The 126,971-nt window shown below is 38.6% G+C and overlaps 6 protein-coding genes, 1 long non-coding RNA gene and 1 pseudogene across 22 annotated transcripts; 5 read left to right on the forward strand and 3 right to left on the reverse strand.

Moving 5' to 3' along the window:
* Window positions 1–19,085: 19,085 nt before the first annotated feature.
* LOC113068226 (uncharacterized) lies at window positions 19,086–20,526 on the reverse strand. The gene is made up of 3 exons (XR_003279496.1): window positions 20,298–20,526; window positions 19,775–19,909; window positions 19,086–19,198 (listed from the first exon to the last, which is right to left on the reverse strand). It is a non-coding gene; the product is annotated as an uncharacterized LOC113068226 (long non-coding RNA).
* Window positions 20,527–21,551: 1,025 nt separating this feature from the next.
* On the forward strand, window positions 21,552–31,692 carry LOC113068366 (ER membrane protein complex subunit 1-like). 2 transcript variants are annotated; one of them, XM_026241090.1, is made up of 23 exons: window positions 21,552–21,673; window positions 21,866–21,993; window positions 23,284–23,349; window positions 23,430–23,523; window positions 23,597–23,725; window positions 23,835–23,961; window positions 24,307–24,462; window positions 24,549–24,716; window positions 24,858–24,929; window positions 25,012–25,110; window positions 25,198–25,294; window positions 25,642–25,758; window positions 26,542–26,550; window positions 26,760–26,959; window positions 27,041–27,190; window positions 27,615–27,776; window positions 27,849–27,968; window positions 28,042–28,179; window positions 28,283–28,456; window positions 28,564–28,774; window positions 29,985–30,069; window positions 30,176–30,305; window positions 30,449–31,692. In XM_026241090.1, the coding sequence occupies exons 1-23, from the start codon at window positions 21,582–21,584 to the stop codon at window positions 30,626–30,628; spliced, it is 2,904 nt and encodes a 967-aa protein (XP_026096875.1). In that variant the 5' UTR covers window positions 21,552–21,581; the 3' UTR covers window positions 30,629–31,692. The 2 variants fall into 2 exon arrangements, with proteins under 2 accessions (XP_026096875.1, XP_026096876.1); XM_026241091.1 differs by lacking the exon at window positions 26,542–26,550.
* A 749-nt stretch (window positions 31,693–32,441) lies between these two features.
* Window positions 32,442–79,680, forward strand: LOC113068367 (E3 ubiquitin-protein ligase UBR4). Of its 13 annotated transcripts, none has more exons than XM_026241092.1 (106): window positions 32,442–32,605; window positions 35,776–35,873; window positions 36,009–36,112; window positions 36,205–36,334; window positions 38,241–38,380; window positions 38,509–38,611; window positions 38,844–38,985; window positions 39,070–39,194; window positions 39,276–39,400; window positions 39,492–39,551; window positions 39,635–39,825; window positions 40,322–40,421; window positions 40,507–40,644; window positions 40,733–40,850; window positions 43,045–43,086; window positions 43,264–43,451; window positions 44,625–44,781; window positions 44,866–44,951; window positions 45,066–45,235; window positions 45,393–45,672; window positions 45,755–45,893; window positions 46,036–46,115; window positions 46,830–46,958; window positions 47,043–47,225; window positions 47,342–47,464; window positions 47,554–47,783; window positions 48,123–48,241; window positions 48,339–48,436; window positions 48,519–48,676; window positions 48,758–48,964; window positions 49,058–49,159; window positions 49,250–49,350; window positions 49,432–49,819; window positions 50,091–50,154; window positions 50,239–50,430; window positions 50,515–50,585; window positions 50,678–50,870; window positions 52,524–52,757; window positions 52,832–53,002; window positions 53,093–53,275; window positions 53,376–53,534; window positions 53,627–53,779; window positions 54,375–54,602; window positions 54,722–54,879; window positions 54,988–55,159; window positions 55,932–56,133; window positions 56,223–56,386; window positions 56,483–56,699; window positions 57,073–57,289; window positions 57,657–57,689; window positions 58,010–58,073; window positions 58,858–58,992; window positions 59,095–59,269; window positions 59,353–59,493; window positions 59,587–59,708; window positions 59,796–59,907; window positions 60,007–60,137; window positions 61,042–61,219; window positions 61,583–61,687; window positions 62,649–62,804; window positions 62,911–63,079; window positions 63,484–63,688; window positions 63,774–63,887; window positions 64,750–64,959; window positions 65,046–65,195; window positions 65,273–65,500; window positions 65,587–65,665; window positions 65,886–66,104; window positions 66,211–66,379; window positions 66,495–66,639; window positions 66,879–66,964; window positions 67,059–67,146; window positions 67,237–67,430; window positions 67,521–67,760; window positions 67,854–67,992; window positions 69,247–69,372; window positions 69,481–69,609; window positions 70,211–70,554; window positions 70,655–70,745; window positions 70,872–70,956; window positions 71,103–71,230; window positions 71,309–71,438; window positions 71,527–71,684; window positions 71,760–71,869; window positions 71,994–72,135; window positions 72,222–72,303; window positions 72,385–72,558; window positions 72,634–72,755; window positions 72,840–73,037; window positions 73,298–73,378; window positions 73,463–73,550; window positions 73,653–73,780; window positions 73,868–73,975; window positions 74,059–74,178; window positions 74,273–74,463; window positions 74,563–74,736; window positions 75,493–75,592; window positions 75,696–75,914; window positions 75,997–76,110; window positions 76,194–76,336; window positions 76,671–76,796; window positions 76,878–77,072; window positions 77,159–77,383; window positions 77,980–78,070; window positions 78,182–78,344; window positions 78,459–79,680. In XM_026241092.1, exons 1-106 carry the CDS (start codon window positions 32,481–32,483, stop codon window positions 78,521–78,523), a joined length of 15,594 nt encoding a protein of 5,197 aa, XP_026096877.1. In that variant the 5' UTR covers window positions 32,442–32,480; the 3' UTR covers window positions 78,524–79,680. The 13 variants fall into 13 exon arrangements, with proteins under 13 accessions (XP_026096877.1, XP_026096881.1, XP_026096882.1 ...); XM_026241096.1 differs by having other exon boundaries at window positions 62,667–62,804; XM_026241097.1 differs by having other exon boundaries at window positions 62,673–62,804.
* Window positions 79,681–80,505: 825 nt separating this feature from the next.
* Window positions 80,506–99,325, forward strand: LOC113068370 (intermediate filament family orphan 2-like). Of its 2 annotated transcripts, none has more exons than XM_026241106.1 (9): window positions 80,506–81,548; window positions 92,905–92,965; window positions 93,300–93,398; window positions 94,334–94,510; window positions 94,688–94,833; window positions 96,179–96,368; window positions 96,535–96,624; window positions 96,710–96,846; window positions 96,955–99,325. In XM_026241106.1, exons 1-9 carry the CDS (start codon window positions 81,001–81,003, stop codon window positions 97,088–97,090), a joined length of 1,584 nt encoding a protein of 527 aa, XP_026096891.1. In that variant the 5' UTR covers window positions 80,506–81,000; the 3' UTR covers window positions 97,091–99,325. The 2 variants fall into 2 exon arrangements, with proteins under 2 accessions (XP_026096891.1, XP_026096892.1); XM_026241107.1 differs by having other exon boundaries at window positions 80,508–81,548; window positions 96,209–96,368.
* Window positions 99,326–100,239: 914 nt separating this feature from the next.
* Window positions 100,240–107,728, forward strand: tas1r1 (taste receptor, type 1, member 1). Its single transcript, XM_026240885.1, has 7 exons — window positions 100,240–100,400; window positions 100,627–100,915; window positions 102,411–103,166; window positions 103,255–103,476; window positions 104,238–104,358; window positions 105,001–105,371; window positions 106,840–107,728. Exons 1-7 carry the CDS (start codon window positions 100,240–100,242, stop codon window positions 107,392–107,394), a joined length of 2,475 nt encoding a protein of 824 aa, XP_026096670.1. The 3' UTR covers window positions 107,395–107,728.
* A 1,765-nt stretch (window positions 107,729–109,493) lies between these two features.
* On the reverse strand, window positions 109,494–110,902 carry her12 (hairy-related 12). Of its 2 annotated transcripts, none has more exons than XM_026241108.1 (2): window positions 110,747–110,902; window positions 109,494–110,645 (listed from the first exon to the last, which is right to left on the reverse strand). In XM_026241108.1, exons 1-2 carry the CDS (start codon window positions 110,813–110,815, stop codon window positions 110,250–110,252), a joined length of 465 nt encoding a protein of 154 aa, XP_026096893.1. In that variant the 5' UTR covers window positions 110,816–110,902; the 3' UTR covers window positions 109,494–110,249. The 2 variants fall into 2 exon arrangements, with proteins under 2 accessions (XP_026096893.1, XP_026096894.1); XM_026241109.1 differs by having other exon boundaries at window positions 109,494–110,642; window positions 110,747–110,897.
* A 4,264-nt stretch (window positions 110,903–115,166) lies between these two features.
* Window positions 115,167–116,418, reverse strand: LOC113068372 (transcription factor HES-5-like; annotated as a pseudogene).
* Window positions 116,419–117,510: 1,092 nt separating this feature from the next.
* Window positions 117,511–119,207, forward strand: LOC113068373 (transcription factor HES-5-like). Its single transcript, XM_026241110.1, has 2 exons — window positions 117,511–117,699; window positions 117,806–119,207. Exons 1-2 carry the CDS (start codon window positions 117,640–117,642, stop codon window positions 118,217–118,219), a joined length of 474 nt encoding a protein of 157 aa, XP_026096895.1. The 5' UTR covers window positions 117,511–117,639; the 3' UTR covers window positions 118,220–119,207.
* Window positions 119,208–126,971: the final 7,764 nt, after the last annotated feature.

Here is a 126,971-nt window from a genome sequence, read left to right on the forward strand (position 1 = left end):
ACACTGCGACAAACTACTCCTAGAAATTTTATGGCATCAATGTATTTTTTGTGGTCAGTCTAATCTAAAGACCTGTGTGATGTTTAGTTGTGAAGATCTTGAGTTTTTGTTAAAAGGTGTGTCCATGGCGCCGTGATGAAGTTCGATGTCTCACCATGGGAATAAAAGATGTTATAACTCAGGCATAAAATGTCCGATCTTGCCCAAACCTCACTTGTGTGATAAGGGTCCTGGCCTGAACAGATCTGAAGGCCAATATTCCATCGAGTGTGGCAAAATGGCTCGATAGCGCCACCTACACACTTTCAACGGAGTGCGTATACACTTTAAACGGAGTGCGCCTCGAGCTATGTTTCACGTACATGTACAAAAAATCGGTACACGCATGTAACACACCAATATCTACAAAAAAGTCTCTTGGTACGAAATCCGAATCCCAACAGGAAGTCAGTTATTTCGAATTTTCTCTGCAAAATTAGTGTTGTTTTGGCCATTTTCAGGGGTTGTACTTTAACAAACTCCTCCTAGATATATATTCAGATCAACACCAAACTTGGTCAGTGTAATCTAAAGCCTTTTGCGATCTTAAAGTGTGAAGATCTTGAGGTTTCGTTAAAGGGCGTGTCCATGGCGGCCTGACAAATTTCGATGTTTCGCCATGAAATAGGATGTTCTTGTAACTCAGGCATAAAATGTCCAATCCTCCCCAAACTTCACATGTTCGACAAAAGTCCTGCCCTGAACACATCTGAAGGCCAATATTCCATTATAATGATAGCGCCACCTGCTGGCAACAGGAAGATTGGCACATATATGGAATAAACATTGATATATTCTACTTATATTTATGAGTTTAAACGCATATTTCTCACCGTTCACCTATTAACTAAAGCCACTCGCTGCCGGTGAGCCCGGGTGCGAGGGCCCGTTCATCGCTGCTTGCAGCTTTAATTATTATTCTTCTTCTTCTTCTTCTTCTTCTTCTCCCGAATGAATCGCATTTTTGAGGGCTTTAACATGCTCAAAAAGTCATGAAACTTTGCACACTCGTCAAACCTGGTGAAAATTTTCGTCTGATATAGGATTCAGAAGAGGGTGTGGCAAAATGGCTCGACAGCGCCACCTATACCAAGAAAATCAACAGCCTTCCAGCTATGTTTCACGTACATGCACGAAAATTGGCACACATATGTAACACACCAATACCTACAAAAAAGACTCTTGGAGCGAAATTCTAAACCCAACAGGAAGTCGGTTATTTTTAATATTATGAGCATATTTTGTGTAATTTTGGTCATTTCCATGTGTTGCATTTTAACGAACTCCTCCTAGAGAGTTCTTCAAATCAACACCAAATTTGGTATGCCTAATCTAAAGGCCTTTGCGATGTTAAATTGCGAAGATCCTGACTTTTCGTTGAAGGGCGTGTCCGTGGCGGCCTGGCGAATTTCGATGATTCGCCATGAAAAATGAAGTTGCTATAACTCACACATACAATGAACAATCTGCCCCAAACTTCACATGTTTGATGAGACTCCGAACCTGAACAGATTGACATGCCCATATTCAGTTATAGTCATAGCGCCACCTATTGGCAACAGGAAGTGACATATTTTACGCTGCGACGAACTACTCCTAGAAATTTTATGACATCAATGTCTTTTTTGTGGTCAGTCTAATCTAAAGGCCTGTGCGATGTTCAGTTGTGAAGATCTTGAGTTTTCGTTAAAAGGCTTGTTCATGGCGCCGCGACGAAGTTCGATGTCTCGCCATGCGAATAAAAGATGTTATAACTGAGGCATAAGATGTCCGATCTTCCCCAAACTTCACATGTGTGATAAGAGTCCTGGCCTGAACAGATCTTCAGGCCAATATTCCACCGGGTGTGGCAGATTGGCTCTATAGCGCCACCTATACACTTTCAACGGAGTGCGCCTCGAGCTATGTTTCACGTACATGTACAAAAATTGGTACACACATGTAACACTCCAATACCTACAAAAAAGTCTCTTGGTACGAAATCCGGATCCCAACAGGAAGTCGGTTATTTTGAATTTTCCCTTCAAAATTGCTGTTGTTTTTGCCATTTTCAGGGGTTGTACTTTAACGAAGTCCTCCTAGAGATTTATTCAGATCAATACCAAACTTGGTCAGTGTAATCTAAAGCCCTTTGCAATAATAAATTGCGAAGGACTTGAGGTTTCGTTAAAGGGCGGGTCCATGGCGGCCTGACAAAATTCGATGTTTCGCCATGAAAAAGGAAGTTGCTGTAACTCAGACATACAATGTCCAATCTGCCCCAAACTTCAAATGTTGGATAAGACTCTTGACCTGAACAGATCTACATGCCAATATTCAGTTATAGTCATAGCGCCACCTATTGGCAACAGGAAGTTAAATATTTTACACTGCGACAAACTACTCCTAGAAATGTTATGACATCAATGTCTTTTTTGTGGTCAGTCTAATCTAAAGACCTGTGTGATGTTTAGTTGTGAAGATCTTGAATTTTTGTTAAAAGGCGTGTCCATGGCGCCGTGATGAAGTTCAATGTCTCACCACGGGAATAAAAGATGTTATAACTCAGGCATAAAATGTCCGTTCTTGCCCAAACTTCACATGTGTGATAAGGGTCCTGGCCTAAACAGATCTGAAGGCCAATATTCCATAGAGTGTGGCAAAATGGCTCGATAGCGCCACCTATACACTTTCAACGGAGTGCGTATACACTTTAAACGGAGTGCGCCTCGAGCTATGTTTCACGTACATGTACAAAAATTGGTACACACATGTAACACTCCAATACCTACAAAAAAGTCTCTTGGTACGAAATCCGGATCCCAACAGGAAGTCGGTTATTTTGAATTTTCCCTGCAAAATTGGTGCTGTTTTTGCCATTTTCAGGGGTTGTACTTTAACGAACTCCTCCTAGAGATTTATTCATATCAACACCAAACTTGGTCAGTGTAATCTAAAGCCATTTGCGATGTTAAATTGCGAAGGACTTGAGGTTTCGTTAAAGGGCGTGTCCATGGCGGCCTGACAAATTTCGATGTTTCGCCATAAAAAGGAAGTTGCTGTAACTCAGACATACAATGTCCAATCTGCCCCAAACTACACATGTTGGATAAGACTCTTGACCTGAACAAATCTACATGCCAATATTCAGTTATAGTCATAGCGCCACCTATTGGCAACAGGAAGTGACATATTTTACACTGCGACAAACTATTTCCAGAAATGTTATGACATCAATGTCTTTTTTGTGGTCAGTCTAATCTAAAGACCTGTGTGATGTTTAGTTGTGAAGATCTTGAGATTATGTTAAAAGGCGTGTCCATGGCGCCGCGACGAAATTCGATGTCTCGCCATGGGAATAAAATATGTTATAACTCAGGCATAAAATGTCCGATCTTCCCCAAACTTTAAATGTGTGATAAGGGTCCTGGCCTGAACAGACATGAAGGCAAATATTCCATTGGGTGTGGCAAAATGGCTCGATAGCGCCACCTATACACTTTCAACGGAGTGCATATGCACTTTCAATGGAGTGCGCCTCGAGCTATGTTTCACGTACATGTACAAAAATCGGTACACACATGTAACACACCAATACCTACAAAAAAGTCTCTTGGTACGAAATCCGAATCCCAACAGGAAGTCGGTTATTTAGAATTTTCTCTGCAAAATTGGCATAGTTTTTGCCATTTTCAGGGGTTGTACTTTAACGAACTCCTCCTAGAGATTTATTCAGATAAACACCAAACTTGGTCAGTGTAATCTTAAGCCCTTTGCGATGTTTAATTGCGAAGATCTTGAGGTTTCGTTAAAGGGCGTGTCCATGGCGGCCTGACAAATTTCGATGTTTCGCCATGAAAAAGGAAGCTGCTGTAACTCAGACATACAATGTCCAATCTGCCTCAAACTTCACATGTTAGATAAGACTTCTGCCCTTAACAGATCTACATGCCCATATTCAGTCATAGTCATAGCGCCACCTGCTGGCAGCAGGAAGTGTCAATGTTTTACACTGCAAATAACTACTCCAAGAAATTTTATGACATCCAAATTTTATTTTGGTCAGTCTAATCTAAAGTTCTTTGCAATGTTAAATTGTGGAGATCTTGAGATTTTGTTAAAGGGTGTGTCCATGGCGCCATGACAAAATTTGATGTCTCGCCATCGGAAGAGAAGTTGTTGTAACTCAGGCATTAAATGTTCAATCTTCCCTAAACTTCACATGTTCGATAAGAGTCCTGGCCTGAACACATCTGAAGGCCAATATTCCATTATAATGACAGCGCCACCTGCTTACAACAGGAAAATTGGCAGATATATGGAATAAACTTTGACATATTCCACTTATATTTCTGAGTTTAAATGCATATTTCTCACCGTTCACATATCTACTAAAGCCACTTACTGCCGGTGAGCCCGGGTGCGAGGGCCCGTTCATCGCTGCTTGCAGCTTTAATTATCTGTTGTAATGTTACAGTAGTAATTTAGTAATTTAAATGGTTACTATTGTTTAACTGTGGTAACCAAAAATTTAAAATTATTTTACAAATTTATTTATTTAAAAATAAACACGAATCCATTTGCAAAACAAAAAACCATACAAGGTTATTGTACTTTTATATAGGCTAATAAAAGCATGGTAATTTTTTGTAAGGCAAAAACATGACTCGTGTACAGTATTAGGATTTTTCTATAAATATATTGTAGTATTGTAGAGTATTGAATTGTAAAGTACAGTTTTGTTCAATCTTGAGTATTAAGATGGATAACGGGGCAAAATAATGAGACTGAAGAGAAAAATGGAAGTAAAGGTGCCGTTCAGGAGAGAACTTTTAATTATTTGACATGTCCCCATATTAAAGACTTTATGTCAGGTCCATACAAAAAAAGTATTGTCCATGAATTTGTTTGTATGAGTTTGAATTTTCCATTCTGATTTTTTTTCCCAGTCTGCCCCTCCTGTAAATTAATGGCAAAGACATGCAGTTTCATTTACTACACATAGGCCTACTGAAGCTCGCAGTGTTTTCAACCTCTGCCGTCTCAATATATGAGTACACGAGCACATACACATAATTTCTAGAACTGCTCTGTCACTTCATGCATTTTACTTATTTTGAGAAAACTATCATCATATCATATATAAAGAGACAGCAGTTTAAAAAAAAAACACCAATGTTTCAGGAGTTTATTAAACAGCATATGACACATGCTTATTAGATAACTGTATTTGAGTTGATGTATATGCTTTTTTTTATTATAATGTTCACAAATTTAGAAAAGTAATCAAAAAGTACTCAAAAGTAATTAGTTACATTACTTTAATAAAGTAATTGAAAAAGTTACACTACTATTACATTTTAAACAGGGTAACTTGTAATCTGTAACCTATTACATTTCCAAAGTAACCTTCCCAACACTGGTTAATATTCACCCGAAGGACAGGGCTTTTCTTAATCGGTTTTTAAGGAGTGCCGCGTAAATAGTGTAGTTGGTTCAGAAATCCATTTTGCCACAGTAAACTACAGTATAAGATTTCAGTCTTCTTGCACAGGTGTCTGGACTGGGAAGAATTAAATGGACAAATATGCTTGGTGATATTCATGAAATTTTGAAACAAGATTTCCCTTTGAAGGACATTGAATTTTTTATTATCTGCATTAAGTCATGAATTAAGTTAAATAGACCATACATCTTGCAACCATGAAGCCCTTCCAATGATCCCTCCAGTGACTGACTATAAATAATATGATGTCTCAGATGTTAAAGGTACGTAGTTAAGGGAATTAAGAGAGAGCTGTTTTTACATAATCCATCATATCTGCTGTATTTGGACTGAATGTCAAGCAGACTGCCAGTTTCAGCCCAGCTTAATATTTAGAGCGTTGCCATTTAGCTTTAGTGATGTGTCAGGTAACTTGTCAGTGATCCACACAAAATACACAGCTACAGTTCATATAGATACTGCAAGACCTGCCCTATAGTTTAAAGTCAAAGGCTCTTGCAAAATGGAGGCTTCATCAAGGAGGGTTTACACACACACACACACATACACAAACCACACACATGATGATTACTAATGAATATTATTTAAAAAGTCTTTGCTCAGTTTTTCTGTCCGCCAAGTAACCCTTGACTTTGGCTGGAAACAGGTTTGAAATGGACACCAAAGGAAAGGTTCAGACTCTGGCTTTCAGTGGCATCACTTTAGTCAGTAATTTGGTTAAATCCAGTGCTCACAATGCAAACCTTAGTGTTGAAAGCATCCCAGAATCTCTTCTGTCTTTTCCATGGATCTGTGACCTCTAGGGAGATTACAGAGGGAGAAATGTTCCTTACATTTATGATTGCGTCCTCTCGCCAGCGGGACTGATCTCACAGCAAACCTCACAAATGCAATAAAACCCATCTCAGGTTGCGGGATTTTCAGCTCATCTTTATGAGCTGCATTTAAGAAGTTCTTTGAGATCAACTTCTTAGAAGATGCCCTGCAGCCTCAGCGTGAGATGGAAAAATGTGGTTTGCTAAGTATGTTGGCTGCTGAGTGGTATAGTGGCTTCTGCAAATGAACTGAAGCAGTTCTGAAACAGATAATGCTTCTCATGTATCTAATATATCTGTCTGTATAGTCCAATACACTGCCAGTGGAGCTCACTAATATTCTATTGATTAATGAGCAGAGAAAAATACCTACAGTTTTAGCCAAAAGCTAATCCAAACCGTTTATGCTATCTTGATTTATAATATCCTCCAAACCTACCTTTTTATCTCAAAAGCAAGTCTTATTGATGGACTTATAGATGGCTGAAGGTTGATATTATTGTACGCAGTGGACGATGGGAGCTTTGGACTGATCCATCACCCTTGCAGATGTGAATGAACATCTGCAGTACTGTATACACCTACAATAAACCATTCAGACAAATTACTCTGGAATGTCTTTATGAAAACAGTTTTGATAACCTTTCTTTATCCAGCACACTTTGTGGTAAGAAAATAACTACTGTGGAGGAAAATGTGATCCACAATTCAAAACAATTTCACTATGTAGTTTCATTCATTTCACTTAAATGTAGGGCGTGGATGCAAAACAATATATAATAATGCAATGAATCATGTGTCAGTCACATTAATTTTTTTGTGAGACCTTTCAGCATATTGAGAACAAAATAGTTTATTTTTAAAACATTACACTGGCACAAACCTGCCACGATAATTACATCGATACACTGCCAAAACAACCCACTCCCAAGTTTCTAAGATCTTGAGATCCAGATATGCTTGGGGAACTTTGCTGTGTGGTTACCACGGCAGTGTTATGTTGTTGCTAGGATATTCTGTGTGGATTCCAGTTTGATAGAGGCTGCGGTTTTATACCGTCCTTTATTGTAGTGTTCCTGTGGCTCAGGTGGTAGAGCATTGCGTTAGCAGCACAAGGTTGTGGGTTCGATTCCCAGGGAACACATGTTAGGTAAAAACTGTTAGCCTGAATGCACTGTAAGTCACTTTGGATAAAAGCGTCTGCTAAATGCATGAATTTAATTTAATACCAGAGATGCCAATTTGTGGTTTCTTGTGCATTATGAGTGGTTACTAGGGTGTCTGTTGTTGCTTTGTGGGTAGTAACTAAGGTGTTACTAGATGGTTTGCTAAGGTGTTTTAGGCATTTGCTAAGTCTCTATGATATTCTGTAAACATTATAAGTCAGGTAAATTAGAAAAGACATCCCTTCTAAATAAGCATATGATCTGAATTCTCATTAATTTCCATGTGTCATGAAATGGTGTTGAAGGAGTAACTCACTAAAGTTTGTCTGGAAGAAGAATGTGTATGCAAGAATTATAGCCAACACCACTAATAGACTCAGTTTAAACAAAACAATTTACTCTGAAACCATGTTTTCAGTTGCTGACCTAAATAGAGGTTGCATGGTATGAAGGTCTGGACAAAGACAGATAGATTAATGAGTACTCCCAATGGCTACATGCCTTACCCCGTACTTAAAGAGGAAGCTTATTTTGGCCTCCAAAGTAAAGTGTCAGTAGTCAACGCGCCTTTTGATGTCCTCGTAGTACAATGAGTGTCATTACAATGCCAAGCCTGTCCTATCTAATGAGAGACACTCCAGGTTTAGGACACTAGCCAGAGTCCACAGACCACACCTAAACTCTTTAAAGCAGATCTAATGGAGCAGGGAGTGGCCTTCTGGACTCTTGCATGCTTATTAGGAATTCAACAGACACCTGATTGGTGTGACATTTCCTTTCTTTTATAAATAAAAATTCAAATTAAACAAAATATGACAGTACATATGACAGGTCTTTCCATTCTCTGAGATTTTGATTAGTGTTAGAGTAAACTCTCTCACACTGGTTCATGTATAACAGAGATCGAGAAAATGTGAAGTGGTTGTGGTGCCGTGGGAATGCAGCCTTTCCAATAAGCAAAACTGGAAAGCTGGTGCGGAAAAGCTACTTTGCCATTTCTTTTTTTTCCCCCCAGTGCTTTTGAGAATGAAAGGCCGTAAAATTTTACTGTATGAACAAAGTGAGCATTCTTACTCCAGAGAAAGCTGGACACAATTAAGTTGCAGGATCAGCCACAAAAGACTTTCTGGTTTATTTTATTTATAGAATCACATAAATAGTGACAGGAAGAAAAAAAATGCCAATATACTTTCCAACATCACTAAAAACCATTTCCTCTAATTTCACAATTTGGAAAATATGTTTGATTTATTTTATGTAACTATGCATCTCTCTTTTTTTTATGTGCAGCTGCCATCTGACCAGAGGCATGAACCATTCAAGACCAAAAAGGGGAATAGTTCCATACCTAACTGGCAATCGTTATCACTAGCATGTGTATCTATTGCACATATTATGCTATTAGATCAGTCGAATTCACCACACTGGAATATTAAGGTTTCAATAAAAAATTTAAAAAGCTTTGGATGACTCTTCTAAAGCTCCTCAGAGAATTTAAAGTTCTCTAGAAAACCATCATCTAAAGCACAAGTGTTTAAAAAAAACGATACAGAAGAACAGTATAGTACAATGTAATATTAAATGGAAAGTTCACCAAAAAAATACAAATTGGCTGATAATTTACTTGTCATTTACTCACTGTTCCAACCTGTTTAATATACTTTCTTCTGTGGAAAAAAAAAAGAAAATATTAAAAAGAAAAAAACGTTTGAACTGTTTTATATGTCAATGATGGCTAAAGCAACACTGAAGCACTGACTTTAACTAAATGGACGAAATCTATTACTACTACTACTACTACTACTACTACTTTGTTTTTCCATTTATTGACTGACAGCTCTCCTGTCTGCATGTTGAGAGAAATCTGGAGTAAGTGCAGAGTCTTTGTGTGCACTGCATGTAAATACGATGCCTACTGTAGTTCTAGACTAAATGTGAACATGCATTTATTCATCTCACTTGCACAAAAACAGATTCAGTATTCCTTGAAATGAAAACTTTTTTTCATTGCTGAAGAGTGCTGAACTTTCTCCTGCATCCTATTCTGCATGCAATCCAGAATGGCAACACAGCTAAAAGGTTTGTTTGAGCGGCGCCTTCTACTGTAAAGACGTAATTTACATTTCCTTCAACCTGACACTAATTCATTTCACTTTTGGTGTGAAAGGACTTTTACATTTGCCAAAAATAGAAGTTTTTATATTAAAAACAAATCAGCAAGCCATTTCAAATGAGAAAAAGTAACTCAAAAGTAACGTAATGAATTGCTTTCCATGAAAAGTAATTAAGTAATGCAATTTTTTTTTCTCAATGGAAAACTCATCAAAAACGTATTCCTTGCTGGCTCACGTTATTGTCCTGTTCTGACTTGACAAATCCCATTAAATTTGGGATTATATGCTCAAGACTTGGGTGTGTTTTTAGGCTGAAGCCCCATTAACTCTGGACAAGTGAGCCCAAGGGAGCAAAGCCTTGCCAGTTTGTTTCTGATGAACACTGATGCTGTTCCATCTTCAGAATAGATAACCATTCCAAAAAAACCACAGTCCAATAATCAGTTACCAATCATGTCCTGAGCTACCATGTTCTGATGCAAACCATTAGATAAAGCACTGAAGATGTCAAAACGGTCTAGACAGGTCTGCTGTCACCTATCCCAACACTGATTTATGCAGCAGAGACTAGAAAAAAAATATTGCATCATATTTTATGCAATTGAGATTATAATAACCTGTTATAAAAAATGTAATCTAGGATTACTCTACTGGGTCATGTATTGTAAGCCAACAAAAAATTGAAAGATGCCTTATAGTGTTGTATCATGACATCACCCTTTTATCAAGCTTTCACTATGGACAGTTGAATTTGTGGAACCAAGGAACCGAGATGAACAGTTTCTGCTTGATTGCAGAGCAAAGATGTAAGCGAGCTCTTAAAATATGGCTATATATTTAGACCTTGTTTTGTTTGGGCTTTTTGCCCTAATAATTCTCTCATCCAAGTTGTACATTTGAACTCCAAGAGCACTGCAGGGGGAAAAGAAATCAAGCCGTTTTGATCTAAATAAACAGAATGGATGTAAAGCCACATCTATCACAGAGGAGCTTGGAAGTCAGGCTGCTGAAGGACTAAAGGGTCATACATGTTCAGTAAATCTTTGTTTTAAGAACATAATACAGTTCAGTATATTTCCTGACTGAAGGAAGGCTGCAATAATTCCATAATGTGATTTATATTATGTATACAGGGAATGCAAGATCTGTGTGTATCAGATTCAAAGTGTGCACGACAATGTGAGGTTGGCAGTTTGAGAAGTATTTATTTATTATCTCTTTTACTTTTAGTTTCTAATCTTTCCCCGATAACATCTAACCTAAATTCTCATGAGGGTGAAGGAGAGCATACACTGGGTAACTATGAACAGATGGGAGATTTTTGACTTTAAAGTCCACTGGGAAGGTCATCATCAACAACACTATACAAACTGCAAAAATAAATCTTGTGGGTCCTGACATGCTGACCTAAACAGAATATTTTCTTTTTAATTTGGACTTAAATTGAGGGTCTGTTCTGAGGCTCAATTACTCTTGGCACCTGCTTCAAGAAGAATCATTCTGAATTTTCAGAATTTGACCTGAATTTCCTAATTTTAAAACATAATTTTATATGTGTTTTTTATATATTTTTTTAGATATTTAATTTTAATTTTAGGAATCTGGACAAAAAAAAGTTACCTTTCATTTTTATTTCTTAGCTTAATATATGACTCTGTTGTAATTAATTTGTAATGATAACTAAATAAGGTTTAGATTTTGTTTAGGTTTTTGTTTAGGTTTTTATAAATTTTTTGTATAACTTTTTTATTATTCTATAAACCATATATTATAGATAGTATAGCAGATATTATATACCAAACAGAGAGAGAGGGCAACCCCACTAGAGGGCAACATTGACACATTTCTGGAAATGTTTTTATTTTGGTGATACTTCTCATGACAGTGTTTGGAGCAACATGAGGATGAATAAATACTGACAACATTTTTATTTTGGTGTCAACTATCCCTTTAAAAGCAGGGAAGAACCATTTAGTCATTATAAATAAATAAAGGCAGAACTCTTGACAGAAAAGAGCTTCAAGTAGCATGTCTGATGCTACTTTCATGTTCCCAAAAAACTAAATGGCCTAAGTCAGCAGAGAGGATGTCCCACTGAGGACAGTAAGAGGAGAAAGTAAAGGTCCCTGCACTGAGTACGTGCCAACACAGGTGTGCTGAGAACAATAAAGGTAAATCTCTCTTGTGAGCAAATGGTACTGTCCAGAAGGAAAGTAGACACCATATGAGGACATTGTAAACCATATGTAAATCTGCAAATGATTCAGAGGTGAATTCACCTTCTTTCATCGCTTCCATTCCTAAACATTCTGGAGCTCTTTTCTCAATGCAGTGGGTTCCTGCATTTCCATGCAATTTGGTTTTAATCTCAGTTTCATAGAAAGGATATGTGAATAAAAACAGAAACTTACTAGGGCCTTTTTTAAACAAAAAACAAACAAAAACTTCTTAATGACACTATTTATGAACACCGATGAAACCGTGAGAATATATATACATAGAAATAAACACCATCTACAGTAAGATCTCAAAGGAAGCAAGTCATATTGTTGGACAGCTGATGGTTTATTATTTCCACTCATCTGCCACATATCAGTCAGACTGACGTAAAGTATTTCTTTCATACATAAAGGTCCAGTGCTCTCATGTTGCTGTAGAAAAAAAAAAAAAACTTTAATTTTTATGGAATTCCCAGACTTTTGGACCAAATAATCTCCATGACTTTTATTCAAATTAAGTTTTTCAGACCAATTTGTGAATCGGTTCGACTGATTCATTGAACTGACTTGATTCAGCAAGTTTTACTCTATCCAAGAAAAATACCCATGTCTTTTCCAGGCCTGGCATCACCTGGCATTATTTCAATAAATACAGTGACTCTTTTTCATGTGGATGTACATAAATAACAGCTAGTCAAAAGCCCATGTGTTGAATGTGACTTTCTTTCTTTCGTGTCAAATACAGATCATGACACATCATACATAATATTATGAATGGATGGATAGATAGATAAAAAAAAAATTGGATGGATGAACAGATACACAGACACAAAAAAATGGATGGATGGACAAATAGACTTAATGAGATCTTAACCATGTAATGCAACACCAAACACAGGTTTTGGCTTCACTAAATAGGCTTATGATATAATATGGTTGTGAAAATGTCATAAAGATTCATGAGTAATCAGATACAGAACTACACAACAACATACCTAACAAACAGCCTACCTAACAAACCTGAACATGCTTTACAAATAACAATGATAGATGGCATAGACTGACAGATGAGAAAGACGATCCTTATACACTCTTGATTGCTTCTAATCTTTTGCCTTATTAATTGATATTAAGGTTTATATTTTGGGATCACTACAAGGGAAACCTAATTAGGCTGAACAGTCTTGGTAATAACAGCAATTTACTGCTGATAATTATGTTTGTGTGACTTTATTATCTGAGATAAATCTTTTTTTTTTTTTTTAAGTTTCCTTTTCTTTCTTCACTAAACCTAGTGCCAGTGCAGAATACTGAAATCCTAATAAGCTATTACCTTGGCAAAATGAGCCTTTAATACCTTGCTGCAAACTACAGGTAAGTGATTTCCCAAGTAATATTCCATCATGACAGACCAGAGACACAAGCAAAGAAAAGACTCTTTAACTTTTCATATGAACCAATATCAGTCAGTAACTAGTAAGCTGTAGCCTAGTTATTTTCTAGTATTCTAGTATTCAATAGAAAGAAATAGCTCATAAGAGTCATTCATTTTTTTTCTTGTATTTGTCAGACTGTAGATTCAGTAACTGTGCTGCAGCACCGTTGAAACAGTACAGTATTCCTTCCACAATGGAGAAGGAAAGCACATATGCAAACCGTTAACAATAGATTTTTATTTAATGGAACTGATTCTGCATAAGAATCGGTTCTTATTTCCAGACCCTGGGAAATTATATCACGCTCACATGTATCCATTTCCAAAACAATCATTATCAGTAAATCAAGCATACATTTCTATTTTCCAAGCACTTGTTATTTCTGTCCTTAGGGTGTTTAAGTGCCCTTCCAAGGAATCTATCACAGGAAGAGAGCAGGATGGAAGAAAAATGAATTGCCCATACTGCAAAGCAGCATTCCTCAAAACTGTCACTCTGCGATGCATGGTTTTAATGAAAAGCTTCCAGATATATGAGTCCCTACAGACTTCATGCTAAAATGCGTCACCTGCTACTGCTAGTACAAACTGTAGCTCAGAGGGTCTGTGAATTAAATTACATCCACTTAACAAAGTGTGTGGCATGAGTGTTTAAGTTCAAGAACAGGAAACAGAATCTTTTACGTTTTAAAGCATGTTTTAAAAGCATGTTGTAAAGACTCATCTGGCTTTACTAATGCCTTCAGAATACTCGTCATCTGAGTATTTGTGGCGTAGCCAGCACAGCCATGGAAAACTAGGATATTTTCTAACATTTATCTAAAGGAATGTGGGAGCATGACCAGCATTTGTCTTTTATCAGGGGTTTAGTGATATGGCAAACTGCTGAAGTATTTCCTCCTTTATCAAACACATTTCGGCACTGAATTTTCAGTAGATACTACAGACAAAAAAAACATTGCTACTGCACCTAATGACAATAAACATGATTCGGGGGGAACGAAGAGAGCATGAATAGCATTTTTTTTAAAGGACAATATAACATGAAACTTAAGGTGTTGGCATCACTTAATGCAATATATTCTATACAGCAAATCTCAACAGCTTGATTGTATGCATTGTCTCAAAACGTAAACTATATCAGCGCCCAGCAAATATTACAAGTTTTAAGATACATAGTACATCCAACTTTACCCGCATACATTAAAATCAAGTAAAGCAATACTATATACGAAATCTCGTCTGCATGATTGTTTGTAATAAAATGTAAACTATATTATCTCTGAAAAAATGAGTTCTATATATATGCTCTTTTAGCTATTAAAATTGGATATATACAGTATTATTCCAATTTCATCCACATACATACATACAGTACACTCCTGTAAAGCTTGATTACTTATACCATCACAAAATGAACTATATTATCACCCAACTCTAGTCTGCTAAATGCGACTAAGGCATCAAGATATTTAGATATTACAAACATTAAGATTTTCTGTAAAGCTGCTTTGATACTTTGTGTATTGTGAAAAGTGCTACACAAATAAATCTGACTTGAGTTTACACAACGTTACATCATTCTGTGAAAAAAAGTCAGTTGTATACAGACTTTACATTTTTAGGTGAACTATCCCTTTAAGACAAGATTAACTGAGTTCTGTTTAAAATGAAATTCTGTTTAATAAAATGTAAGAGCTGTTTTGGCCATTCATCAAAGTTCTGCCCACAGACAGTCATCAATGCTCCAGTCTCCTCTGTGCTCACATGCCCTTTGACCTCAGCGGCACAGATCCTTCATGGTGCAAAAACTGCCCTGTTTGCTGAAGGAAACACTAGCCCATTTTCCACTGATACTGCTTCTGTTGCCTTTTCCATTGGTTTACCTAAAGGCTCTAACTACAGCAAGAAAACACCAAAAGCAATTTGCTTAATCACACACGCATCTGAGATTCATTAAATCTCAGGAAATTAAGCTACCATCAATTATCAAAAAAATTAATAAATAAAAAACTCACTGGCATTTTCACTCATCAAGAAAAGTTTTTAAACCACATTTTTGTAAGATATTTAAGTGAAAGTGATAAATGAGGCATATTGAAGTGGTCATGACAGGAAGCCTACGGGATGTTTGCATTGCTTCTGACAGTGAAGGATGGCCATAAAAAGTCAAATGAGGCTTGACAAGAAGAAAAGAGGCAAAGGATCTGTATTAAACTGTAATCCAACATGCAGCATACAAAAGAACTGTTCTTTTTGTGCAGTGAATGAAAAGTTTATACAGTCCTGCGTATGTTGTTTGCACACCCGGGATGCTCACAGGCATCTTTAAATACAGAATATCTAAAGGGTTCTTTCAGGATAGGAATGCAACATACAGTATGTTGACAATGCTAGCTACAGTATAATGTCCAAGATTCCTGAACTTCAAACAGCTACAGTTTTATAACAGAACTCTGTATTTACGATGAAATCAGTTACCGCTACAATAGGGCTTAAACTAAATGATTAATGTAGCTGGAGTCAAAGTGTTTTCTTTGATGTATATCTGAAAACATCCTTGACAAATCACATTAGACAACTGAACAGGTTTTCCTTCTATTATGATGAATTATTGCACAAAAAAACTGTTCTTCTCCTGGAATGATAAAATATCAGTTCAGAAAAAAATGGATAATGCCATAAAAGAAAGGACTTGTATTGTGCCATCAATTGAAGACAGCAATTCCCAAGATGTTCTTGAAGACAAATGGACAGCACAGGACACAAAAGCAGCATAAATCTGCATTAAGCACTTGGCATACATAAGAACTGGGATTTGAGGATTTTCTTTTGCCCTGTTGTTGATGATTCTCACTGACATTCATCCAGAATGTTTCCTTCAGTCTGATACATGTGGTGTGACCGATGCCTGAGGAGTGTGATCGAATACCACAGCTGTGCTGCGACTAAACTCTCAGATTTGATCCTTCAAACATTTGTTCTTACAGTCAGCGATCACTATCAGGGCTTAGAGAGCTCTGGGGTCACATCTCTGGTTGGTTTATGCAAGGCTTGCTCAATGATGTCAGTGTCATAAAGGGAATCTTTGTGGAGCTTATAAAAACCACATCACATCTTTTTCACGTAATTAAAAGGAGGAAAACTTTTCTAAATAGAATATGTCTTTCAACAAAAAATCATTTGCTTTAATGGATCTGTCCTAGTATTTCATCGTTGTTCTAGTATTTTTATAATTTACTCTAGTATGTAACTTAAATAAAAATCTGGAGGATGAAGAACAAAATGTCATCAACATCCCCATGTTCTCCTATCTATCTTTTAAATAGAGCTCATATTTATCAGCAGCATCATCTTTTTCCTGTCAGCCGTAGTTAATGTTATGTCTGTAAGACACTTCTCACCCAGAATTATAAAACTCATCCGGCAGGATGTGTCTGCACATAGTTGGCTTTCCTCCTGTGAGCTCTGCCAGCTATACTCACTATACAACACAAACTTTCATCATTGGCCACTTTTGATGGTGTCACAGAAGAACATCAGAGTGGGTGCTGGTTACCTTTTTACAAAAGCCAAAAACAAGTTGAGTAAAATTAGAAACTAACTGATTAAATGTGTAAAAACTGCTAATTTGCTAGGAGCTGCAGTGATAGAAAGCTATTTTGTTATTGTAGCATGCTACATTAAAATTGAATGATTTTAAGTTTATGATGTCAAGCTGTCCTTTTGACAGAAAGTAGTTAGCAACATTACACACCACCAAACAATAACTACACTGAGACTTCTTAAGGGGGCCATACATTTTTAAACACATAACAAACCAACAGCAGACCAGATTAGCCAGAATATATACCAAGACATTTTAAAGAGATATTTGAATATTTATTGCCAGACTAAATCACATTTTTACACCTCAGAGCATCTAACACCCCTGTAGTTTGTCTGAAACTGAAACAAATTACATGGCATGCGCTACACTGCCTTATTTTCCAGCACTTTCTGCAGCAGCCAGAAGGTCTTTGGTATATAACCTGGATGAATTTCCCACCCGCACAGACAATGCAGCTGTGCAGAAGGACCCCGAAGCCTCCAGAGATCTGCTCTAAATCACAATCACTTCACAGAGAAGCCTGACTCTCTTCCAGAACTGTATTCTCACACTCACTTTCACAGAAGTGCCATAAGGGAACACTGATCCTACAGTGTAAGGAAAGGGATTTAGCTGCCCCGTCGGCCCTGCTGTGACCTCAGAGTGGATATGTTCTACCGATGCACCTGGAGGCTGTTCTATACAAAAGCAATGGAACAAAACGAGTAGAGCAGAATATGAACTGACTGAGAAGTCCAGAGGATGCAATAATGAAAGTGAGAAGCCCTTTGGGAGGACAACATATATTTTGATTCAGGGGTTGGAGGTGCATTCATAGCTAATTGAATCTCACAGAAAAGTGAAGTGAAACAGGGTAGTGATACCCTGTGATAATGACAAATCACTTATAATATTCTGTTTGTCATGGCAATCCAGCTGCTAAATCAATTACAGGAAATGAGAGAACCAGATGAAGAAATCGAAAAAAAAAAAAATTAAATCCCAACATGTAGTTGATTTATGAATGTTATAGTTAATAAATAAATAAAATGAAATAATTAATTAATTAATCAAATCAATCAATCAATCAATCAATTTTACAAAAGTAAATACATTTTTGGTGAAGAAGAACATAAATATATATTTTTTGCTTGTTTGTTTTTTGTTTCACAGATACAGATCCACAAATTCATGATGTGTTGATATGACAGCCTGTTCATCCAGAAAGCAAAAACACCATAAGATTTTCATTTGATATTAAAACTGCTCTAAAAATTTATGGATTTTTAAAAAAAATACCCCTTCTATCTGACAGATATAGTTGATTACTGATCTTCTGACAGAGGCTGATCTTAGCAGGAACCATTCACTCTCATTAGAGATTCATATGACAGGATGGTGCAGAATTAAGAATCTATGAGGATCCAAAAAGTCAGTGATTTGCCCTGAGACAATCGCCAGACTCACTGCACTGAAAGCTACAGTTCATGTCCTCCACTTACAGCTGTCTTTTGATGATCACAAAGGTGCATTGTGTCCTAGCTCACTGCAAGAAGAGGGCACTAAGCCTTCCAGATTCTTACAAAGCCATTAATGAAAAGCTACGCTCTGCCTTTTTATGGCATCGAAGAATTAAAACATGTTTAGGCTACCATGAAATAGCTGCCATGTCATTTATAAAATGCAAAAAATGCTATGTCGTCATCAAGAGCAAATCACTGCACAAAATAAAGCAGACGTTACAGTAGTAAGAGACCCAAAGAGACTTAGCAATGTGGACTTACCATTCAAAACATCATCTTTTGCATTATTCTCATAGATTTCAACACAAACACTGACTGAATCCAGAACACAATGATTTACTATTTGATAAATAGAGAATATACAGTTCCACTGTGCCCGAACAACAATCCTGAACCATCCTGAACCAAGATAAAGAGTCTATTGAAATGTTGCTGGTCCCCAAAATGAGCATCTGATGAAAAGTTTCTGTAGATGATTGACATTAGCAACAAAGCCAGAATCCCTCTCATGGAATCTCCAGAGAAGAACAGGAATCTCATAAATCATGTAAGCCATTCACTTCACAATCCTTCAGTGAATGATGTTCATGAATCATTAACCTCAGCCCTACAGGTCGGCATCTCATCACCTTAATTTTAGGGCCTATATTTTTGTTTTTCATGTCATTAGAAATAGGACAGACCTGACAGTGGACATACTTACGATAAAGGCACCCTGCCTCTGCATTGAGCTGGGACCATCCAGGACAGCATCTGTATATAGTCTTAAAGTCTTGTTTGTAGACGTGTCTGTAGCCTATGTAGTAGGCAGTCCTACAAAGTGATACAAATATGATTACTATAAAACTAGTTCAGTAAAATTTGAGGCAAATAGCATGGAGTTTCACAACTGGCCAGTTAAAATTAAGTATTTCAGAGAGCTGTGTAATACAAAAACGGATTGCTTTAAACCGCAATTAGTCAGCATTTGTTCAGTGCAATGGCAACATTTAGCAAGCACAGTTGGTTTAATGAGGGCTATTCACTGATCTCCAACTATTGCCAAGGGGGTTGATGGCTCTTAGGGGTCTTGAGCTTCCTTTTGTTTCACAAAGCATCTGAGACCCCTAATAACCATCATCTCTCAACAAAAGGATCAGTTTCTAACTGCTGTCTTTCTCTAGCCCTCAGTCCATTCTCAAAAGCGGCTAGAATTCGGCTGGCACTGAAAGGTGTGCCAATGAGAAATGGCTGTCAGGTTGAAAAGGACTATTGATAGTCAATCAGGACAGAGGGAGTCTTTACTGCATGTAAAATCTAGTGCTGTAAACTTTCTGAAAATACTTCATTTTGTTTCTTATTCAGTCTGACAGCAGTTTAACTTGATCTTAAAGCCAAATGAATATGTACCTCCTTTCATAGTCCATACACCAAGCATGACCTGTGCATCCTTGCCTCCAAACCTTCACCAGACGTGTAAACGCCTGTACACATGGCTGTTTCTCAGCTGTGATGATTCTCTCTTGTTCTGAGCAGACATTTGGCCTGAACAAAGAAGAATCTCTTACATCAACATCAGTTTTGAAGTCTTTTAGAACAAAATAACTGGAAATAGATTTGTAATGAATATATAAAAATAATAAGAAATTACATTTTAATAGTGACTTTTACTGTGTATATTTAAACTAAACAAATACAGAATTGTTTAATACAAATTTAGAATTTATATGTTAATTTACATTTCATATACTACATTATATAATACAATAATGCTATACAATATATACATTATACAATATATTTTTTATTTATCATATTAGTAACACATGTTCAATGCAAGAAAATAAACATTTGTGCACACAATCTTCATGCAGTCAATACAACTGCAAAATTAAAATAAAAACGTAATGCAATTTATGGCAATGCTACTTACATAAAATGCTGCAGAACTCGATGACAGCACGATGAACGGATCTCTGAGAGCAGGAATAATAACATCACAGCGCGTATATCCATGTCATAGAGCCTCACAACACTTTTCCATACAGATTAAACTGTGAGTGTTCAGTATTTCTCCTAGAAGCCAGTATACAGCTGAGAAGGAACCGCATATCTGGGACCGAGGTTCAGCTGAGTGTTTACTAACAGCATACAGTAACGTGTTGCACGGATGAGGCAGGCGTGGACCAGCGAGGGATATTTTGGAGAAGGGTTCATGATGAGCATCGTTTCTTGGCTTTTTCCCCTATCTCTCTAAAAATGTTTCAATTGATTGTAGTCCTAGGCAAAAAAGTTTTTAATAGCATTTTCTTCAGTTGCATTGAATTGCACTGCAAACGTGTTCATTGAGCATGCTAATCATAATGCCCAAATCCTTAAATATTACAGACTCGTTAGTGGTAGATCGATTTGGGTTATAACTGTTTTTGCAATGAGTTTAGCAACAGAAACAACAGCTTTTGGGTTGCAGCAAACACTGAACAACACCTGCATAAATGTACAAACTTAAATGTTAGAAATTGACTTTATATTTAATTTGCTGCCACCTAATGGTTTAAACTGTACTACAGTAAAACTGAACGATTTAAAATGAAAATTATAAAAACCCACAAGCAGGACAAAATCATATTTAGATGGACATATTTAGACCATCCTATTAAAAACTGCACCCCTGTATCAAGGTTTATTCACATGGAAACCCATTTATAAACCAAATCCAAAATCACATGTAAAAGGTTGCAATGTGTATTATGATAGTATCTATATTTACATTTTATATTATTGTGAAAATAAGTAATAATTCCATAATGTATTTAATAGTTTGCCTAAAAATGTAATACATTTGGGACTCAAATTTAGCAGGTCTTTCAGGTTATTGTCAATCATTTGGTCATTTTATAATATCGCTCATATTTTATAACAAACACTACAATATTATGTTAATGTAGCCTACTGCTTAAATTGTACATGATCCTTTAAGAAGAGAATTAATGCAGTCTATAGGCAGCTCACGCGAATGCCTGATGTAATTTGTTGCGCACCAGTTTCACACCGATACATTTTTTTACATTTAAAAAATATATATATTTGTATATAAAAAACTAAACTAAATTCGAAACTCTTAAAGGATGGAAAAAAAACATTCTTTAAATTGTTTTAATAAAAGCTATTTGGGTCCTTAACCGCAGAGCAGTGTGGGAGTTGTTCCTCTGCAGCAATGGCTTGGCTTGTAGTAAGATTAGCAATATCTATGTCTTTATTATATACTGCGTCGGCGGTATTTGAAGATCAAGTTGGAAAGTTTGATTGGTATGTAAACGGATTTTATAGATCTGTTTTGGTTTGGTATAATCCATTGCGGGATTTCTAGGGCTGTAATAAATAACAGCCTGGATTTTGTGCAGGCTATTTTGTGCAGGCTGCTGACTGATGGCTAAGTGACACCGGGCTGATCAGTCTTAATGTGTTAACATCTCTCTGAACTCCCTCCATCTCTTTCAGGAGACAGCAGTTTATCGGCAAGGTGCGCTTCGCCTTGTTTGACACTCATTCTCAAGCGTCTAAAAAGCTCCTGCTGGCAACTGACAAGAACGTGTTTGCGTCCCTCAACTCAAGGACTGGAGACCTGTGTAAGTCTTCCAGCTCTTCTGCCTGTGTTTTCACCTTAAAACTTAAAGAGGCGTTTATAAATTACAGAATCCGATTATATTCGTTTTTTGGTTATTAGACACTGACAGAATTAGCGTCCATAATCTGATTTCAACAGTGTTGCACCAAAAACGGATATAAACCACTATTTGACAACCTTTGACGCGTGTGTGTATATGTGTGTATATATATATATATATATATATATATATATATATATATATATATATATATATATATACATACATAGATAGATAGATAGATAGATAGATATATATATATATATATATATATATATATATATATATATATATATATATATATATATAAAACAAAAAACATGTTACCAGAAAAATGTATTTGTAATAATTTGTGCATTAAAGGGTTAGCTTTGAATCTAAAGATTCTGTTTTATTGCTCTATCTTTACAATATCTAGTGGATGAGCATTGTTGTGCTAGGCTAATCTCTTCTTATGGTTGTTTATTAACAATGCATACACGTATGCATAAAATGCAAAGGGACAAACCATCCAAAAATAAAAATTGTCTAGGCGCGATGCATTGTGAAATTGTTTGTGGTTGCTTCGTTAAAGGGATGGTTCAACCAAAAATGTCAATTCTGTGATTTATTTTACGAGTCCTTTTGTTGCTACAAATCTGTATTTAGAATGTTGGGACACAAGCAGTTTCAGTTTCCATTGACTTCTATTATATGGAATAATAATAAAAAAAAAAATTAAAGTCAGTTAGAGCCGCAACATTTTGGTTAGCAACATTCTTCAAAATATCTTCTTTTATGTTCCACTGGAAAAAGAAAGTCATACAAGTTTGAAACAACATCAGGGGGAGTAAAGGTGGCAGTATTTTCATTTCTTGGTGAGTTGTCTATTATGTACATTATAGTTTTATTTATATAGCACCATTAACAACAGCAGCAGCTGACCAATGTGCTTCACAACATCAGATAAAATAAGGACATCAAAAAATAAAAATCACAGCTAAAAAAGTAATTATATTAGCTTTTCAAAGATGTAACGTGTGTGTATATAGATAGATAGATAGATAGATAGATAGATATAGATATATAGATAAAAGTAGTATCTATCCTAACTCCCATTTACCACTTCAGCTTTATTACTCTTTATTATTCAATACGGTTGAGCTTACTAATTTTCTGAATACCAAATGTATTCATCTTGGGTTTAAGAAATATAATCAAAGTTAAAAAGCAACAAAAAGTGTGTCAGTGAAATGTTTTTGGTTCTTGCAGTCTGGCGTCATGTGGATAAGACAGGACCAGAGGGTCATATTGATGCGCTGCTTATGTATGGACAGGGTAAGTGACAAGCAAAAAGAGTGTGCGTTGTGGATTGAGTATTTGTTTTTGCCTCTGAACCAGTTCTTCTTGTCTCTTAGATGCTGTTGTTGTTGTCGGGAATGGCCGTCTGCTTCGCTCCTGGGAGACCACAGTCGGTGGCTTGAAGTGGGAGACAGTGCTTGATACAGGAAGGTTGTATGTTTTACTGTGACAGTATTAGGACTAACTGATGCATCAAACTGACATTGTCCACTTCTGGCTGCAGCTTTCAAGCTGCTGCTTTAGTTGGAGTTCAAGACTTTGTGAAGTATGTTGCTGTGCTGAAGAAATCCGCAATCTCTCTCCATGACCTTTCAAGTGGCAGCGAGATATGGGTGGAAAACCTACCTGACAGGTGATGAAAATTCTTGGAATTTAACATAACTAATTGCAGTTATTATTTTGAAATTAAATGATTTTCATTGCTGGAATTTAATTATGTGTTGTTGTTTTTCATCCCACAGTGACTCTGTGCAATATCAAACTATTTATTCTGGTGGGAATGGACTGGTGCTTGTTTTGGGAGTTGTGCCAAATTCCCATATTGTTATTGTTGAATACAAAATTGAAGATGGAGAAATCATGAACAAGGTATGGAGTTAATATGCATTAAACTGATCAAAACTGACAGTAAAGACATTTACTGTATAATGTTACGTAGATTTTGTATGAATGCTAATATTTTGAATTTTGTACAATCATGGTATCGTGGTTTCCACAAAAATATTAAAAATATATTTAAATAGATATAAATATTTTATCATTTTAAATTGTAATATAATTTACTGTTTTTACTGTTCAAATAAATGCAGCCTTGATGAGCATAAGAAACTACTTAAAAATCTTCTCTTATAATAATACAAAATAAAACCGTTTTCTTATTGAAAGAGTCCGTTACTTAGATAATGATACAATCAGACGTTTGTTTTTTTGTAGAAATCAGTTGAAGCCGCATGGATGTCAAGCCTGGAGAGCAGCTGTGCAGTCGTCAGCTCAGGAATCCTATTGTGTGTGGATCAGATCACACAGTCCCTGTACACTCTTCCACTGCAGTCTGCAGAACAGACAGAAATGAGACAGATCCACCTCCAGGTGCAGATGGCGCTACGCTTGTATTTAATGTACAGTCCTTCATCTGTAACTCTCTATAACATCATGGGTGGCTCCTCTTTTTAAAGACGCTAGATTTGGAGGTGGTGTCTGGTTTCCGGCCTGTTCTGACATCCACTCAACCCAATCCAGCTCAGCCTCCTCTCTCTGAGTTCTTCTTGCAGCTCAGTCCAGATCATCACATCCTGCTGCAGTTCAAAGATGGCCTTATCGCTCCACTCCGAGACTTCAATCCAGTAAGAACTAATTTACAGTATTGATCTCGAACTGGACCAGAACCATTCAATTTCTTGCAATTGCCATTCACAAAACTTTACCGGTTACAGAAATTGTATTGGTTACTCTTTATTCAAAGCCCAATGTTCGTCATATTTCAGGCATATCTGGCTGCTTTTGCCACATCTGGAGAGAGGACAGTCGCTGCTGTGATGTCCCCAAAGAATGATACTGTGAGTCATGTTTCAAATGTGATACAGAAACGTCTTTCTAGGTATTTTCTTGTATATTAATGGGTTGTTTTTGTTACTCAAGGCTTGTAGCATCAACCTGTTCAGTGCTGACACTGGGCGGAGGCACCTTGATACCACCATTATCTACCACATGGACCCTAACGGAGGAAAGCCTAACAGAGTGAGGATTGATGCTGAAGTATATATGTTTAACCAAGTATTGGCCAATCATTTTGATGTAGGTTAATTTGGTTGGTCTGTTCTTTAGTTATATGTCCACGCCTTTCTGAAGAAAGATGATTCTGTGGGCTACCGAGTCATGGTGCAGACGGAAGACCTTGCACTCACATTTCTACAGCAACCTGGTATGAACTTCACTATGAAAGAATTGGTTCATAAAAAAATTAAAATGTAAATAAATAATTCATATTTAAGAACCTGGCTAATAAATAGAGAAAAGTGGTTTCAAAATCCTTTCATTTAAAAATGACTGAAATTGTTATTTACTATATTTTAAATCAAATTAAATAAATAGCTTTAAATACATTTTCCATTGATTTGTTATTGATTTGAAAGTGAATTATTTACATTTATATTATTGAATTATGATTTTTATACTTTATGTGGTTCTCCTAGGCCTAAAACTTAGCTCCACCCCATACTAGTAAAAGCTACAAAAGGCAAGGAGATGATTTTTTGTATCCCGCTGTAGGCAGGGTCGTCTGGATGAGGGAGGAGGCCCTGGCTGATGTGGTCACCATGGAGATGGTTGATCTGCCATTCACTGGAACACAGGCAGAACTGGAGGGAGAGTTTGGAAAGAAAGCTGGTAAAGTGCAGCATAAATGGGAACCATTGTTTATTATGTCTTCTTGACATTTCATCTAGTAATTTCTGAGAAATCCAGTTAGGAAGTGTTAGTTTAAAATATGAATAAACACATTTAAAAGGGTCAGTTCACCCAAAAACGACCATTCTGGTATAAATGCATACCCTCATAGCCTTCCAAACCAGTATGACCTTGTTCATCTTCAGAACACAAATTAAGATCTTTTTGATCAAATCGGAGAGCTTTCTGAACCTGCTTAAACTGCAACGTGACTAACACATTCAGAAAACTCTGATTTCATTAAAAATACCTTAATTGGCGTTCCGAAGGTGAAAAAACGTCTTGCAGGTTTGGAATGACATGGGGATGAGTTATTAATGACAGAATTTTAATTTTTGGGAAAGTTTGGGTGAACTAAACCTTTAAGAAAAGATAAAATGTCATTTGAACATTTACATCTTTACATTTTTAGATAAAATGTATTTATTCATGAGGAAGTGAAGTCATTTTTGCCAATGTGTCATTAGTGTACATAATATAAAATAGGTTCATTCTAATTTCATTTTCAAAATCTTTTTCAGAATGAGGTTAAACCTTCTAAACATTTGCTAGATATTATGTTTTGCCACCATGACTAATATGTGTTATGATGTTGCTGCTTTTGCTTGCAAAGCAAAAAAAACAACCCTCCTGTCTTACTTATCTGTCCTATTTTCCATGGCTTTTTTTTGTATTTATTTCCTTGTGTCTTTTCTTTTGCCTATCTGCTGCACTCGGATCCAGCCATTCAAGGTAAAGTAGAGAGCTTCCTCTAATTTTGCTTCTCTTACTAATCACATACATTTATGTTATGTCTTTGTTAGTGTCTCTAACTTTTTGACAATGCATTGGCTCAAGAATCTAATTAATGCAATGTTAAAGCTGAGTTTTTTTTTTTAGTTTTGTTTACCTCTGTCACTTATCAGTCACTCATTACCTCTGTGATCTCTTGTTGCCTGCAGATGGGCTTTTACCCATGGTTCTCAAGCGCCTCTCTTCCCAGTTCATCCTGCTGCAGGCCTGGCTGGCCCATCTCTGGAAACTCTTTTATGATGCCCGGAAGCCCAGAAGCAGTGTGAAGAATGAGGTCACCATAGACGTACTGTCTCGGGATGAGTTCAACCTGCAGAAAATGATGTTGATGGTAACTGCCTCTGGGAAGGTAAGTTTAGTGGGCACAGCTGTTGCTTTGTTCCTTTAGCTGTCTTGTCGGTTAACATAAGGCTGTTGTTTTTCTACTCAGCTCTTTGGCATCGACAGTAAATCAGGAACCATTTTATGGAAGCAGTATTTAGAAAACATCCAGCCCAACTCTGTTTTCAAACTCATTGTGCAGAGGACCACTGCTCACTTTCCTCATCCTCCACAGTGCACACTTCTTATAAAAAACAAGGTAAGCCTTTGAAGTATGCTTTAGTAAGGCTGTTTGTTTATTTGGTTGCCTGCTGTTTTTGTTTTTTTTTTACATTTGTTTTGCTTGTTCTTATGCTTTCATGTTTGCTAGTTTGTTTACTTGTTTATACATTTTTCTGATTGCTTCTTCATTTGTTTACTATTATGCGCATTTGTCTTTTTGTTTATTTGCTTGTTTGGTTGTTAGCTACTTTGTTTACTTGTTTGTTAATTTGTTTGATTTTGTTAGTTTGTACATTAGTTGTTTGTTTGCTTGTTTCCATGATGATTATCAGTTTGTTTACTTGTCTGTCAATATTTTCATTCATTCATTTGTCTGTTTGATATATTCTTTATTCTTTTCTTACTTTTGTTTTATTGAATTAATTATTTTTGCTCAATTTAAAAATGGACTGTATTTATAGGACACTGGTCTTGGAAGCCTCTATGTCTTCAATCCCATCTTTGGCAAGAAGAGTCAAATTAGTGTCCCTGCCTTACCCAGACCTATCCTTCAGACCCTGCTGCTGCCTGTCATAGACCAGGACTATGCTAAAGTCCTTCTACTTATCGATGACCAGTACAAGGTGGGTCTCTGTTCTTTTGACAAACTTTCTGTTTTTCTTGGAGAATGTGAACCCATTTCTTTTCTTATTCAGGTCACAGCATTTCCATCTACAAAGAATGTTCTACAACAGCTTCAAGACACAGCATCCTCCATATTTTTCTACCTAGTGGACTCCAGTCAGGGAAAACTGTCTGGTTTCCGTCTGCGCAAGGTTAGTGTCCATTCGTGCAAAGCAGATGTAAAGCACTTGATGCTTGTGTTCATAAGTGATTTTGTTCCTTTAGGATTTGTCTACAGAGCTAATCTGGGAGGTGGTAATTCCCACTGAGGTGCAGAAGATAGTAGCTGTCAAAGGGAAACGTGCAAATGAACATGTGCATTCCCAGGGCAGAGTCATGGGGGATCGTAGTGTGCTCTACAAGGTACTGCTGATTCGATGACTGCTCTTAGTAGACAAATGTAATTACACCCTTTTCTAATTGCATATATTGTCTGTTGTTTGTCCTTCCTGGTGTTCTTCTGCAGTATCTGAACCCTAATCTCTTGGCTGTGATAACGGAAAGCACAGACACCCATCAGGAGCGCAGCTTTGTTGGAATCATCCTGATTGATGGTGTCACTGGACGTATTGTGCATGAAGCCGTGCAGCGGAAGGCCAGAGGACCTGTTCACTTTGTACATTCAGAAAACTGGGTGGTGGTGAGAACACTGGTTTATCTATCCATAATGATTACTGTGATAAATCTAAATGTTTCTGGCACAGAATTGAACAATACCTTTTGTGTTTATTGGTTTCTTCCCTATAGTATGTGTACTGGAACTCCAAGTTCCGCAGAAATGAGTTTTCTGTGTTGGAGCTCTTTGAGGGAGCAGAGCTCTATAACAGCACAGTGTTCAGCTCCCTGGACAGACCACATCCACCTCAGGTTCTGCAGCAGTCGTACATTTTTCCGGCTCCCATAAACACTTTGGAAGCCACACTTACGGAAAAAGGCATCACAAGCCGTCACCTTCTTGGTAAATATTGTGCATATCAAGCAGTTATATATATTGTTATAGCACTTATATATCATTGCTCTTTTTGTTGTTTTTGGTTGCTTCCACTGTCCTCATCTGTAAGTCTCTTTGGATAAAAGCGTCTGCTAAATGAATAAATGTAAATGTAATAAGATATATATATATATATATATATATATATAAATATATATATATATATATATATATATATATATATATATATATATATATATATAAATATATATATATAAATATATATATATATAATACATTCTGCAGTTCATATATACATAAAATGAGTAAATTATTTAAATATATTTTATTTAGTTTACAGATAAACAAAGGGAAAAAATCGGTGTGACATAACGTAGATTATAGATGCTGTTTCAGTTCATTTTTGTGACTCACTTAATTTGTTTAAAGAAAAGAAGCTCTAACTGCAGGAAGCGAGTTGTTTTCTTTATTTTACAAAAGCACAAATAAAAATAAAAACAGACCTTTATACACTGATGCATTATTAATATTACAGTAAATGTTTAATATTGATTTTGCTGGTATAAAGAAACAGTTGAAGTGATTGCGCCGGCGCACGCACACACACACAGAAAACGCATCAGTTCCAGCATTGCTAACTTGACAGCACAGTTGGTACTTTTTTAAAATAAAATACACTGAACCAAACTTCAGTGTGTACAAAGCCTATAGTTTACATAATAAATATTAGTTTAGCATTCAGAAACGTCACATCGCAAATATGGAAATATTATGGAATATTTGGATTAGTGGTAGGATACTCAAGCACAAAGCTCCATTTCACAAACAGTTGAGTACACAAGCCTATAAAGTATTTTCCATTATCAGTCTCAGAGAGACGCATTCAGAATCAGCACATGGTCACTGTCTAATGGGCTTTGTTTTCAAGTGCGCAACTCATTGCATTCACTGTTCTTCTGCTGGCGGCTGGTTATCAAACAGCATTGCATTGCTGAGGGTGCCCGTTCCTGGATTCGGGGTGATTTGCCTGTATTCGTTATAAAGCCTCATGCACCGAACAGAGATGTCCATACCGTGACTGTTCTGTACGAACAGTCACTGTACCGTTCCACCCCTAATATATATATAAATATATATTGATCTTAAAAGATCAATGTCTTAAGACAAATATTAGCATTCTCATATTTAATTCTGGTTGTTGCTTTTTACTTTTTAGTGGGGCTACCATCAGGCAACATTTTATCCTTACCAAAGCTGTTTCTGGACCCACGGAGACCAGAGATGGTCTCAGAACAGAGTCGGTAGGTTTTAACTAATATTTACTACATTGAGACACAATTCAGTCTTTGTGATTTACAATTTGCTTGCTGAGTAACCAAGTTAAACAATGATTGTCTTACCATTTAGGGAGGAAAACCTCATACCATATGCTCCAGAAATGCCCATTCGTGAAGAGTGGTTTATAAACTACAACCAAACTGTGTCGAGAGTAAGGGGCATCTACACTGCCCCCTCTGGCCTGGAGTCTACCTGTTTGGTAAGTGTCATGGTTTAGTTTTTTTTTTTTTTCAAAATATTAAATAACTTGTTTGTAGGATTGTTTTTATTTGAGCTATTAATATCCATGCTATTCTTATTACATGAATTAATTCCACTGATTGTAATTTCTTCACCCTGTAGGTGGTTGCGTATGGTCTTGACATCTACCAGAGTAGAGTGTTCCCCTCCAAGCAATTTGATGTCCTTAAGGATGACTATGACTATATATTAATCAGCAGTGTACTCTTTGGCCTTTTCTTTGCCACCATGATCAGCAAACGTCTAGCGGAAGTGAAACTGCTCAACAGGGCATGGCGATAAGACTCATCCAAATGGCCTGTTGACTTCACTCTCGCCCTCACTGCAATGTGGTCGACACATTGATGGCAGGAGACTAGCTGGTGACCATGTCAAAACTGCAAGATCATTTGATAAGTTTGGTGTATGTTTGCAACCAGCTGTCTTATGGATCTTGTGGTGTTTTGAGTGTAAGTGCATAGACGGCCATGATATTTTTTCCCCTTTCAGAGAGAGAAGTAATGATGTAGGTCTAATAATCCCTCCCACCAACCCCCCACCCCCCCAGCATTGAACCATTCAGTCTAATTTATTTATTGTGCCTTTCGGGGTAACATAATTCATGTGATTTAACACCCGTCCTGTTTATTTATAAAAAATTTTCATCTATAGATTTTATTCACAAAGTCTGAGTCTGCCTTTTGAAAAAAATTTGCTTTTCAAAATGAATATTGAGGAAGGAGTATTGCAAAAGGACTGCCATTTGTAATTTTAAAGTTAATGAAAAGATTGAGTAATGTGATTTGAGTTTTAAATTTGATATGATCTGATGAGGTGTTAATGAATATATTTCCTCATGTACAGGATTTGAAAGGGCAAACACTAGTGCACATGAGAACTGTGAATTTTCAAGACAGTTGGCTTGTTTTCTCCTGTACATTAATTATAGAAGATTCTGCATAGGAATTTAGATAGTCATTTGTAGTTATTTTATGGTATGTCAAATGCACTGGATGGTTTGGAGCCATGTTCTTACTTGATATATTTGAGCAAGATTCTAATATGCCATATCATACTTTGATTTTGACATGTACACAATTACAAATCCTTGTGATTTTACTATTGTGTAAAATGTTTCTACTCTTTTGATTTTCATGAATAATAGGCCTGTTTATATACATGATTTTGAAAGCATCCCGCTGCTGCAAATTAATGATGTCAGGACAAAAATGAGTTTAATAATTGTATTTGTAACAAAAGAGTAGACATTCAATTAAGTTGATAACAAACCTAATGCTTTTTTAAACATGCATAAATTATTTGTTCTTTTTCCCTTTAATCTATAATAAAGAATCTCCCCTTACTAATTTTGACTCATGAATTGTTTAGAAAATTTAAGGTAAAACTGCTGCAGTTGTGGATAATCTGGGCAATACCAGTTGAAATATTTTCTGGTTGCTTAATTAAAATAATTCGTCCAAAAATATAAGTTCTGAAATTGTTACTCACCATTTTGTTAGATGGTCACTGAACAATAAAGATTACACCATCGATCACTCACCTCTTTTTTAATTTTTTGTTTCAGCGAAACAGAAAATTATATTTTGAAGAATGCTGACATCCAGAAAGTTTTGGTTACTATTGACTCACTCTGTTATGGACTCAAATGATGACATGGTCTGATTTTGGACTTTTGAAAGGACAGGCACCCAAAAAAATTGACATTCTGTCATGTTTACTGACTGTTGATGTTGTTTACAAGATGCAATCACCATTCGCTTACATTTGAACTGTTTTCCCCATAAAATTATAGTGAATAGAGGCGCATTTCGTCCAACAACTATTTTTGGGTTTCAGAGGAAATTTTTGGAAAGATTTGGTGACTAGCTCAAGACGAATTTTGGGGTTAACCGTATCTTTAAGCTCACGTTTCCTGAGCTGTCTGGACACATTTGTAAATAACTAAAATATAAGGTTTTAAGCTTAGGAGTAAAACCGTGAACCACGGTCCTATTATTATCTCAAAAGGTTTCTACGTGCTCACATGACGTAACACACAAGACTTTTCATGTTTATCTCTGACGAGAGTTCCTGTTATTTGGCGTCTGATGATCAACCTCATTTCCGCTCTTGGATTCTAATAGAGGATCTCAAGATGGCGTCGAGTGGAGGAGATGGTGAACCTGAGTGGACCGCAGCCGTACGGCCACTTTTATCAGCCTCCTACACGTCTTTCGAAACGAAAGAGCTACCTCAGCTTATAGGATCCATCATAAACAGGTCAGACGAGCGCTTGTTTGTTGACTTGGCTCGTGCAGGACTGATATAAACTGCTGAGTGACTCTGCAGTAGCTGTGATGCTATGGCAGCACCGAGGCTGTGTCTCAAAACCTAGTCAGCTGACTACCTTGACAGTATTTCGGCGCATCATGAGAGGGTTTGGCCGTTTCCAAATACGCATAAGATGTCCAAATATGCTATTTGAGATCACTTTTGGTGGTTAAATATGATTTTGAATTGACTAAATGTGCCGTCAACGCATGCAGTTCGCTGTGTGTTGAGACACAGCCCTTACTGTGCATTTAATGTTACAGTAGCAGATACATCAGATTCTGCTTCATCATCAGGCCGGAGAGCCGCTATTTTAGGTTAATATAACCTGCCTGGTTGATATTTTAACAATGCCGCTTACTTATAATGGACTTGCAGGATCCCACGACTTCCTCCTCTAAATAAAGTGATTTTATTTTCTGTCGGAAGTGAATTAATTGACGCCGAATGAGCTTGTTAGCCTCCCTCGCTTACAACTAACACTAGCTAGCCTGTTAGCCACTGTCATATTGCCTGCTATTCATAATAATCAAACTCGTCTTTTTTGTTGTCATCCAGATAAATCTTTCTGTCAGTCAGCGACGACCACATTAGTCCTAGTTACTCAAAGCTTTAATGGCCGTCGGCTCAGTTTAATGCATATAGGGGGTGTGCCTGCTAACTAGCAAGCCGTGACTTAGCAGCTGGTGCTAGTGTTGCTGATGGTTTGCTAATTGTGAGTTAGCCTCTTTTGGTCAAGTGTACAAACGTTTTAGACTGTTGAGGGGTTAGTTGCCCATATTAAAAGCTTGTTTGTCTGTGTGTAAATATCATATGTGTAGTGTCATCAAAGTTTCGTTTTTACGGAAACAGTGCTTGGCCTTCCCAAACAAACACATTACGGTGTGTGTCATTTACCGCGGTGTCGATCAACTGTTTAGTTACGAGCTTTACAATAATCAGTAAACACACTGAATTTATTCTATGATATAAAAACTTTCAACTGTCGTCTTGTCGATGTGCATGAGCTAAGTGCAACTTAATCAGGCAAAAGTTAAGGTAACACGATTGATAATAAATTGAGTTGCTAGATTAAACCAGTTAAAGTTAGCAGTTAATTCATGATTGAATTTAAAATATTTTCATTGGTTGTTACTTTTCCATGTCTGTCACTGGGCTCAGATTCATTTGATTTGATCAGTGTGTATAATCGGTATGTTCGTTCAAAAAGGTTTATTATTCTCTGAATGGATACAATTAAGCAGAAAGGTGTATTTTTCCTAAAAGTTCTTTCTTGAAACTCATTCAAAATATTAATAAATACTATAGTAGTGAATGAATAGCATTAGAATAACACTGGTACTAACTGGATGATTACTAAGAGAGATTTTAGGAATCAGTGAACACCTTTAACAGCTTTTGTGATGTTTGTATGTTGTTGCACTCAAATCTGGAAGCAATAATATCAAAGTTCCCCATAAGTGTTCGGTCTGTCAGATAAGGTCATGCATTCCTACTCCTGTGAGCTTATTTTAGTAAGAAATTTCCTCATTGAGCTTTGCAATTTGTTTTTCCCCTTTTATTGCTAACCAGTTGTTACATGCTTACTATAGGAGAGATTCATATGTTTACATCTCTGGAAGAATCATGTAGATTGCTGGATGGAACAGCATTTTGGGAGTAATTTTAGCCTCTGAAATGTCGACAGAAGATAACTGTAATTACTTTATTAATGTTTACATCCAATGATTCATTTGGTTATTCCATCAGAACATTGTCTTAATCTTTTATTAGAATGTCATAACTTGCTTTATCTGTAATGATTTAGCTTTTCCATTGACGTCACAATGATCAGTTCATGCAAACTACTGGATAATATTATAAACCAGTAGCCAAATAGCTGTTTAGGTATTGGTTTAGCACCCTTGCATTTCAGTGCACACTGTCTTTCACCATTCAATTCCTGATGGATAATCAAGTCCCGTATTAAATTTTATCTCATTAAATACATGGTTTCACTTTGAAGCATCACATTAAATGAGATTAGGGTTGCCACCTTCAATACAGAAAAATAAGGGTCGCCTGGGGTGGGGGACACCCCTCGGGGCCACAATGACCACAGGTCAGATGACATGCCAGTGGTGGTAAATCACAACTTAAAACATGCTTTCATAAAAATATTAAAGCTGCAGTAGGAAACTTTTGTAAAAATATATTTTTTACATATTTGTTAAACCTGTCATTATGTCCTGACAGTAGAATATGAGACAGATAATCTGTGAAAAAAATCAAGTTCCTCTGGCTCCTCCCAGTGGTCCTATTGCCATTTGCAGAAAGTCATGCGCTCCCGGTAAAAAAACGTAACTTTGTTTGTGTTCAAAATGTAGAAAAATGAAAATAATAAGCGAGTACACCATGAATCCATTTTCCAAACCGTGTTTTTAGCTTGTCCTGAATCACTAGGGTGCACCTATAATAAGTGTTTATATTCGGACTATTTTAGATTGCTTCGGGGATACCGCGGCAGAGTAACCCAGTACCTTTGTGATTCTTCATAGACATAAACAGAGAGAAGTAGTTCTGGCTACAATGTTCTTCCGCAAGACGCAAGCAGTTATGTTTATTAACCTAGAGCGTCAAAAGTTACCTACTGCAGCTTTATTTGCTAATGAACTTTTGTAACTGTATAAGGTGGCATGATCACAGATTTTGGTAAAGAATTTGTCATCGTTTGCAGACAGTAACACCATCCAAACAGTGAAACCACATAATAAATAACCGATCTACAAACATTTCTAAATTCATGGTATCTGGAGCAGCCTCCGCCATTCTTTCAAATTGACTCTCTCTGCCAAGAGACCCGCCCTCCTCTGACTCTGATTGGCCGTGAACCTCAAACAAACCAATCAATCCATTGATGGCAGCGAGCATTAACCAATCAGGAACAGAATAGGACGAGTCTGCACAGAATGCCGGTGGGATGATTTTCATGAGATGCTGTATTGAAGAAAATGGGATGCGCTATTTTAATTCTCAAATACAGGACGATTCCATATTAAGGGATGGGTGCCAACCCTAAATGATGCAAACTGAAAATTACATTTATTTAAACTGTTTCACTGTTCTTCTTTTTTCTATAGTGAATCTGAGGTTCTTCACCATGACAAACAGTATGAGCCATTCTACTCCTCTTTTGTGGCACTATCTGCACATTACATCACCACAGTTTGTGGACAAAGTATGTTACATTTCAGTGTTTTATTCTAAAACTGTAATTTTCTTTCATTTCTAGCTGAATTAAGTCATGCACAGATTTAACAGGCTATTAAAAATGTTCCCATTTATCTCATAACAATTTTCTGTCCCATTTTAGTCCCCAGAAATCAGTTGCTGTCAGTAGCTGCAGCATGTAAAGTATTGATTGAATTCTCATTGCTCCGTCTGGAGAATCCTGATGAAGCATGTGCAGTCTCTCAGGTCAGATATGCACTTTTTGATCAGTATATTTTGTTTTGATTAAGCATAACATATCCTCATAGGCTAACTCCCCTTCTCTTTCCACTCCTCAGAAGCACCTGATCCTCTTAATAAAAGGCCTTTGTACTGGCTGCAGTCGATTGGATCGGACAGAGATCATCACCTTTACTGCAATGATGAAGTCGGCCAAACTACCACAAACTATCAAGACCCTTTCTGATGGTAAGAGTACTTTCAAATCGTCACAGCCCTGTGTTACGAGATAAACTGTGGTTTGGCTTAATGACCTGTTCAAATAGAAGTGATCTCTATGATTTAGATATTAGAGCCAGTGTTACAGGAAGGGGATATGCAACAGCAGTGTTTTTGTGCATTTGGTTGTTGAATGTCGGTCTTGTAAACTCAACACCGCTGTTCTGAAATAAACAGCTTTTGGTGGTGAAGATGTTTCGCTTGTAAGATTTTCTTGTTTGCTTTCTCTTTTACCTTGTAATTAAAGGGTCATAATGTCCAATTCTTACGGGTCTGGCTGTGCTGATTTTGAAGGACATGGTGACCTGTATGATGTTTCAGAGGTTCCAGTAGAGTGTAAATGTCCAGAGTTTTAGTGCAATTTTACAGGGCCAGATTCCATGTGGACAGATGCCTAAGGCCTTTTTAAAGGGTTAGTTCACCCAAAAATGAAAATTAGCCCATAAATGACTCACCCTAATGTCATCTTAGGTGAATATGACTTTCTTCTTTCATATGAATCTAGTCAGAGTTATTTAAAAAAAATCAAGCTGTTGGATGCAACTCAGCGGGTGTTGCACTGCATCGGTTCTTAAAGTTTAATAGAACGCTCATCCTTTAAAAAAAAAAATGGTACTCGTACAGCTCCAGGGGGTGAACAAAGTCCTTCTGTAGCGAATCGATGCATTAAAAAATATATATAAATAAATAAATGTCATATACAAAACATAATAATCACTTTAATCTAGCTTGCGCTCACTGTAGTAAAACGGAAGCAGTTCCGGGGGAATGATGTAAGAGGTCAGTGTTGTGCATGCGCCCGTGAGTCTTGTGAAAACCAACGTTTGTTACCAGGAGCAAAGGAAGCAAAGTTAAACTGTAAATTCCGTTTTTATGACTGGATTCCGCGATTCCCTCCTCGTTTTCTGCATCGCGGAAATCATAGGGTCCTAGTTTTGGTATGCCAGCTCTATCTTGCAATGGACACACACCACGACGTCCTTTTTACGTTTTCCCTCAAATCAAAACACTGCTGACTCCTTGCAGTATGCGATTTCGGACGCTGCACTTGTGTCTCCTTCCGCTTTGAGGGTGACGTAAACGCGTTGTCACATTAAAAAAATAATTGCGAAAGAACCTGACGTGAGATTTAAAATAAATTAAAAGAGGCTTCGAGGCAGAGGAATTTGCCTCTATCATTTTTTGTAATCGAGTTACTCAAGAAATCATTTCAGCCCTACTCTGCTGCGTTTCTGCGTTTATATATGTGACTAAATCTTTGTATCTAAATATTTGTCCTCTTTACAGCTTATCAGCTGTACACGAGAATTAAAGAAGCATCATTTTCTTGTGTGCCTGTTTTGCTGCTCATTTGATTATTATGGCTAATTATAGGCTCTCTTGTGAGTTTTACTCAGTTTAGATCAAGTCAGGAGGGAACTGTTCTGTTTAGTAATTGAATTATTTAATATTGCACATTAGTAAGGCATTCTTTTAGCTTGCTAATTTAGTACTATTAATTATTAAAAAAGGGAACATGATTTAAAAATGAATGTATTAAGTCAGGCCCCCTGACCTGTATGCAATTTCCATCAAATGGAATTGTCCTAAGGAATATTATGATTATATGCAATCCATTTGACTGATTAAACAATGTATCATGAAAGGACAGCCCTTCAAATTAAGCATGAAATCAAATATAGCATCCTTCATGTAACAGTTTGAACAAGCATGGTCTTATCTGAGTAAATTAAAAAAAAAAAAAATTCTCATGTGAGTGCCAGGCTGCCTCTTTCCTTTGTCAGAGAGGATTTGAGAACGTCCAAAGTAGTTCACTCCGAGACGAGATTCTGTCTCCTGATATTCCACAATCGTCTTTGGTGCTCTTGTTTTCCAGTGGAGGACCAGAAGGAGCTTCCCTCCCCTGTTAACCCTGAACTCAGACAAAAAGAAGTCCAAATGAACTTTTTCAATCAGCTGACCTCAGTCTTTAACCCTGACATTACCGTGCTGGCCTCTCCATCTGCTCACATGCAGGTGAGTCAATGAGATGAATCATATGATTGAGTTCACAATGATGTGACCACTCCGGGGGTTTACTGTGGTTTTGTTATGAACAAACAAAGATGTTTTTGGACAAAACCATAAAGTCATGTGTTTTACAGGGTGAGAGTGAGTGTGATGAGCAGACAACAACCGATCAGGCAACGCAGGCCAAAATGAAGAATGCCTTCATCTCTCAAAATGTGTCCAGTTTACAAGAATTAGGTGAGTTGCACTATATCAGTGGTTCTTAAATGTTACATTCCAAGTTGTGATGTTTCATTTGTGAACATTATGGTCATCAAACATGACAGAAGGTGCACTAAGCTATTCAAATTGTTCAGTAGATCAGGAATTAGAAATGAAACTTTGATAAACAAATAAGACCTGTTGAAATGAAGTTGTATTTATTTTGTTACACAATATAAGCCTTTATATTTAAACTCTTGCTTTACAGGGGGCTCAGAGAAGTTGCTGCGCGTGTGCCTCAACCTTCCCTACTTCTTACGGTATATCAACCGCTTCCAGGATGCGGTATCTGCCAACTCTTTCTTTATCATGCCGGCCACTGTAGCTGACGCCACTGCTGTCCGAAATGGGTAAATAAAAGACACCCTAAGCTCAATGCTGTTCATTAAATCTGTTGAGAGTAAGTATGCTGACTTTCCCTTCCTGGGTTTCAGTTTTCACTCCCTGGTGATTGATGTGACCATGGCCTTGGACACACTTTCCTTGCCTGTACTGGAGCCTTTGACCCCTGCGAGACTACTTGATGTGACTGTGTTAGCACTAAGCTGCCTCTATGCAGGTGGGTTGATGTAAAAATCTCTTTTTGGCGAGTTGAGATGTGCACAGAGAACTTCAGGACTGTTTTTTTTTTATTTCTCAGGTGTGAGTGTGGCAACTTGCATGGCCATACTGCAGGTGGGCAGCGGCTTGCAGCTTCGTGCGGGGTCCACTGGCTCCAAGGAGGAAGACTATGAAAATGATGCTGCTACCATCGTGCAGAAATGCGTAGGTGTCAATAGTCAAGGTGGCAGCTGACTTTTATAGTTTTGTTGTCTTTTGTACACTCCTCATCTTGTGCTTTCCCTTTTTTCAACAGCTGGAAATCTATGAGATGATTGGACAGGCTATCAGTAGCTCTCGCAGGGCTGGAGGAGAGGTATGGTGAACTATTTGCAGTAATGAGAAAGTCACATTAATGAGAACAGCCCACGTCTAAGACTGTTCTTTGTGTTTCAACAGCATTATCAGAACTTTCAGCTCTTGGGTGCCTGGTGCCTGTTGAACAGCCTGTATTTGATACTAAACCTTAGCCCCACGGCCCTGGCTGATAAAGGGAAGGAGAAAGATCCCCTGGCAGCACTACGGGTCCGAGACATCACCACCCGAACCAAGGATGGAGCAGGATCTCCTAAACTTGGCCCAGGGAAAGGGTAAGTGCCTCTGAAGTCTGTGCTTCAAATGATGACATAATGAATGTGGATGCATAAAATATAAGTGCCAATGCATGTGCCAAGTTCTTAGAATGGACTATTCAAAAAAATTAAATTGAGTGACTTTAACGTCTCAGTGCCATGTGGTGTGACGATCAAATACAAAGTAACAACCTATTTTCATTACACCTTCAGTACATGTGAATGAACACATTTGTAATCATTATGTAAAAAAAATATAATTTAACATTATTATTATTTATTTTATTTTTTGTCAAAGATTTAGTCAAACTACTTTCAAGGTTTTATTCTTTTGAGGGATTTTTCTTTATGATATCAGGATAATATCATTTTATATATGTATATTTTTTTATGCCCCCCTAAACAATATAAAATTTCTTATACAGAAATAAATTAAACATAATAAATAATGTATTGAATGTATTATTGGCAATTGTTTTGTGTGTCAGTAAGTGTGACGTTTTTCCCTCGTCAGGCATCAAGGTTTTGGGGTTCTGTCAGTCATTCTGGCCAATCATTCAATCAAACTGCTCACATCACTGTTCCAGGACTTACAAGTGGAGGCTCTTCACAGAGTAAGACCGAACACAACTGCCTCTTTTAAACTACCAGAGCATTTTTAATTTGTAAATACAAGTGAAACAGTTTTCTGTCTTCCAGGGTTGGGCCAGTGATGGGCCTCCAGCAGAACTGAACATCATGGCCCAGAGCACGTCCATACAGAGAGTGCAGAGACTCATTGACTCTGTCCCTCTCACCAACCTGCTCTTCACGCTGCTCTCCACTTCCTATAAAAAGGTATGTGACCACAAGACTCGATCATTCTTGCTATGAGGAAGTCTGTTGTGCTTGCTGAATCTGATGTGTCTGGCTCTGCCTGATTCAGGCGTGCGTGCTGCAGCGGCAGAGGAAAGGTTCGGTCAGCAGTGATGCCAGTGCCTCCACTGACTCCAACACTTACTACGAAGATGACTTCAGCAGCACAGAAGAGGACAGCAGTCAAGGTAGCGAACTCTGCAGGTTTCTCAATATTCAACCTTGTAAATAAAGCCCACAGTGAGATCAGAGATTGAAACCGATTTAGTTCATATACAGGTGTATCTCAAAAAATGTGAAGTTTTTTTTTTTTTTGTTAGTTTAATTAAAAAAAAGCAAACTTTTATTACAGATTGATTGCACACAAACTGAAATATTTCACGAGTTTCTCTTTTTAATTCTGATGGTTATGACTTACAGATTAGGAAAATTCTAAACAGAAATGTTCAAGATCTGGGTCACCGGGTCACCTTCTGTGTGAAAGCAAACAGGTCCCAGGATTGATTCCGGGATTGATCCCGGGTCGGGGACCTAGTAACACTGCCGGGTTCAGTCCCGTAATGAGCGCTGTGGGATCAAAAGCCGGAACTAATGCCGTAAAGGGTGTCCTAGTGATGACGCAAGCTATCGCTTGACTCTTATGCCAGATGTTTTGAAGGCAGATCAACGAAGCAGAGATCAATTAGTTCCTCATTTTCAGCTCTGATGTTGAGATCGTTCACCAGATTAAGTGAAAGTTAACGTGTAAAACGAGTTAGCCTTTTTAACTTGTACATTACACGTCACATCTTTATCACATGTCTTTACTGGACCTTAATGGGTTGTGTGTAAACGCACGCACATATTCCGGGGTAATCACTGGCAGTGTGAAAGTGCAAAATCTAGCGACCAGGGAACAATTGCCGGGATACATTACCCGTGTATTTTCCACGGTTCAGGAGTATCTTGGTTCTAGGATAATGACCGCTGTATCCCTTTTCCTGAAGATGTCTGAGTGTGGTGACTCTTGATGTACTGACTCCGGCTTCGTCCACTCCTTGTGAAGCTCTCCCAAATTCTTGAATCTGCTTTTCCTGGCAATCTTCCCAAGAATGTGGTCATCCCTGTTGCTTGTGCACCGTTCCCTACCACAGTTTTTCCTTCCAGTCAACTTTCTATGAATATATTTTGATACAGCACTCTGTGAACAGCCAGCCCTTTCAGCAATGACCTTCTGTGGCTTACCCTCCTTGTGGAAGGTGTTGATTGTCTTCTGGAAAACTGTCAATTCAGTAGTCTTTCCCATAATTGTGGTTGTATGTTCTAAACTAGCCCAAGAGGTACCTAGTATTTATACTCAATTAATCAAGCTCAGAATCCAATATTCAACATTATTTGACAAAATTAATTATTAATTTTCCTAAGCTGCAAGTCGTAAACATCAGAATTCAAACAAAAAACCTCTTTAAATATTTCAGTTTGTGTGCAATGAATCTAGAATATAGGAAAGTTTGCTTTTTTTAAATTAAATTACAGAAAATAAAGACCTTTTCCATGGTTTTTTGAGATGCACCTGTATACAGAGTAGTTGCTTTTACCAGTAAATTTCACCATTAGATTGATGTTTAGCCTGGTTGAATCTAACAAAAAATGTCCAACCAAGTAATATTTCAACATCAAACAGACAAAATATATATTTCGCAGAAAAAGAAGCATTTTTGGACTTTCTTTTTTGTTTTGTTTTGCACACTATTTTTCCTTTATTATTTTTTTACTTTTTACCCCTGAAGAGCTAAACTATATACATGGACTTTACTGTGAATTAGAAATTAATAAATGATTTTATTTTATTTTTTAATTACAGTAGACTGCTTTTTTTTTTTTTTTTTTTACTACATTTAGAAATGCACTTTCTAAATGTAGTTTACAATTAAAATATGAATTATGGTAATGCTTATTTTACAATAAGCTGCTAACAGTTGGGAAGGGTGGATTTAAATGTGCTTTATGTGAATTATATTCATTTTCTTTCTGCAAAATATATTTTGTATATTTTCCCCCCCTTTGGATTGAAACATTACGTGTGTATCTTGACGCCTTTTGTAAGATTCCCCAGCAGTTTTATTTAATGTTTTTAGCATGAGTTATTTTCTATGAAGCTGAGGTCAGGGTTTGCTTGTGGTTTACTGAGCTAGTGTCAGGGCTGAGGAATCTCAGGGACATTCTTAGGCAGTTTCTGAGCACTGCACACTTGTAGTAGAAAGACCGTAGTCAGGCCTCCCCAGAGCTCAGAGTAAGGTCAGTTTACTTCCTTCTCCTGAACTCTGTGGCACGCTAAGCATGCTCTGCTTACTATGCCGATCTGGCAGCCGTCACAGCTAGTGACAGTGTTCATTATTTCAGCAGAGAGAAGACAGGAGAGGACAAGAGCAGCTTGTTTCTCAGGTCAGCAGATCTCTGTCTTAGGTCAGATTCTTAGTGTCTCATTATGCTTCTATTTATTGTGCCTTTAACAGTAACAAGATCTGAAGTAGATTTCCATGGCTAATGTAACTTTGTTTGCATACAGTACAATTACTTGATTGAATGCGGTGCTGAATATGGCTCTTGGCGTGTTTTCAGATGATGATAGTGAGCCCATTCTGGGGCTGTGGTTTGAAGAGACTATTTCTCCCAGTAAAGAGAAGGTGGCACCTCCACCTCCCCCTCCACCCCCACCTCTGGAAACATCTCCGAGACTCAAGAGCCCCAGCAAGCTGAACGCGGCAGAGAATGGCAACATCCTGGCTAGTCGCAAGGACCCGGAGTTGGTAAGGCCATGATGTATAGTGCAGTGCTGATTTGAAGTAATATTGCTGCAGGAGCTGAAATGTTGGTTTATGTCCTGTACAAACTCATTTGTAACTGATAACCATCCTTGACAAAGCAAAGTTAAAGCTGCAGTTGGTAACTTTTGACGCTCTAGCGGTTAATAAACAGAACTGCTTGCGTCTTGCGGAAGAACATCGCAGCCGGAGCTACTTCTCTCTGTTTATGTCTATGAAGAATCACAAAGGTACTGGGTTACTCCCCCGCGGTACCCCCGAAGCAATCTAAAATAGTCCGAATATAAACATTTATTATAGGTGTACCCTAGTGATTCAGGACAAGCTAAAAACACGGTTTGGAAAATGGATTCATGGTGTACTCAATTATTATATACATTTTGTAAATTTTGAACACATTAAAAAGCTACGGACTGCAGCTCTGATTGGTTGTTTCTTGCCGGGAGCGGATGAATTTCTGCAAATGGCAATAGGACCACTGGGAGGAGCCAGAGGAGCTTGATTTTTTTCACAGATTATCTGTATCATATTCTACTGTCAGGACATAATGACAGTTTTAACAAATATGTAAAAAATAAGTTTTTACAAAAGTTACCTACTGCAGCTTTAAGACTTGTTCATGATTTAGCTGCTCAAAATCAGTGTAGGCAAATGAGAAAACCGCTGAGGCTTGTTTAATGTTGAATGAATTAATTCATTTTTGTGATAAAATTTACTATTTTCTGTATTTTACTATTTAATTAATCCAAATTTTCTTTTAAATACATAAATAGTACTGGAAAATTATTCAAAATTATATAAAATAACAAGTTTTTAATTCTGTGTGGTTGTTAATATAAGTCCAATAAAATAAATAAATAAAATCATTAAGTTTTAAATTGGTATATATTTTATATAATTATATTTTTATAATAATTTTAATGTTGTATTTTTTTATTTATTTTTATTATTCATTACATGATGAGTGAAAAGGATTGCCATTTCCTGTTGACTTTATGAAATATATAGTATATTTATTATAATATATTTCCAGTAATGTATCATTATTTTTATGTATTGTTTAATTAATTTATTTACTAATTGACATCACATTAAATGATGAGAGAAGTTTTTCGACAACGGTTTCATGTTGACTTAAAGACACGTTTCTTGTTCCAGTTTTTGAGTCTGGCCTCAAGCATACTGAACTTCATCACCACCTCCATGCTGAATTCCAGAAACAATTTCATTCGCAACTACCTGAGCGTGTCTCTCACCGAGCAGCACATGGCCACCCTCGCAGGCATCATCAAGGATGTCGACAAAGATGTCAAAGGTTTTTTAAATCCCTCCGTCTAATCGTACATTTAGGCTTCCATTTAAGCTTTTCCTAACATATACCTTTTGTTTTTTTATCCAGGGTCCTCAGATGAAGAATTTGCCTCTGCCCTCTATCACTTTAATCACTCTCTGGTAACATCAGACCTGCCCTCTCCGTCCCTACAGGTCAATTTAGAAATATGCTTACAAAGATACCTACACTTCATCTCAGTATTAATGTAACACATTTTTGATAGGTGTCAGGTATCTGATACTTAGTTTTCTATAACCTTTCCTCAGAACACTCTCCTGCAGCAGTTGGGTGTTGCCCCGTTCTCAGAGGGCTCCTGGCCCATGTACATCCACCCTCAGTCCCTCTCAGTGCTCTCCAGGTTACTGCTTATCTGGCAGCATAAAGCCAGTCAGCAGGGGGAGCCTGATGTACCCGAGTGCATGAAGGTCTGGGAAAGGTAAGATGTCACCAAATCTTACAGAATTACAGCTCTTTTTTTCAAATGTAGAGTTGTATTATACACCCAATTCTGACCCATGTGCTCCCTATGTATTTGCATGAAGTTCCTATAACGTCATGTAACATTCTCAACCTGTATATGTTTTTTTTTGAAGGTTTGTGGGGACTCTAAAACAGCACACACTACAGGGAGCAGTCCCTGCTGATGAGGACCTCAACGTTGAACACCTTCAGCTGTTTCTGCTCATCTTTCACAACTTGTCTGAAAAGGGCCGCCGCAACATCCTCACGCTCTGCATGCAGGCCATCGCTGAAATCGCAGCGCATGTGGATTCTCAGCTTCAAGCTGTACCCCTCAACCTGGCCCGCATCTTGCTTGTGTTCGACTACCTGCTGCACCAGTACTCAAAAGCTCCCGTGTACTTGTTTGAGCAGGTACGAATGTAGCTGGACTTTCACTGGAAACACGTCACTGCGTTATAGCTTGTTTGTAACAGTTTTTTATCTGCTCACTCAGGTTCAGTATAATCTTCTGACACCTGTGTCATCTGGGGCCAGTTCAGGACAGGATGGAGGAAAGAGAGGTGCTGTCCCACTTTATTATGGCTTCAAAGAGGTGGAGGAGAACTGGGCCAAGCACTGCTCGGCAGGTAGGAGTAAGTCAGAACTCTTATATTTCTCTCCATTATGCCCTTGATGGTCGATATCAAACATACTGCAGTACAACAGTCGTAAGCTTTGCTAATCTAGTGCAAGAACTGTTTTGATTGTTACATGTCTATCATCACTCTCATTTAGATTCCACAGTACAGCCGAAATTCTACTGCGTTCTGTCTCCTGAAGCCTCAGAGGATGACAGGAGTCGACTTGACGGCAAGGTGAGGCTCCTCATCACAAGTCCACACAAGTATTAGAGCCATGGGAATGTCTGTGCACCTAATGATATACTTTTTTTGGCCTTTACCAAAATATTTCAAAATTTTCTACTTTAATTACTCAAAAAAAAAAAAAAAACTGCAACAACATTTTAAACATTTTTAATACATATTGTTCATTCATTCATTGTTATTATTTATTTTATTTATTTATTTTATAATGTTATGTTATCATATATTATTATTATACTTTTTATTACAGTCTAATAGAATAAATAAGATTATTTATATTTTTAATACACAATTATTTGATTAGAACTTCAAATATTTTTTTAAATACTTTAAAATGTCACACAACTAGGAAATCACATAAATAATACAAATTGTGAAAAACTGGTGAAAAGGTACAGTACAAAGAATTTATACACTTGAACAGGGTATCTACCCACTATTTTATCTCAAGCTAATTTTTCTGAAAAAATGAATTAATAATAAATGTTGAGAAGCTAAAAATTAGCTAAATGTTTCAGTGTCTTTTCCACATCTGCTCCATCTCTTTATTTACCTTGAGGTTCTTGGTATTAAAAGCTTTATATAAAAATGTTAATTTTAACCTAAAATCGTGTCAATATAATAACTGTAAAAAAAAGAATACAAGTTGTTAATGTGTGTATCTTTTTTATTTTTTTTTTATTATTTTTTTTTATATCGTTACAGGCTTTCCAAGTGCTGTTCAATGGCGCAGTAAAGTATGATGACTTGTACTTCTCTCTGATCTCCCTGCTGGCTGCGGGGTCCCGCTTCGACACTGCAAGACGGCAAGAAAACAAGCCCATCACCCCAGTAGTGAGTTACACACATTCTCCAATATTCTTGTCATCTTGTGTTGGTTGACTTTGCCCTAAATGTTCCTGTCACTGTCTGGTACAGGAAGCATGTTCCTTGCAGTACTACTTCCTGGTGCTGTGGAAGATCCTGGGAGTGCTGCCACCCTCGAAGGCCTATATAGAGCAGCTAAAGAGCGGCAACAGTGACCCCTGTGAGAATGACATCTTGCACACCCTAAGATGGTCATCAAGGTTACGAGTCAGTACCTACGTCACCTGGATCAAGGTAAGTTTTATCATTTTAACAATAAGAAAAAAAAATGAGTTGATCAAGGCGTCTTGAAGTTTTGACAGTCAGTCTAAGTGTCATTCATGCAGTTCATCGCTTCACTCTTTTATCAGGAGTACCTAGTGAAACAGGGAATGAAAGCTGACCACGCCACATCTCTGATCGAAGTGGCCTCAGCCAAATGCAGTGCAGTGAAATATGATGTGGAGCTCGCAGAGGAATACATCGCCAGACAGGTACACTCTTAAGAGTAGCCACTAATGGCTGATATAGATTTTTCTGCTTGTCTAATAATATATGAGCTCATAAATCCTCTCCTCCATAGATCTCATCATTTTGCTGCGTGGACCCCAGCAGCATCCTGCCTCTTCACCAAGTACCCTCTCTACAAACCATCTACACATTGGATGCTGTGATTTCCAAAGTGCAAGTGTCTTTAGATGAGCATTTCTCCAAAGTAGCTGCTGAGACAGACCCCCACAAATCCACCGACATCACCAAAAACCTGCTGCCCGCCACACTGCAGCTCATCGACGTCTACACAGCCTTCACCAGGTGCTGATGTTTGTATTGGGGGCATCTCAGGAATAGACAAAAATTTAAGGGGGTGTTGTTAACTCTAAATCTCTGTGATTCTCGAGTTAAGGTATGATTAATATCATAATGTCTTTTATGTTTTCTCAGTGTCTTCAAACACTTTTAATATGGTGCACATCATTTGATCACCTTTTATTGGCGATTTGGAACTTGTTATTTGGGGAAAAAACACTTTGCTTTAAATAACATTAGAATAAATAATGACATGAATTTGTATTAAATTTATAGGTGAACCATCTCTAATAAACATTACAAATCCAGATATGTGAATGGTCTGCCGGTCATATGTTTGCTCAGGTCATACCTTCTGATGAGCCTGCCAGAGGAAGGAGAAAATAAGCCCACAGAAGCTAAACTGCAGGGTTATGCGGCTGTGTTGTCCATTGGATCCACACGCTGCAAAGCCAATTTGCTTGGTAAGAATTTTGGATAAAATCAAGATAATATGGACTCAATGGCTTTTATGTCAGTTTGAATATCTAATCCATTATTGTTCTATTTTTACACTTTCAGGTCAGACTGTAATGCAGAATCTGCCATCAGCTGTTCAGACACTGTGTGAAACATGGAACAACATTCACACCAATGAATTCCCTAACTTTGGCTCATGGGTTAGAATGTTTTTCCTTCAGCTCTTCGAGTAATATGCTCTCGTACTACTTCACCTTACACTGAACGCTTCTTTCCCCACAGCGGAACGCCTTTGCCAACGACACTATCCCATCAGAAAGTTACATCAGCGCCATTCAGGCTGCCCATCTGGGGACCCTCAGCAACCAATCGCTGCCCGTAGCCTCCTCGCTCAAACACATTCTGCTCTCATTAGTGCGCCTTACTGGGGACCTCATAGTGTAAGTCTTGAGGGACAGTTGCAACAGACAAATCGTATAAAAGATTGACAGATGTTAAAGATTGCTTGTGTTTGGCTGCAGTGCAGAGGAGCCGAACAGTCCACAGGTGATCCGCACGCTGCTGCCTCTCCTGCTGGAGAGCAGCACAGAGAGCGTGGCAGAGATCTGCAGCACTTCGCTGGAGAGGATCTTGGGCCCTGCCGAATCAGACGCTTTCCTGGCTCTCGTCTACGAGCGCCTCATCACAGGCTGCTACAACATCATCGCCAATCACTCTGACCCCAACAGGTTGGACCCCAGCTGACCATATGGTTTTTTTAAGTAGACTCCTGAACTGCAATCTAAAATAATTCAGTTAAATATTGTTCTGTTTCCAATCAGTGGTCTGGATGAGTCCATTCTTGAAGAGTGTCTACAGTACTTGGAGAAACAGCTGGAAAGCAGTCAGGTCCGCAAAGCAATGGAGGAGTTCTTCTCATTCAAGTAGGCCTTGGGCAAATAATATTTATTTCGAAATTGCTAGAAGTGTTCTGCATCTATTGAATACATCCTTTTCCCCCTCTTGTCTTGTAGCGGAGAATTGGTGCAGATCATGATGGCCACTGCTAATGAGAATTTATCGGCAAAGTTCTGTAACCGGGTTCTGAAATTCTTCACTAAACTTTTCCAGCTCAGTAAGTAGCCATGCAGTGTCTCCCAAAAATATGCCATCTGATTTCCCCCTCTCACATGTCCCATCTGTGTTCACTCCTCAGCGGAAAAGAGCCCCAATCCCAGCCTTCTGTGCCTGTGCGGCTCGCTAGCCCAGCTGGCTTGTGTGGAGCCCACGAGGCTGCAGGCCTGGCTGAAGCGCATGACGGCCTCCCCTCCCAAAGATTCAGACCAGCTGGACACAGTGCAAGAGAACAGACAGCTACTGCAACTCCTCACCTCCTACATTGTCCGTGATAACAGCCAGGTGGGCGAGGGTGTCTGCACGGTGCTTCTGAGCACTCTCATACCCATGGCAACGGAGATGCTGGCCAGCGGGGATGGGGCGGGCTTCCCTGAGCTCATGGTCATCATGGCCACTCTAGCCAGTGCGGGACAAGGAGCAGGACATCTACAGCTACACAGAGCTGCCATTGACTGGCTCACGAGATGGCAAGTGACTTGGATATAAATATATATAAGAAAAATAAGAAGAACAAAATAGTACAGAAAGAAGTATTATGTAAATATATATGTGTGTGTATATGTGTATATATATTTATGTGTGTATTTATATATGTATATATATATATATATATGTATGTATATGTGTGTGTGTGTGTGTGTGTGTGTGTGTGTGTGTGTGTAATCATGTGGATCATAAATGTATGCATTACCTACAGTTGAATCTAAATCTGAACTTTTCCTATTTTTTTTTTTTCAGTAAAAAATACTTGTATCAGAAGAATGTTGTGGAAAAAGTTACAGCCAATGTGTCACAAGGCAAGGTAGGTGATAAGTCCATTTTGAGGATAGCCATTTGCACATGTTGTATTTGTGTGGCACCGTAAGTGAAACACTCTTGTTTGCAGCATGCAAGCATGCTGGAGTGTGCCTGCCACATCATTTCCTACCTGGCAGATGTGATGAATGCTTTGAGGCAGAGCAGTGGCCAGGGCTCGTCCCAGCTCCTGATGGAGGGAGAGGAAAAGGCTATTGAAGTTGACTCTGACTGGGTGGAGGAGCTGGCCGTAGAGGAGGAAGACTCGCAGGCGGAAGACTCGGTCAGGAGACAGTCTACTCACTGTGCCTTAGATTTAAATATTGCTTCAATTTTTCCAATCATATCTGAGTTTCTTGTGTTTTAGGATGAGGATTCTCTCTGCAATAAGCTATGCACCTTCACCATAACACAAAAGGAGTTTATGAACCAGCACTGGTAATGGATCAACTCGGCATTCCTATGCTATGCAACAGAAGCTTCCGGAAGCTGTGCTGTCGCTCTTTAATTTCCTGCTCTTCCCCATACAGGTATCACTGTCACACCTGTAAGATGGTGGATGGGGTAGGTGTGTGCACAGTGTGTGCCAAGGTCTGTCACAAAGATCATGAGATCTCCTATGCCAAATACGGCTCTTTCTTCTGTGACTGCGGTGCCAAGGAGGATGGCAGCTGCCAGGTGAGACCGAATACTTCAGGTCATCATGGGAAAAGAGCAACTGCGGTAACTTTGGCTTGCAAATCATTTATCATTGACTGCCATTAGCTCATTTCAGACCTCCCTCAATTCATCAGGGTTTGCAACATTTAATCTTTTCCTTTTTTTTGATAGTTTAGCAAGTTTTTCCTTTACTTTTTATTAGTTTATTACTTCAGATTAATTCAGTCTATATCATTTTAATGTTAAAGGAATAGTCCCCCCCCCCCCCAAAAAAATTTTTTTTACTCATGTTGTTTCAAAGCCACAGGAACAGTTGTTGGCTACCTGTTTCCATAGTAGTAACTATTGCTGTTAAACTCCCCAAAAGAAAACAAACAAACATAAAAGTAGTCAAAAATCTACTAAATAAGGACTTTTGCATTGTCACAAGCTGTAACAATTAAAAAACTATTTATATATGTTATAAAAATGTCATTTTATATCGAATATTACTGAATTCATATTCAGTTCATTTACTGATCAAGAATGCAATATTTAAGTCTCCAACTTTCTGTTATTTCTTGGTTTTAGCCAACACATAATTTCAGTCCTGTACTGCATGGACGGACAAAAAGTAAATAGTCAAATCCTTTTATTTTTCAAAATAGTTTGTTGATAACTACAAAAAATAATTTGAACCCAAACTAGCATAAGCTCAAGTAAGCTTAACTTAGACCAAATTTGCAACCTTTTATTTTCTTGCACTAATGTTTAAAAGTTAGGAGTCTCTTCTTATTCTGTCAAAGGCTGCATTCATTTAATCCAAAATACAGTTAAAAATAATACTATTTTTGAAATTGTATTGCAATTTAAATCAATGATTTTATATTTTAATATATTTTTCAGCAGCCAAAAAATAATAATCTGGTAGTGTATATATTTAATTTATAAATTTAATTTTGGCAGTTTTATTCAACATTAATTTCTAGAAAATTGTGAAATTGCACAATCCATTTAACTACAAAAATGGCAAACCCTCATAGAAAATGAATACGATTAATATAAAACACAATACAAAGTGTAGACAGAAATGAATGCCATATTTTCCAGACTATAAGTCACACTTTTTTTCATAGTTTGGCTGGTCCTACGACTTATAGTCAGGTGCGACTTATTTATCAAAATGAATTTGACATGAACCGAGAGAAATTAACCAATAGAAAACATTACCGTCTACAGCCGCGAGAGGGCGCTCTATGTTGCTCAGTGCTCCTGTAGTCTACACTGAAAACATAGAGCGCCCTCTTGCGGCTGTAAACGGTAATGTTTTCTCTTGGTTCTAAATAAATGCGATTTATAGTCCGAAAAATACGGTACTTCATATTTAGTTTGATGGCCAGTTTAATATCTTCTTTTGATGAATTTGGAACAACACGAGGGTGATTAAATGATGTTTGGGTGAACTGTTCCTTTAATCTTCAATATAGGTGTTGTCTTTTCTTAAGATTTGAGCTAAATTTTCTAGTCTAAAAAGCTTTTTAAGATGATCATTTCAACATCTAAGCCATTTCCACTCATGCATGTCTCCTTGATGGAAACGCAAAGCATGTAGCGGTCCAATTTGATTCCCTCTTCCCTGTGGTGCCCCCTCCTGTCATATACATCCTTTGTAATTTATTCAGAGTAATAAAATGTATCCCATATCCCTGATCTTGGGTCTGTATCTTTGTTCTACAGGCTCTAGTGAAAAGAAGTCCCAGCAGTGGAATGAGCTCCACTATGAAGGAGTCCTCGGCGTTCCAGAGCGAGCTGCGCATGCCGGAGAGCGCCATCCGCCACCAGAGCTCCTCACCCGCAGACAAGGGAAAAGTCACCATCTGTGACGGCAAAAGCAGCGACGACGACAAACCTAAGAAAAGCAGCGTGTGTAAAAACATCGAGGGCTGCAGAGAGGATCTGCTCGTCCAAGTGGTACGAGAATTTCTCTGAAACTGTTTTGAAATCAAAAGCGCATCTGACTCACTCGAATCATTATCGCTTTACAGACGAGTTCCTCCACTGCAGCCCTGGTGCTGGAGTTGCTCATTTTCCTAATGGACGCCATTCAGACCAATTTCCAGCAGGCATCGGCGGTGGGTAGCAGCAGCCGGGCTCAGCACGCCCTCAACGAATTACACACTCAAGACAAGACTGTTGAGATGACAGACCAGCTCATGGTATGAACCCAAACAACTTAAGAATAATTCTACCACTCGTGGATTTCTTGAATCACAACTGCTAACATTAAACACGCTTTTATCCTCCAGGTTCCCACACTGGGCTCACAAGAGGGCGCTTTTGAGAACGTCAGGATGAACTACAGTGGAGATCAAGGACAGACCATCCGCCAGCTCATCAGCGCCCATGTGCTGCGTCGGGTGGCAATGTGTGTGCTGTCTTCCCCTCACGGACGCAGACAACACCTCGCAGTCAGCCATGAGAAGGGCAAGGTAATCCAGAAAACCAGAATGTGTTTTTGCTGCTTCATGTTTCATTTTGACTACATTGCAATTGGCTGTTTTTGTGTTTTATTTGTATTTTTTTTTGCAGATCACGGTCCTGCAGTTGTCTGCGCTGTTGAAGCAGGCTGACTCCAGTAAGAGGAAACTGACTCTGACTCGCCTGGCCTCCGCTCCAGTCCCCTTCACAGTGCTCAGCCTCACAGGAAACCCCTGTAACGAGGACTATCTGGCAGTGTGTGGACTCAAGGTAACAAACACAGTGAGGGAAACTATGAAGGTTTTATTTCACAGGTTTGTTTTTCCGCTGCCTTTAGTCTTGTTTCTCTGTCTCGTCTACAGGACTGCCACGTTCTGACTTTCAGCAGCACAGGCTCCGTCTCGGATCACTTAGTCCTGCATCCGCAGCTTGCCACTGGAAACTTCATCATCAAGGCCATATGGCTTCCTGGATCACAGACTGAATTGGCGATCATCACTGCTGATTTTGTCAAGGTGATTTAATATTGTCAAATAAATAAAATAAAAAATGTATACATTAAAAGTTAAATTAAATGTATAAAAAAAATTGGGCTCAGTAATATTTGTTTTTTTTGACAAGCTGCATTTAATAATAAATTGCAGTACATTTTAAATATTATTACATTTTCTGTTTTAATATATTTTAAGATGTTCTATATATTCCTGTGATGGTGAATTTTCGGTGCAATTACTCCTTCAGTTTCGCATGATCCCTCAGAAATTATCCTAATATGCTTATTTAGTGCTCAAGAAACATTTCTTATCAATGTTGAAAAGTTTTTTTTACATTTTGTAGAAACCTTGATTAAAAGTTTCAGTAATTTTGATTAATAGAACATTTTTTGTACTTAACAAATGTCTTTATGGTCACGTTTGATCGAGTTAACTTTGTAAAAAAAAAAAAAAAAAAATCTTACTGACCCCAAACTTCTGAATAGCACTGTATGTATAAGGATAAGACATGTATTATAAATACATTTATCCTCAAAAGTGACACAAATTTGCCAATATAGTCATGTGCCATCAGTTCTATCAAAAGACATGTCTCTTACATCACAATTTTTTGCAGATTTATGACTTATCTATGGATGCCTTGAGCCCCATGTACTACTTCCTGTTACCGAGTTCAAAGATCAGAGATGCCACATTCCTGTTCAACGAGGAGGGCAAAAACATCATTGTGATCATGTCCTCCGCTGGCTACATGTACACTCAGGTGATGGATGAGTCCAGCAGTGCCCAGCATGGCCCTTTCTATGTCACCAATGTTCTGGAGATCAACCACGAGGACCTGAAGGTTTTACAATCTTATATTTTCGTATAAAGTCAGATAGACTACAGCTAGTTAACCAAGTAGATTCAGAATGGATTGAGTGTGTGGCCGCTCGCTGAGTTTGTTGTGTGTTTGCTTCACAGGACAGTAACGGGCAGGTGGCTGGAGGCGGAGTCTCTGTGTATTACTCCCACGTCCTGCAGATGCTCTTCTTCAGCTACAGTCAAGGCAAGTCATTCGCTGCCACAGTGAGCTGCAGCAACATGGAAACACGGAAACTCTTTACCATCAATGTCAAAGGGTAGGATTCCTCTTCCTCTTCTACATTTGTGCAGAAACGTTCAGTCTTCAAATGAGATTATAACACTTGTTTTGTTTTTCTCTAATGGTTGTTCTCTTGCACATGCAGATCTAATGGAAGTAGTAAGACATCTCCAGCACTCTGTCAGTGGTCAGAAGTGATGAACCACCCAGGTTTGGTGTGTTGTGTCCAGCAGACCACAGGAATCCCTCTAGTAATCATGGTAAAACCAGACACATTTCTCATCCAGGAGATCAAGACCCTGCCTGCTAAAGCTAAGGTCAGTTTCTAGAATTTCCTAGTGGTTCAAAGTATAAAATAAATTATTTTAATATTTTATTATCGTTTAATGCAACATCTGTTGTTTTTGACTCCTGAGGCTGTGCTAATGTTTTTACTCCGTTTCTGTGGCTAGCATATGCTCTGTACACTAATTAATTGCAATCAACAATGTTAGATGTGATTAATCACAGAAAACTGTGCATTTGGCTTTACATTAATTCACAGCCTTGGAAATATTGTAAAATCATAAAAAAACTGTACAAATAATATTCAATTAAAAATATATATTTGTCTCTGGGTTTAGTGTTTGCATTACTGGTTAATTTTGATTATTATTGAATGCCAGAAGTTGACATAACAAGCATATTGACACTGAACTATTAAATCTATTATCATCCTTAGTTTGGACATACAAAAAAAAAAAAAAACATTCCAGAATATCACACAAGTTATTAATAAAATATTAATATCCACTGCTGTGCTACTCTTACCACAATCCTGCATCTATTATTCTCTTAGGAAATTATATTTAAAATAATAGCACTTCCAAATAAATTTCCACGTAAACCCTTCATCTATTTTAGCGTTGCATACAAGTTATAAAAATTGCTCTTTTGTGGTATTGTTATTCACAATTGTTACTCACCATGAAAACAGCCAAATAAGCAGGCATGACGTTAAAATGCCAACCAGCCAATACCAGAGGCTGGAATGGGAAAAATCTAGTTTTTAATAAAACCTAATATGGTGCAAAAATCTCTACCCCTCAGATTCAGGACATGGTTGCGATCCGTCACACAGCAAGCAACGAGCAGCAGCGCACCACCATGATTCTACTGTGTGAAGATGGCAGTCTCCGTATATACATGGCCAATGTGGAGAACACGTCCTATTGGCTCCAGCCCTCCCTTCAGCCTAGCAGTGTGATCAGCATCATGAAACCTGTCCGCAAACGCAAGACGGCCACGGCCAGTGAGTCACGCGACATTCGCTCTGATTAATCACGTTGTTTAGTGTTGTTTAGAGAGATTAATGGTCCATTTTGTGTTTTTCCTCATCAGCCACACGCACATCCAGCCAAGTTACTTTCCCTGTGGACTTCTTCGAGCACAATCAGCAGCTGACAGAGGTGGAGTTTGGAGGCAATGACCTGCTGCAGGTCTACAACGGCCAACAGATCAAACACCGTCTGAACTCTACAGGGATGTATGTGGCCAACACCAAGGTAAAAAACACAATTCCAACTAGGATGTTATTTAGAAGTTTCCATCAATGTGTTGCTAAAACATTTTAAGTCATTTATGTTGTTTCCTGTCAACAGCCTGGAGGTTTCACGGTGGAAGTAGTGAACAATAACAACTCAATGGTAATGACAGGAATGAGGGTGCAGGTGGGCACTCAGGCCATTGAGCGAGCTCCCTCCTACATTGAAATCTTTGGACGCACCATGCAGTTGAACCTGACCCGCTCCCGCTGGTTTGACTTCCCGTTCACTCGCGAGGAAGCCCTTCAGGCAGACAAGAAGCTCTCCATTTTCAGTAAGAGACCAACAGGCAAAACAAAAAGAAAAGAAAAATAATTAATTACATTTTTAAATTAAATAAAAAAATAAAATGACTTTTTTGGTCTTTTTTTAATTCAGAATATTACATTGTGAAATACATTTTATGAAGTAGATATTGCTTCAATATACTGATGTGTTTTTTTATGTCATTTACTTTAATTAAATTGTGATCTATCATATATGTGTGAGCGCCAAAAGTAATTGTCACATTTTACATATTTCTGTATGGAATTCCTATAAATTACTGATTGCAATTTTTAATTAAATTATTATTATCATTTTATTTTGTTGTAGAAAATTATTTAAGCAGTGGTTATAATTATTAATGCTGATGTTTTTTGTTTCAGTTGGTGCTTCAGTGGACCCAGCAGGTGTCACCATGCTGGACTCCATCAAGATTTATGGCAAAACCAAAGAGCAGTTTGGCTGGCCAGACGAGCCCCCCGAGGACTTCCCCTCAGCTGCAGTCAACAACGTGTGTAGCCCCAACCTAAACCAGGGCAATGGCACCGTAGACAGTGAGATCACCAGCCCCATCACAACAAGCGGCACTGTACTGGAGAGGTACACTTGTCTTCTAAGCCAGTGTGCTCTGATTTCAACATTTCATTTAATACGATTTCCTGTAAAGAAAAAAAAAACATGTCTTCTATCTTTGTCTTCATTACACTTAATTCAATGCATTTAATCTATATTATTGTCTCAAGAGTGTCCGTAATTGATGTCAATTAACGTAACTGAAACGAAGAGCAGAGGAGAGAGAAGGGAATGGGGGGTGTGTGCGACGTGTCCAGTGCATGGCAGCCATCATAATGACCTTGTGCATGCTTACGTTTCCTGTGTTTGACATACAAATCATTTTTACACATTTCTTTTCTGTGATCCTCACACATTTTTCTTTTTCTTTGCTCCCTAAAACAATAAAAAAAAGTTGTGAAACTGAGTCCTTATCAGCCTTGGACCGGTTAGTAACCGCCCTTTCTCTGCTTGTGTGCATGGTGGTTTGCTTGTGTGTGTGTGTGTGTGTGTGTGTGTGTGTGTTTGAGAGACAGCAGTCAGACTGAGCTTGCTCTGCTGTAGATCATGCAGGACAAAAACAGCATTTATGAAGGCATTAGTAATCACATAGGTGTTTTACTTTAATGCTTTTAACGTTTGATAATGTCTTCTAGTTTGAAAATGGCAATGCTTTGAGTGATGTAAAATTGAAATATGTTAGTATGGACTATTATAATTTGAATATTATACATTGCTTTCCCTATCTAACTGTTGTCTGATCTCTAGGTTGGTGGTCAGCTCACTGGAAGCTCTAGAGAGCTGCTTTGCTGTGGGTTCCCCCAATGAAAAGGTAAAGAAATCTTGTTCTCTTTATGATTAGAAATATCAAAAGTACCAGTACCAGGTGATCCAAAATTGGAATACATGTTGAAAATGATGTACTCTCACATTAGATGAAGAATCCTTATCATTTATTTATTAAAAGCTGTTTTTCCATGCTGAGATCACATGACCAGCTGATGTACTACTCGCTTTAACTACATAACATCTCTGTTATTGCACGTTATTGGACAAATTAGTCATTGAATAGCCCATTTCATAGTTGGCAAATTACATCCACACAACTAGGTGTCAGTATAATTCAGAAGATGATAATTATGTTTGCCTGGGCAACATAAACTAAACATTTTGCCTTTAGTGTTCATGTAAATATTTCAGTGCCTGTAAAATTTTTGCTGTGATGTCAAATTCTTTTTAAATTATTTTGAAATTTTGGTTTTGTGATAACACTACCTAAAGCCACTGCTATTTTAGTATTACACTACTTATTGCTTTTACATTTAGGTTTTATATATATATAGAAGTATTACAATTAATACTTCTATATATAATATTTCTTCTATATATAATATTTCTGTTTAACTTTCTCATTTCTTTTTTTAGTAATTTTAATACTTCTAGTTCTTATTACAATTTTATATTTTTAAGTTTTTTATTTTATTTTTATATTTTATTTCAGTTAACAAAAACTGTTTTTAATAGTTTTAATGCAAAATTACAGCACTGCGTTTTGCTGAGGGGTTTCAGAGTGTTTTTGTTTGTGTTGAATGACATTCCATCCCTTTGATCTATAGGAGAAAAATAAATGTGCTGCTCTAGAGTTGGCCACTCTCCTCCTGTCCATCCCCACTCCTGCTGGAGTACTACAGCAGACCAAAGGCCTTCTGGCTAGCCTGCACACCAGCCGCACAGCCTACCACAACCACAAGGTACAAACATGATCGCTGCCAATCAGAACTTTATTCTGTTTTAGACATGAATCACCATATCTTCAAACTCAGCTTTCTAATTGGTGCCTTATCTGTGTTTAGGATCAGTCTCTGCTGGGCAATGCAGTACAGTGTCTGAACAGCTGTAGTAAAGAAGGGAAGGAGCTGGACCCTGATGTGTTCCAGAGGCTCGTGATTACAGCCCGCTCAATCGCTATCATGAGACCCAACAACCTCGTGCACTTCACAGAGTCCAGACTTCCTCAGTCAGACACTGGTACCCCCACTGAACTTCTTAGACCTTCATCTTGTTGTCCTTTTATGTGCCTTTTTATAAAGTCAGTGTTTTTCTACCTTCAGATATAGGTGATGATGGGAAGGATGGACTGAAGCAAGCTGATACTGAGAGTTGTAGCTTCATCATGCAGCTGGTCACTAACTTCTGGAAGCTTCATTCTCTCAAACCCAAGAATGCATTTTTGGCTCCCGCCTGTTTGCCAGGTACATAGTCGCAGAGTGGTATTTATTGATTTAAGTCACACTAGTAGTTCATTGATTTATTGTTTCAGGAAACTGACACGTTTTTCCTTTTAGGTCTAACTCACATTGAAGCCACGGTCAATGCACTGGTTGATATCATTCACGGTTACTGCACCTGTGAGCTGGATTACATCAATGTGGCATCTAAAATCTACATGCAGATGCTGCTCTGCCCTGTACGTATCCTATTTTGGTCCTTCTCCATGATCCTTACCTTTTTAAAATAAATAATTTAGCAGTTCTCACCTCTTTCTCGTCTGCAGGACACCTCTGTGAGCTTTGCATGCAAACAGGCTCTGATCAGAGTTTTGAGACCAAGAAACAAACGCAGACATGTGACCTTACCCTCTCCCCCACGCTCCAACACGCCCATGGGTACGAGCCGTGCCTTTCAGCTTTGTGACTTGTGACTCATACAAACACCTTACAATGAATCAACCCACAAAAATGCATTGCTGTGCTTTCAAATCCTAGGAGATAAAGATGATGATGATGACGATGATGCTGATGAGAAGATGCAGCCCTCCAGCATGACAGGAGGGGAAGGTGGCAGGCAGGGGAGTCAAGAGCAAAATGAGGTGGACCACGGAGACTTTGAGATGGTGGTGAGTTTCGCAGTCCAGCTGTTTTACACTTAGAAGTGTTCATATGTATATCTGACAATGATTAGACTGTGATTAGACTGTATGCAGGTCATGCAAAGTCATATAATTATGTATTAAATGGATGCTATTGTGCTCTTTTAAAAAGTCTTGAGTTTGTTTTGGGGGGTGTAGTAGAACAGGCTCTCATGCTAGGTTGTACAACACCTCTCTCCCCAGTCTTGCATGAACGGCTCGAATAGTTCCTGTATCAAATGAAGGCCCGCCCTCTGAAATACGAAATGTGTTGTTAATGGTTAGCTGGGCCAGTGTGTGTTGTGATTGGCAGCACTCTGCGCCTGGTTGGGAAATGTCATGCCACTTACTATAGCCGCTGTCTGCAAGCTTCAGTTTAAATATTGCGTCAAAATCAAATAAGTTTGAGTGCGATTTAAACCAAGATGATTGTAACCACTCAGAGTTCATTTGCCCTGGGAGAGCTAGCATGTCTCACATAGAGATAACACTCGTTGTCTCTCTAGTGCAGCTCAACCAGGTCTCGCCCCATTCGTCCAAAATATGCATTGTAGTCCAAACAAGTCTTTCTTGTAGTTTTTGAAAAGTGACTTCTGTTAAATAAAGTATTTCCTGTGGAAGTGGATTTTGAGCTTTGCAGAAGTTCCAAAATTGTGCAGATCGTTTATATGCTCAAACAGCAACATTACATACTTACTGACATTGAAAAAGCATAATAGCATCCCCTTCATATACCACGTTATTAGAGCCAGCTCCTAAAAAATCATAAATCATAAAATCTTAAAATAATTAAGATGGCAGTACTTGCTTTAAAACAGGTCTTTGTCCAGTCTACTGTATGTAAGGAAGGCGGTTGTTATGTAATCCTCTCCTCTCTGTGTTTGATCTGCAGTCAGAGTCTATGGTCCTGGAGACAGCAGAGAATGTGAACAATGGAAACCCTTCTCCACTCGAAGCTCTGCTGGCAGGGGCGGAGGGCTTCCCACCCATGCTGGACATCCCTCCAGACGCTGATGATGAGACCATGGTGGAGCTGGCTATAGCTCTTAGTCTGCAACAAGACCAGCAAGGTCACTGTTTACATTACTGTTTACAACAAAGCTGCATTTATCTGTTCAAAAATACAGTAAAAACAGTAAAATTGTGAAATATTATTGCAATTTAACTGTTTTGCTTGAATATTTAAAAAATTATCCATTTGTGTGATGAATGTCATTACAGATTTAATTATTTTAAAGCATTAATATGGGAAGCTGTTCTTAGAAATACAATTTCACAGTGTTGCTTTTTTATGTATTTATCAAATAAAAATGCAGCATTGGTTAACATTAGAGCCTTGTTTGAAAAATCTCAATTGTTCTGAACTTTGACTGGTGGTGCATATGGTCATTCATCGTCTCATGTGGAGTGTATGTTATGGCATGTGTCTGCAGGCAGCAGCAGCAGTGCTTTGGGTCTACAGAGTCTGGGTCTGTCTGGTCAGGCCCCAAGCTCCTCATCCCTGGATGCAGGGACTCTTTCAGACACCACTGCATCAGGTAACTGCCCCCATCTCTTTACAAAACACTCTTTCAATTAGGGGTGTGCAATCTGACGATTTTAGATTGTAATTTTAAAGACGCCCACAATATAATTTTAAAGCCAATAGCAGAGATCATGATCTTTTATGCCCTCATAAAACTACAGCATTGACTACCTGCTAGATGACTGTGCTGACTGACCAAATTATGTCTTAACTCCTTCATGTGTCTTGGATTCATGGTGACATATTTGAAAAACATTTGAGTGTGAGCTAGCAGCAGAGCTTTGCTATTAATCTAATTTTGTATTTTGTGTTGATTTCAAACTGAGTGGAACATGAACATGAGTCAAAAATACTTGGGATTTCAGGTGCGCGCCTTAGCAGTCAAATATACACAAAAAATGTAAATGTAAATTATCTCAAGTATTTACATAAAGAATAAAAATGAATGTAAACATTTGGGAAAGAAATGTATCATATTAGAGCCGTTCACTCAGTCTAATGCAAATACATGCTACTGTCTGTCATTATTGTTAATCAAACAAGTCAGAGAAAATCAGCCACTGCTTTTGACTGAATAACTTTAGTAGCATTAATAAGAATTAATTTTATTCATACAGTGAAGACTTTGCCGTGTTTTAAGTTTAAGTTTTAATGAATGTTTTGACAGCTAATTGTTTAATGCAGTACTGTTTTAAATTGTGCAAAGAGATCTGTCCATAGGCTTGCGATTCAGATTGTAGATCGTGATTGTCTGTTATAAGAAGGTTATATTACATTGAGAAGATTGCCCGCCCCTATTTTCTGTCATGCTTACTGTATGCTCACCCAGCATTCCTCTTGGCATCCCTTTCATGTCATTTGTTTATTTCAAATACAATCATTTTCAAACATATGGCTGTTTTTCTCTGTATATGCTTGTGTGCACCTTTATAAACCCCCCCTTAGCAAAGCCTGCTGTTTTTTTCCTGTAACAGCTCTGGTTATGCTTTCAGCCCCAGCCTCGGATGATGAGGGGAGCACAGCGGCCACAGACGGCTCCACGCTGCGCACCTCTCCCGCCGAGCACGGGGGCAGCGTGGGTTCTGAGAGCGGAGGCAGCGCCATCGACTCGGTTGCTGGAGAACACAATGGTAAGACTCGATTTTTACCTTTGTCTGATGTTTTTGAAAAGTAATTTATTTTGAAATGGATTATTTTGGAGAGTGGCATCCACTCAGGACGACGTATGTGTTTCAGTGTCTGGCCGCAGCAGTGCTTATGGAGACACGACTGTTGAAGGACACCCTGCAGGGCCGGGCAGCGTGAGCTCCAGCACAGGAGCCATCAGCACCACCACAGCCCAGCATGAAGGAGACGGATCAGAGGGTGAAGGAGAGACAGAGGGCGACATCCATACCAGCAACAGGTCTGTCTACTGGATGGAGTACTTGTCTCCTACAATAAACTAGAAAATACACTTTATATATGTTTGTTGCCCTTGGCTTGCTTAGAATATTTAGAAAAAAGATCTCTTTGACTGCCCTGCTGGGCTTGCAAAATTTCTAAATCCCTGGTAGACCTTCAAGCAGGCACTCTTCAAGTTTTGGTATTACTTTTTGCTCCATATCGCCCAGCCCTGCCCGGAACCATCCTTTTTTTTTTTTTTTTTTTTTTTTTTTTTTTTTTTTTTTTTTTAGAGTTTATTGTTTGGTACTGTTAAGCTTCTTTAAAACAATCTGTATTGCTATATAAAAGACCAATATTAATAAAGGTAACTTTCTGCGTTTCTATATAATGATTGTGTAACTGCCTTCTCACTCATCTTTCCAGGTTGCACATGGTGCGTTTGATGCTCTTGGAGCGTCTCTTGCAGCACCTGCCCCAGCTCCACACTGTAGGTGGAGTTCAGGCCATCCCCTACATGCAGGTCATCCTCATGCTGACCACAGATCTGGACGGAGAGGATGAGAAAGACAAAGGAGCACTAGATGACCTACTGGCCCAGCTCATCGCCGAGCTCAGCATGCACAAGAAGGTGAGACTACACTGAGAAAGAATTTCATTTAAATGCATTTTTCTTGTATGGAAACAGAATATGGACTGTTATTTTTGGTTTCCAGGATGTTTCAAAGAAGAATGAGCGCAGCTCCATAAACGAGGTGCACCTGGTCATCATGAGGCTCCTCAGTGTCTTCATGTCCCGCACCAAATCTGGCTCAAAATCCTCCTCTGAGGTAACGCTTTTCTTCACTCTGGTAATACAGTGCTCAAAAGGCTTTATTGTAAAGATTTAAATGTTATTTTTGAAACACAAAGCCTGAGAATTAGACTTCATAAAAAACTCAGTTTCTCTTATGCTCAAAAAGGCTGCATGTATTTGAATAAATACAGTAAAATAGTGAAATATTACTATTTAAAATAACTGTTTTCTATTTGAATATATTTTAAAGTGTAATTTATTCCTGTGATGCAAAGCTGAATTTTCAGCATCATTGATCAGTCTTCCGTGTCACATGATCCTTCAGAATATGCGAATATCTAAAGTGTATTTGCTGCTCAAGAAACATTTCTTCTTATTAAATGAATCATATATATCTTGACCATAGTTTAATGTATCCTTGTTGAATAAAAGCTTAATTTTTTTAATTGATACAGACCCAGTCTTACTGTGTCTCAGTTTTTGTTTTCTGTGAACATTATACAACTTTTTTTTAATTAAGATTTTAATTCTTTAAGAAATAAAATTAAGCTTTATAATTTAATTTATAATGTTATTACAATTTTATTTTCTTATTTATATACATATTTAGGAAATTATTAAAGCATACTTTTAACATATGTAATAAGAAAATGTGAAATCTGCCAATAATTAACATTTGATAAACTTCATCATTTGAAATGTCCCTGACAACACTGATGGGCAGCCACACTATTTGTTTGGGATTTGGCCTTCTTTACACATTTAGATTAGTCTCAGCTTTTACACTTTTGCTTCAGGAAGTCTACGTTTCTAATACTGTTGTTTACGTGTTTCTACCAGGTTTTAGTTTAAGCAGTGAATGTGAAAACTTAATCCCATCTCTGTTTTCTTGCCAGTCGTCTTCTCTCATCTCCAACGCAACAGCTACCGCTCTGCTCAGCATGGGAGCGATAGACTACTGCCTGCATGTGCTCAAATCCCTGCTGGAGTTCTGGAAGACTCAGCAGGGCGAGGAGGAGCCAGCGGCCACCAGTCAGCTCCTAAAACCCCACACTTCCTCCTCACCCCCAGACATGAGCCCCTTCTTCCTGCGCCAGTATGTCAAGGTACAGGCTGGGTCTTTATAAGCTTGTGAGGATAAGCTTGCCAGGATAAAAGATATCATGATCTTCAAATTATGGGTGTTTTTCAGGGCCATGCCGCTGATGTTTTTGAAGCATACTCTCAGCTCCTGACTGAGATGGTCCTCCGACTGCCGTACCAGATCAAGAAAATCGCAGACGCTAACTCGCGCATCCCACCGCCAGTCTTTGATCACTCCTGGTTCTATTTCCTGTCAGAGGTAATTCACTTTTGGCCTGTCGAAGAGTTTTCAATGAATAATTTAGCATGAATCAACTTTCTTCAATCATCTTCCAGTATCTGATGATCCAGCAGACGCCATTCGTGAGGCGACAAGTCAGGAAGCTCCTGCTTTTCATATGCGGATCCAAAGAGAAGTACCGTCAACTCCGAGACCTCCACACACTTGACTCCCACATGCGTGGCATCAAGAAGCTCCTGGAGGAGCAGGGCATCTTCCTGAGGGGAGGAATTGTCACTGCAACATCTGGCTCCGCTCTACAGTACGACACTCTCATTAGTCTGGTGAGTAACAAGCTTGTGCGATTCCCTATGAATTTTACTCTTATTAGAGTTTGGTTTTGCATGAACTTCCTTTTACTTTTACACAGATGGAGCATCTTAAAGCATGTGCTGAAATTGCCACTCAGAGAACGATCAACTGGCAGAAGTTCTGCATGAAGGATGACTGTAAGTGCACAATGTGTCCTAAATTAACATCTATGCATTTGGCAGATGCTTTTATCCAAAGGGACTTGCATTTGCAGTTCTTGCTTTCCCAAGGAATCGAACCCATGACTTTAGCGTTAATGCCATGCTCAGTATTTTCAGTTACAGAATGGCATAGCTATTGAAGTTCTCCTAGTTGTAATGTCACTTGTGGTGCTAATCGAATTCTCTCTCTGTGTAGCGGTGTTGTACTTCCTGCTGCAAGTGAGTTTCCTGGTGGATGAGGGTGTTTCTCCGGTCCTGCTGCAGCTGCTCTCTTGCGCTTTATGTGGCAGTAAAGTCCTGTCGGCCTCCTCCTCTGGAGCTTCAGGTGGAGGTTCTGGAGGTTCATCTCAGCCCTCTCAGAGCAAATCCTCCAGCAAGAAGAGCAAGAAAGAGGACAAAGAAAAAGACAAAGAAGGTTTGATGACTGATGATCTCGGAGCATTACACAACTATAATTTAGAATAAAAAAAAAAAACAGTTCCATGGTACTTTTCTCAATGTTCCTGTTGTGTTTTCTGCAGGAGATGGAGCTGGCAGTCAGGAAGATCAGCTATGTACGGCTCTGGTCAGTCAGCTCAATAAATTCGCAGATAAGGAGACACTTATTCAGTTCCTGCGTTGCTTCCTGCTCGAGTCCAACTCTTCATCTGTGCGCTGGCAAGCCCACTGCCTCACGCTGCATATCTATAGGTACTTCGCTACTAGATGCGAACACCTTCCCTAAACACACTCTCGTGTGTCCTGTGTTTTGAGCTTGATACAGAAGTTCCATCATGTTAAATCATATGAATGTTTGCTTTGCCAGGAACTCAAACAAATCCCAGCAGGAGTTGCTGTTAGACCTGATGTGGGCCATTTGGCCAGAACTCCCCGCTTATGGTCGTAAAGCAGCTCAGTTTGTTGACCTGCTCGGATACTTCTCCCTTAAAACACCTCAAACGGAGAAGAAGGTAGTGATACTTGAATATGTGATATTTTAGATTAAATGACTGGGTAGAATTTAATTTCTGCATTTATTTGAAATATAAATCTTTCTTAAAATATTTATTTAGATCAATCTAATGCATCCATGCTGGGTAAAAGTATACATTTCTTTAAAAAAAATAAATAAATAATAATTTTTTTTTTTTAATGTGAGTGGTGTGAGTGTTTTGCATTGCAATAAGTGTTTTGATTTTGTGTTTTCCAGCTGAAGGAATACTCTCAAAAGGCTGTAGAAATTTTGAGGGCACAGAACCACATCCTGACCAATCATCCCAATTCAAATATATACAAGTAAGAGTTCCAAGCATGCTCTCTTTGAGGTATTCTGGATCATGGATGTGATAACATCCCTGAATTTTTCATCTCTTCACACTTCTCTTCTCAGCACCCTGTCTGGACTGGTGGAATTTGATGGATTTTTCCTGGAGAGTGATCCCTGCTTAGTGTGCAACAATCCTGAAGTGCCCTTCTCTGTGAGTGACGTTCATGACATGTCACTTTTAGAGGTTGTTTTAGTTGCTATGGTTCTAAATGGTGGCCTGCTTTATTTCCTATTCTCTTAGAACATCAAACTCTCATCTATCAAAGTGGACACACGTTACACTACCACTCAGCAAGTGGTGAAGCTGATTGGCAGCCACACTATCAGCAAAGTCACTGTGAAGATTGGGGATCTCAAGAGAACCAAGATGGTTCGCACAATCAACCTGTACTACAATAACAGGACGGTACAGGCCATTGTAGAGCTGAAGAACAAGTAAGCATGCCAATCGGTCAATTTTTTTGGAACGGTGTTTGTAGACATATGATGATTCATTAAAATAAAATAAAAATTGTGTTCACGCAGACCTGCTCGCTGGCACAAAGCTAAGAAGGTGCAGTTAACCCCTGGCCAAACTGAAGTGAAGATCGACCTCCCTCTCCCCATTGTGGCCTCCAACCTGATGATCGAATTCTCTGATTTCTATGAGAACTACCAGGCGTCTACGGAGACCCTGCAGTGTCCGCGTTGCAGCGCCTCTGTCCCTGCCAACCCAGGAGTCTGTGGCAACTGTGGAGAGAACGTGTATCAGTGCCACAAGTGCAGGTACGCATGGGTTGGATGTTGTCCAAATACCCTAGAAAACAGACAGAATTGCACTGAAATAAAATTTGTAATTGTCTGTTTTTAAAACTCTAGATCCATTAATTACGACGAGAAGGACCCGTTCCTGTGCAATGCCTGTGGTTTCTGTAAATATGCACGCTTTGACTTCATGCTGTATGCAAAACCCTGCTGTGCTGTGGATCCTATAGAAAATGAAGAGGATAGGAAAAAGGTATTGCAGGCACACACACACATTAAGAACGATATATAAATAAATAGATTGTAAGTTAAAACAGGAATGTGTAACGTAGACTAACCATGTTCCGTACACTTTTCGCTATTCACCGCACGCCAGTGACCACTCCTCCGTTGTAAAAAGACATACAAGCATGCTTGTGTGCTCATTCTCCGGGGGAATACCTTATACACAGTCTACACTTTGATTGATGTCTTTAGGACCAATAGTTTTTGAGAAAACTGGGGAAAAGTACCACCTCCGCCAGTGTACGGAAGATGATAGGGGTTAACGGTGTTCCGTACAGGCTTATAATGATGTTCCGTACAGCGCTTATTACTTGATTTTATCGGCAAAAATGGACATTTAACTTATCAAAAGTGAGCTGTTTATTTATTTTAACTGCAAGAAAACATAATTCCAATAAATATTTAAGATTATTACCTTTTTATTTGATCAAAATACAAGTTAATTGCTGCTTTAATAAAGGACGCATGCGAGTTAGACATGATTGTGTCGTGATATTAATTATGACATGTGTGTTAAGCATGAACTATGTGAAAGGTTAGAGAACATAATTTCCTTATCTTTCTGAAGAAAACAAGAAGGGCACTGATTAATTTAAAAAAAAAAGGTTAACCAATGTGAAAACTTCATAAAGTAAGAGATCTCTGCTGCCAGTCTCAGGTGAGGGTGACGCTAAGTGGTTATCGCCCGCAATCGATGCTTAAACACTCCCATTTCAAAGCATTTATTCAACAAAAAGTAATATATTTAACAATTTGTGATAACATAATATTCATTTAATAAAGGCTGTAGTACTGTGAGAAACATAAGTGGAATAGAAATGTAAATTTTCGCTGCTCTAGTTGTCTTCCTCCCAAGCTGAAGTTTTGAAGTAAATCTTCCCCACTGTCCATTTTCAAGTGCGGTGGGCGCAACGAGCAAACTTACTCAAATATTACTGAAACAAACAGCGGATTGGTCTCTGTTTAGATCGGGAGTGAAAGAGAGAAACATAAGGGTGACACAGATATATAGTTTATGTACGAACTGTAATTATATATTCTGCAATCGGCGCTAAAACGTCACCTGTACGGAACATCGTTTTGTACGGAACATGGTAAGTCTACGTTACAGCAACAACAGAAAACGAGAGATGCAAACAGACCTGGTCAAGTCAGGAATAGTGTAAATGTAAATGTAAAAAGTCCACTTACTGAAACAGATGTAATGATTTATTGTGTCCAGGCTGTGACCAACATCAACACTCTACTCGACAAGGCTGACCGTGTTTACCACCAGCTCATGGGTCACCGGCCGCAGCTGGAGAGCCTGCTGTCTAAAGTAAATGAAGCTGCACCTGAGAAACCACAGGTTTGTCAGCTTCTGCTTCAGATAGATCAATTACTTTTCTCCTGAAAAAAATTATTCCTGAAATACAGTTTGTGGGTGTGGTGTTGATGATTTGACGGCACTTCACAGGATGATACAGGAGCAGGCGCTGGTCTCGGTACCTCCACTGCCAGTGTCAATCGGTACATTCAGCAGCTGGCACAGGAATACAGTGGAGACTGCAAGACTTCATTCGATGAGCTCTCCAAAATCATTCAGGTTAGAGTTCAATCGAGCTGTTACTATACCAGAATAGGAGTCGCAAACAATTTTCTTTCACATTCCTACCACAACCAATTTTAGTAGTAACCAATATGCCACTGAATTTAAAGAATTAATCATAAATTAAATATTTTAAATTGTAAATGTAAACTTTATTAACAAATGTATTTTATTATTACATATTAAGAAATATTTAGGTGTATATATTTATATAAATAAATAAATTATTATTATTAATACATGTAATTAATTTAATTTACTTGTGTGTAAGCAAACTTTTATTTTGGTTGTGATTTAATCGATTTGACAGCCCTATTAAATATTAATATTTCAAACAATGAAAATTTTATTATTGCTATCATTTTTTATCATATAAATGTTATTTTATCCATCACTTGTTTAAGTGTTAATAATTATTTAATTTTTACATTATTGTAGATACATTTACGCAGCTTGTTGCTAATTTAATATAATTAGAAATAACTATGTGTGTAATAACATAATGTAGTTAAATATGACTATTTAAGTAATATAATGATAATTAAATAATTGTATCATAAAATGGTTGTTGTAAAGTCTGTTTATATTACTCATTCAGAAAGTGCTTGCATCGCGTAAGGAGCTGCTGGAGTATGACCTGCAACAGCGGGAAGCTGCTACCAAATCATCCCGCACCTCCACCCAACCCACCTTCACAGCCAGCCAGTATCGAGCCCTCTCTGTGCTGGGATGCGGATACACGTCCTCCAACAAATGTTACGGCTGTGCGTCCGCAGTCACGGGCCACTGCATCACTCTACTGCGTGCACTGGCAACCAACACCGCCATCAGACAGATCCTGGTACTGCAGGGTCTCATCCGAGAGCTGTTTGAGTACAACCTGCGCCGAGGCACTGGATCCATGAGGGAGGAGGTCCGCCAGCTCGTCTGTTTGCTTACCAGGTGTATATACACACACACACAAATGTGCAAATCTCTGAAGAGAATAGCTAATACTGTTTGTTTTACAAGAGGTTAACTTTTATATCAATGTGTTTTGCAGAGATCACCCAGAAGCCACACAGCAGATGAATGACCTCATTATTGCCAAGGTGTCCGCTGCCCTTAAAGGTCACTGGGCCAACCCTGATCTGGTAACGGTCTCTATTACATAATACATTTTTAAGATGACCTATAGCTATAGATTTTAATGCATGTGGTAGATCTGTAGTACTTATTTGACTGTTTAGTTCTTACTATTGTTGTCTCCTGTCATTTAGGTTAGTAGTTTGCAGTATGAAATGCTGCTCCTTACAGACTCCATTGCTAAGGAGGGAGGATGCTGGGAGCTCAGACTTCGCTGTGGTGAGTCCTATGATGGGTTTTCAGAGCTAAAAGTCTGAACAGCTGTAGCTGTTCAACAGAAATGTAACCTCGGTATCAGATCATATCAGTTACTGGTCAGTTTTAATATCAGTGCTTCCTACTGAAGCCTCACTGTTCGTTTCCAGCGCTGAGTCTGTTCTTGATGGCGGTGAATATAAAGACCCCTGTGGTGGTGGAGAACATTACACTGATGTGCCTGAGGATCCTGCAGAAACTCATCAAACCTCCTGCCCCCACCAGCAAGAAAAACAAGGTAAGACAGACTAATAGTACCGGTGATGTATTAATTAATACATATTGATGCACTTACTTGACTTGAACTCTTTAACAGGATGCTGCCATTGAATCCCTGACTACAGTTAAGCCATATAACAACGAGATCCATGCACAGGCCCAGCTCTGGCTCAAAAAAGACCCCAAGGCATCTTATGAAGCCTGGAAAAAGTGCCTTCCTGCTAGATGTAAATACCCAAATTTTGCGCTGGCAAATGTTACGGGCTTTTTGCATGAAACATTTTACTCGATTTTGGATTTCTCGTCTTTCAACAGGTCAGGAAACGGTCTCTAAACCTTTGAATAAGGCTGAGATCAGGAGGCAGTACCTGATGGAGAAGTATGTGTGGAAGTGGAAGCAGTTCATGAGGTCCAGATCAGAGGGCCTGTTCCCTCGGCTGCTCAAACTGGGTCATAACAACTGGCTGAGACAGGTACGTGCTCCCTCGAACGACTCTATATTCTTTTCTGCATTAATGTGCTCTAATGAAATCTGACTCCTCTCGTAGGTGCTCTTCACCCCAGCCACCCAGGCAGCGAGACAGGCGGCTTGCACCATCGTCGAAGCTCTAACAACATTCCCCAGCCGCAAGCAGCAGGTTCTGGACCTTCTAACAAGGTACACCTGACATGGATGAATAAAATGATCCTTTTTGGAGCAGATATTTCCAAGTTATGCTTAATCAAGCCAGATGTAGGAGCCGTTCTTTACTGGACTGAAATTTTTGTTGTTTGTTCTTCAGTTATCTGGATGAGCTGAGCATTGCAGGAGAGTGTGCGGCAGAGTACCTGGCTTTGTACCAGAAGCTCATCAAACCTGCTCACTGGAAGGTGTACCTGGCTGCCCGTGGTGTCCTACCATACATCGGCAACCTGATCACCAAGGTATTGTCAGAAACTGTAGATAATGCAAGGTTATATTGTAAAGATGTGTCATTTTCATTAACCTGAACTTGTGTGGCGTTCTTTAGGAAATTGCTCATCTTCTCGCCCTTGAAGAAGCCACATTGAGCACGGACTTACAGCAGGGATATGCCCTCAAGAGCTTGACAGGTGAATTTTAACTTTAAAATTAAACTCAAAGAATTTCCTGAGAGCTTGTGGTTTGTTTTAAACGTCTCTGTTCTCTTACAGGCTTGCTGTCTTCATTCGTGGAGGTGGAGTCCATTAAGCGTCACTTTAAGAGCCGGTTGGTTGGCACAGTCCTTAACGGCTACCTGTGCTTAAGGAAATTGGTGGTCCAGAGAACCAAACTGATCGATGAGACCCAGGACATGCTGCTGGAGATGTTGGAAGATATGACTACAGGTTCCAGCCTTCGCATTCAGGTCTTCTCTGATGTTTAGAGACCAGATCAGCTCAATGCTGTGTCTTGTGTTGTAGGGACAGAGTCTGAGACCAAAGCATTCATGGCTGTGTGCATCGAAACTGCGAAGCGGTACGACCTAGATGATTATCGCACCCCTGTCTTCATCTTCGAGAGGTTATGTAGCATCATTTATCCGGTAAGTAGCCATCAGCACATTGACATGAACTTCTGGAATAATGATTTTGCTAAAAAAGAATGTCTTCCATCGGTTTCTATGAAGGAGGAGAATGAAGTGACGGAGTTCTTTGTTACGCTGGAGAAGGACCCACAGCAGGAGGACTTCCTGCAGGGCCGTATGCCAGGAAACCCATACAGCAGTAATGAACCGGGCATTGGCCCACTCATGAGGGACATCAAAAACAAAATCTGCCAGGACTGTGATCTTGTGGCATTACTGGAGGACGACAGCGGCATGGAGGTACGTAATCAGTACTATGTCCTAGGACTTTATCCAAGTAATTCGCGTAACATCATTTTGCATTATTTATTATTTACTTTGCAAGTTATGAGGTGTGCCTAAGAGTCTCAAGTGGTGCAACCAGAAACATGCATGAATGAAAACAAGGTTTTTACGCGATTTAAAAAATAAATAAATAATACAATTTATTTTCTTTGTTTTGGACACTCTTATCTGATTCTCAATGGCATTAGGTTTTTAAACATGACTTTTCTTTGCAGCTCCTTGTGAATAACAAGATCATCAGTTTGGATCTGTCTGTTGCTGAAGTCTATAAGAAGGTTTGGTGCCCCACCAATGAGGTGAGCTAATGAAGATTTTTTTTTTTACTTTATTTATTTGTACATATCAGGCATGGTTTAATCCCTCTGTTTCTTGCAATAAAGGGTGAGCCAATGAGGATCATCTACAGAATGAGGGGGCTTCTGGGTGATGCAACAGAGGAGTTCATTGAGTCTTTGGATTCAACTACAGGTTGGTTTTATATTGCAGGACTTTTTTCTTAACATTATTCAGTTTTCACCTGTGGTTTCTCTCATGTTTCTCACTTGTAATGTGTGTTTTCTCTCTGTTCAGATGAAGAGGAGGATGATGAGGAGGTGTATAAGATGGCTGGAGTGATGGCGCAGTGTGGAGGTCTGGAGTGCATGTTGAACAGGCTCTCTGGAATTAAAGATTTCAAACAGGGCAGGCACCTTCTCACAGTAAGTATGAAGTTTAACTCCAATTCATCGCACTCTACAAGTTCCTCAGAAACCTTACATTTAAAAAAAAACTGTTTTGCTTCATAGGTGCTCCTCAAGTTATTTAGTTACTGTGTGAAAGTGAAAATCAACAGGCAGCAGCTGGTGAAACCAGAGATGAACACACTAAATGTTATGTTGGGCACGTTGAATCTGGTAAGTTATATACCAGAGGAATCAGCAGATGAGAGAAAATTGTGTATTTAAGAGAATATTTGTAATTGGAGGTTATGTTTTAGGCATTGGTGGCAGAACAGGAGAGCAAGGACAGTGGAGGAGCATCCATAGCAGAGCAGGTTCTTAGTATAATGGAGATCATCCTGGATGAGGCCAATGCTGAGACTGTGTCTGAGGACAAGGTGAGCAAGACATTTGGATTCATTCAGTGAATATCACAACAAAAAGGAAGTGAGCCTGCTATATTCAGATTTCTCCTTTGTGTTCCTCCTTCAGGGTAACCTGCTGCTGACGGGTGATAAGGACCAGCTGGTGATGCTGCTGGACCAGATCAACACCGTGTTTGTGCGTTCCAATCCCAGTGTCCTACAGGGGCTGCTCCGCATCATCCCTTACCTGTCCTTCGGTGAACTAGAGAAGATGCACATCCTGGTCGAGCGCTTCAAACCCTGCTGCAACTTCGACAAGTATGGAGTCTGTTCATCTCTGTAACCTGGAACTCTGATGTCTCTTTGTCGCAATAGGGGAAATTCGCTGCAATAAACACTATTTGTTTTCATATGCAGGTATGATGAGGAGCACAGTGCAGATGACAAGGTCTTTCTGGACTGCTTCTGTAAAATAGCTGCTGGAATCAAGAATAATAGTAATGGCCATCAACTGAAAGACCTCATCTTACAGAAGGGCATCACTCAGAGTGCTCTGGACTATATGAAGAAACATATCCCCTGTGCTAAGAAGTATGATGTGTCATAATATTGTAGATGTGTTTATTTATACTATAATATTTTAATATAATATATATTGTAATATAGCAATTTTAATAAATTCTGGTATATGCATTTATATAAATTAAATTATATTTAGATACATATTATACATTTTGTTTTATGTTTTTATTGCTTGTATGCATGTATGTACATATCCATATCAAATATGTATTATCCATAATCTGAAATACATTTTATAGAAACATTTATCATTATATTGATTTTTGTTTTGGTTCAAAAAAAAGATTTATTCATATTTTTCATTTATGCAATGAAAATTGTTTGATTATTTTTTTAAATAAAAATATAAAACTACAATATATGCAATTAGTGATGGGCGATATATCGCATGCGATTGTCACGCGCATTTCGTCAGTAAATCCGTTTCCCTGATTAATGGTAAATCGCCATCACCTGCTTTCAGATGGAGTGGCATTTAATTGACAGAGTTGTAGATCACTGACAAGCTACGCAATATCGCGTTAATTATCGCAGATGAATCGCTTTCGATAATGAACGCAATATTGTGTAGCTTGTCAGTGAACTACGACTTAATTGCCGCTCAATCTGAAAGCAGGTGATGGCAATTTACCACTAATCAGGGAACCGGCTTTACCGATGGGACAATCGCATGCGATAAATCACAATAAATGTATATCTACCCATATCCAAGAATCATTACTGTTTATAAAATGACTATCCTAATATACAAATATTATTTTGCAGCCTGGATGCAGACGTTTGGAAGAAGTTTCTTGCTCGACCAGCCCTTCCATTCATCATTCGACTGCTGCGTGGTCTGGCCACCCAGCATCCCCCTACACAGGTAACACTTATTACTAGTTTGAAAAGTTTATTTTATTTCATGCATTATCCCTGTACAGAGGAAAATAACATGAATTAAACCATCTCTTCTTCTCTTCTTATAGATGCTAATCGGAACTGATTCAATAACCAATTTGCACAAACTGGAGCAGGTGTCCAGTGATGAGGGTATCGGCACTTTAGCAGAGAATCTTCTGGAGGCACTAAGGGAACACGCAGAGGTTAACCTGAAGATCGACGCTGCCCGAAGGGAGACTCGAGCAGAGAAGAAACGCATGGCCATGGCAATGAGGCAGAAAGCTCTCGGCACTCTGGGAATGACAGTGAGTTACATTTATTGATCGAATCTTATCAGGAAATAATCAACTGTGAATGCACATCTTTCTGATTTCTGCTCTGTTTTAGACCAATGAGAAGGGTCAGGTGGTGACCAAGACAACCCTGCTTAAACAGATGGAGGAGCTCATAGAAGAACCTGGGCTGACTTGCTGTATTTGTAGAGAGGGCTACAAGTTCCAGGTCCATTGATCTACCAATGACGTTTGATTTAATTGTACCTCTTCTTCATTGTCTGATCCTTGAACGTACTTTGAACCCCACAGCCTACCAAAGTTCTGGGCATCTACACATTTACGAAGCGTGTGGCCCTTGAAGAGTTCGAGAACAAACCCCGCAAGCAGCAGGGCTACAGCACCGTCTCACACTTTAACATAGTCCACTATGACTGTCACCTTGCTGCTGTCAGGTGCGTGAAACTGCTGTGAACACAGTGAATTTGACACCCAAAATGACAATTCGGTTTCATTTACTCACCCTCAAGTTGTTCCAAACATTAATAAGTTTTGATCTATTTAATCAGTTGAACATGAAAGAAGATATTTTAAAGAATGTTGGTAACCAAACAGTTGACAGTAGCCATTGACTTACATAATATAAAAAAAAATACTATGGAAGTCAATGGCTACCGTCAACTGTGGGTGAGTAAATGAGGACAGAAATTCCAATTTTGGGTGAACTCTTTATCTTAACGGTTTTATCTTGCTTGTTTGATAATTTTCTCTCTTGTTGGTCTGGATCAGGCTTGCCAGAGGGCGTGAGGAATGGGACAGTGCCGCACTACAAAATGCCAACACAAAGTGCAATGGGCTTCTACCAGTATGGGGGCCACACGTACCCGAATCTGCCTTCGCCACCTGCCTGGCAAGGTCATCCTTGAAGAATGTTTAAAGCAGGAGATGTACTCCAGAATAAATACAGGATTTAAACCTTGTTTTGTACTGTCACAGGCACAACACATATCTGCAAGAGTGCACAGGGCAAAGAGAACCCACGTACCAGCTCAACATTCACGATACCAAGCTGCTGTTCCTGCGCTTTGCCATGGAGCAGTCCTTCAGTGTGGACACAGGGGGAGGAGGCCGCGAGAGCAACATCCACCTCATCCCTTACATCATTCACACCGTTCTCTATGTCCTCAACACGTATGTTTATCAAAGATGAGATTTGAATTCCAGTGTGTTTCTATACAAGATTCTATACATTTTTGTTTTTCTGAATTTCTCAACAGAACAAGGGCCACGTCACGGGAGGAGAAGAATCTTCAAAGCTTCTTAGAACAGCCTTGTGAAAAGTGGATGGAGACTTCTTACGAGGTGGACGGGCCGCACTACTTCACCATATTGGCCATGCACATCCTTCCACCAGAGCGCTGGAGGGCTACACGTCTTGACTTCCTGCGTAGGCTGCTGGTCACTTCTCATGCCCGCAGTGTTTCACCAGGGGGCGCTAACAAGTAAGGGAACAAAGCATGACTGTGCATGTGTCAGAGCTTGAACGTTAAAGAGCTTGTACAAGCATGTGCTGTACTTTACGTGCTTAGGGTGTCTATTTTTGGTTTTGGCAAGTGTTTTGTGCTTACTCAAACTGCCATGTTGGCTTTAAGCCTGTATTATGCTGAGAAGATTGATGCAAGATTAAATCAGACATGGCTGGAGCTGGGTGTGTCAGATTGTTTCAGTCTTCAGGGTTACTGTTTGTAAAGTTTATCAATTTGAGTGTCTACTGCGTTTCAGAAGAATTTTTTTATTATTATTATTATACATAATGTCATATATATAATTTTATACAATATAATTAAATTATATTAGCATGTAAATACATTATGTCTGTGTGTGAGTGTATTTATGTGGGCACACAATAAATATTCATGGATATATTAATTGTTCTAATTACATATTTTATTTTATCCAATAAATATAATTTATTTATATATATATATATATATATATAAGGTTATACATACCTTTTATATATTTTATCCCATTTTTATTTGATTTGAATAATATCTGTCTGATGATTTAACTGCATATTGGATTTTTATGGTTTCAGGCTGACAGACAAAGCAGTGAAGGAGTATGCTGTTTACCGCTCGCCGCTTCTCTTCTGGGGTCTGGTGCATCTTGTCTATGAAATGTTCAGGGTATGAGAATGTGTTCTTTTTTGCTGTTCCTCCCACTTGTGTCTGTAATATCTAATAAGTTCATGTTTCCATCAAATCTCATGTTATTTGCTCATTCTTTTCCCACAACAGAAAGTGCCCACCAGCAACACAGAGGGAGGCTGGTCCTTCTCGCTTGCAGAGTACATAAGGCACAATGACATGCCCATCTATGAGGCTTCAGAAAGGGTGTTGAGGGCTTTCCAGGATGAGCTCATGCCTGCTGAATCCTTCTCAGAGTTCCTGGATGTCGTAGGTAAGACATTTTTAAATTTTTCTGCCATGTACTGAACACAAAGCTCTGCCGGAAGTAATAGGCAGTGTTGAGCTATTCAATAATATGAATCTCTTGTACTGACTCTGTTCCCAGGTCTTCTGTCAGACATCCCAGACCCTGACACCTTCCTGCAGGACCTGTTGAACTCTGTGCCCTAATGGCAAATATTTATGCACCTCACTTATGGATTTGTGACCTCTCTGTCCAGTGCAGGTGTTCCTTAAACACGGAGTGTGTCCTCTACCCGGACACAGCTATTCGCAACTCCACAAGGACACCTTTCAATCGGGGCCCAGGCTCCCAAAACTTCTATCAGCTCACATACACACTCATTCACCTCCACTTCTGCTCTTGATCTCTGCGTGGGTTTTCTTCAATTATTACTCTCTCCTAAACAAGAAAGTGACGTGTAGCCTGACGAGTTAATGCGCTTTTACTCTACAGTGGTTTTGTAACATCTAATGCACATAAACACACCATGCTGTTTTGATCTGACATGTTGCAGGTAATCTGGTTGGGAATTATTTCATAAACAACCTTGATGGCTTTTTGTGTGTGTGTGTGTGTGTGTGAGTGATTTGACTGAAGTTCTAAATTGGCTAAGAGTTACAGATTCCCACAAGAGCTAATCTCTTGTTGTCTTGTTCTATGTTTCTGGAATTTTTGTTGTTGTTGCAGTGGTGTTCTATGAATTGTTTGCAGAACCTGACTGGTTCTGTGATGCGATGCAGATGTGTGACGATTGTTTTTCATGTGTAAATGGTTGAACCAGTGAGATGAAAGCTTGTTTAATGTGTTATTCCCAAGAAATGGAAATACTTTCTGTTTTACAAAGGGTCTTACCTGCATCAACAATGAAACCAAGATAGAGAGAATAAAAAGGGCCTGCATATTTATTTTGGGAGCTTTTTTTTTTTTTTTTTTTTTTTTAGTTTTTCTGGTTGGGTTTTTGTGTTTTGATCAATCACGATGCTAAATTTATTTTTCGTTTTGTCTTCCATGTGACCGTGATTCACACCGTAATATTCAACAGATTAAAGATTTTACCCAGAGCAAGTTGTGCTTCTGGTAAGCAAGGTGCCACTGAGAGAAGAGTCTCAGTGATTTTAAGTTTATTCTTATAATATGTAAACACTTGCGATAGGGTGTTCTTGAGCTGAATGCATGGTGTGAAGTTTGTTTGAAAAAAAGAAAACAAGAAAAATCCAGTTAGTGTTAATTCGCCTATTCCCGCTGCTACAATGTTCAACTGTTGCTGAATGTCTGCTTTTTGAATTAGCTCAACTTAATAAAGAATAAAGATGTAAGAATACCATATCTGACTCACTGTGTCATCTGAACAGTATTATTTATATACTATTAATGAATTTTATATTTTTAGTTTATTTCAATTTAAGTTTTAGTATGTCTTTATGTAGTTTTTTTATATATTTCTATTAGCTTTATTTTTATCATTCAGTTTTAGTAGTTTTAGTTACTCTAACTTTCTGTTGACAAAGAGTCAATGATAACAACACTGCATCTAAGATATAATAAAACTGCAAAAGAAGGTTCTTTAAAGGTTCTCTTATTGCTTCTATCCGGTTAATATTAAGACCTGTTTTTAAAGACCGAAAGCCTTTTAGTTAAATTATTTTTTCCATATTACCGTAATTAATTGACTGTATGGGTGAATTTTTATTTATTTAATGACTTTGAGTGGATGAGTTAATTAGAGCCATATGCTGCCTAACTGAAAATTTAGATTAAGATTTTAGAAAGGTTTTCCTTCTTGGTTTTCTTTCTATAACCAGGACTGGTTTTAATAAGGTTAAACTGGTTGACAGGTCACAGTTTGACAATATTTCTTTCCATCCTGTAAAGTCTTAATAACCCTTTAACTAACAAAAGCCTTCCTCATGAGAAAATAACAGCACAAATGCAGCAATATCTATTAATGGATCTTCTGAGTATTGTTATTATTTACAATTATAAATGTTATAAAATGAGAAGTCTCAAAGCATATTTCATCATAGCATATTTATAACCTTTTTAAACATTTCTGCTTTTTCGGTACCCTCTTATAGAAACATTTGCATAAATCAAAACACACACACAAAATTCAAATAAGTACTGTAATAATGACCCCATGTCATATTTATTAAGACCCCAAACAAACAAAGTTTTCTTTTATAACGTGAACACTGTATACAAAGCCAAATATTTAATATGTAAATACTTTTAAAGGCACTGCACTAAATGCTACGGCCAACAGCGCAAATGATCACGCCCCTCATGTAATATGTTAATTAAAAGGGCGTGTCTTACAGGAGGGCGGGAGGACATGTCTTTCTCTCCTCCCGTTTCCTGCGGATGGTGTTCCCAGACTGGGCTGAAACCTGAGTCTCTCCGTTAAGTCGAGACCAATAACCGGCCCGTTTAATCACCAGGGGATGGTAGGAGGGCAGCTGTGAGTTCATGAAATGTCTACTGGTTAACGCGCTTAATCCGACCGCTAGAAGCGCGACTATGGCCTGTTATTTGTGTGGCATTAGATTAAGGGAGTACACCTTGCGTCCGAGAGAGCATGGAGGTGACGTATGCTGCTTTACAGCATCTGCAGTTTGATGCATAGAAACTTTGCTCACGAATAAAGATGGATTTGCCTCGACGTTTCCCGGACCCGCTTCTCAACCCGATGTTGCTCAATGAATCCGTGGCACCCATCGGTATGAATGAAGCGTGTTTGGCTGGGAGCGGGTCCGGCGCCATGGCAACCAGCGCGTTGAGAAACGATTTGGGCTCCAACATTCATGTGTTGAAAACACTAAATCTCCGCTTCCGCTGCTTCCTTTCCAAAGTCCACGAGTTAGAGCGCAGAAATAGGTTATTGGAGATCCAGCTGCAGCACGCCCAGGAGCAGTCCCGGTACCGACTGCTGTTTTCCCGGGACCAAGCGGTCCAGACGAGCCTCGAGCTGCCTCACTCAGACGCACCGTGTCCGTCGAGACTCCCCGGTAGAGTCTGGAGCTTCTCACACAGCTCCCGATACGGAGGACGCTTTGAGACGCATCAGGGGCCTGGAGTGTCCTGGACCCAAACTGACGGTGTCGGCGTTCAGATCGACACCATCACACCTGAACTCAGGGCCTTGTACAATGTTTTGGCCAAAGTCAAGCGCGAGAGAGACGAGTACAGGAGAAAGTAAGTCCAGCTCAAGCTTATTTCAAGTGTTTGTCTGCAAAATTTTCACAATTGTCTTATAAATCAAGAAATAATATTGTAGTTAGGACTGGACAATTATTGTTACTACAAGACATTGGTGATTTGATATTAGTTACCACTGTCGTCTACAGTCATCCACTGTGAATGGAAACAAAAATGAAAGCTTGTTATAGGCCTATTAATTGGAGATGCCATATTACTTTACAGTGGCTTTACTAACTGTTACACTGTGTTATGGTTATTACTTTGGTACTTTGGCCAAAACTATGCTTCCCATTAGAAATAGAGCAATAATTGGTTTGACCAGACCAAAATATTGAATAATGGCTTTTATTTACCAGAATGACAAAGTCACCTATTTAATCTTTTGCTTAAATTATTCAGCTTTTATTTAACAGCCACTGATCAAAATAATAATAATAATAATAACAAACAAAGCAGCCAAAATCACAATCACAAAACAGCTTTAAAAACGATTTTCTGAGTGCACACATCCAAAGCACACGCACAGAAAGCGGCTGTCACATGGGATGTGAGTACTAAACGAAGTTCTCTTTCACATCTCACTGCACTTAAACTTTTTTTTTTTTTTTTTTTACATTTCAGTTGCTTCTTACTCATTTCAGAACATTGTGAGTACTTTCAAAAGTAACGTCCCTTAATGTTTTTTCGCATAACCAAGAAAAAAATGTAAATCGGTTAAAAGGTAAAAAAACTGGACATTCTGAACATTTACAAAACATTCATATCCTAATGTGAATGTTAGCAACACATTCTTGGAACATATTTCTGTAAGCTGGCTTATAAAATACTTTAAACTAAATAGCCCTTCTCATTCTAAAAAACAAAAAATTTCCCCTCTGTGTGTTTATAGTATACAACAGTGTGTGTTTCCTTTCTATTTTATGCGACTGTCCTTGGGGTCAGTTTTAGTCTTAACAGTAAGGGGCTATCTGTATCCCATGTATGTTCTCCATTATCCCATTACAAAGTGTCTGGTTTGGATATGAAACCTGAGAAAGCAAGGGTGACATCTTATCTGACAGAAACCATTAGCTTTTTCTCTCCCTCCAAATGGGGATCTGTGCAAATCCATCCCATTCAATAGGAGAGTTTCTGGGATCTGTCCTAAAACTACAGTAGAATCTCTTTACAGTTTCTCTTTTTCTCTTTGGGGACTAATATTTATTGCAATACACTTCCACCAATTTTATGTGGGTTTGCTTGATACATAAGGAATTTCCCGATTATATTCTCTTATGACTCTTTGATGTGTGCCATTCAGTTAATTTTCTGATTCGACCAATTATTTTTGTAATGTACAATGGGAATGGAACAAACTGGGAAAATTATGTGCCAAAGTTTTTGTTTCTGACCTGCAGCAGACAGTATTGGGGCTCATTAATTGCTCAACACTAATGAGCTACTGTAACTTTAAGGCATTTCCGGTCATCTAGAAACCCCAGACTTACAATAAATACAGTAATCCTGAGATGCTTTTGTGTTTCTCAGACTGTTCCTCTTGGCTGTGCTGCTATCTTAGTTTGTTTCAGTGGCTCTGTTGTTATAATAATGTAATAGTCTGGCTGTAGAAGGCCCATAGAGGATTTCTCGTCTGCCAGAACAGATGTAGACTGTCTGTGAGAAGAAGCAGACAAATGAGCCACATTTCCAGATCTTGAGTGAGCTGGAAACACCACTTTATGAAGAGTGTCTGCATCCATTGATTATTCAGTGCTTACAATAGCCATGCTGTTAGGAATGGGCTATTTTTTAGATAAATAATTGAGCAAATAGTCATATGTTTGCCTGACTCGGCTTAAAGAGCCACACAGATGGGAAATCAAAAATTTGCTGTATTGCAGTGTATGATGTAGCTGTCCATCAGTGTAAACAATGTGCAAAGTAATTAAACCAAAAAGTACTCTATTTATAAAGTTATTGGCTTCTAAAGTAAGGAGTCGACTCTGAATCCCTGAAACGAGTCGTTATAGATTTCAAATCTTTTGCCCATCTCAATGTACGTCACTAGGAACACTTTGCATAATAATCTCCGCCTACCGTCTTGAGAGAAACAGAACTTTGACCTGCCCCCCCCCCCCCCCACACAGACGCTCAGGTTTGTGTGAGAGTATCATGTCGAGGAGACAGTGTGTTTTTAATTATAAAGGCAAGTTTGTTTTATTTTCACTGCCAAAGAATGAAGATCAGAAGAACCAATGGCTAAAATTCATTTTGACCACAATACCAGAGCAGTACAACAAATCCCTTTTGTTGTGTTCACAACATTTCACTGATGACTGCTTTTCTAATCTCGCTGAGTACAGCGGGATTTTCAAAGCGTTTGGCCATAAAATAGGGTTCATTACCAACTTTATTTATACCAATGAGCATCTCCGAATAACAACGCGAAGTATGATTATGAAGTTATGTGTCTGTTTTCTCCCGAGCGTCTTATCAGTATGTGTGCTGTCTGCAGCCTGTCTGCGTTGATCGTCATGTACAAACACGTCATTAAAATGAAGTGTAACTCCGTGAATACTCAACGAAGAGACATGAGAGAGATATCTATAGAAAGCTTGACATGTCTACTTTAAAACTAAACAAGTGCTGCCGAAAACAGATATTCTGTGATAAAGTAAGCCATATGAAAACAACGCGATGTCTGTTTTTCATGTCTCCCTTCGTGACCACGCCCCCGCGCTGAACGCACTATTCAGATTCAAACTGAAGCGCGCGGCTTGAATACACCCACACAGAAGAAAAAGCAGCGAGACTGTTCAAGTTTTTTATTTTACTGTTTGCTTCGCGATGAGAGGAATAAGACATAATTCACCCCAAAAAGATACTAACGCATTGTTTACCGTGATGTTGTGAGCGGAACAACCAATCAAAGCTGACTATGTCAGTTGACCAATCAGAACACAGTATGCTACCGAAAGGTGGGGTTTAAGGAAACTTAATCTTTTGAACAGCTTCGTGCAAATCGTTTGGGGATCTCTGAGAATTGAGCTAATTTTAAAATGATATTTTGACAAAATGACAATGTTTTTTAACCTTGGATGGATTTAAACCTATTGTACAGGACTTATAAACAGTGATAGGAAGCTTAGAATTTTCATCTTACTGGCTCTTTAAGTGGTCAACACAAAATTAACTATTTTTTGCATTGCTGTCTTTGCTGTCGTCTCATGTTTGTTTTGGCTGTCAGATAGAGTTTCACAGTAGCAGCCGGTCAGTTAGGATGGATGTTGGTGGTCTGTTATATATTAAATGTGATCTGGGACAGGTGGAAAATGTGGCAGCAGGCTCATTTGCAAATACTGTCTCCCAGGAAATTATTTAAACAAATATAAAACCATCTTCTAAACTAAGCATAGGTTTGGCAGCAGACTGAATGTTTTGAATAGCTTGTGTTCTTTAAAGTGAAAAGTAACTTGGAACCAGCTTGCAAAGAACTGCAATCTGTTAATGTCTTTGCATGTGGCAAATTTTTTGCCTTATTTTTTTATTTTTTTTATTTTTTTGTATTTGGCTATTTTCAGAGTCTTTAGGAATGGGATTTGTTCCTGGCTAGAGCACAGCATGACAAAAACCAGTATTGCTGTAAAGGGAAAAAAGACATTCAGCCCAGTTATTTTCCTGACTCAAAACAGCCCAAAAGCTATAAAACATCCATATAGTGACAGACTGTATATTCTAGGAAGCTTAACATATCTAGTGTATGGAGTCATTCAGCTCCACCCCTTGGAGAGTTGTGGGAATTCTTTGCCCATCCTCCCATTCCATTGGAATTCCGTCTGATAAACCTTTGTGGGAATTCTATGGCTTTGATAGAAATTCAGGTTTATTAAGATAAATGTGTTACTCATGTATTGTATTGGAAATAACCCTATAATTGTATATTTTTTGTTTTTGCATTATATTTAAATTTGTATCTTCATTGGAATTTCTAATGTGGATTGTCTGAGGATTTTTGCCTATGATTTTGTTGCGTTTTTAAATCAGATTTATTTATATTCACATATATGAATGTTGTTCTGGGAAAATGTTTATCATGTCTAGAAGCTTTATGATTAAACACATGCCAGATTTCAGAGAAATACACTCAAGCTGCCACAATGATATTCAGTTTAGTTTTTCTGTCCCTGTGTTCATTTCCTGTCTGCGTGGCTGATGTGTTGCTACGGATTCTGATTTGATTGTATCATCCTGTTCAGCTGTGTCTGCCTCATCAACCTGTGTGTTTAAGTACCTCTTGGTATCATCAGTCTTTCATGGTTGTTCTATTTTGCCTGCCTGCCTTTTTTTGTTCCATGAATCTGTACTGTGAAAACTTTTTTAGGATCTTTATCTTCATCATCATGCTTTGAATTACCATGATTTGTGACAGAATACTGGACCTAACAAAATTTCACCACCCTCGCAAGAGAAGGACTTCCTTTGTTGGAGTATACTGCTCGATTCTGCCAAATTGTCCAGCACACAGCTTTTGATGATGTGACCACTGGAGCCAATTATTATTTACAGATGGACCTACCTGATCTGAGTAAGGGAACATGGAGAGAGGCAATCCTCAGGTGTCTGCAGTGGGATAACCCCCAACTGATACCATCACTTACAGCCACTGCAAAACCTGAGCCAAGCACACAGCTCACTATCGACTGCACGGAGCATCTGCCTGAGCCCGCCGCAGATGGAGAGCCTGATCAATTGACGTGTTTGAGCTGCCAACATCACACCTGCCGGAGCGAGTATTAGTGGAGTACGAGGGGATGGAAAGAAGCCCGACCAACACTCACTGCTTTATATATATATATATATATAAGTTCTTCAGCCCTGTCTCCGCTGGTTCCTGCAAGCCCCTCAGCTAACCCTCAGTCAGCACCATCCTGGAGTTTTGTCTCACTGCGGGTCATCCAGTCTCCAGCTTTACCCTGCAAGACCCCGTCTCCACCTTCAGTGTCTGAGGCCTGGATTCCACCTCGGCCCTTAGTCCCATCGGTTCCGCCTTGGTCAGTCGTCTTCCATCCATCGCTACATGATTCCACTCCTCTGGCTTTGGCTTGTCCCTCCATCCCTCTGGCTTTATCATGCTCCTCCTTCCCTCCGGCTACACCTTTTGTACACAGTTGGTTCTGCTTCACCCCATTCTTTTCCAGCTCCCCGCCTCAGTTGCTTGGCCCTCAGGACCCCCGGTGTCACCCTGGCTCTTTGTCTCTCTGTCTCTGACTGGGGCTTCTCTTCCATCGGTGTTATCTGTCAGTCAGTTCAGTCAATGGTACTGTCAACCTTACCTCCACCACCTCCCTCCTGCAACACCTCTTTTTTCTCATGGAGCTCCTCTGGATCTCTGTTCGCTACTCACAATCGTCCTCAACCTAAACCTCTCATCAGTGAACTTTCTACATGAGGTTGCTCCTTTTGGGAGTGGGTGTACTGTCACAATAGCCACTTTCACAATGCGATTCTGGAAAATACAAGGGTAAATGTGTCCCGGCAATTGTTCCCGGGCTGTTAGATTTTGCACTTTCACACTGCAAGTGATTACCCGGAATGTGTGTGTGTGTGTGTGTGGGTGTGTTCATACACAACCCGTAAAGACACGTGACATCAGCGTGTGACGTGTAATGTACGAGTCGAAAACGCCAGGCACGTTAACTTTCACTGAAGCTGGTGATCGATCTAAGTTTCAGAGTGGAAAGTGAGGAACGACCTGATCTCTACTTCATTACAGTTTGCACATATTTTTTCACCGTGAACATTGTCCTTCTTTCAAAACACCCAGTAAAAGAGTCACGCGATAACGTGCGTCATCATTACGACACACCCTTTACAGCATTTGTTTTTGTTCACACAGCGCTCGTTCCGGGTTTGAACCTGGCAATGTTACTAGGTCCCGGGACGTGTTTGCTTTCACACAGAAGGCGACACGGGAATGTTCCGGTAATATGTTCCGGTAATTTTCCAGGTCCAACGTGCAGTGTGAAAGGGGCTAATGTGATGTTTTAGTTTTTTTTTGGTTTGTTTTTGTCCTTGTGATAATTTCCTACATGTCTACATGTAGGAAATTATCTACATTTCTAATGTGTTGCTATGGTTTTTGATTTGATTGTATTATCCTGTTCATCTGTTTTCGCCTCTTCAACTCTGTTTGAATCATCCCTTCATTCATCATTTGTTCTGTATCATCCTGTTCATTTCGGCCTTTTCCTGAGTTTGTTCTTTGAATCTGTACTATTAAGAACTATTCATTGATACCTTCATTATCGTGCTTTGGGCTACCATGATTTGTGTCACATGCTTATAAACCTTTCCTATCACAAAGACCATGCATTGCATTCGGTAGATAACGGCTTTGTGGAATGCACACTTTCAAAAGGTGTTTTATAACCCCAGGAGATGATCTCCACTGACCTGTGAACCATGGCTGTAGACTTCTGTCCAGTTCTGGTCAGGGATCTTAGAAGTAGCTGCATATGAGGTGTGCTAATGAAGCTAACAAATTATTCCAGCCTGCCGATTTCCCTGAAAGATGCTGTTCAGCCCTTTTCTCCTAATTTAGCAAGTTATTCATGATGATGCACATGATTGACTTTCAAAGGATTTTATTTCCTCCAGATAGATTCAGCTGGTGCAAAGCTATCAGTTATGTGGTGAATAAATGCATTTCTGAATGACCGTGTTTTATTGTGCAGGTTTGTAAATTTCCAGCTAGTGTACAGACAGATGGAGCAGTAGATGCAGCCAGCCAATGCATTATGCATTTAAAAACTGAACCTCAAAAGCCCCAGTGACGCAAATGCTTTAATAAAAGCTTGACTATCCCATCTTTAGTTTGGATGATGTCTATTCCTCTGTGAACAGAAGTACACTTTAACATATTTTTAAAAAGAGTACTTATTACAGAAAGAGTACACAGTAACACCGAAAATACTTAAGTGTGTACTAAATGCAGTGGTTTTGAACACATAATTGCATGTTAATTGCAATTAAATGAAAACGTATTATAGGTTTTATATAATTTATATTAAATGAATTAACTGAACTTTGAAGAGGAGAATGTGCAAAGCTTGTAAGCAATGCCACGTAACCTCAACCATTTGGTGTCCATAAGCTCATTGGTCCACTAGTAAAAATAACTATAAAGAGAAGCATTTTGCTAAATATATGCGCTATATTGCATATTCATAGTTTTACTTAACCTGTTATCTACATGATAAGAGAGAATGCAAGGAGCTTGACAATATTTGTAGGATGCATTGAGGAGGAGCCCAAACTGCACTCAATGGCCATATTGACATAGCTATGGCCTGTGATATTGGCACAGATTGTGTGTAATAAACAATTCTTTGTGACTGTATATAGTTCTCAAGTTGGAAAAGATGTTTAGTTCCCAATTTAAGTGAGCCTTAGTTCCCTGGACATCTGGAGATGGATTAAAATGCTGATGCTGTAAAAGGAGGGGAGACATAAACACATGACAGTATGACTGAAATGTTAAAAGTGCTTATAAAAAAAAGAATGAAATAAAACACGTTTATTCTTTGGCACTTAAAACAATACACACTTAAATAGGCACAATAAGCACTTAACAATATGGCCACTTTTTTGTTTTGTATAAGAGCCAATGGCTCCTTAATTTATTATATTTTTGTTAATCAAGTACTTTGTCTGGATAGACCCTGTGTGGCACAGAAGGGAGGGGTTTAGATCTGTGTGTTCATGTGTGTGTGATTCTTCAGAGTAGCTCTATATATTGATCTGAAATACAGCTCGCTCTTCTTCTGGTGTCGGGTACAGACTCCGATATGCACAACTGGAGACCCATGGGACAGTCTGGAGATGGATCATTATGTAGGTCATCTTTGCACGTATTTTTAGGATTTTCTTTTAGCACTCTTTATTTAAAAAATGTGTTCATAACAATAAAATATGTTGACGTTTCAGCTACACCACCTTTAGCAGTTACCAGTCAAGAAGAATATATTTGGTTTAACAAAGTTATTAACAGTATGTGGACATTATAAACTCGTGTTTTGGGTGGTTGCTAAGGTGTTTTAGATGGTTGCCCACCCTAAGCAAGCATTTCCAATTAAATGTTATGTACCCCCTTTTTCTCGAAATGTATGATTGACTTTGATTCTTGTTGATTAACAGCTCAGAGATGATGTCTGTTCATTTAGCTCATGGTTTAGAGGGTTTAGGACAGAAGGACCTTGCCAAAAGTTAATTGTGGCACATGAAACAAACTTATGTTCCATCACGCTAATGAAATGGTCTGTACAGCCTGACAGCTTTTGTTTTGTTAAGCCACAAATATTGCATATACAGCAATATTTGTGTACTTCCAGACATTGTAGGATTCTCTTGTTTTGTAAAAGGAAATTTGACTATGAGTAAGGCCTAGACCTCAGAAAGGAAATATGAGGTCTAAAACACACCTGTCATGAGGCATTCATTTTATTTCAAAATGAAAGCACAGGCTTATTTTCAAATGTAGTTTTAAGTGATTGAGCTAACTCAGTACTGAATCATTTTATACCATTGCATTGATTGCCCTTGCAAGATTTGTTTTTTATTTATATTTATTTATATTTTTTATGAAAATCAAAGAAGCTAGATTATTATATAGATTTTAATTAATAAATATGTATTTTAGCCTTAAATTGCATAATAATACTATTATTGTATTTTCACTTTTATCAACCCGAACCTCTTTTTGACTAAGACTCATTTTATGGATTTATTGACCAGGAGCAATTCCAATACTGTCCATTGTTTTCAAATGCCTGATAAACCGCTTTGCTCAATCACTTAAACACTTAAACTGAATCGTATCATAAGGAATCAAAGCAGTTTAGAGATCATTGTCTTTAGTGAAAGGGTAAGAAATGAGCCTAATGTGCTATACATGCCCTGAATGTGGCACACTCCTTGACAACAGTGGTCAAAAAACAGACATTTATAGAAAGCAAAGGTGATCATTTACATGCCTAACATACCACTGAACTCCACTGCAAGCCACTTACTACAGTATTTTCTTGAAATAGCTGAGAGCTTATTGGATTACAAAATCCAAAACTATGCTGGAGAGTTTAAGACACCTTAGTTTAAGATAATGCTCAGCATGTTATGTCAGCTACCCGAAAAAGCAATTTAGCACAAGATATTTAAAGCACAAGATATTTCAAACAGTGTTTGCTAATTCTTTGATCATTTTCATAATTGATCATTTGCAACATTATGAAAATCATAAAACAAATCCTAAAAAATAAAACAATTTATGTCAGCTTCCCATTTGTATGTCAGCTTCCAATTTGTAAGCTTTTAAAAAATAACAATAATAATCCAGAAATGCCAGAAAGCATGTGGAATGGTTGGTGTGGGTCATTTGCTCATTAGTTCAGATTTTAAGAAGGGTTCATTTACTGTACATAACATTCCAGCTCATGGCTACAGTGTGACCTGTATAGACTTCTCCACCTTTTGCCACCATCTCTGTCTGCAAAATATGTTTAGGGGGCAATAGTGGGTCATAGGTCATATCATCCTCTGTCTTCTAGGTTACTTCCCTCCCCCATCTCTAAGAAATGGCATGCATTTTTGAGCATATTGTTTAGCCCTCATATAGATGTATAAAAGTTTGTGGTTGGTGAGATTCTTTTCAGTGTTTTTGAAAGAAGTCTGAACTAGACAATACCTATTGTCTCTTTGCATTTCAGAGGTGGTGGACAAATGAGACGATGGGTGTGTCTCTACACCCATTTTTAGGTCTTCACAGGTGCTATGATGATCCCCTCAGTGTCACTCTTTGCCCTATTCACTTGTACACGTTTGAAGCGGTTTAAGACAACAATGGTACACATGGAACATTTGACCTAAAACCAGATTTTCCTCTTTCTTTACCTATAATAGCCCTTTGAAACATTGGAAGAAGTCATTTGAACTCTCCCATAAATTGAACAATGTGTATTAATATCGACTGGCCTGATCTCACATAATGGAAGAAGTCACAGCAGTGTGTTTAGTGCTGGCTAATGGTGAAGAACAAAGAAGGCAGCTCTTCCTTTTGTAGTGTGTCTCATCTTTCTTTTTCTAAATAGCAGTTAAAAAGTTTTAATCCAGTGCTTATTTTTGACCAGGTGAGTGTTCAAAAACATTCAGTATGCTGTATTCTTCTACATTTCTTCATGCCATTTTCCACACTGCCTTATTTTGGAGAGAGTTTCCATTTGTATTGTGTTCAGTGTCTTTTGAATAAAATGAAAGCTCTCGTGTGCAGTGCTGTAGCAGAGGAAATGAGAGGAGTCTGATTCTCATGACCTTGGGCTGTTGTATAGTCAGCTCCACTAGATCCCACTGACATTCAGAGAGATCCACACTGTCCCTGACTCTGCAGTCTTGTCCGCCTGGATCCATGATGTACTGAGTACCGAGACTTGCTACTGCCAATACATTCACAGACATGCTGCTGTGAGCATGTAGGAAATCCTGCTGCTGCACATAAAACATATATGATAAAACCCCCATATATAACATACATGACATTACCCAGTAGGATATACAAGTGGAGCTGGGGAAGGTGGAGGGTTTCTGAAGCACACTGCAACTGCTACAGCAAGCACTAGCCGAGTATGTGAATGTTCAGCAGCAAGCTCATTGGCTGCTGATGTGAAAAGAAACCAATCAGCTGCATCATTCATTGTCATTATGTCAGATTGAGTTAGAACTGCGCCATCTAGAGTTTCATGACAGAATTTTGGATTGAAAATGTGCACCCTTGAAAACTTTTTCCCCAGAAGCTTATTAAAAATACAGGAGTTTATATAATACCTTATACTGGCGATAAGTGGAAAAGTTTCCAATATTTTTTTATGCTTTTGAAAGCAGTCTCTTATGCTCACCAAGGCTGTTTTTATTTTATTAAATAAACAGTAAAAACTGTTATAATTTGTGAAATATCATTTCAATTTAAAATAACTGTTTTCTATTGTAATATATTTCAAATGCAGTTTATTCCTTTGATGGCAAAGCTGAATTTTTCAGCAGTCATTACTCGAGCCTTCAGTGTTCTTAACATTTGGCTGCCAGTGTTAAATGTAATATAAAATCAAGTTATCATAAGAGCTGTGGGGTAAATGTGTAAGATTATTTGTTTATTTCAAAGCACCTTCACTCTTATACCTTGAGATACCTTTAATAACTTTTTTCCTCTTCTGAGTGAATCATTTGAATCCTAAATGAACTGACTCCAGATCATGACTTTATGACACACCGTGCCCATTTATTCCAAGTACAATCAATGCCCATGTGGGCTGTTATTTTGTTCCAGATGGGAGGAGGAGGTGTCTAAACGTCAGCAGATGGAGTCTTTGGTGGAGACATTACAGGAGGTGAGATTTCAGACCTATCATATTGTGACTGTTGATGTTTGACATCCATACAGATGCACTGACGCATGGCTGTAAGATAATGCTAGTGCAGAGAAGAAAATTCCCCACCCTCATTTTAACAAATATATTCTGAGACCAAATAAACAATGCTGAAAAAAAACAACCAAAGATTTGCTTGATTTAATGTAGTTTTGTAGCACGGAAACTCAACATTAAGTTCAGTCAAAACATTTCATTAAAACAATTAAGTAAATGAATTCTGCTAAAAATAAAAAAGCCAACCCTGTCATTTTTTTCAGTGCACAGGAGAACTTTCTAAATGCTCTCTTTACAGACTGTTCAGTCATCGGAAGCTGTGCAGGGAGAACTGAATGAGAGGATGGATCGTCTTAAAACAGAGCTGGTGGTCTTCAAAAGCCTCATGCCTCATGATGTAAGTTTCCTCCGTTATTGACTTCTACACACAACTGATGGCACACCAAAGATGCAAATACCCATTTACAACAGCGCCTGATTTAAAACCGGGAAACAAAAGCATCATTTGACTGCACCTGTGAGTGATTCAGGGAAATAAAGATGAACCCGTAGGTAAATTTCTCTGATATCAGGCTGAATCGTTGCCCATAGATATGTGTGGGAAAATAAGCAACTTGTTCGCTCATGTTGCTCAGTCTAAGTAATAAAGCACAGCTGAGTGCTGCCTCCCTGGATATGTTCTTCAGTGTAAATGCACAGTTGCAAAGCTAGTCAAAAGAAGCTAGCTGTACCATCTGTTGCAGCCAAATGACCTCGGTGTATTTTATCAGCCCTTTGAGGTTTGTTTAGGCTTACTAACCCCAAAAAACAGCTGTGTAGTGCTGTTTATTTACCGTATATAACTAAAAAATAAATAGGTTAAGTCAAGGTAGGCCTACTATAGTTACTACAACTAAAACTGAAATAAAAAGAAATTAAAGCCAAATATAAATATAAAAAAAGAAGACAAATGCACTTAAAATAAAAATATAAAATATAAAATTTATTTTAAATATAAATAACTCCAAAATAATGAGGAAATAGTATATAAAACAAAAAAACACATTTATATAATTCTAAATTTTCATTCTCATACAAAAAAAGATTGACACATATACATATAATTGTTATTTATTTTCTTTTATTATTTTTTTTATGCATGCAGTTTTTCATGATTTAATTGAGATTGTATTAAAAAAATGCATTTTTACTTTTAAAACCAATTTGTCATGCTTCATGGATGTTTGCATGGTTGCAATAATTCTTAACTATGTTTTTATGGTGCAATGTTTCCCTCTTCCAGTTTTCTGTTAAATCAATATCTTTTATTCACATGCTCATGTTCTTGTATAGGAAGTGTCTGACTTGGACACTAAAATCCAGGAGAAAGCCATGACGGTTGATATGGACATCTGCAGACGCATCGACATCACAGCCAAGCTTTGTGACGTGGCACAGCAGAGGAACTCGGAGGATGTGAGCAAGATATTGCACGGCAGTCCATCCAGAGCTCCTCCTGAACAAAAAGGGGTACAGAAACTAACAATCACAGTGCTCCTGTAATGACGCACAGCTTTAGATAATGGATTTAACAATACAACATTCAATAATGTGCTAATTTTAGTACAGATTTCATTTGCAGTAGCTTAGCTTATCATGCAATTTGGATCTTTCAGCAATGACAGAATGTGTGTGTGTGTGTTGTAGGGGATGGTGGTGTGTAGGAGGAAGGAGTGTAAGGGTGAATCAGAGGAGCAGAGAGTGGAAACTGATGGTGATTCTGCCCACCGTGAGGAAGATGTGCCTGGTTCTCTCAACATCACTGATGAGATGAAGAGGATGCTCAACCAGATGTAAGTCCTCATCGCCATTAGAGGGCATCTTCGGATGTTTTTGAGTGTGTGTGAATGAATTGTAAGCTAAAACTTAAAATGAAATAAAGTTCAAAATATTCTTAAATACTGTAATAAATCTCAGCATTTTGGTGCTTAAGAAACCTTGTGTAATTTTACAAGTGGACTAAAGCGGCAAAAATATGCTGTTAAAGTATAGATTATGGGCTGTGGATTGGTGTATGATCACTTACTGCCATCTAGTGTTCATATCCTCCTGGGACCCAGGCATTGACTTTTGTCCTCTATACTTTCACCATACATGCCACAGTTTTAATCTCATTTAGTCTGAATGTCCTGTACATTCCTGTATATTCAGGGCTTTTCAGAGATATCAAATGATTGGCGGTTTGATCATAAACACTCCCTCTCCTTGGTCTTTAATATGACTGATATTGACAGAATGATCAAATTTAGCACTCCTAGGGAAATATGATATCATTTTGTAATTATCTTTTAAATTTGTCTCATTTTTCAGGACAAACAGTATGTTAATCAGGCATTTTGGGGAGACAGAAGTCAATAGGGAAAGAAGTATTCTTGTCTGGAAGGAAATATTCTTATGAAACTGAACAATGTTCCTGTGGCTCAGTGGTAGAGGATTGCTTTCGGTAAAAAAAAATAAAAATAAATATGCACACAATTCATAGCCAGAATTCTCTGTAAGCGTTTTCTGAATGCATAAATGAAAATGTAAAGAAGTTATTACTCCCATTATTACACTTGTTTTTTATTACGGTTTTCCCTAAGAAAACATGAACACATGCACATTAGATGCAACGTATAGATACATTGAGTGGGAATACCAATTTATAGACATCTTACGCACATATTGCAAAAAGTAAAATAGTATATCAAATCATTCCGTTATATCTTTCATAACATAGTTGAGAATATACATTAAAATAGTTATAGTTTAACTAAAAATAGTTAAAACAGCCTGAAAAAACTGATTGGTTAATGAAAAAGTAAACCATTGTTTGTGCCTGTACATGGCTTTTCATGTCTATACTTTTTTTTGAAAGTTAATCCTGGTTTCCTCTACAAAGAGGAAGTTTCTTTCATTTTTCCTATTTGAGAATGAGATTTTACCATCTATTTGTTTATATTATTGATTCTTCTTACTTTAATAATCTCTATAGTAAAATATGGTTATTAGCATGCTTTTGCCCTTGTTTATTAGATTTTGCCTTCCCTTTCGTTTAAAATCTTTTCGATTGTGGATCTGTTGATTTTCCTTTTCTTTTCTTCTCCTTGTGTCTCTTTTCTCTTCCACGTCTGTGTCTGATGCCTGTCTTGTGCGCAGAGGTTTCTCAGCTAATTGGTTTGTTGGCAGGCGGGAAACGTTCGAGTTTGACGATGACTGTGACAGTCTGGCGTGGGAGGAGACGGAGGAGACGCTTCTGCTCTGGGAGGATTTCAGTAACCACAAGAGTCTGAACCCCAGCACCACAGCGTCCTGCGCATCCGACTCTCACGGAGAGACTCACGAGCAGGTCTGGCACCAAGTCACCACTCTCTATTAGTCTGGCGAAATGAGCCAGATGTAGAAAATGTAAAGTTAAAAACACATGGTCAATGTCTGGCTATAAGACTTACTTAAAAATCTGAAACAATGCAATCAGATATAATGCATTCTGCATTTATATGTTATCCTGCCAGGATCGAAGTCTAGGAAGCCTCATAAATGAAACCGAGTCCCTCTTTAAGACCAGAGAGCAGGAGTACCAGGACACCATGGGACAGATTGAGGTGAGAGAGGACGTTTGTGAATGCCATGTTTCAGACGATATTTGTTTTATTTCATTTGTGGATGAATACCATCTTCCTGCCTCAGCTGGAATTGGCCACAGCCAAGAATGACATGAACAGACACCTGCATGAGTACATGGAGATGTGCAGTATGAAGAGAGGGCTGGACGTACAGATGGAGACCTGTCGGAGGCTCATCCAAAGCACAGCCACCACCGGCAGGTTGGTTTAACCGTACTTCATTTGCAAAGTTAACCTGTCTGTATGATCTGCAAATATCAAGTACAACAGTAGAGGATTTGAATGATTAGTGTTGAGTTTTCCTTGCAGACAATCGCCATCCGTCAGTTCCGTGGCCAGCAGTGATTCGGGAAACACCGATGACATCCAGGACGAGCTGGAGCCTGATGGAGCGAGAGATGGAGAGAAAGAAGAAGCTGCAGCCATGAATGGAGAAGTCAGATGATGATCAGCCCTTCGTCGTTCTGGTTCCTCAGCTTCTTTGACAACCGGTCTCTCTTTTAAGTGTCTGGTCACTTTTCCACTTTTTCAGATGAGTGTGGAATTTCAGATTCCCAAAGAGCAAGTATTGGTGCTTTATATGCTATCTTAGAGCAGGACTTGCCGAAATAAAGCGGTTCCCTCTTCATCAGCACTGCCAAGGCATGGCTCCGTCGTCTTCCTCACAAGCTTTAACTGAGGTCACAATCTTTGTAGTGTGATGAGTAGTACCATATATAATAATGCACATAAAGGATACGATGTTATATTTTATCATAATAATATATTATCAACAATATAATATAAATATTATGGTATTATAATTACATAAAAAAGACAATTTCTGCTATCTGTATTGCTCATTTGTTTACATAAATCTGAAAGGCAAGTTACACAACCACTGTCAGTTTAAATAACAGATTAAAACACATTATAGAGGAAAGTATTACTCTACATCGAGCTCTGGAATAAGTTCAGGCTTTTAACGTCACAACAGTCGATAGATCAGCCATGCAGTATGCTTCACAAGAATATCTCTGCTCCAAGTAAGTTCAGATGTTTTCACCACGTACAATTGTTGCTGAACTAAATCACTGTGCACTAAGATCTATGCAATAATCTGGACTGGACTGACGTTACTTTCTGTGATTCTCAGTATGTGAGAGTTGATTCTCCTTGAGTGCACTTTTCCCCTGTTTCTTTATATTGTTAGAGAGTAGCAGTTAAACCCAAAATCATGTGCCTACAAATATGCTGTATACAGTGTCTTAGTTGCCTTGTATTTTTTTCTTTGAATATTTCCAGTACATGCTTTTGCTGTGATATACACCATTAAATCCTAAATCATATCCTTCGTACAGATGACGATAAAATTGATGTCAAAGATGGTAAATGGTGTAAGGTTCTGGATGATAGAAATTCTAGATTCGGAAGCCATACATATATCTGTCCTCAGGTTTTGGAAGGTTTGTTTAAGCTGCAAAATAGCTAAGGAAAATGATACTATTACTTTAAGTTCAGTATGTGGGTCATTCTCAGGAAAAGGTGCTATTTGTGCGAAGACTTTTTTTTTTTTTTTAATTATAAAAAAAAATGTAAAGTTACAATACCAAATATCAAAGTACATATACTAAACGTTATGTTACTTCAACCACAATAAAAAATAATAACTGATGTGCTTATAATAGACAACTGAGTAGATTATGTAAATTTAGTATCACTCATTTAACTGTGCCTTTAAATATATCTATAAAATAAAAAATAACTAATAATATTAATAATAACATTTTGTCAGAAAGACAAAATGTCACGTGGGATTGCAAATTCTGCATTTCTCAGAAAATGCATTATTCATTTTAAAATACTACGTAGTGAAAGCATGATATATAAATTTAAATAAAATACAAATTTAGGTTAAAAAATTAACAAAAAATTATATTGTAATAGTGATAAATGGGGACTAAAACAATTTCCAGACATTTCAATTAAAAACAATCATTTAAATTAAACATTTTCATTATAAAGTATACTAAATATATTGCATTACAAACAGTCAAACTGATTGATTGATGTGACTGAAGAGGCACACTACTGTATGTCATCATCACTTCCTAAGAATGACCCACAACGCCCCCCTCACATACCCCCAAAATATGTTTGTGACGAAATTCAAAGAACTCTTATTCAAGAGTTGGCCCAGAAAAATATAAATAATATTTCATTATTTACTTATTTTATTTTACATGTGTAATTCATGTTATTGTATTACTTTTCATGTTATTGTATTGCTTTTGTTTAATATATTTTTGTCGCGTTTTTATTTTTCAAACAATCAACATATATTGATTGCTGAAAACAGTATCTGGCTGATGGAAGTTTGCAATTACTGCTTTTTATTTTTTTTATTTAATGGTAATGAATTATTTTATATTTTATTATCCTCTATTTGGCCATTTAGATGTTATATGTTGATACCCTTTATTATTTAATATTTCTTGCCTTAAATGTGGGTCATTTCTAATAGAATGTATTAGTTTGTGCTGTTTACTAAAGAACTCAGCTGACTGATCTTGTGCTGAAATCAGCATGTCTGGAAATGAGTGTTTGTTTCTGAAAATCCGGAGGACTATGCAGGTCTCATGAAATTGTAGTCTGGTTTTATGCTGGTTTTAAATAATAACAATAAAAAAAGTTTGCCTTATCACAGTTTCATATTTTTCATCCAAAATATGCTTTATTAAACTTTTGAATCAACTTTGCTGCATACAACGTTTATTGAATCATAATTTATGACAATGAATATTGTTTTGACTTCCCAACAGATTTCACATGGAATTTTTGGTTTTGCATGATTAAGCAATTCTCACTTATTTTGCATGAATTTCCCTGTTGCATGGGTACTGAGGTAGTGTTCAGCATAACTCTAGAAGAAAAATGAAAACTTTGGTTAAATTGTATATGTCGAAGTTCTGGGGAAAAGCTGCTGAGAGAGGCAAATCTATTCCCAGTGGTTTAGCTGGTGGTACATAAGTCACGTTTTTGAGGAATACAGCTTTGTTTTGCAGATGAAAACCATCATTACAGTGTCACATTCCTTTAACAGCATTTGCACTTAAATGTAATTGATGTTATACAGCATAATATGGATACTAAATACATCATATAGATAATAAAATAACAGTTAGACTTCTAGCAGCATTCCAAGAGCGTTACTTTGTTACACCAATAGGAGGCAAAAAAATGAGTCATTGAATTATCACCTGCCCCTTTAATCGCCACTGCTAAAGTGCCCCAAATCTTGGTTTAATGGCTCGAATATGAGCATGAATGTGCAACAGCACTATTGCCAATAATCCTTAAATATCCAATGAAGCGACACTAAAAAATAGTTACCATACACAAACCCCAGGAATACATTTGCATACCTGTGCTTTTACTTACAATTGCAGTAGCCATCCTAACACTTTGGTAACAAATTTCAGGCAAATGCATCTCTCTGGGGTAATTACAGGTAGCATGCAAATCCTTGCCACCTACGGAGTATGGAAACATAGTGGGTTGGTGTGAAGAGTTTAAAAGCTCATATGTTTCCGAGTGGCTCATAACAGAGGCAGAATGGGTGAGATATTGGTCTGTTCTGTGTTTCTCTGTCTGTTGAGCTATGGTGACAGTGGAGGGCTCCACCTTAAAGGAGATTATATCATCTCTGGCTGGTTCCCTCTCCATAATTCAGATTCCACCATCCCATCGACACCTTACCTGACCGACTGCACACAGTAAGAATGAGCCGATTATAAAAAAAAATTACAAAAAGTCATTTTATAGTACTTTGCATATTCCATTTGTCTATGATCATGTCAGTGTTTTTTTTTTTTTACAGGTATGTATTTATTTTCTCTTGCTCAGCTAAAACGTGTATGGGGTCTTCCAAACAAAGATATATTATCATCTACCATATTTACCCGAATGCAAACACTTCTTGTCTGTAATTTTTATTTCCAGAGGCTTGACCAATAAGCATGGCTATCATCTGGTGCAGGCCTTCAGATATGCCGTGGACGAAATTAACAACGGCACCCAGAATGAACCGCTACTTCCAGGGGTCACGCTGGGCTACCAGACCTATGATTTATGCTCCCTCCCGGCCAGCAATCTGGCCACCTTGGATCTGCTGGCCCAACAGGACGACAGTTCAGTTGTGGACAGCCGCACTGTGGCCATCATCGGTCCTGACAGCAGTTCCTACTCTTTCACACCAGCCAGTGCTCTCGGTGCATTCCTGGTCCCTCAGGTATTGCATGATCATAACAGGATTCACTAGATTATCATCATCAGGTTATTGACTAAATAATAAATTCATTTGTTAATATCAGTTCTATCAAACCCTGGTTTGATAGAACTAATATTAACAAATTACTTTATTATTTAGACAAACTGTTATGATCATGCCATATATATATATACAGTGGGGCTCGAAAGTTTGGGCACCCCTTGCAGAATCTGTGAAAATATGAGTAATTTTCAAAAAATAAGAGAGATCATACTAAATGCATGTTATATTTTATTTAGTACAGTCCTGAGTAAGATATTGTACATAAAAGATATTAACATTTATTCCACAAGACAAAAAAAATGGCTGAAATTATTAAAATAACCCTACTCAAAAGTTTGGGAACCCTTGGTTCTTAGTACTGTGTGTGGTCACCTGATGATCCACGACTGTCTTTCTGTTTTGTGATGGTTGTGCATGAGTCCCTTGTTTGTTCTGAACAGTTAAACTGAGCAGCGTTCTTCAGAAAAATCTTTAAGGTCCTGCAGATTCTTCAGTTCTCCAGTATCTTTGCATATTTGAACCCTTTCCAGCAGTGACTTTATGCTTTTTAGATACACCTTATCACACTGAGGACAATTGAGGGACTCAAACACAACTATTTAAAAAGATTCAAACATTCACTGATGCTCCAGAAGGAACAAGATGCATTAAGAGCTGGGGGGTGAAAACTTTTGAACACGATGAAGATGGCCAAATTTGTCTTATTTTGTTGAAATATAATTGTTTTCCATTTAGTTCTGCCCTTAGTAAGCAACAGAAGATACTTGTATGTTTCCCGGTACACAAATAAGTACAGTTTACCTTGATCTTCAAATTCCAAAAGTTTTCACCCCCCAGCTCTTAATGCATCTTGTTCCTTCTGGAGCATCAGTGAATGTTTGAATCTTTTTAAATAGTTGTGTTTGAGTCCCTCAAATGTCCTTAGTGTGAAAAAATGTTTCTCAGAATCATAAAGTCACTGCTGGAAAGGGTTCAAATATGCAAAGATGCTGGAGAACGGAAGAATCTGCAGGACCTTAAAGATTTTTCTGAAGAACGCTGCTCAGTTTAACTGTTCAGAACAAACAAGGGACTCATGCACAACCATCACAAAACAGAAAGACAGTCGAGGATCATCAGGTGACCACACAACGTACTAAGAACCAAGGGTTCCCAAACTTTTGAGTGGGGTTATTTTAATATTTTAAAATTAATAATTTTTTCAGCCATTTTTTTTGTCTTGTGGAATAAATGTTAATATCTTTTATGTACAATATCTTACTCAGGACTGTACTAAATAAAAAATAACATGCATTTAGTATGATCTCTCTTATTTTTTGAAAATTACTCATATTTTCACAGATTCTGCAAGGGGTGCCCAAACTTTCGAGCCCCACTGTATATATGTGGGTGTGTGTCTGTGTGTTTCACTATTCCATTTTAATTTAGCATTTGTTTTCTTCTGTATTTGTAGATCTCCTACGAGGCAACAAATGAATTGCTGAGCAACAAGATCCTCTATCCAGCTTTCTTCCGCACCATCCCCAGTGACAAAAACCAAGTCAGCGCAATGATACAGATTCTTGTCCGATTTAACTGGACCTGGATCGCCCTTCTCGGTAGTGACAATTCCTACGGTATACAAGGAATGCAAGGCCTATCCCAGCAAGCTTCCCTTTACAATTTATGTATCGCATATCAAGCCGTGATACCCGCCGTAACTGACAAGACGAAGCAGTACATGCAAGACATGGTCAAAAAAATCCTCAAAACCAAAGTCAACACTATAGTTGTCTTTGCTAATAAGAGGCGGGCCGCTGGCTTCTTTCCTTTTGTAATCGACCAAAACGTGACAGGAAAAGTGTGGATTGGGACAGAGGATTGGTCGGTGGCGTCAACAGTGAGTAGTATCCCAGGGATCAGTACAATAGGGACTGTCCTTGGTGTCGCCGTCCAAAATACTGAATTCAGTGGTTTTGGCGATTTTGAAAGGCTTTCTGTGCCCAGGCTGAAAGACACTGGTCTAAACAATCCATTCAACCACAGTGTCCCATGTATGCAAAATACAAACCTTTATGAAATAGCGATTCGAGGCTTTTCTCTGTCACAGTATGATGTTGTTTCCTCCTTTAATGTGTATAAGGCCGTGTATGCTGTGGCACATGCACTGCACAACATCCTGCATTGTGACTCAGGACTGTGTCAGAAATATAAGGTGCAGCCATGGGAGGTGAGTGCTTTAGAGAAGAATCACTGAAATATTAGTGCACATTTGCAAGGTGAATTATTAATGAACTTACTTTCTTTGAATCCCACAGGTATTTCATCAGCTGAAAAGAGTTCAGTTTTCAATTCGAAATACATCATTTTATTTCGATAAGAACGGAGACCCTCCTACAGGTTATGATATAGTGACGTGGGTATGGACAGATGGCCAGTGGTCATTCAAGGTGGTGGGAAATTACAGTCCAGCTCCAACTGAACTTCATTTAGACGCCTCTCAGATTAAATGGACAGGTCAAGAGTCTCCTGTAACCAAGGTAAGTTTCTTCTTCTTTATATGCATTTCCATATAGTTTCCTTAAGTGCTATTTACTGGCCCTATATGACATACTACTTACACTACCGTTCAGAAAGTCTGGGGTCACAACATTTTTCTTTTTCATTTTGAAAGAAAAGAAAAGAAAAGAAAAAAAAGGCAATGATGCTTTAAATCAGAGGGGCCAAACAAGAGCCTGTGGCAAAAGTTGGACCTACCTTTCCATGTCATGAGAGTGGGCGAAAATGTGAAAAACAAAAAAACTTTCTAATTCATCTTAAAACCATAAATAAATAAAATAAAATAAAGCTGGCTCCTAAAAATTTATTTTTGTATCAAAAAAGTAAATTAGATTTTAAAATATATTAAAATAGAAAAGTATTATTTTAAATAAAATAATTTAAATAATACTTTTTGGATAAAGCGTCTGCTAAATACATAAATTTAAATGATAATATTTAAAAATTATACTGTATTTTTGATCAAATAACTGCACCCTTGGTTAGCACTTGGAGAGACTTTTCAAAAAATATTACTGACCCCAAACTTTTGAAGTGTACGTGCTTCCAAAAAGCTTTCCATCTGCATCAGCAATCTACATAATAAAAGAAAAAATTAAATAATAAATAATAATTGGGATAATAATTGTAATTAATGTATTAAAGACTGAAAAATAATTAAAATAAAGTCCCAGAAATTGTAATAATAATAATTCTTATTATAATTATACATGTGTATCAGAAATATTTGTGCTCTGTCCAGGTTCCTGAGTCACTGTGTTCTCCAGAGTGTCCTTTTGGACACAGAAAGCTCATGACCGGACAGCATAAGTGTTGCTTTGATTGCATGGCATGTCCTGCTGCCACTTTCCTCAACAAAACAGGTTCTAAAACACTCTGAATGTCATAGAATTATAAAGTGCACAAGGTTGTTCAATGGAGGAAACACATAGGATGTTATTCAAAGTATATCCAGCAGATGGCACACTTTTTTCAGCTGTGACTTCCATTTTCTCTTGTTTTTTTCTTCTTGTTCTCTTGTTGACTTACTTTTCAGTGCACATAGACAACTACAAGTAATCCATTTGTTAACTGGGGGCTGTTTCATAAAACAAGTTTACCACATAAGCAGGGCTTATTTAAGTTATTCTGACTTATTTTGAACCAAAATCAACTGACAATAAGTCAGGCAGACTATAACTAAAATAAACCTGTCTTATTTGGTAAACCTGTTTTATGAAACAGGACCCTGGTTTACTCAAAGAGTGTAAACACTGAGGCTCTGAGATGGTTTGTTGACTTAAAAAAAGTAAAAAAAAAAAAATACATCCATTTCATATTAGCACTAAAATCTGTTACTGATAACTCATCCACTGTAATGTAATGAAATATTTGCAATTTACATGTTTCTAGTCAGAGTACCATGCGAACCAGCCAGTCAAACACTGTGCCTTTAAACTCTGTAATGTAGCCTCATTATGAAACACTTCAAACTTATGCTAACTTAATTTCATATGGTCTAATAGGTTACACTTTCTGCCAAGCGTGTGCCAGAGACTACTGGTCTGAAGAAGAGAGTGAGACATGTAAGAAGAGAGCCGAGCTGTACCTGCCGTGGGGCGCTCCGCTCACTACAGCCCTGCTCATATACCTGGGTGTGACCCTGTTTCTCACCCTTGGCACGGCTGTCATCTTCCTGTTCAACCTCAGTACCCCTGTTGTGAAGTCGGCCGGAGGGAAGACCTGTCTGCTGATGCTGGCGTCTCTGACTGTGGCCTCCTGCAGCACCCTGTGCCACTTCAGCAGACCCTCGCAGATCGGCTGCCTCCTCAAACAGCCCCTCTTCATCATCAGCTTCACTGTGTGCCTGGCGTGTGTGACTGTGCGCTCTTTTCAGGTTTATGGGGCACTCTTTATTTCACAATGTAGTAATGAAGAGGATAATGGCTGAAGAGCTCATTTCATTTCTGTCTGGAGACCCCAAAAAGTGCTTGGACGCTTAATGTACACTTAAATACATATTTATATACATTAGATAACAAAATATCTAACAAACCCCTTTTTTATGAAAGATTGCCTACTTTTCGAGCAAAGCATTTTGCAAAGAGACATTTGTTAGATTTATAGTTGGTGAAACGAAAACTAAAATTATTAAAAATGTAAAACAATTTTGTTCATTGAAATAAAGTAAAATATAAATATCAGATGAAAAACGGAATTAGAAATGTTGCTTTGGCTAATAACTGAAATAAAATAAGTTGAAGTACTAAAATGAATATAACAAAACAAAATGACTAAAATTTCAATTAAATTGAAAACTGAAAATATAACTGAATATATAAAGAAATACTACAATAGTATATTAACAATACTAAAATAACAGTAGGTGAAACAGTCAATCTACTGTTTGAAATTAAGAAAACATATTTAGACAATTTCATCGGCATATTTAATATAATAATCTTTCAATTTTCATGTTATTTTGGCGGTAGATTAGGTGGCGCTATAACTGTAGCTGAATATTGCCATGTAGATGTGTTCAGGGCAGGACTCTCATAAAACTTGTTACGTTTTGGGAAACTTGGACATAGTATGCAGTGCTACAACAATGTCCTGTTTCATGTCTTTAGCACTTAATAAGTGTGGCTAGAATGTTTCTAGCATGTTAAGCACGCAAAATCATATTTTACTATGTTGCTAACAGTGCATCACAGTGTTAAACATGTCACTTCTTGTTGCCATTAAGTGTTACTATGACTTTAACCAAATATAGGCATTTAGATGTCTTAAGGCTTGGACTCTTATCAAACATGTGAAGTTTGGGAAGATCAGACATTGTATGGCTGAGTTACAAGAAATTATTTATCCATGGCGAAACATCGAACTTTGTCAGGCCACTACAGAAACGACCTTCAACAAAAACTCAGGGTCTTCACATTTTAATGTCTCAGAGGCCTTTAGATTACACTGACCAAATTTTGTGTTGATCTGATCTACCTAGGCTATGTAGGTGAAGTGGGAGGGGCACTTCATTGAAAGTGTATAGGTTTGTTGAGCCATTTTTCTACACCCACTTCTGAAACCTATATATGATGTAAATTTTCACCACTTTTGGCTTAAAAATTTTCACCAAAAATTTTCACCACATAATCTTGATAAAACCTAAATTGAATACTTTTGTTTTGGAGGAGAGGAAGAAGAAAACAGAGCAATTCCAAGAGTAAAAAGTTAAAATTATAATCCTAAAGAGTACATATACACAATATTTGCCAATAACCAATATGGTATCTCTGTATTGTGCATTCTTAATAAATAACATTCATCCTCGTCAGTTCTCATAATAACACGGATCTCTCTCTTCTCAGGTGGTTTGTATATTTAAATGGTCCTCCAAGCTACCAAGATCCTATGAGACCTGGGCTAAGAATCGAGGCCCTGAGATGTTCATCTTCATCATGACAGTGGTGGAGGTCTTCATCTCTCTTCTGCGCATGCTCCTCGACCCTCCCTTTCCATCTCAGGACTATGACTTCTACCATAACAGCATTATTCTGGAGTGCAGTAAGACTATGTCTCTCGGGGCCTTCGCCGAGCTCTTTTTTGTGTGTGTGTTGAGCTTAATTTGTTTCTGCCTGAGCTACATGGGAAAAGATCTGCCGGCCAATTATAATGAGGCCAAATGCATTACATTTAGTCTCATGATATATATGATTTCTTGGATCACGTTCTTCACAGCTTACTGCATTTCCAGAGGGAGCTTCGCCATGGCCCTAAACGTAGGCGCCATTCTATTAAGTGTGCTAGGGATACTTGGTGGCTACTTTTTGCCAAAGGTGTACATAATCTTGATAAAACCCAAATTGAATACAGCAGCTCACTTCCAAAACTGCATTCAAATGTACACCATGTCCAAGCAGTGAAAGCAAATAAGACTTTCTACTGTCTCTCAACATTAGGATAATCCAGTAGAGCCTACTAACAATACAGAGCAACATAATCCCAGTTTCAGTCTTTTAGAAGCAGCCGATACTCTAATTGTCTCTGGACTGTGACTGCTTGGCATATGCGTAGCCAGTGGGCAGAATGACAGGGAAAGCCTAATTGTGTTGGCTACCGAAGGGGCAGAGTAACCAGTTCAGCTGTCCTGTGTGAACATCTGTCATGTGCTCCAGTCTCATGGGTGCCCAGTTTCACTCTAAACAATTTGGAGAACAGATTAAATTGAGCGGCTGGTCATGATCTTGGTCTTGCAGATAAAAGGACAGATGGCTTCACTTTTCCTGTTTGTCTTTAGTGAGTCTTTAAAGGAATAGTTGTTGAACAAACTATTCACCCTCAGGCCATCCAATATGTAAGATGAGTATGTTTCTTCATCAAAACAGATTTGGAGAAAAGTAGAATTACATCACCTGCAGTGAATGGGTAGTGTGGCCATATGCACCGTCCAAGCCAGGATTTTAATAATGCCTAAAATATCCAGGTTTTGGCTATTTGCACTGTGCAGGTTGATCGATGTGTAACATTCATGAGAGCTATAAAGAGCAGAGCAGATGGCTCCTTGTGCTTTCGAATCACTTTCACATGTTTGTTCGTTCGTTTGACTTAAAGCATTGGGGCACACTTAGTTTTTTTTGTGTGTGTGTGTTGGGGGGGGGGGGTTGTATGCAGCGATGCTTCAAGTCAATTGAACGGACAAACACGTGTGCATATTTGCATCGCTTTGATCGTTCCCTCTAGATCTCACCTTCTCATACGCATCTCACCTTCTTAATTCACCCAAAAATGAAAAACCTGTCATTGATTACTCACCCCCATGTCATTCTGAACCCGTAAGACCTTCGTTCATCTTTGGAAAACAAATTTAGATATTTTTGTTGAAGAGCTTTCATAGACAGCAATGCAACTGAAATATTTTATGGTCCAGAAAGGTAGTAAGGACATCGATAAAATAGTCCACATGATATCAGTGGTTCAACTGTAATGTTATGAGCCTACGAGAATACTTTTTATGCACAAAGAAAAGAAAAATAACAACTTTATTCAACAATTTCTTGAGTCATGAATGAAATAATTTTGAATTATTCAACTAAACCTTTAATGGAGGAACATCTGTTCTTGAATAGTGACATAGAAATAGTGTAGATGTATGTATATGAAATATGTCTGAAATACTTTTATGCTATTTTGTTTCTTTGTTTGTTTTTTGTTTTTTAATCCTAAAGTTTCCTGTTAATTACCAGATTTAAATAAAATTTTAAATCCTGAATTTTCCATGTAGACTTTTGGACTCCACTTGTTGCTCGTCTAATTGTTCAGTGACACACACACACACACACTTGCATCAGCCCCTGGGAAAAGATAGGATGAAAGGCTTGGTGTTGTTAGGGAGGTCATCTCCAGTGACTCCGGAACGTGTGAGTTGGGAGCACGGAAGTGTTTCCCACACTACTTTCCTATTGTGAGTGTGATATTCTCAGGAGGGGAGAACAATAGAAGTGTGCCTGTAGAGGGGAGGCTGTGTAATTCTATTTACTTGACGTTACCCATCTGTGCTGGTAGAAACCTCATATAGACATAGTTTAGATTTATTTGAGAGCTTAAAATTGTACAATTGTTTTTAAAATAAAACATTTGTTTTATTAATGCCATATGAAATTTGACTCTATTCCAGAAAAATAATAATGTAAATAAATAAAAAACTGTATTTCTCTCTCTGCCTCACAAAAAAGGTCAAATTGGACATGAAGTCTTTTTGAATGTTGTAAGATTCTATGTGTTTATTTTTCTATTTTATTATATACTATTAATTGCAAGTAAAAATCAGTGGTTCACACAAATTGAGAGCTAGTTTTTAAACCTGTTAGCTTATTTACCTGCATTTAGTAGATCAGCCCACAAGTGATGTTTAACGTAGTTCCCTAACCCGTTCACATATTGGGCAAGTTTCTTAAGCAATTAAAAAACAGAACAGATCAGGGTCTGTAACATCCAAACAGTGATTAAAACACCAAAAACCATGAATTGATCATGTAGAATTTTATTAACAGAAAATATTTGACATAAGAGCTCATTTTCAAAACATCACTGGCCAAGACAACAAACTGGATCCTTTATCAAAGGTACAACATCCATTACCTACCAAACGATGGAGAATAGCCAGTGGAAACATAAAGATACTCTGAAAAACTTTTAAGTACAATTTCAACTCCACTGGAGTCAACCTCAATTTAAATATGCATACATCAATATGTTTATATATATTTGCAAAAAACAAACCCCACACATGACATGCAGGAAAAAAATATTAGGCTAAATCGTTTGCACGACTGACTAATTCGTTCCCTCAATGTACTAAAACGTGCACACAATTACTATTGTGTTCCATCGATTTACTATTTCGTTCACTCGATTTAGAAATCATGCGTTTGTTTTAGCAAATCGGGGGGACGCAATAGTAATCGTGTGCACGTTTCAGTACATTGAGGGAACAAATTAGTAAATCGTGCACACAATTTATTTATTTTTTTTTGCATGTCATGTGCGGGGCTCCGTAAATTCAAGTAATCACATATGTAGTACAAAATCACATTATGACCTATCCTAAACGGAACAAGAAGCACATTAATACACCTCTTTCTATTGACAAACACATGTTTGTCTAAAGTTTTTGTCAAGCAATATGATGACAACACAAATGTACACTTTGGAAATGAATCTCCTACTTTTATGAGAGGCGTTACTGTGACTCCCTCAGGGTTTACAGTTCACAGCGTCTCTACCAGGGTCTCCAGACGGGCCTCCTGCTGTCATGCTGTTGCAATCCAGCCATGTTCAGTTTAGAGGAAGATGCTGGTGGAGCGGAGCCTAGCTGGGTGTTGTGGAGGTGCTGGAGCTCCTGGCCGGATCCACCTCCAGAGGAATGAAGAGTGAGGAAGTGGACAGACTCCCTCCAGCAGTGAGAGTAGCCTTCATTATGGTCCCTCTGAGGAAGCTGCTGCTGCTGCTGCTGCAGCTGTTTGAGAAAGTTGACGGTCATTTCCAGAATATCGGCCTTCTCCAGTTTGGCACTGGGATCGTGGCTGTGAAACTCCTTCTCCAGGAGACTCTTGAGCTGGTCGATGCAGTTGTTGATACGGTCTCTACGCATCTTTTCAACAATCGGCTTCCTCTGCTGAAAGCAAATGGGAACACTGATTAGAAAATGTTTCAAACTACATAAAGAATACAATTTTGGTGAAACGCTTTGAAGAACTGCATTGAAATGAAACATACCTTCAATTTGTCCTTATCACTGAAGTGAAGATGGTCAAAAGAGGATAGCGTAACCACATGAGGTGCCATGTCCAGGCTGGTACAGCTTGATTTTCTTCTGTGGCAAAAAGAGTTGTGAGTCTCTTTGAGGAGCAGCCCCTGTATTTATACGGCAGCATTAGCATTACAAAGCCATGTGGCCTGTGCTGTGTTACTGTTCCCACACTCTGAGACCAGAGGGCCGGCTCATCACAACAATAGAGGACATTAATTTTATGGGTAACTGCCTGCTTGCCTTCCACTGAAGGAATGTTTCCCAAGGTATTGAAGGGACGCCACACTTAAAGGTTTAGTGAAGGAATTTGACCCTTTAGCCAATTAGAAAAATATGATTTAAATTCTCTATCAAACAATTCTGATGAATATAGGTTGTGCATGTTTTCAAATGCACTTCTTTTTTTCTTTTTTCTTTTTTTTTTTTTTACAAAAACATGCTTGGTAGAATACAAAAGATAATAATAAATAATAATAATAATAATAATAATAATAATAAATAAATAAAATTTATTTGATGGACCATGAAAATGCTCAATGGATGTCTGCGCACGCATCTAGTTCACATATTGCTAAACCAAAATATAATGAAAAATTCTCAACATAGCACAAACTGTTCAGTGATTAAAAAGAATAAACACTGTAAAAAGTTTTTTTTTCTAAGTTGTGAATAAAACAAGATTATTTGAGTACAAGAAAATAGTGAAAATTGTTTCATTATTCAGTTTTTTTTTTTATTCATTATTAATATGATTATTTTCAGTATAAGGACATATATACTATAGGGTTAATTCATACCAGAATATGCTTCAAAAACTCTGGATTGCACAAACTGTCCAGTGAGGAAAAATAATCATGCACATACAATTTTTTTATGCAGTAATAAAAGTATATTTTATATACAATGTAACCAAGGTTTTTTTTTTTTTTTTTTTTTTTGGTAAGCTGTTTTATATTTGGGGAGCGTGACCAACACCTACTTGCTACAATGGCACGTGGTTAAAACTACTACATCACATCAAGGCACGAGAGTCCCAGCTGGAAACACAGACTCGAGTCCGTTCCCAGGCCAGGAATATTCGTTTGATTACTGTTACAACATGACTGTCAGCTTCAAAACTGTCGCGTTCACGTGTCAGATTACGGAAGTTCTCGTGTAGCTGTGGAACTAAAACATCTACATTTTCATCTTCTAAAAAAAATGAATGAGGCGAAATATTTCGATTTGAAACGTGTTTTGCTTTAGCTTATTTTCTGCAAGGTGTCAGCACGCTCCAGTAGCTCATGCTCTGAGATCAGTGCGTCTGATTGATTGTGTGGAGGCCAGCTGTAGCCTAATATAACTGCTGTTACCGCCGCTCTAATGTCGCGATCACACGCCCAGCAGACGCCGACTGTTTATCAAAGCCAAAAGCGTCAGAATTCGCCTACTAGACACGTGATTAAACTGGTTTCACTGTGGCAATGGAATGCAATGAGAACGATCAGGTGAATATCGATTATTAGTGGGGCTTGCTGTTTGAACACGCTTGGAAATCCCTCAGAACACATTGAAACACACAGCAGCACCACCTTTGCGTATCGTGACATTATTTATGTTTTTTTTATGTGGAAGCAGCATTTACATTTTGTTCAGAAGACATAAAATACTTTTTATTTTTATTTTTTCAGTTATATAGTCTATTTCTTCCGTCTAAAATATTCTAGGTGGTAGCCTACGTTCTAGTTATTTTTCGACTGAAAACCATCGATTTTTAATTTTAAAAAAATAATTTAATTTAAAAAGTTTTAGTGATTTTTGTTGTTTTGTTAGTTTTTTAGTACGACTATTCATTAGTTTAACTTTATTTAGTTAAAAGAGAAAAGGAGAATTATTGCCTTTTTATTTTTTGTTAATATTTTAAGTTAACATTGGTCCTTTCAAGTAATTTTATTTTATTATTATTATTATTTACTTGGCAGAACGGCCTCTTTTTGTATTGTGATGGATAGCAAAGACTACTGTTTATATTGTGTGTGTTCTGTGTGTTTGTGTTTGGTTGTATTTTACACACATAGGCTATTGAGTGTGAGTTTGTGTTTGAGGACATTCCCACCATTCTGGGTGTTTTAATCTGACTAGTGCAAACAATACACTAATTGCTCCATTGGAAATGTTAATTGCGTCCTTGTTGTAAAACAAACAGTCCGTCTTAGTGTCACACACAAACTTGGGAAATCAAGCTTGTGGTTTTGCAATAGTGAGGAATACAAACATTTTAGCAAATAAATTATGTTCATATATATCAACTATGGAAGATATGAAGTCTTTTCTAAGTTTCAGTAGTGTTAAATAAATATTATGATTTTGTTCCTGTTTCCTCTACCCTCATGTACCTAAGCAACAGGCCATAAGACGTATAATGTTAGTGTGACATAAGGCACTGGGCTTTTACTGAAGATTCATGAGTTCTGTATGAGAGGCCAGCCTTCCTTTCCCACAGTCTGTTCATTGATTGCCCACAGTAAGAAAACCAAAGAAGTGTGTCTTGTTACACATCACACGCTGTTTGAACTTGCTTTATAAGAGGGGGACCTAAGACAGCAAGACCATCTGGACTTCAGACACTGCTCACACTCTTTTAATACTTTCCCAGTATTTAAAATCAGTTTAGATTTAGAAATTCTAGAGCCAAGGTGTTTGTTTCTGTATTTATTGCATATATATATATATATATATATATATATATATATATATATATATATATATACAGTAACAAATAATAAAATACATTTTTAACATTATAAAATATTTTAACTATAATTTATTTAGCATAGTGAGTAGTACAGTATGTTATTGGTTAAGGCAGTCAATCTGGTCTGCAGTATTTCTGTAAATTTATTTTGCAAAGGTCTCTTTGTCTGTGCTGAACTTGTTCAATGAGCAGCACCTGAGAAACATAATGTTTCATCGAGAACGTGATTATAAAGTATCTGTAAATACTGTTTGGTTTGCCTTTTAAATTTACGTGGAATTGAATTTGAGAATCTGTACAAGATGTGCAGTTTTGTAGATCTGCCCCTTTGAGGCAAACTGTAGTAGTAAGTTCAACGGTGGACAGTAAGTACATTTACTTGAGTATTGTACTTAGGTACACTTTTTGAGTATCTATACTTAAGTAATTATTTTTTGGGGGGGAACATATGATTTTAACTTCAGTATATTTGAAAGACATATATCATACATCAGTTGGTTTTATGATTTATTATTTTTTTCTCTTCTCTTAAACATGACCTCTTTTTTTCAGACAGTTTATCAGTAAACACTCTTGTAGGGCTACGTAAGTGATTTCTCTGCATTTTTTGAACACTGACCAGTAGCAAATGTGATATTTCTTTACAACAATTCAAAAATGTGTAAGTTACTATAATGGTATGCATTAGACATAATATTCTCTGATTTTGCTAAATTGTGTAAATGAAAATATTTCCTATAAAGCCACAGAAGAACTGTTGTGCGTTTCCTAACAAAACACAATAGGTGTTTGACTTGAAGCAGCTCTGAACTGTTCTGTATATACAAGACATCAAAGTACCACGAGTGCCATGATTATAAAGCATTATTGAAATTGTTGTATGTCAAATTAATCTTGCTGTTTTGCTTATTTATTAAAGCAGTGTTGCTGTTGTAAAGTTATACAGATATAGTTGTGTTGATAGGTTTTGAAGCAGGTTTAATAAAAAAAAAAAGTGCAAATCTGTCTGTATTTACAGGCATTTCACTAATCACTCAGTTCAAATATGGATGAATTGCTACTGGTAGATGTATGCACACACTTCCAGAGCTGCGTGAGGTCACTACCATGCTGCTAACAATAATTTTTTTTTTTTTTTTTTAACTCACTTGTTTCTTTATTCCAAAGATACTAAGCTAGCTAGTTTATTAAGTAGGCATAATGTATTGTAGGTTGCTTCAGAGGCATAAAATATTGCCAATTATTACATACAACAATAATAATAGTGCATTGACAAAAAAAAAGGAAATTTAATTTTGATAATTAAGTACTTTTAAATCCATGTATTTACAACTTTCACTTGTAATGAAGTAATATTTGATCAGCAGTATCAGTTCTTTCTCTGAAGTAATGGAGTTGTGTGCACCTCTGCTTTCTGGTGACAGGGATGCCTCCTATCCTAACTGATTATAGGGTATCTTGTTAGGAGATAATAATTGCTTGAGTGGATAGCAAAGCAAATGAGTGCTTGTTTGTAATTAGATATTTATAAAATATGTAATTGCAGCCAACTGATGCAATTAAAAATTTAGTGGGACGTGTGAGAAGTTGTTTGAACTTTAATGTACATGAGGTTATTTTTTTTGTTTATGAATGAGCACATTGACATAAAGTGTAATGTAAAATAGACATTTATTTTTATAAAACATTTGATGACATTCCACATTTCCATTTAGTGCCTTACATTGCTTTTCCTTACCACTGTGCTTGATTGTTAGACCAATCTCTCACGTTTAAAATACATTTCCCTAAATAATCTTTATAAAAGAATTTGCCATAGCTGATTATGTAAGACTTACAACACCAAAAAAAAAAAAAAAAAACATTCTAAAAAGAACAAGAGGTTAATAAAAATCAAAAGACCCATTGGATCTATTCAGGAACATGTTTATAGAAATTTGTTATGGCATCTCGTTGTGAGATAGATAGATATATATATATAGTTGTCAACTTAGCAGATTTAGTTCACTTAAAGCATGATTTGCCAATATAGCAAAAATACAGTCAATTCCAAATGTAGGAATACAGTCAATTATTCTCTCATGAAAGAGAAAGACCTAGAATAACATGTTAACTTTAAGGCTGATGAATTAAGCTGAGGCGGCACATGTGTGTGATTTTCTCTGTAGTGCTTCAGCAGTCTGCATGGGACACTGAGACAGGAAGTTGATGGCGTCCTGGACACATCTGTAGTGTCTGTCACAAACTGCTGGCCGAGGGATTCTGGGAGCGCTGCTGACATCTCAAGAAATCAAGCATCATCTCCAGGACTTCAGCTTTCTCCTGTCTGGAGTCGGGCTGCTGCTTTAGGAACTCTTGACCCAGAAGAGACTTGAGCTTCTCAATGCTGCTGTTGATTCGTTCTCTGCGGATCTTCTCCACTATTGGCTTTCTCAGCTGAGGAAACATTAGGAACATGCATTTAGAAACTATCATTTCTGCTGGTTATATTTCATAACGATCTATGATTTATGTAGTCAGATATGAGACGTTGAATATTTACCTTGTTTGAGAGTGGAAGTTGTTCTCTGCTGATGATTGATCCAGTGATTGTAGGTGCCATGGCTGTGTGTCTTGTGTTCGGTTCTCTGTTAGGATCAGATCAGATCTGTGCTCGGCTCTCTCTCCTCTCCCTCTATTTATACTCCCAAATCTCCATATGAATGTGTGAGTCTGGAGTTTGCTGGAGGTTCTCACAGTCTGCAGCGAATGGGAGCGTTCCAAGAGCTCAAAGGAGCAGAGGGCTGCCACATGCTCAGTGAGGCATTTATTGCACAGGAAACAATGAGCTGGCAGATGGAGAGAGATGTATTACAGGGAGGAAGATTGTGAGAAAGTGTAGACCCCGTTTGAAGTCGCATCGGATGCTGAGAAACCAGTAAAAGAACGTGCACCATTTTTAATAAATGTATGTTTGAGATCAGTAGAGAAAATTCTTGATTTGCTTCTTCATTTAAACAGATTATATCTGATTATAGTAATATTATATATTTTATCTGTTTTTTAATTGATCAGTGTCTTATTTGATGAGTGACCTATAAGAATCAAAGAATATTTTTTTTTAATCATTTTACATAATGTTTTTGTACAATTAATTCTAATTTGTAAAGTTTAATTCTTGTAAAAGTAATAAGTGGTTAAAAAAATGTTTCACTCTCAAGTTTAAATGGAAAAATATCCGTTCTACTTCAGATTTCCTCAAGAAACAGGACAACAAGTCGATAGTAGGTGCAGATTTCCTCTTTCAGATGCAGTTCAGATGTCCTCTCACAGAATGAAGTTCTGCAGGTGGGTGATGTAGTACTGGACTGGGACTGCACTTTCCACAGCTTTCCCACAGTCTGTCCATTCATCAGAGATGAATAGAAGTGTGCCTTACTGCAGGCAATTAGGCATGTCATCAAGGGCCTCTATAGAAACCTCACAGGGGTGTTTATGACACTGTCCCTAATTGAGATGGGCATTCATTTGCTTGTTTGGATTCAGATTCATGCTTAAAAGTGAGAACTCAATAAATAGATTAATTCAATAAAATTTAAAAACTATAATTTTTATACTATAACTATTTTTGCCATAGTATAATTGAAGATGATTTTATTGATAATTAATAAATAATTATTTACTGGCTGAAATATGAATTTCAAACCTTCTGTTTATTATCCTTATGACCATATTTGATTTCTTACAATCACTATTAATATCAATATTTAATAATTCTGTAAATAGTTCTAAAATAAGGGTGGAATGGAAGAATTTTTCAACCACTATTTTAATTGTAGGTCTTTCATATAAACAGCACGTGCTTGTGAGCAATTAATCCTAATGATGAGCAACAAGGCTGCACTTTCTCGTCCACCCTCCACCTGCTCCCCAGAGATGCACTCATTGTGTCGGAGCAATAAGGGCTTCAGCAGCCACATGGCGGCCCAAACGCTCCCATTGGCTGCAGACTGTGAGAACCTCCAGCAAACTCCAGACTCACACATTCATATGGAGATTTGGGAGTATAAATAGAGGGAGAGGAGAGAGAGCCGAGCACAGATCTGATCTGATCCTAACAGAGAACCGAACACAAGACACACAGCCATGGCACCTACAATCACTGGAGCAATCATCAGCAGAGAACAACTTCCACTCTCAAACAAGGTAAATATTCAACATCTCATATCTGACTGCATAAATCATAGATCGTTATGAAATATAACCAGCAGAAATGATAGTTTCTAAATGCATGTTCCTAATGTTTCCTCAGCTGAGAAAGCCAATAGTGGAGAAGATCCGCAGAGAACGAATCAACAGCAGCACTGAGAAGCTCAAGTCTCTTCTGGGTCAAGAGTTCCTAAAGCAGCAGCCCGACTCCAGACAGGAGAAAGCTGAAGTCCTGGAGATGACGCTTGATTTCTTGAGATGTCAGCGGCGCTCCCAGAATCCCTCGGCCTGCAGCTCTACTGCAGCTCATGAAGGACACTTCAGATGTGTGCAGGAGGCCGTCAACTTCCTGTCTCAGTGTCCAGAGCAGACCGAGTCCCACAGAAGACTGCTGAAGCACTTCCTGCACACACAGCTCCACACAGAGAACCGCACACATGCGCCGTCTCAGATCAGTTCACCAGCCGCACAGAGCAGCAGCAAAGAGCAAACTCCTGTGCTCTGGAGACCCTGGTAGAGCCACCAGGACCCATGTGATTTATCAGACAGAATTCATAATGCCAGTCTGAGATTGGCGTGGACTGTAATTCTAACGTAGGAAATGATTTCCGCCTCTGCTGCTTATGCAGGACCTTTAATCTGCTTTCAGAGAAAGTTTGTGTTTCATTGAAACTGTGTGACCAGTAATATTTGATCAGAATGTACAGAATCTTTTGCCACGTGTGAAAATTAATATTGATAAAAACATACAAGTCTGATTTAGACTTTGAGCTCCTGTTGCTCTTTCACCCATATTGGGTTTGTTCTCTTACTGCTTTCATTTACTGAGAAAGTTTGTGTTTCATTAAAGCTGTGTGACCAGTAATATTTAATCAGAATCATTTGCTTTGTAAAATGATTATTACATTTGTAAAAATTTAGATTTAAAGAAACGTTAAAGTCTGATTCAGAGATTTGAGCTCTTGTAGCTCTCCTTCACTCATATTGTGTTTATTCTCTCTGCATCTAAAGGATGATGACACTGCTTTCATTTACTGAAAGCTTTTGATTTATATTTTGTTGTTTAAAATAGATCCTATATTTCTTATGAGTTTAATTTTTTTCATTTGAAGGAAAGATTTTGTGAAAGCACAAATTGCTGTTTTTAATGTTTGCATGGTTTTACATGAATGAGACATTTCCCCTATACAGGACAGTTGTTTATCGTCACTGTTAGTGATCTGAATTTTACTCTTTGTATTCAAAGTCAAGTTGTTACTTTCTTTAAATGTATTTTGACATTGAAATGACATTCCCAGTTCAAGAGAACTATACAGATGTAATAACATGAGTTCTTCATGATTGTAAAAATATGTATTTACATATTGTTACTGATGTTACTTCGGGTACTTTAAGGCACTTGAATGTCCTTCAAAGTTGAGGCAGAAGTTCACTGTCAGATTTGCTCTCATGTGAAGAGCAGCGATCATATTGCTAATGACAAATAAATTGTACAATCAAGTTTATGTTCTGTGTTCTGTTTTATTTTACTTAATGTAATTATCTATGAAGATTCGGGAGGAGCGCGTCAGATACTTAGCCTAATCATCACAGGTGGACCACAATCAAGTAATCAATCCCACAGTATAAATATCGCTGACTTACCTCTATCCATTGACGGTTTATCAGCATGCTGGTTCGCTTCGTCAGTCACCTTATCACAGACCCAATTTTCGTACCAACGAAGAGCGCTAAACAGGGGATTTATAAGACCCGTTGCTTTTGCCGGACCCGAGATCATTTCTACCCAGCCAAACACGGCCGTTGAGCAGCATTAAGCGTCATCGCGACAGCTGCTATCCTCGCCAAGCCACACATCGTGGCCAATAGACCGTGCAACTCCGAGCTCGTCTTGCTCGATACACGATCGTGCCGCCCGAGACCGAGCTCTCGTAGAGCGCTGGATTGCAGCAGAAAGAATCCAACCACGGCTCAGCCTTTCACCACGGCGTTCCGGCCGAGTGGCAGTGTGAGGCCGCTTCCTCTAGCGGCGCAGACTAATACATTTCCAGGCGAAGACGCTAAAAAACAGGTTCTTCTTTTTCTTCATTGGATTTTTACGGCAGTTCGCATTCAAAGTGTTGCATCTAAAAGCAGTTTCGCGGCTAAAGTTTTGTTAAACTACGTCTTGACGTAGTTCTGTCTTCTTCTAGTAGCGTTTTATGGCGGTTTCGGCAAACCAACGTAAAGGTGCATTACCGCCACCCGCTGATCCGGGGTGTGGATCCCGCATAGATTTGGACTACAGATCCACCGTTCCGTCGGATGATGATGCCACTTTTAACCACGAAGCCAAAGGCATTAGGTTAGATTATCGTAATGCCTTGTTCTCAGGCCTTCCAGCTAAATCGTTGAGCAAGCTTCAGTATTCTGCCGCACGCTTGTACTTCTCCTCGCGAACACATTACCGGTTCTTTCACAATTACACGGGCTTCCCGTAAACGCGAGAATTGATTTTAAAATTTCTATCTTAACATACTAGGCACTTCATGGGACTGCACCTGAGCATCTTTGTGAACTCATCAGTCCTTATATTCCATCACGCTCTCTTCGCTCTACTAACTCTTTCACTTCACCAGCCATAATGTGAGCTAAAGACCATGGGGCAAAGAGCCTTTTCATATGAAGCCCCTAAGCTATGGAATGTACTTCTTCTGCACGTCAGATATGCACCTATGTTGGGTCACAAGTCACATTTATTCAAGACTGTCTGTCTTTAATGAATTGTTGTATTGCTTTTGGCGTTCGTTTCTACAAATAAAATGCATTCTTATTATTATTTACTATTATTGTTACATTCGCCTTACCGCGCACGTTTAAACCTCGCCGAAATGATACAGACATAAGTTCAAAAAAAAAAAAAAAAAAAAAAAAAAAAAAAAAAAAAACTTAAGTCTCTGTATAAAAGCGCCTGCTAAATGCTTAATTTAATTTTAAAATTGTAATTTCCATGCAAGTCTCCTGGTAGGACCAAATCATTTAGGGACCTATTTTACCATCCACTGGCGTGATCACTCAAAATTAATCTAAAACGCATCTGCCCTCGTGTTTAGATGCAGGATAGCAAGTGTGAGTAAAATTACCATCGCCTTTTAAGGACCGTAATACGAAAAAACCGGAAAGTAAATCTCTTTAGAAACCACTTGGAAGCGAATAGCACATAACTGCTGTTAACCCATTTGCTGCAAGCATCGCCAACACCCCCAGTCTACGTTTCATTTTTACAGCACGTTAAACATCACTCTCTTACTTGATCTGGATAAACCGCGCATCAATTGAAGTCCAAAGACTTTGGCTTTTATATTTGACCAATATTTCGATAAAACATAATTCCAGTGATTAATTTTCCATCATGTCAGGAAAACTATTCCTATTCCTGAACGGTAAACGTCAAAGTGTTAGCTCATGGACAAATGTTGATCATGGATCTAGTCAGAAAGAATCATGAACAGAAACATCTTTATTTTGGGTATATAATTTCTGCCTCCATGCCAAAAATGGGGGGGTGTCTGGTAAGGGGTTAACGTTACTGCTATAATCATGTCTTTCGGTACAACGCCTTAAAAAGACTAAACATGCTCAATCGTTTCCAAAAGCCTCTGTTTCCACAGTCCATAATACAACGTGAAAACAGCGTTCCAAACGTATCCGCTCGGGAGTCCGTCTAAAGAGCCCGGAGGCCAAATGAGAGGAAAGATGCTTTTCCAACAGGAACATAATAAGGTGGACAAGGCCTGAGGAATTGTCAAATCAGGCAACAAATTGCTAAGCTGGTAACACAGTAGGCTACCCATCCATTTTTAGCTTGCCCCATCAAATATTACTAACACTTTTTACTCTTCCCACAGCCAACATCTACAGCAGCCGAAGCAAGTAGCCTTTTATGTACCTCCTCACTGCCGCAGCAGTGTCTGCTCCCGCAGAAGCCTTTCCTGTACCTCCCCACCGCCACTGCAGTGTCTGCTCCCGCAGGAGCCTTTCCTGCATCTCCCCACCGCCGCTGCAGTGTCTGCTCCCGCAGGAGCCTTTCCTGTATCTCCCCACCGCCGCTGCAGTGTCTGCTCCCGCAGGAGCCTTTCCTGTACCTCCCCACCGCCACTGCAGTGTCTGCTCCCGCAGGAGCCTTTCCTGTATCTCCCCTCCGCCGCTGCAGTGTCTGCTCCCGCAGGAGCCTTTCCCGTATCTCCCCACTGCCGCTGCAGTGTCTGCTCCCGCAGGAGCCTTTCCCATATCTCCCCACTGCCGCAACAGTATCTGCTCCCGCAGGAGCCTTTCCCGTTCTCCCCACTGCCGCAGCAGCGTCTGCCCCCGCAGGAGCCTTTCCTATACCTCCTCACTGCCGCGCAGTGTCTGCCCCCGCAGGAGCCTTCCTACACCTCCTCACTGCCGCGCAGTATCTGCTCCCGCAGGAGCCTTTCCCGTTCTCCCCACTGCCGCAGCAGTGTCTGCCCCCGCAGGAGCCTTTCCTATACCTCCTCACTGCCGCGCAGTGTCTGCCCCCGCAGGAGCCTTCCTACACCTCCTCACTGCCGCGCAGTATCTGCTCCCGCAGGAGCCTTTCCTATACCTCCTCACTGCCGCGCAGTGTCTGCTCCCGCAGGAGCCTTTCCTACACCTCCTCACTGCCGCGCAGTGTCTGCTCCCGCAGGAGCCTTCCCTACACCTAAATATTAAAAAAAAAAAAAAAAAAAAAAAAAAATACCACACATCACCTCTGCCTAAAGGCATGCAATGCATCCGAGCTTGCGGTGATAGCATCATGTATCGACAATAGCCAAGACGATATTAGGCCCATTTTCCAACCAACGTTTTTATAATAATCATTAGGCGGCCTACCTTAAATCGGCTATCAAACTGCTCCGTTATCCCATCTCAGCACTGCATTTCCCACTCGCCCGTGCTCTCAAAGGATGATGTGAGCCCGTAGGTTTAAAAAAAAATAAAAAAATAAAAATAAAAAATAAAAATAAAAATTCACTGGACAAGCGAGATGACCGTAGTGCCGACTACATGACCTAGCAATATTTAAATATAGTACTTATACTTAATACCAGTGTATCAGTACGTCCGAAAGTATATATTTTTTGATTATTGGTGATTCCATAGGCTCTTTTCGTGCACCTGCATGGTCAAAATGGTAAATAGTAAGCTCAGAAAGTATAAAGAATCTTTCTCTTACTCCACCCATGCACGATTACATCGTCGATATGTACCATCGATCTCACGTGCTGACAATGACCACATTGCCGATACATGGCACCTATTTGGGGTACACTGGCACAGGAAATCCAATTTATTTTTGCACTCTTAATTTCGGATACTATGACTGTACCAAGATTTTCTCGGACTCATTATCGGAAGCAGCTCATTGGATTTGCTAAACAATTATTCAAGTAAGCCTCACAGCGTCTACCCTCGTAGACAAATAAATCTTTAGTATCGAACTCCCTGCCAGGCCCTGCAAGAGGGCTCCCGGTTGAACCAACCTTTGCCTTCTCCATCCAACTATCAGCAAAGCTTACTCGTTTGACATCGCAAGTATTACAATCCTGCCAGATGCTTTCCCACTTAATCAATCTTGGACTTTCCATCCGACCACCAGCGAAGCTTACCCGATTAAAATAGGCCGATTAACCAAAAAAAAAAAAAAAAAAAAAACGACATTTACCTATCGAACACCAATGAGTACATTGCAGCCCAAACAAATTTTCCCTTCGATGGCAAGATGTACCCATCCAATACCGCAAGTTACGCTTTCGCCGAACACTAACGAGCTCTTCGCAGATAAAACAATCTCAATTTTCCCTCCGATGGCTGGAGAGACTACCCATCTGGTGTCGCAATTTTAATAAATATAATAAATAAAAATAAAAATAAATATAGAAAATAAATAAATAAATGATAAATAAAAAGACACCGGATGCTGGCCATAGCCTCCCGACCAGATAACCTTACCTTTTTCAATCCTATGGCCGGCAAGGCTTCTCTCTTCGATGCCAAGAGCTTGAGCTCCCATCGGATGCTGACGAGAGCCTCCTGGCCAGACAACCTCACCTTTTCCATTCTGCGGCCAGCAAGGCTTACCCGTTCGTTGCCAGGAGCTCACACTCCCTTCGGACGTAGGTGAAAGCCCCCGGCTACCTGCTTTTCCATTTCTGTCTTTCGTACGGAGAAGTTTACCCGCCCAACGCATGGAGTCAAGGCTCCCATTGAACGTAGGCGAGAGCTTCCCGGCTAGACAACCTTACCTTTTCCGTCCTTTGGCCAGCGAGGCTTAACCGTTCTATCCGGGAGCTAAGCTCCTGTCGGACGAAGGTAAGAGCCTCCCGGCCGGACAACCTTTTCCGTCCTTCAGCCAGAGAGGTTTACCCGTTCGATTCCTGGAGCTAAGCTCCTATCGGACGTCGGTCCGAGCCTCCTGGCTAGACAACCTGACCTTTTCCACCCTTGGCCAGCGAGGCTTACCCGTCCGATGTGAGTGCTCCCATCGGACGCCGGCGACAGCCTCCTGGCCAGCCAACCACGACCCTACTGTGTGTTTCAGGTTACTAACCTACAAGCAAGCTGCTTAAATACTGCAAGTACCTAACACACAATAAACTCTCCTTCCTTCCTATGGTCACCAAGGCTAAACCGTCTCTTGCCAGGAGTAGCAAACTCCCTTAAACGCCGACGACAGCCTAACGACCACGCAAACTTACCTTTTCCAACCTACGGCCTGCGAGGCTCACCCAGTTTGTCCCCGCCGGACGCTGGCAAGAGCCTCCTGGCCACCTATCGTTACCTTTTCTGTCCGCCATCCGGAGAGGCTTACCCGTTCGATGCGCGTGCTCCCTTCGGACGCCGGCGAGAGCCTCCCGGTTAGACAACCTTACCTTTTCCTTTTCTATGGTCAGCGAGGCTTACCCGTTCGATGTGTGTGCTCCCTTCGGACGCTGGCGAGAGCCTCCTGGTCAGACTTGCTTTACGTTTCCACCCTACGGTCGGCGAGGCTTACCCGTTCGATGTGTGTGCTCCCTTCGAACGTCGGCAACAGTCTCTCGGCCACACAACTTACCTTTCCATTTGACGGTAGGCGAGGCTTAACCGTCCGACGCCACGAGTCTCGTCCTCTCGCCAAATCCTGCAAAAAAAAAAAAAAAAAAAAAAAAAAAAAAAAAAAAAAAAAAGCTACCCTCAGCTACTCTCACATCTTTTAACCCCGTCTGGCGAGGCTTACCCGTTCGATGTTCTGAGTTTGAGGCCCCATCGGATGCTGCGAGAGTCCTCCCAGTCGGGTTTTCCTTTCCAACCCTCCCCGTCCGCCGAGGCTTACCCGTCTGTCGCGTGCGCTCCCTTCAGACGTCTGGCGAGAGTCTCCCGGACGGGCCTATGCTTGCCAGCCGCAAGTGAATCTCATCCAGCCGATGCCGTGAGTCGGGATCTCCCTTCGGATGTTGCCAGAGTCCTCCTTGTCGGCTGGCCCAAAAGCTTTTTATCTGCCTAACCGAGAGGACCCAGACGTCCGTCATCCTGAGTCTCAATCTCCTGTCGGAGGCTTCATGGGCCCTCTCGGTCAGCGTTAGGCCCTTCACCCACTGAATAGCAGGGGCTATCAGCCAGTAGGGCCCGTACGCCGACACCGTGACCTATTCCGGTCGAGGCAACTCGGGTCCTCCCGGTCGGGCACCACAACCACGCCGCTCCTCCTCATCGGCCGGCAGGGCTCACCGATCCAACGCCAAAAAAAAAAAAAAAAAAAAAAACTCCAGTTGAGCATCGGCCCGAGCCCTACCGACCGGGCGCCAACAACCACGTAGTTCACTAGCTGCAGCTGGTAGGGCCTACTCTCTCAACGCCCAAGTCGCTCCCTCCGGAGTACGTAGGCCCTTCCAGCCTGCCAACGAGATAACTTCTCAGAAACCAAATCAGCCCCCGCCAGTACTCTGCTTTTTGGGGGGCATTCTTTAAACTGGCGGCTGTCCTCCTGTACATTTGCCTTTTTGGGGGGTACTCTAGCTTCGGGCAATTCCCGAGCTCGGAGCCCTTCCCCGGACAGCACGCCAAATACGCATACCATACCTCAGCTAATTATATGTAAGCGTGAACTAGTGAAATGTAATTATCTATGAAGATTCGGGAGGAGCGCGTCAGATACTTAGCCTAATCATCACAGGTGGACCACAATCAAGTAATCAATCCCACAGTATAAATATCGCTGACTTACCTCTATCCATTGACGGTTTATCAGCATCCCTCCTCCACCCCATCTCCTCACTTCAAGTTCACTTTACAATATACGGGGAAGGGGGGGTACTCTAGCTTCGGGCAATTCCCGAGCTCGGAGCCCTTCCCCGGACAGCACGCCAAATACGCATACCATACCTCAGCTAATTATATGTAAGCGTGAACTAGTGAAATATATGTATTTTTAATATCATAAAGTATGTTATGTGTCTATACACTGACACTTTTTTTTTTAAATAACTGTATAGACTTACATTTCCGTTAGAGTCAATCAAGGTTTGATCTGGAAAGAAAATAAAGATGTATATGTTGAAGAAGAGGTGTGTTAAATACAATTTTACATTTTAGTAAAATTATTTATTAATAGTATTTTCAGGGTTACACCATTTCAAGAATTGGGTTGAGAATCAGATGAATTATCCATTTAAAAAAATGTATTTTGTCTTTTCATAATAAGGTAGAGATAAAAAAAATAAGATATCAAAATACATAGTTGCAATAGTTGATTTTGTTTTCCATGCAGGTATAGCTCATGTAGTTCTCACAGTGGATAAATGTTCAAAATACAGAGGCTACAAAATATAGAACATAGTGTGTGTTACACAAAACTTGTTTTTTGTCTGATTAATAATAATCCAAAACCCATTACATATCAACCTACACTGATTAGGAGACATTAGACTGTCTCTGATGGGATAAAGCTTCAGAGAACTCAACAATAGTGTGTTTCAATAAGAACAATTCAGCACATGGCCATAAGAACAGAGACAGAGAACCACAGGACAGATTCTTCTCGATCATTAGCAGTCGTCTTAATCACTGTAAGATGTATTAAAAGTATTTGGAGATTACCCTTTTAAAGATGTTATACATACATACATACATACCTATCTATCTATCTATCTATCTATCTATCTATCTATATATATATATATATATATATATATATATATATATAATAAAACAGAGGAAAAGACTGAATCAGGTAATGTTTTATGTTGCTC

The sequence above is a fragment of the Carassius auratus genome, linkage group LG44F (genome assembly GCF_003368295.1).
Source record: "Carassius auratus strain Wakin linkage group LG44F, ASM336829v1, whole genome shotgun sequence".
In the NCBI taxonomy this organism is placed as follows: Eukaryota; Metazoa; Chordata; class Actinopteri; order Cypriniformes; family Cyprinidae; genus Carassius; species Carassius auratus.

Excerpts from the sequence above, each read along its gene's own strand:
- her12 (XM_026241108.1), bottom strand. The coding sequence starts at position 110,815 with ATGGCACCTCATGTGGTTACGCTATCCTCTTTTGACCATCTTCACTTC. Across the intron at positions 110,646-110,746 it reads GTGATAAGGACAAATTGAAG|CAGAGGAAGCCGATTGTTGA; the intron begins GTATGTTTCATT and ends ATTTGCTTTCAG.
- LOC113068366 (XM_026241090.1), top strand. The coding sequence starts at position 21,582 with ATGGCTTGGCTTGTAGTAAGATTAGCAATATCTATGTCTTTATTATAT. Across the intron at positions 24,463-24,548 it reads TGAGACAGATCCACCTCCAG|ACGCTAGATTTGGAGGTGGT; the intron begins GTGCAGATGGCG and ends CTCTTTTTAAAG. Across the intron at positions 24,930-25,011 it reads TGTCCCCAAAGAATGATACT|GCTTGTAGCATCAACCTGTT; the intron begins GTGAGTCATGTT and ends TTGTTACTCAAG.
- tas1r1 (XM_026240885.1), top strand. The coding sequence starts at position 100,240 with ATGGGTGAGATATTGGTCTGTTCTGTGTTTCTCTGTCTGTTGAGCTAT. Across the intron at positions 100,916-102,410 it reads GTGCATTCCTGGTCCCTCAG|ATCTCCTACGAGGCAACAAA; the intron begins GTATTGCATGAT and ends CTGTATTTGTAG. Across the intron at positions 105,372-106,839 it reads TGACTGTGCGCTCTTTTCAG|GTGGTTTGTATATTTAAATG; the intron begins GTTTATGGGGCA and ends CTCTCTTCTCAG.
- LOC113068370 (XM_026241106.1), top strand. The coding sequence starts at position 81,001 with ATGGATTTGCCTCGACGTTTCCCGGACCCGCTTCTCAACCCGATGTTG. Across the intron at positions 81,549-92,904 it reads AGAGACGAGTACAGGAGAAA|ATGGGAGGAGGAGGTGTCTA; the intron begins GTAAGTCCAGCT and ends ATTTTGTTCCAG. Across the intron at positions 96,847-96,954 it reads AGCACAGCCACCACCGGCAG|ACAATCGCCATCCGTCAGTT; the intron begins GTTGGTTTAACC and ends TTTTCCTTGCAG.
- LOC113068367 (XM_026241092.1), top strand. The coding sequence starts at position 32,481 with ATGGCGTCGAGTGGAGGAGATGGTGAACCTGAGTGGACCGCAGCCGTA. Across the intron at positions 66,965-67,058 it reads CCCAATTCAAATATATACAA|CACCCTGTCTGGACTGGTGG; the intron begins GTAAGAGTTCCA and ends TTCTCTTCTCAG. Across the intron at positions 73,379-73,462 it reads TTTGGTGCCCCACCAATGAG|GGTGAGCCAATGAGGATCAT; the intron begins GTGAGCTAATGA and ends CTTGCAATAAAG.
- LOC113068373 (XM_026241110.1), top strand. The coding sequence starts at position 117,640 with ATGGCACCTACAATCACTGGAGCAATCATCAGCAGAGAACAACTTCCA. Across the intron at positions 117,700-117,805 it reads AACTTCCACTCTCAAACAAG|CTGAGAAAGCCAATAGTGGA; the intron begins GTAAATATTCAA and ends ATGTTTCCTCAG.